Source organism: Myzus persicae, unplaced genomic scaffold (genome assembly GCF_001856785.1).
Source record: "Myzus persicae strain clone G006 unplaced genomic scaffold, MPER_G0061.0, whole genome shotgun sequence".
Taxonomy (NCBI): Eukaryota; Metazoa; Arthropoda; class Insecta; order Hemiptera; family Aphididae; genus Myzus; species Myzus persicae.
Genome location: NW_019100493.1, coordinates 61,399 through 188,573, shown reverse-complemented (window position 1 = coordinate 188,573; position 127,175 = coordinate 61,399). Strand labels below are relative to the sequence as shown.

At 30.1% G+C, this 127,175-nt stretch overlaps 5 protein-coding genes across 8 annotated transcripts; 3 read left to right on the top strand and 2 right to left on the bottom strand.

Annotated features, from left to right (window-relative positions):
* Positions 1-6,166: 6,166 nt before the first annotated feature.
* On the top strand, positions 6,167-7,755 carry LOC111027950. Its single transcript, XM_022306471.1, has 2 exons — positions 6,167-7,419; positions 7,482-7,755. Exons 1-2 carry the CDS (start codon positions 6,313-6,315, stop codon positions 7,617-7,619), a joined length of 1,245 nt encoding a protein of 414 aa, XP_022162163.1. The 5' UTR covers positions 6,167-6,312; the 3' UTR covers positions 7,620-7,755.
* Positions 7,756-8,390: 635 nt separating this feature from the next.
* On the bottom strand, positions 8,391-96,928 carry LOC111027863 (neuron navigator 2). Of its 3 annotated transcripts, none has more exons than XM_022306335.1 (37): positions 96,723-96,928; positions 68,444-68,542; positions 67,664-67,794; positions 66,018-66,135; positions 64,857-64,909; positions 51,833-52,038; positions 51,323-51,420; positions 49,160-49,280; positions 48,966-49,087; positions 48,777-48,885; positions 48,549-48,705; positions 48,243-48,488; positions 48,019-48,178; positions 47,627-47,710; positions 47,421-47,526; positions 40,505-40,582; positions 40,094-40,169; positions 39,854-40,032; positions 39,516-39,640; positions 39,271-39,449; positions 38,977-39,190; positions 38,760-38,913; positions 38,609-38,635; positions 38,182-38,432; positions 37,954-38,114; positions 12,932-13,015; positions 12,648-12,792; positions 12,418-12,560; positions 11,758-11,954; positions 11,520-11,688; positions 11,301-11,418; positions 11,034-11,233; positions 10,693-10,940; positions 10,318-10,464; positions 9,818-10,248; positions 9,472-9,743; positions 8,391-8,696 (listed from the first exon to the last, which is right to left on the bottom strand). In XM_022306335.1, exons 3-37 carry the CDS (start codon positions 67,757-67,759, stop codon positions 8,592-8,594), a joined length of 5,379 nt encoding a protein of 1,792 aa, XP_022162027.1. In that variant the 5' UTR covers positions 67,760-67,794; positions 68,444-68,542; positions 96,723-96,928; the 3' UTR covers positions 8,391-8,591. The 3 variants fall into 3 exon arrangements, with proteins under 3 accessions (XP_022162027.1, XP_022162035.1, XP_022162045.1); XM_022306343.1 differs by having other exon boundaries at positions 12,418-12,530; XM_022306353.1 differs by having other exon boundaries at positions 12,436-12,530.
* LOC111027879 (nardilysin-like) lies at positions 34,050-37,549 on the top strand. Its single transcript, XM_022306365.1, has 2 exons — positions 34,050-34,927; positions 34,996-37,549. Exons 1-2 carry the CDS (start codon positions 34,326-34,328, stop codon positions 37,370-37,372), a joined length of 2,979 nt encoding a protein of 992 aa, XP_022162057.1. The 5' UTR covers positions 34,050-34,325; the 3' UTR covers positions 37,373-37,549.
* A 6,600-nt stretch (positions 96,929-103,528) lies between the features above and the next one.
* On the top strand, positions 103,529-107,959 carry LOC111027786 (ancient ubiquitous protein 1-like). The gene is made up of 9 exons (XM_022306209.1): positions 103,529-103,754; positions 104,109-104,249; positions 104,321-104,468; positions 104,532-104,710; positions 104,786-104,947; positions 105,027-105,147; positions 105,229-105,397; positions 106,066-106,163; positions 107,510-107,959. Exons 1-9 carry the CDS (start codon positions 103,711-103,713, stop codon positions 107,630-107,632), a joined length of 1,185 nt encoding a protein of 394 aa, XP_022161901.1. The 5' UTR covers positions 103,529-103,710; the 3' UTR covers positions 107,633-107,959.
* Positions 107,960-108,175: 216 nt separating this feature from the next.
* On the bottom strand, positions 108,176-116,935 carry LOC111027771 (DDB1- and CUL4-associated factor 10). Of its 2 annotated transcripts, XM_022306191.1 has the most exons (9): positions 115,838-116,935; positions 114,919-115,032; positions 114,228-114,425; positions 113,981-114,155; positions 113,106-113,255; positions 112,866-113,041; positions 112,625-112,806; positions 111,554-111,565; positions 108,176-110,230 (listed from the first exon to the last, which is right to left on the bottom strand). In XM_022306191.1, the coding sequence occupies exons 1-9, from the start codon at positions 116,080-116,082 to the stop codon at positions 109,557-109,559; spliced, it is 1,926 nt and encodes a 641-aa protein (XP_022161883.1). In that variant the 5' UTR covers positions 116,083-116,935; the 3' UTR covers positions 108,176-109,556. The 2 variants fall into 2 exon arrangements, with proteins under 2 accessions (XP_022161883.1, XP_022161889.1); XM_022306197.1 differs by lacking the exon at positions 111,554-111,565 and having other exon boundaries at positions 115,838-116,927.
* Between the last annotated feature and the right edge of the window lie 10,240 nt (positions 116,936-127,175).

Below are 127,175 nucleotides of genomic sequence, written 5' to 3'. Positions count from 1 at the left end.
CCCCCCCCGAAATTGCTGACTATGGCCTTGATTTTCATATTTTATTATATAATATAACTTATTTATACTCAGAACCCCCCCTAAATATTTTTCTGACTACGGTCTTGCCCAAGTTACTGTATTTAACATTTTAACCAATCAACTATCAAGGGATTGTAAAAAACTCAGTTCAGATACCTAAAATGAATTTAGAAACGAATTGTATGAGATGTTTATAGGCTATATTTAAAAAAAAATAATGAAAATTATAGAGTCATAGCCTAAAACTGAATTACCTATACGAATACATTTATTTTACCATTTTTGATGGTCTACAATTTTGTATCACCACGAATTATAGATTAAATAAATAAAAATATAAACGTCATCTAATTTGTAATGATATATTTTTAAAAGCTACCTACTTAGATAGTTCGTCGGAAACAAATAACTTTCTAATCTTTCAAGTCACAGGTTCGACTACAATTGCCACTTGCCACATACCAACAACAGTTGACAGTTTTATTACAGTAAATAATTATTAATTTTACACCTAGGTGGCTAGGTACTAATATTAGATTCTAGAGGTGAAGGTGGAAGGTCCCCGAATTGTACTCATGTCGAAATATATAATATTTAACTTGTAGCTTTTTCGAACAGTAAATAGTGTTTCGAAACTTTAAATTGTATTCTTTTATTGTGGAAAATACAAAATAATAATTATAATAATAATTGTAAATAAATTTAAAAACAATTACAATTTAACTTGCAGCTAACGCGTTTTGAGTTGTAACCACGGTTTAAGACATCGTAAGCCGTGGTTGTAAACTAGCAACCGATATTTAAATACCTACTTAAAAAATGTATTCATACGGGTAAACTACGATGGCACGATGTAGAGAATGATGTATCTATTGTCCACGTAACTACATCGTGGAGTAAAGTGGTAAGCTAATACATGCAAGTTATAACTTATAAGTGTACAACCACGGTATAAAGTGTCGTGGGCGTTCAATCCGACACGTTTGTTAATGGTTCATGGAATAATACAAATAATAACGGTTTAATTAATCCTTTCGAATTTTCAAATCGTCTGATGTTTAATACTTCGATTGCGGGACGCCAACGCACGAAGTAAATTTAAATTTGAACAATCTGTTTATATTACATTTTGTTAACATCAAATACCTACTGCAACAGACATGTTTGAAAATTATGGTATGTAATTTATAATAAATATACAGGTCCGGTGAAAGCTATGGGCGACCTGTGCGACTACCCAGGGCACCAGCACTGCAGAAGGGGCGCCAAACTGAAAATTATGTTTATTTAAATTATCTTTTAATATTCATTAACAATCTGTACAATTTGAAATATTAATTATCTAATGTCGTTTTAATTGTTTCATATTTGTATAATGTAAGAATAAAACAGTGTATCGATATTCGATACCTCTGGTTTTGATGTAAAAATAATACATGGAACTATGGATCATGGAAGCATACCACCGCATTTGTGTGGGTCAATAAAATGTATAGATGGTCGTAATAATTATTTTCATAATATATTCAGCGATTTATAAATAAATTTAAAAAACTAGACGATTACACCTAGATTTGTTAGAAAAACCGCGGCGGTAAAACCCATTCGGACCTTTCGGCGAAAATAACGCAGTCTAGCGTAAATCAAAAAGACACAATTATCTGACACACACAATTATTTATTGTTTTCGAATTTATTGTTTTTAAATTTATGATACATACTAATTTTATTTAACTTATAATTAAAAAATTTAATTTTACTACTACTCAAACTAGGCGGGGGGGGGGCTTGTTAAGGGCGCCAAAACATGGTTTCGTCCAGGCCTCCAATACTTCTTGCGCCGGCCCTGTAAATATATAACTTGATTTGTCGCATAAAAGTTATAAATGAAGAAAAAATCATTAAAAAATTGTATACCTAATAGAGTAGGTAATAGACATAAACTAAAGCCATTAAGTTTATAAATTCATCCATGCAAGAGCAGAGCAATTCAAATTACTGGATCGCTACAAGGGTTTTCATTTTGTTTTCCACAATTTTTATTTGACTCCCTAATCGACCATCTAATATTTTTGTAATATTATATGATATTCATAAAAAATCAAATCCATCACGGCATCATAAATATATAATAAAATATTTTCCGATAAGAAGTGCATATTTTTTATACTACACCTGCGCAAACAAAATGTACATATATATATAATATCAAATAGATAAGCTCAATTAAATGTTAGGCCAAAACTTTTTTTGACAGAAATTTTCACATATCATTTGCATAAGAGCTGAATGAGGTACAACAAAAAACTTATAAAGATAATGAAATAAAGGCGATATAAAATGTTAGAATTGCTATTATTATTTTCAATTTGGAAAATTAAAATTAAAATTGAATTTGAAAATAATGTGTTTTACTTTGTAAGTCGTCATTGTTAATTCAATGTCTTGATGAATAAAATACAGATTTACACAGGCACAGTAATAAATAATAATTAATGCCAAAGTTAACGCTTTAAAGGGGTTTAGTATAGACAAATTTCACGACAAAAAATAAAAAAAGATTGAAATTGGTTTTTATACATTTTTTAACATTTTTCAAAAATATCCCATATCAAATAAAATTTTAAGAAAGTATACTTATTGAGTTTTTATTCATGAGAAAATTATTGTTGTGCGTAAAAATATGACAATGAAATATGAAAAAAAATATTTTAACTGCTTAATTATTGATACTGCAGCTGAGTAGCTCTATGGAGCTACGTCCTAATGTCATACAATTTAAATTATCTTACTACTATCTGCAAGTGAATATGTAACATTATAACTAATATAGGATATAGACATATAGTAATATACCTACCTACTTATTATACAATTTTACAAATTTCTAAAGTCGAAATGATATAATAAGTATTACATATCTACCTAACTTTAGATGAAGCAGAGTTATTAAACTTGATGATGAATAAAGATGAATTTATACTGTACATCACACAGCAATATAATAATAATGATTGCTGTACACCACTTGAACCAATTATATGGGCAGTACATTTTAATATTCCTAAATTCCAAAGGCTACCTTTGTTAGAAAATATATTACTTCGGAGTACGGCATACATAAAAAAATGTTATAGCTTTCTGCCAGATAAACAAATACTTGGAAAAACATATGAAGTTTTAGGAATACCCACTGTTTGTGGTGAACCGAATAAGTAAGTAGCTACAGTCACTAAGCTTTTATGAATAAAAAGTAATTTAGGTAATTTAGGAAGTAGATTTAAGGTGCCTAAATAACATCTTAGGTTATAGTAGATAATTAGATTGAAACGATGAAGTGTTTGAAACAAAATAATACCGGTCTAAATTGGGTTGTAAGTTGTAACATACTAAAATGCCATGATGGAATACCATAATAAGAATGTTAGGGATGTAGAATGGAACAGAACTTCAGAACGACTAAATAAGGTGCTTTAATTTATATTGATATAATATAGGAGAATACGAGTAGATATTGCCATTCAGCACATTTTTAATGAAACAAAAATTATTAGTTTTGTTCCTACGGTCAGCTAAACAAACGAAGAGTAGATGTGTCATAGGAGAGTAGGATGTAGTAATAGTAATGCATTTTAAGAATATAGTTGGAAAACCTACAAAAAAATTACTTTAGATTCTTCCAAGTGACCAAGTTGACGAAAATCTGTAGCTGCACCCTGCATTAGGGCCTCAGATGACTGACCCATATTCCAATATTGATTTCATGTATGCACAATATATAGCCTTTAATAGTGTTGTCGTGTAGATTATTTGAACTTATTTGACTATGGCTTAATGACACCTAAGGTTTTGATTTTTTTAGTGCCTTGTAGCAGGAACTTTCAATGTGCAGGTTAGGACTAAATGCAGGAGTAATGATTAATCCTATATTACGGAATGAACAATAAATTGATTGAGATGAAACAGAATTATTAATTATTAAGTATAAGAATGTAAGGGAGGAATACGTTTTGGAGTATTTTCCCAAAATACAACGCTATAGTCTTTAGGGCGTAAATTCATACATTGTTTGGTCATAATATTTCCCCGCATACTATTTATTCTTAAACGATTAATTTATATTTTTTTTGCAAAAAATGAAGTCCTATTTTATTTTTTTATATTTGATAATTTGACTAACGTTTTTGTATCTGCACACTATAATTTTTCTTTAATACCTAGGTATCTTTTCTTAAACGTACCTATTTATTTCATCCCAATGCTGTTTATTTTTAAAACTTTTATCCATAGTTTAGCAGTTTATCACCCAAGTGTGTCTTTCATTTTAGTCTATAGGTATACGCCATAAGTCCTAATGTGTTTTAATAAATGCATCTAAACTAGTTTACAATATTTTAAGGTACATTTTTGACAACATTCTTAGGTACGTAGTTACGTGCTCAAACGTGCTACGGCCTAATTTAAATAGGATTTGGGGTGACTAAAGTTAAGGATAAAGCTAAAGGACCCGTTTGGACCAATTTTTCTAAAACACAGCTCGTTTGGACCAATTTTAAAGACCCGTTTGGACTAAAAAATATTACTTGTATACAACTCGTTTGGACCAGCATTTTCCTTCCCATTTTATTTTTAACAGGCTTAGGACTATCTTTGGCATGGTTAAAAATGCCGTTTCTTCTTATTATTATTATTATTGTTTTTTTATAATAATATCAAATATATATGATTACTTCGGCTTAAAGATAAAAATATTAAAAAATAAACAGGTACATTAGGTACAATATACAATTTGTCAAATTATTAATTTTTTAAATATGAGTCCACTGAATTACGAAAATGTATTTTTTTACATTTGTATTACACGTATAACTGTGGGTTTTTGGTCAGTTATCAATTATAAATAATTTTGCTCTGTACATAATCTACAAATTACAAATTAGTTTACACAGTTTAACTGGACATCTTATTACTCCGACGATGGCGCGTTTTGTTCGCCGATACGACGCGTATAAACTTAACCAATGTAAACTAAAAGCGTGCGCGTACGATACTCGTCCATGTGAAACGGGCCTTAGCGAGCTTTCTAGTAATTATTTAGAAGTTTTTTATTTAAAATATACTAAAAAAAAAATTGGCCCAAACGGGTTCACAAAATCCTGGTCCAAACAGGTTGCATTTTTATTAGTGACCTAAACGTCCTTGGCCCAAACGTGCCTCGCCCCTAAAGTTTTAGGGTTTTAGCCCAGGAAAAGTAGGTAGGTACACGTTTTAAATCATTCAGGAAGAGGACATAATAGTAATCATTTGTATGATTCATTATAAATATATCGTTTACCTATTTAGTTAATACAAATATTTTCATATCAACAAACATCAGAAACTGAGAAACATATAAAATCCTGTTAACATTATTAATAAACAAAAAGTATAGTATTATAGTAAGGGGAAAGTCACCACCATGAGGTACACTGGAGAGTGGAGGACAAATTTGCATGTATAATATAATTATATATAATATGAGTAAAACCGTAAGGGTCAATAATACACCTTACAGTTAGGTAATATAAAATGAAGTTAACTATCGTCTATCACAAACTCGAAATATATTATTTTCTTTAAGCATACAGATACAATTGAAAAACCCTCAATTTAATTGGGTTTAGATTTCTTATTCTATTAAGATTTAGGCAGTAAAGGTACCTTTTTTCCTCTTGTCACATCGCTACAAAGGGGACTGAACTGTTAGAAAATTACTTGGATCAATATAATATGAAAATATATTGGAAATATTGTTGATACCTAACTAAAATATTAATTCAATAAATATCTGTGTTACTTAAACAAATTTAAATTATTGTAGATTGATATAAATTTTACCTATGTTTTTAGATGTTTCTTAAATGCTTACAAAAAATACAAGCCTTATTATCCTGTAAGGTATCCAAAAAAAACTCCTTTATTATGCAATGTTGTGCGTAACCCAACAGTAATAAATCCTAGTGAGTACTTCTACTTAATTTTATTTTTATTCATTATTGAGTAGTAACTAGTAACTTGGTTACTAAGTCACAAGGGCTCAAGTAAGATAAATTATTTATCTATTTAGGTTCAAAATGTAAAAATAAAACTTCAACATCATCTTTAGTGTACCTGAAATTAATTTGTAGTACTCCAAACATAAAAAAAGTACACAATTTTGAAATTACTCCATTATTAAGTCCAATAAAAACACAAATTCAAGAAGAAAGTTATAATTTGCTAATTGATTCATATAATGATGGAGATGGTATAATGAATAAACGAAACATAGAAAAAAATAATATTTTTCCATATAACAAACAAAGAGCGTTATTACCAAGAAAATTAGAACTCAGCGGTTTTGAAATTTTGAACACTACACAACAAATATTATCTAGTGTACAAAGTGAAGACACACAAAAACTGAATTATTCAAACAATGTACAGAGTGATGTATATTTTATTAGCAGGGATCCTAAACATTTTCAATACAATAATTATATTTCAAAATCAAACATGAGTAGTTGTGAAGTAAGCAACATTGCTAGTGAAGAATCATATGACAGGAAAGAAATTAAAATTAACAATACAAATACAACTTCAGTTTATTTTGAAGACTATTTGAAAAAAGTAGAACACCAAGTACCAGATTTAAAGAAACCATCAATACTATTTAAAGAAAAAAGTAGTACGGTAGTAATAAAACAAAGTTTTAGCGGAAAGCTTAAAAAAAATACTTCACTTTTCAAAAAGAATAGGTTAGTAAGAGAATCAAAAACAAGTCCATCAATTAATATAAAAACATCAAATCCAAAACAAACTAAATACAATACCCAGAAATCCACTTCAGAATCATGGACTAGGATAAGTGAAACTTTTAATGAAATTTCATTTTCTGATTTTGATAAGACATCACACACAGAAACAAAAATTAAACATAAACAAAGTAAAAACATACATCATAATGAAATAGAACAAGATTCAAGTTTTGAGTATTATTATACAGGGGAAAAAAATGTGAATAGTTGGAATGTGGAATCACAGAATAATAACAGAGAACAGTCTAGCATCTTAAGTATTAATTCTTCCTCAAAAGTCTCTAATGAACTTAATAATTATGAAGATCGGAAAATATATGAGGGGAGTATGTCTCATTCAAGTTTCCCTACATTTAGTGACACTAGCATTTTTTCATCAAATTCAATATTGGATTCCAATAAACTAGTTTCCATTCAACAGAAATTTATAAGTTGGTCACAAGACAGTTCCAATGCAATTCATTATGAAGAAAACTACACAAAGCAAAAAAATGGCACTGTAATATTTAACAACACACACTCCGAGGAGATACAATTTACATCAAAAGAAAATATAACCATGGTTGGTAGTTGACATTAAACATCATGCATTACAATATAATTAAATCTTCTTTAATTTTGTAGAATTTTTCATCAATAAACACATCAATATCTTCTACAGCAGATACTCTGGAATACATATCAAATTTTAATGTAAGTGTAAAATATATTATAATTTTTTTTTTCAATATTATTTATCTGATTATAAAAAAAAAATTTTAGGACCACTCGGAATAAAAATATAAGACACAGTAATCATGATAGAAAGTATAACGGTCACATTTATAATAGTAGAAACTAGAAAGTATAATTTATTTTTCTTTTATTAACAAATAAAAATTTGTACTACATGATATATATAAAAAAAAAAACATACAATATATTGATACAGAATAATATTGTTTATAAATACAAAAGCAATTTTTAATATTAACAATAACAGTATATTAAGCAAGGTAATTATCTACATTTTTATTTATTAACAAGTAATAATAAGCAAATCAACTATAGTAAGAAAGCACCAGGAAATTTAGTAAACAATTTTATAATTTTTTCTTATCAACTAATAAAGATGTTTTATTTATTATTTTAAAATCTGGAAACAATAAGTTAGCAAATAATCAATACATTAAAAAAATTGTAATCAATACAAAAATTTAGATTGATTTTACATTTTTACAGAGAAAAATTATTGTATTTAAACTGTTACAAAAGTACATTTTCGGACGGTTCAAATAAGATAATATATATAAATAAATAAATAATGTAATATTTTTGAAATATTTTACGAATTGCAATATTTGTTTTAAAAATAATCATGACTGTCTTTGAGCACATTTTATCTGTATTCTGTTAATTATAATATAGTGTAATAAAAGTGAATTTAAAATAACTTAAAAGGCAGTCATTTAGTCTTTTGAAATTAAAATTTATTGTCTGTGCCAAACTGAATAATTAAAAATATAAAAATAAATTAGTTTGTATAAAATGTTGAGCTTAGAAATGTTTTTTTTTTTCATTAATATGAAACAATATACTGCCACGCACCTATTGGGCCATTTAGATTTATTATTATTTGGTAAACATAACGTCATTAGGACTCGATTACCAAAAAGTAATACATTTTGGTAAACACAACTTAAAAACTATAATAAATTATAAAAATCACAAATAAATATATTTTTATGAGTACGTTCATAGTGTTGCCAAAGTTCCATTACTATTAGGCAAGCTCATGTCAGTGTCATTTTGAGGACTAGAGTAATTTGCAGCTTCTCGAAGAGTCATCAACATATTTAACTAAATGTATGGAAAATATACGTATTAGTATAGACTTGAAAAATTGAGAATATAAGCTTAACTGGGACTTTATGCATTTTAATTTTTTAAAAACTCCAAAAAGTCAAGATCCATATTTGACTATTCCTATGATGGAAACTTGTTTAAAATGTGTTTTATACTAATATCTCTATTAAAATAATATTAAAAAATTGAATTGGAAACTATATACAAACATATCATCCACATCCCTATTGCTTCAGTTTTATATTATCGAGAAAATATTAAATAACATTAACTATCAATAATTTACTTTTACTTTAAACTTTTTGAATAAATTTACGATTTTTTAATGTATAATAGTCTAGCTCATTCAGTCTTCACTAGTTCGCACATCTGGTTAATTATTAGGACAATCAATTATTTAAATTAAGTATGTATATTATTTTATATTGTACATATACACATACAAACTATTTATGTTAACATTTATTGATATCTAAATGTATAATATTGATAATTGATAAATAAGTAATATTCTCATAATAAAGGTAAAATACCTTATCCACCTAAATCTCATCTGAGAGCTATTTTAAACATCATTCTATTTAATTCGGAAAGAGTGAGGTCACATCAAGTTTGGATCAGTGAGACTCTGTACTATATTTTAAATGTAATTAATATTAAGAACACTTATATTATATGTGCACAATATGTAGAAGAAATGGAATGATTATTGATTTCAAGCGCATAAAGTCCCTACCCTGATTACAGATAATCAATTCATCAACTATACCAATGGATCGTTATCCTGTTCTATGTCGTAGCCAACATCTTCTGGTCGTATTCTAATGAACGATTCTATGGTTTTATGCACTGCATTAGACCAAGGATATGACTGAATGACAAATGAAGCTGGATCTTTCCAAGCTGCTCTTTTTCCATACAATCTAATGCCTTCGCGAATCATGTCCATTACATACGGAACCAAAGAATAGTTCCATAAATCTGAAAACCACATTTGAGATGCTTCTAAGTCCATTGGACACGAAACAAACAAAATAGGTCCTAGAACATGAAGAAAAATTAGAAACAAGTACATTAATTTTAAAAATAATAAAATCTATGCTTGTGTAAATCACCTAATGTAACTTCAGACGAACTATGGGTCTCAAGCAACTGATTCAAATGATTTCTAATTTCAGGGATCCATTCTACAATACGTTTTAGCTGAGCATTTCTTTGGCCAAGTCGACATTCATGTTCTACAAGTTTACGCCTCAAATTACGACCAAGAAATCCTTTCATTGGTTCCATGTGGTTGGCACAAAGCACCCATCTGAAGTTGTGATGTAGTTGAAGACTAGTTGTTGAACATGTTGACTGATTAATAGTTCCTATTATATACGGACATTTTGGACTTTGAAAACCATTGAACACATCTGGTAAAGACAACGCTTTATGTAAATTGTCTAAGATCACAACACACGGAATTTGGGAAGAGTCACTATCAGCTTGATCAGATATTTTGGATAAATATTGTTGCAAATCTTTATTATTTTTCTCATCAACGCTAGAACATTATTTTAATTAGTTTTAAACGTTGTATAAAATATTGCAAATCTAACACTTTAGTACTAACCTAAAAGTAACTATAGTTGAAGAATTGCATTCTTTTCCCATTTTCATTACTAGAAACTCGGAAAGTTTATTCGATAAATAAGACTTGCCAGTACCGCTAGGTCCACATAATATAATTCTGTGATGTTCACTTAATAATGAAACATATCTAAAAAAATAAAGAAAAATACAAAATTATTTTACTATTTTTTAAGTGTTTACAAATTAGCAAAATACTTATATAAATAAAGTTTTTTTTAAATTCCAATAATTAACACTAAAACATAGTATGACATATTATGTTGTGTTTAGTAAATGGATAAAGAAAAGTTTCTTTTTATGTAAGTATTCTTGAAAAATATGTTGAATATATTATTCAGTTAAATACAACTAGTACCTTTGGAGAATACTTTTTGGTATGAGGGTATCAAACGCTAGAGCGTCTAAACTTCCTGAATGCATGGCACCTTTGAGACAAATAGAGATATTTGAACCATTAGTCATACATTCGTATGGGGACTTATCAGGAGGCTTATATTCTTTTGTATTTGATATATATCGTGTTATATCATCAACATGGTAACTCCATATTGAGTCTACACAAAGTCCCAATTTGGTCATCGGATCAATACGTTCCACATAATCCTTAAAAGAGTTAAAATTTTCAAAGTTTAAAATATTGTTCAAGAATTTAAGAAAGGATAATACTATTATTTTTAGTAAAAATAAGATTCTTACTTTGAATCCTTTAACGACAAGGTGGTCAACCATATCCCATTTTGATTTTGGTGAAATAGGTAATGCAGATATTATGCATGTTTTAGTCTTATTTTCTTTATACTTATTGTAACTACCATGACTACCAAGGAACACGTTAAGTTGGACTAACATAGCGTCTGAATCTAATGAGGGTAATAATGCTTCTGTCCCTTCATCACCTAAAAAAAACAACACATTTAATGTTAAAAAACATAAGTTTTATATATTTATTGATGAAAAATTTACTTTGAGTGTGATTTGATACTGGTGGAGACTGTAGAGAACTACAACTAGACTGAAGGGATTGATTGGTTACAATTTTTTGTAGTCTTTCATTGTCTTGCTTCAAGTTCAACATTTCATCCTGTAAAAATTATTTCAATATTAAAAAAAAACACGCAAGAGAAATATGAAAACAATATTAAGATATATTATTATAGTTATCACTTATAAGTTATAACATACCCTCATTTTAATCACAGTGTCCTTTAAGGATTCAAGTTGGTGGGCTGAACTTAGAGCTTCTAATCTAATGTCTGTAAGAACGAGATCTTTTTCTCTGAGCTGTTTTCTCAGTTGCTCCACCATTTCTGGACTTGAGTCGTGTTCTGCTCTATCGCAATCGTACAAACTCCTAGAAATGATGATAAAATAAACACAATAAGTAAAAAAATTGACCAAACACAAAATTTAAAGCACGCACGTCGTTGACGAATGGCTGTTCTTGAAACCCAATCCGTTTGAATGTGGAGTGTTGAGCATCGGCGACGATGGTGCAGACATGTCAGATAGGAAAGCACTCTGATGGTTTCGAGCGATGTGAGCTTCTTCGGCATCCGACAATGAGTTACTGCGATTCTTTTTGGATCGAGAGAACGCCTTGCTAAAAGAGCTGCGCAGCTATAATTTCCAATTGAAAAATTAGTTATTACAAATTATTTTATGCGCCCGTTGCCGTTAATTTTCGCAGTTCTAAATCGAACGGTGTCAAAACAAGACAGAAAAACGAATCTCGAAAAAAATTGAACATAGGTCCATTTAAGATATAAAAATATATACACATAATATGTAACATGTTACAGTGTTATGAAACTTCTTTTTTGAAAGGATCTCGTTCGGTTCCACGTTAATTTAAAAAAATAAGAACTCGTTCCAGAGATCCTTGTTCGAAAAAGAAACTCTCGCCAAATCCAGTTGCTCTTACAAAAATAACTCGTTCCCGGAATCTTTTTCTTTTGGAACGAGCACCTTCTCAACACTGAATAATATTAAAGTTACAAAAAAAGAAAGGACGGGGCGGGGTGTCAGGTTTTTCTTTCTTTCTTTTAACACCAATCATCGATTAAAAATCTAGTCATCATACGGATATGTTTGGTCGTACCCATCCTCTTTTCTTCTTCTTGTCGGCCTCGGACTGCTGTGCCGAACTGGACGCGCTGCACGCCGACGACAGTGAATTCAAACTCGAAACCGAATCTGTCGACAGTTGACGTGAAATGTTATTACCTAAAGACGACAGACGGCGATGTTAGACGAAACTGATCAAATTTGTAGGTTCGGCGAGGATCACCGATAGAACAAGACGTAATTTACCAGTGCTAGAATCGGCGACGGAATTGATCGTGTGCCGCCTTTGGTGGTTGTTACTGCCGCCGCCGTTCGCGAGGTTCCCCGAATCGGGGGCGCCCTGTTTCCTCAACATCTCGACCGTTTGACGCAGTTCATGCAGCTCGTGATCCTGAGCGGAAATAAGCAGACGGTCCGACGATTAATGATGGTTAATAATGGACGCGTTTTTTTTGTGTTTTAATAATATATCGTTCGAAATTTACATATTTTATCGTGAGTGTTAAAAATTAGTGAAATACAGTATTTACCTTTTTCTCGGCCGTGGCGGTCAACTGTTGCAGCCTCTGCGTCATGTTCGATAAAGACTGCTCGAACGCAGACACCACGTGCGCCTAGAACAAAAACAAATAATAATGATTAGGGTTCATAGATAGAAGTCCGAAAATGTCACAATGCATTTATATGAGCGCAGACACGATTACGACTTGAGACAATAATACACCCCTCTGTGGTAATTACCGGTGAGAATACGAATATTACACAAGTTTGACGAATATTATACAACGGGTTGTACACCTTTTTTGCTTAGATAATTATTGAGCTTGTCCGAGTATTAAGAATTTGAAAGTTGATTAACGTGCATCAAAATCCATACGCAATTAGGCAATTTCAACGGATACTAATTTCATACGTTCATACCAGGAATATCTCAATTAGTCGAGGTTCATACAACATTGTACCCATATGGCCATATCGCAAGTAATTATTCCGTGTATCAATTATCGATAATAAAATACGTAGTAAGGGTAGGTAGATAGGTTTAGAGTCATTTATTTTCATCTAAAAGCTGAATATAAATACAATGTTTGTAGACAGTAGATTATGACTGTACCTGTAGTTAAAATAACATAAGCGATAGGTAAACAATAACATACTATACACGTAAATATTAGTACCCATAATATTATTATTAAATTATATATATTATGTTTTATAATAATGCACGTTTGTTGTATTATAATTATACAGTTAATCACAAGAATAAATCAAAAATAATTCGGTACTAATAATACTTAAATTCTTTATGAAAATGATATTTTTGTACATTCACCGTTGTACGGTAATATCTAGACGTCTAGACTTCTACGTATAATCATTCGTAGCAATTGCATTCGAAATCGTCGTCTAGCCGAAAACAACGATCGATGATGGGTTTTTGATGTTTATTCGCTCTAGTTGCATTTAGTTTTGACGAGAACTATTACTGCGCATCGACGATGATGATGATGATGATGATTTTATTTTATTTTTGTCGAATTTATAGGATGAGTAATTCAAAAAACAATATATAGGTCAGAAAATACAATAATAATATTATATTATTTTATTTCACATTGAATACTGCAGCAGCAAGAGGTACCGCAAGGAAAACGAATAAATTGTCGTTCGCCTTCGTACCCAACCTCAGTTGGCGGATTACCAGTCAACAGATATTAATTATTACCGGTCATTACCGGTTGATTTCATTCATATTTCATACAGACTTATCTGCGATTCGATCAAATCGTAATACCCCCAAGATCTCCATGTTTCAAGTATCAATACTACTCTCTGGACAAAGGCCCGGACAGACCACAGTCCACAGTTTACGTTGAGTTGACAACTTTTGTCCAGTTACTATTATACGTCACGCACAATATGATAATGATGATCGTATAATCCGTCAATATCGAACAGAATCACAACGGTGAACGTCTTGTATTTCGTATGATAAAAAAACGTTATGATTATTGTTATTCCGACGTTTGGCCTGATAATAAAAAGCATCGCGAACAAACAATTAATGCGATAAAATAAATAAATAAACAATCAAAAGCAAATTATTCGAATTCAGGCCAATAAAATACATTGCCGCATCTGGGAGACTTCGGTTCTGTATGCATTGTGTTCAAGTTGTTCACACAAATATTGTTGCACACTTGCACCGCGCACAGAGCGATTGCGGAGTCGAACAATATCATTTTTAGATTATACAGAAAGATAGACAGTGTGTTGTTCGTCGGTTTTTATGTAAATATTATGCGAAATGAGTAATAACCGATAATATTGCAATGTGGAATTGATTTGATTGACTAACATAATAAAAATAAAACTCAAAATTTGAGTTCACCACTGGTACTCGGTATATTTTACTGTTCAGATGGCCCACAGTCGTGGTCGTTAGTGTAGATTATAATCATTTATTTATAAATTATAGAATGTATGGAAGTAGGTATTACGTTGCTTTTTCGTCGGAATCATTATTAATTACATAATTATATATACATATAATAATATTGTACAATCAAACAAATTCATCATCCGTAGCTGTTCAACGTTTTAATTATAATATATATTTCCATAGTATACAAGACGCGCTATACATATACAGACATACAGTATCATACTATAATACACGATGACGATGAGGATATAGGTTTCTAGGGACGGCGGGGCTCGGGCACGAAGACACTAGGCTCAACTGTGTGTTTCACTTCTTTCTACCATCAAGTATTAGAGAGTATATTATATCATTAGTATAATGTCTAATAAAATAGTAACGATCCTTTTCTCGTCCGTTTTATACTAAATATCAGACCTATCTTCAAATCTCGAACACCGCCGCAGAGCGGAACACTTGAAGCGCTTCTATTTTTAAAGCACTACTCTCGACGGCTGCAGCGTTCACGTATGAAATAATAATTTATGGGTACATAATACTTATAACAATACTGTATATAACATGAGGTACTGCACTGCTATAGTTTATAATAATAATATCATAATCGTAAGACGAAAATGTTTTGTATAATACACCAAATATTTTATCAAATACCATACCGAGTATTAGTGAGTAATTAGATTTTGGTTTGTTAGCGTGGAAATATTTCCGTCTTGGGGTGGCAATGTTGTCGGTGGGGTCGGTGGTATATATATTATTATGTAGAGCGAGACTCGGCCGTTCCTGGTAAAATTATTAATATACTGTAATTACCGTATAATATTATGTAATGAACTTGCGGACGATGATATTGTGTTCTATGCTTTTATCATAAAAATATAATATTATAATATCCTAATAACATTTCCTATAAGTATATGTAGAGTGTATACATACAACATACATACTATATTATTGTAGTACTGGATTCTGGTGGGAACTGTGCCTCATACTCACACACACACACAACTCACTACGCAGGAAACTATTTCGAAAGAGATACGAAATTTGTCGCAAATCCTCATAATATTATAATATTAGTATAAAATCAAACTGATTCTGCGGTAGCCCGCAGAATGCAGATAACTGCACAACATACGAGACCAATGACTAGCCTATAACGGTAGAACATGTCTAGATTCTCCGGACGTATACGTTTCAATCGAGTGATATTATTGTAATACATACTCCGATTAATGTTCAAAAAAAAAAAAACAGACGAAGTCTGGGGAATACAGAGAAATAACGCAAGATTAGAAAAACATTTTTCCCAGAGTCGGGAAAAGCACTATCAAATCCTAAGTTCAAAATACATGTAAATATTATATTTTATTTTATTTCTATGGGTGTGGAATGGAAAGTACCATCGGACACGGTGAAATATAGTATTATATATATATTATTACGCGGAAATGCGAGCACAAAAATATATAATAGCAATCATAAACATTCCGTCGCAGCACAAGTAGAGTTAGAAGGTAATAGAAAAATATTTTTATTGTTTACTGTAGTGGTCGCTGTCGATCGTTCTGAATCCGAAACAAATCGGAACGACACACCACATACTGTCATCGTAAACATTGCATACACCTGTGACGGACGAAAATCGGCACGGACGGTTTTACAATACGCGTAAACGGGAAAATGGGAAATACATACCTGTGCCTGTATACCTGTATAATATTGTGTGTGTATATAGATCGGTATAGATTTCTAGAGAAGCGTTTTCACAATAATAATAATAAAAATTATATGCGAATGTAATGTAATCCGATAGAAAAAAAACATAACACAGAGTTTCGACATCCACGAGTCAAAGCAAATACGCACATACCACGCACAACTGTTTTTTGTTTTTTAAACCGCCCACCCGTCACACAATAATTACTACAAGTACACAAACATCGCACATCGAGCAGTAGCGATACGCGTTAAAACAAAAAAAAGGCGACCAGTTTTTACTCTCGCAAAAGTAAAAACGTCGTCACTGCAGTATTATTATTATTTTATGCGTACACACAATAATATCATACTATAAACATACACCATCCGTCCGCAGTGGTATTCCCACACCAATCTGTGGGGTCCCTTTATTTATTATATAAATTATGCTAAAAACATTTCAAAAAATTCCACTCTAATTCTATAGATCGCCCACATCCCCTGATATCTAATATTTCTTCTACTCATCTCCCGTGATAACCCTAGTTTAAAACGAAATTTGCCACGCGACCGACGTCCTATAAACGATCAAAAATATATACATAGGTGTAAATATTATAATCTTACACAATCGAGCTGAAGCAGTCGGTGGACGCCGACCCCTACCATCACAATAATATGCGTCAGGGATATTGATGGACATTTTATTCTCCAAGAAGAATCGTGATCGAACTGAATTCAATTTTAAAAATGCGCTGTCGCCAGTCGAGCGCGGTGCTCTTTGATCCGCTGACCAATTAGAACGCGAGCGCATCCCCGCAGTATGCAGACATTAATTCATTGGCTCACTTCCTTCATCTCTTTGTCACGTGACAACGGCATGGTATGACCTGTTGTATAGGTCGCTGCTATAACGTTCGACTCGCGAGAACCACACCGTTATAATCGACGGCTCCGCATAAGCCGCGCCGTTCTCGATTTTCTTGTAAAAAAAAACCCGGCTGGATAACCACACGACCGACACCTGGACTCTGGAGACTACCGGGCGGAAAGACGGTTACCAAAAACGAGAGTCGATTGATGAAATTACCAGTCTTTATCACATATTATTATATTCGATATGACATGAAGTAGATGAACAGTATAATTATAGTTTGTCACGTTCCGTGAACCCGAGAATAAGCACTAACCGTTCCTGTTCGGATACATCATTTCACTTGCACAACAAATAATAACATTTCGTTCATGATGTCAACGGGAAAGAAAAACAGAAACCGACGACGGCGGCACTATAATAACGTCGATAACCCGGAGCAGATAAATCGTGTTCGGAATTAATATAATATAACATTAGTTCGTAGCGTCCTCCAGTACAATAATATATGATATGGACACGACACTAACAAGTATCAATAATAATAATATTATGATGACGAATGACGATGACTGTTGATCACTACGTTGTTATTATAAAACCACTACTGCAACGGTAAGTACATTAAACAATAAATACCCATAAAAGCTATACATATATCATTATTATTATATAGAGTGAACGCTGATCCGACCGAATGTTACATTATGATATTGCGTGTCTTCGTCAAGCCGCGGAGTTAATCCTCTCTTATTTTCAGCTGCCCACGACTACTTTTTTTTTATTATTAATAATATTCATTACGCGTCCCCGTGCGGCCAATTTCCTGTTTTAACTGTTTAAAAGGCACACGCCACACGCGAGCCGCTGCTGCTACGGATTCAATGTACACGGTATACCTTGTAGTTAATACGCATAAAATATACATAGTTATTAATATAGGTAAAATAATATGTTATCACGCAGATAGGTAAGTGTATATTAACGAATTACGTTATCCTTATCACGTGTACGATCGATCAAAACGAACGAAAAGAGGGTCTAGTTGATTTATACGATGCGATGCGGCGATTTTCGTTTCGAAACGGGGAAAAGTAATAAAGAATGCAGGAATCTACAAAAAAAAAAAACAAAAAAAAAATAGATAAACGCAGGGACACGCGGGTGAAAACTGAAATTTTTTTACCATAATATATTATATGTACGTTTTCGTGTGTCCGATTCATTAATTTTCAACTACGGCTTTCTTATTTTCCAGCACTTTCTCCCCGCACCGGCGTCGATTTTCTCGAGATCAAAATCGTTATCATTAAATAATTACTTCCACCGATGTGGAACGCGCAACGGACATGGACACCCGCCGTCCAGGTAATATTTGCCACCGTGTACATTGTATTACAATTTTAAGATTATGTAAGGAGACGTCTTTGGTGTAGTCGCAGTGACGTACGACGTTAGGCGTGATAGAAAAAAAGTTGTAATTATTACAAAAAATAAGATTATACAAAACGACGATACGATCGATACGTAACAACAATAATAATACACGTCCTGTAGTATATATTATGATATGTATAACAAATACGTTTTCAAAACGATATTTTATGTAACGCGTTTTTTTTTTATTATTATAAACATATTATACACGCACGACTCGCACAATACTCCATAATATAATATTATGACCGCTACGGCCACCACGATGATGTTTGTTGTTGCATTTTATTAATATTTCGTTGGTCTCTCTTATCGATCTTGTATTGAATTATATTTTTATTATATATATGAAGTAGAGGAGCTGTGCACTTAATTTGTATAACGCGTGCTCTTGAAATAATCGTTTGACATGTCTTACGAAAAAAAACTTGAAAAATAAAATGTAAAAGATTTCGTTTTACGATACCATTGTTGTTGTATGATAGACCATTATTATGGTACGGCATTAATGACGTCTAATATTATTATTATTGTATAGGTGAATAAAATAAACGAAATTAGATTTTATCGGAAACATAACACGCAGTACTTACTACTTACCAATATGTGTATACACGTTAGAATTTAATTAAATCGCACAAGGAATCATATTATAAGACATTGTTTTTGTCGATAAGTTCACGATGGAAATACGATAATTTAAAATTGTATAATATAATATTATACAAGACGTATATATCACAGTCTACGAAATAATATTATATAAAATAGTATTGTACAAATTAAAAAAAAAACTGACACGGAAATATGGACTATAGTAATAGTTTTATAACAAACAATCAATCATATCAAACGGGCCCGGAACAAATTTAATAACATTGATTATAGAATAAATAATTCTATAATCAATGTTAATAATAATGGAATATTATTTAACTCACGTCAACGTAAATATGATAGGTTAATATAAGTGATAGGTACGATAAGTGATAACTATTAAAAAGTCGTTCCATTGTTATTGAATAATTTTTGCCCATATACGATCAATACAGTAACAAACGATTAAACAAAGAAATACTAAATAGGTATTAGGTCGGTAGACTCGGTACATATAAGATTGATGCTGAACTTTTAATGGTCGATATTAAAATAATTAAAACTTTCGTCCAACTTATTAACTGAGATAGATTTGTAAATATTTTTAATTTGTAATTTATTATAATTCATAAAAACATGATACACCATATAAATATATTATTATATTAATCACACAGATATAATAATATAGTTTTATGTATCTGGATTAGTCACTGTTCTGATTTAGATAATTTTGTAATTTTTAACGAGTAACTAATTATAAAATTTGATTAGAATTTCAGAAATTAACATAACGTTATTAGCGATTGTTAATTTACAACCATAAATATCACGTTGTTTCAAATTTGAAGGCAATAATAATATATTATGTTATATAAAATATAATCAATTAATTTCAAACCACGATAATATTATTAATGTTGTAAAGAATAGATCAAGTGTCATGTTTGATTTAGTTATTGGCTTATACATAATATACATAATGTACATTACACAGTACACGATATAGTGACTTTTAACTTTATTATTAATTATTTTTTAGTTATAAATTCATTATTTTGATTTTTTTAAGTCACAAAAGCGGCGATTCATCGCGGAATACAAAATTCACCATCCGTGTCATACGTATCTTCTTATTGTACTATATAAATAAATTACTTTAGTTTTAAAGGTAAAATTGAATAATCAGGCAAATCGATTGTTGTTACACGACACTGGCCTATTAGTAGTGTGAAGTGAAGTTTGAATACAATGTTGAAGATTTTAAAAAACCAAAAACGTTAATTTGCCACACTTAAATCATGCACTTCACATAAATGTAAATTTTTTTCCCGATACCCAATACATCACATAACTTTTAAGCAATAACCTATATAATATTATTTTACAATGTATTATAATACTAAAAATGTCAGGTATAATGTAACTACTTATGTGTGACTGGAATAAATTAAATCACAAATTATGTCATTTTCGTGCTTTTTCAAGTTCAGAATAATGAATGAAAAACGATACACGTTTTGCGATTACCAATAATGTAACACTGTGACTGCGGGTACTACTTATAATTAATAATATTAAATATACAGTTTCCTTTATAATAATATTATGTATAACTCTTCAAACAAACGTAGGTAATTTTGTTTATTTCGTATCGTTATAAGTACGTATTTCGAAATCGTTCTATACAGAGACCACTCCTATATACGGGGCGACTATTCAACGCGAACGTATCAGTACATAACATAATGAACAGTTTAAAAAAATTAACCTAATAATAGATATAATATACGGATTAGGTACAAAGTACCTATATTGTTTAAAATCAAAATTTGTTGCTATATAGGACTTAAGTCTTAAAGAAAAAAAAAATAATAATTTGGAACATCCGAAATACGTTGATCAACTTTCAGAAATATTTATAAGGTAGTTGCCATTGATTAAATACATACATTTGTATCATGTTACTGTGAGAAATAAATAATAATACCTGATAGTATTATTTACTGCTGATTCGGTCAATTCGTCGCGGAGGAACTCAAAAATACAATTTATTCTGAATAATGCTGCCAATTTTTGGTATACTGAAGTGGCAATATATCTTGATTTCTTTTTAGGTAGGCACGACAAAATAATAATAATAATAATAATAATAATAATAAATAAAACTAAATAAAAAATAATAAAAAATAATAATTGTAGTTAAAAATGCTGGAGTTTTAATTTTAATTTATGTTTTGAGTATCACCTTAATTATGTACACACTTACAGTATTATAAGATTCCTATATACTTCACTACATCGTAGGTTTACCTAATACATTTTAAAACATTTACACACTAGAATAGAAAAAAAATTGGTAACGATGTGTCCAAAATAACCGTACACAGAAATGATTTGGAATTTATTATTATGATAATGATCGTTTTAAAATGTAGCAAAAAGTGGGAAGATTGGGTATGAATAGAATGTGAATCGCAACAATAGTCATACCTATATATCTCTGTATAACGCGTTCAGAATATAATATAACTGATAATCGATAGATAACATATTATAATGATCCAAGTCCTTTTTATTATAACACCTGACGTCCGACCGTTATAAATTGTAATAAATAAATAATAATACATATAAATAATAATAATAATAATAATAATAATAATAATAGATATTATTATAAGCGAATGATAAATCATTTTCGAATTTTCACCGATCCAAATATTGTTATTGACGTGTACCGCTCGATGCACGTGCGAAGTATCTTATTCGGACAGCATCAATTTATACATTTGCTCGGACGTGTTTATACAATCGCTAGTTATTCTTCCCAATCGAAGCGAACACAATAAACAACATTTAACAAGAATAATAATAAGGCTGATTAATATAACACAATTTCGAATCGTTTAACATTCAACAGATTTGCACAATAACTGACCTACAAATTACCGTACGCAGTAGTCGAGGAGCTAATGAATTGATCGATGATAACACGACACACTTTTTTAGTACCTACACAAGTCTGATACATACAACAATTAATTGTTCATTTTTTAATAATGATAATAAGTGGGCATCATTAACGATGGAAAAATTACCTTTATTCGACCCAATGCGATATTGTATTATTGTACATTATTAATTGTACGGACCGAAACAACGTCGAAACGTGTGCACACATTGTATTAAATTATTATCTAAATATATATTCGACGATTCGTCGTAGCATATTTCTTTCGATGTGCAATATTATAATGAATATTATGAATATTTGATTAAAAAACGGTTATTTCCGACGGTTGAAACGACAATAATTTCGTAGAGTTGCCAATAGTTTACGTCATTGTCAATAATAATTAATAAATAATAATATATAGAGGTATAGTGTATTATACATACAAATACTAAATAATTAATAATTGTACATATTATTATTAGGTGTGATGTAAGTACACGAATAAAGAATAAAAAAATCGATTATAAATGCAATATTTTATAGTGACGTTATCGCGGTCGGTATCTGTCTTTATTACGATTTTGATAGAATGCCAACAAATTTTCATACACAATAAAGTTATACCAGACACGACATATCGCATATTATTATTATACGATGTACCGATCGACCGACCGACCGACCGACAATGACGGCGACCACGCGCAGAGTAGTTGGAACGAGGACGGACTGACAATTGACGGAATACAAAAACATAATAGCGAAATCATTGGCTTTGAAAAAAATAAGAAAAGCAATTTAAATCGTAGGTACAATAAACCCGTGAAAATAATAATAATAATAATGCACACCATTACACGAATGTACGTCACATTATTATATACATCACTCGCAACATTTTTTTATCATTGTGTGCGGAAGGCCCCTATATTATATTATATTATTATGAAAATTGGATTTTCACGCTTTTTACGTGTTCGGTATTTATATATTAACACATTACGTTGCATCATTGATTACTCGTTACTGTAGTATATTTTGTAATCAATGGTCGAACATATAATATGGCGGTGGACGGATGTCCGGCAAAAAAAAAAAAGGATCGAAAATAACAGACGACAGGTGTTGTTGTCCCATACAAACTCGGTCACCGGATTTGACCGCGGGTGGTATAAGGTAAACGGTTATTATCGTGAATTGTGTAGGTACGCAGATCGCCTCTGGAGATTTTGCTAAGAAGACGATCGACGAAATGTTCAAAACGTGTCTGCGCACAAGAAATGACAAAAATGCACTGACCACATCACTATAATGGTACAGAAATAGTTGACCTTGTAGGACCATCGGGTTTCAAAGGCCCTACCACCATCATAATAGACATATTATATGGACCACGCCCCCTCCCCTGCTGTAGGTCACCAAGTGTCATTGTGCCAACACCGTTTAGAGAGAGATAGGGTACATTCAGTGCCTATTGTGATGGTATCTTAAGTGTACTCGTCTTTTTCCAAAAATTTTGGCGCTCTATCTTTATGGCTGCTACCACCTCCGCCGGAATGGCGGGAAACGATATTTCAAAAATGTCAAAATCGAGCGGCGCACCTCATCACCCGTAAAATGATCACAATCGATCACAATGAAAAAAACGAATCAATGTGTACAATACGTTTTTTTTTTTTTTTGGCGAGTTTTATAATTTATTTTTATTTAATTATTTTTCACCTTTTCGGTGTTGTCCGACGCCGCGGATCCAAAGTCGGCACAACTCTTGGGCCTCCGGCGGGTAGCGATTTCCCACCAGGGCACGTCGGACGGCAGAGGAGGCAGCGCGGCGGCCGTCCCAGCGCACGACTTGGGCCTGAGGCCGGCATACAACTGCAGCTGCTCGCCGCCGACGTGCTCGCTGACCGGTTCCAGGTGCAAGCCCACGGCCGCGGTGGCCGGGCGCCGCCGCTTGTGGCCGACGTAATGGTGCGGCCGGCGTACCGTGGCGAAACCGTCGTGCACCGCGGTGGACGCCGGATCCGCGGCCACGGCGGTACGGCCGATCGTGTTGTGGTGGTGGTGACTGTTCCGATGTTGGTACATCATCGCTGTCCACTCGTTAGCGCACGGCTTAATGGTTACTACGATGCGACTGTCGGGTACGACGACGACAGCGGCACTAATCACTGACTGATAATATTACGACGCCGCTACGGAACGGTAGACGTGCTCGCGCCGGCCGGCCGGACAGTGGACTGAAGCGACGACTACGCGGCGTGCGACTACGGCCGTGCGCGGCACGAGGCGCCGCGCACGCTGCCTAACGAGTAACGACTCGCGGCGACGGATGGCGCGGAACCCTTAACCGAGACAACCACGACCCCAGTTGTTGTTGTTGTTGTTTTGAATTATTATTTTTAATCACAAATACCTATTATCGTACACTGGACAATAATTTGTCTAGGGAACATAATAATATACAATATTATACACAAAATATTGTAATGCGTTTATTATATTTGTTATTCGTTTTTTGATTGAGTTTTAGGAGAGACAACAACAATTTCAAGACTAAGACACAAACGCATAGATACACTTGAAATTTGAAGTCTTCAGCCTACAGGTACCCCCCCCCCCACAAGTGTACGTAAAGCAGGCTCTGATTTACTATGCACTTTTGTAAGTAAGTCGGAATCGCCAACCGAACGCGGCCCACAACGAAACCGACCGAGAATAATCGTCCGAGAGAAGTTCACGATAATAATAATGCACCTATTAGCTGAATAATGACGTGTTTAGAAGAAAAAAAAAACGAAAACAAACTGTAATGAGTAATGACCGTCTATTCGACGAGAGTACACGCGACAATACGTTCTAGTAATGACTGCATTATAATAATAATAATAATAATAATAATAATAACAATGTACACACACGATAGTAATAATAATATGTAAACCAATACGCCGCCGCCGCCTCATCAATTTATCGCGCGCGTGTGATGTGTTTGTTTGTGTGTGATGTGAGGGGGGAGGGGGTCGTCAACTTGTTAATCGTCGGACGAGGATTCCGGTCGTGCGGTTATTCAAAGGGACGGGCCGGATATGGTCGTATGGTATCCGGACTCCAGAGGACGGAGCACATCCGTACAATTCGCGGACAAGTCCGCATAGGTTGGGAAAAAATGCGTAACGACTAACGGCACTGTTAAAAAGGCTGGTCGCTGGTATACCGAATGTCGGTTCCCATTCCGAAAGAGGCGTTTTATCAAGGTAAACCGAATCATTGGTTCCCGTTTAATTCTCACTTTTACAAGCTTTGGAACGTCAAATCTATAAAGTACGCTTGGTTAAAAATGCAGTGCGGTTATGCGTGTTAAATAAATATTATACAATATATAAAATTTCAAATAGTTGATTTGGAGTAAACCCCAGTCATCACTTGGGTATACAAAATAAAAATCATAAAATATGATGTGTACAATTTAAAATTGTCGATTTGTAAATTTGAAGCGAACTCTCTTCAAATATTCAATGTGTGTACGTTTCTCACAAGTGCACTCAAGTCATACAGTTTTCCAAGCATCGGTTATTTCTTTCCCGTTTGCTGGTAAGATCCCTTGCATTATTACTTCGACATTTAATACAACGGCAATATAAAAATGTATCGCCAATTCGTTGTGTATATACTATGGTCTATGGAGTGTGGGTACATTAATATTTTGTACCAACTATACATTCCTCAGGATTCACCATTGCAAAAGAATGCTTAAAAATGAAAATCATAACTATTTAACACAAACGGGAACCGATTCGGCTCAACTAAATGAAATACTTTTTTCAAACGGGAACCGGTTCGGCCAAATGAGAACCGATTCGGTTACTCCCGTTAAAAATGCACTCGAACCAAATAATTACTTCAACGAAATAGACCCCGTACTAATCTATATATGGTCTGCGACTTAAACAATAATATAATGATTTGATCAGTCGAATGTTGCTCATTGTTTTTCAAAGGAGAAATTAGAAAACCTCCCGGCCGATATTGTTCGAGCACAGACAACGCGGCGAACAGGGCACCCCAACTGCAGATAATGCACGACAGAACGATAATTAATAATAATAATTAATGTATTGTTTTTTTGAACGCTTTCTGAACCCTGCAGTATTAATATATCGTTTCCCGGGGCAAATCGTCGACGTAGGCGTTTGAATTAATATTATTTATTGTTCGATTTGTTTCCATATTATAATACATTATGAGTTCTCGGCGTTGTAATCAAGACATTAATGCGATGTAACATCGTAATGCGTATTTTGGCAGTCGAGTTATTGTGTTATGTGATCGCAGCAGCCGACAGTAGTTGCCTATAACTTAATAATTTTATAGGTACGTCGTGGTTTTTTGTTATACCGCAGAAATAGACTTCTAATAGTAACGCTGGACCGGGCCACAAGGAGACATATGTAGAATAGGACAAACAATTGTTTATTTTTTCCATTTTTGTCAGTCAGTTATTTTCGTATAAACGTCGAAACTCGGATAATTATCATACGATAAATTGACGCGAAGAAAGAATCCGCACGGCGGTGCGTGTTTTCGTTTCACGACGCCAGAGAAATGTATCGATTTAAATTATTTGACAGCAAATTAATTCACTTGAAACGATTGTTATCGTTTAAAGTAAGTCGCATTTCACTCGTTTTAATTCTAAAAATAGTGATTTGTACATTATACACTGCATTTGCGGCGAATTGTTGGTAAGTTTAATAGTTTATAATCTATTAAGGAAGGAAATAAGAATAACTGTGGAACAAAATATGATGATCATTTTTCAAGCGTATCTGCGTATCTCAACGTTGACGGATAGAACAACAACAGCGGTTATACTGTTTTCTAAATTTATTGTAATTCGATCGTCTTAATTAATTCCGACTTTGGTTAAACCATTGTTTGCAGTGAACACAACTTCCTTAATAAAAAAAAAAAAAACCGTCTGTCCAATTATCTCAGGAATACCTGCATAACATATATTATAATATAATATAGCGTAAGTCATATCGATGTGTTAACAACCTCAAATCTCAAAACGATGTGTTCGACTCAAAGAGACCAAAAACTATAAACGATAGACAATAAGAAATTAGTAGTACCGCGTATAGGTGTATGAGTGTAATATTATGTCAGTCACGTTTTTCTTCTTCTGAGATTGAGTTTAGAACAGAAGTCGAATATTCCATCAACACTTTACACAATGCACTAGCACAATATACTATATGGGGGGGGGGGAAATAATAGCTTCATTATACTATACACACATGCATAAAACACGTTCGTATTATTATATAAACACCTGGCTATATCTGGTGAGTTAATAAATAACGTTTGAACCTTCACGGTCTGTCCATCATGAGCCAAAACAAGTCTAATTAGATGGAAAAGCATTTGCGTAATTATATAAGGTTTATGCCTCGAGGGGAAAATTCGAACATTAATCTACTTTTTTTACGTATCTACCGATAGTGATGCTCTGCTAGAGTAAATAATATTATAATTTTAGATATCTGGCTAACATAAAGAACTATCTAAAAAGTTGAGGCAATCTGCTTTTACGGTTATAGCATAATATTATAGCAGTATTCGAGTATAGAACAGTAATTAATAAACGAATTTAAATATTGTAGTTAAGTTAATCCAACCTGTTTATTGTATAATATCGTATCTGCTTGAGAAAAAATATCATATTCGTCGTATTTTATGTTTAACGGGTAAATAAATAATCAGGATTAACTTGAAAATAAAAAAATAATTTAAATAAATTGTTTTCGATAACTTATTCATAATAAGGATACCTACACGCTGCAAAACGCGTATATAACTGTCAACTGTGTATAAAACGTATAGTCGTATAGTCGTATAGTAGTACACTTTGAACAATTTTTACGAACTGCAGTTTTTTACTGAAATAGAAACAGTAGGATAAAAATACATACAGCTAAATTCGTAGTAAAATAAAGTCTAGGCAAAGTTAACGAAACAATATTAATTTGAAAATCTTATACCTATATATTATATAGAAATTAATCAACATTTTTATTGTACAGCATGACGTAGTGGTCGGCTTGGTGACGTGGAAATTGCCACCTGGGTCGATGCGAATTGGGGCCAATTTCAAAAATAGCAGAATGGTAATAACTGTAATGACTACATAGACAATTGGACCAGTGACTTCTGGCTGTACTGCGCGAAAAAATGTTTGACGTAGTTATCGAATACGTTTGTACATAATATAGGTTTGTGCATTTATGGGTAACTTGGTACGTATATCCATACCTACCTGTTGCCCATAATATTAGTGTTGAAAATTAGTAACTCTATACCTACATTTGTAGATTGTGGAGTAAACGTTGATAAAATAATAACGAAAGCATAATGTATTATAATATGGTTCCATACATCATGGATCACTCCGCGGCTAATTATTTCTCGTTTAACGCATTATACAACAATAATAATTAGTTTACGACTATATTTAATTTGCGTTTCGCGCACACAAACCCGAGATAAGTGTGTCTATTACGTATAATCATACAATATTTAAATGCACGTAACAGCATATATAGTGCGCAATTGAATCCGATCAGCAGTGCAGGTCTATAAGCGAGGATAATATAGTAAACCGCATTAATTACACACAAGACGGTGGCGTATATACGCGGCGACGCATGTATATACGTTGTTTTTAAATTGTCTCTAATTATCGCTTCCATTGCCGTTATTAGGAGGTATACTGCTGCAACGATATAATACACATACACAGTGTCTTATGTAAAGAGTCGTGTGTTGTTCATAAAACGCATCGCCGGCCGAAATGCACACACACACACACACCTGCACGAGTGTACGGCAATTGTCCATGTTTACTATTGTCCACCTATAATAGGTACGTCTTACACAATATTATAATGTGCATAATAAAATCGGTCATTATTATTATATACTATTCGTAATTTATCGTACATTTTATTCTCGTACACTCGTTCGTATATTTTTTACGTCCACACACGAGCGCACAACACGTGCGTATACTGCAGGGTGTGTCGCGAAAATCTGACGAGACCAAGTCTAACATTATTATAATATATAAAAAATACGCGAGATGTTCGCAACACGCCGCCCCGCGTACGACGGTCGGACATAAAAAATAATATTATCCAACGTCTCGGACTGGCAATCGTTCGACGACTATTATTATATTACTATATACGTCATATTATCCGATAGTCCGCAGTGCTGCAGAATAGTGCACCGACCACAGTGCAGGCTACAGTTCGTATTGTTAAATAATTGCACTTATCGCGTGCACCGGAATCCCGCAGCAATATACTGCAAGTACACTCGAGACTACGGGGCAATAATAGTGCAGTAATAGACGTTCGCCGATTCGGTTTCGTCATATTATTATTATTATTATCATCATTTCCTTTCCGCTGGCACAAAACACGTCTTGTCTATATACAACGGCATGCGTTACTCGTTGTTATACCTATATAGTATGCCGATATCGAAGTGGAAAAAAAAGAATCGTCGTCGCCGTACTGCAGATCGGACGACGGTGGAGTGAGCGCAGTGCGACGACGACGAGTGGGCACGAGGGACGACGGAACTATACAGTATAAATTGGCTTTGATTGACGGACACCACCGGTTGCCGTTGCGACAATGGACGAATACGCAGTGCAGTTAGTACAGTTATAATAATATGTACGACGTTTTTTTTTTCTGTCCTCTTGTTTCGTAATAATAATAATATGGGACGTCCACGGCGTCGTTTACGACACGGCGGTTCGAATATATAATAATAATATAAATATATAATGCAATGCGCCGCGTTTCAAATAACATTTTTACGGTTTCCGATTTTTCGTAGTGAGATTTTAATTGGAATTTAATAGATGTGTAATACACAGCGACTGCCCCGCCGCCGGAGCAGACTACATAAATAATGTTGTCGCGAACGGTCTAAACGATCCAGAGAATACGACAATATAAGGCACCACCCTACGCCCGATGCATGTTACGTCGGCGACGAATCAATTGTGACACTATTTGGAGTCATTATATTGTGGACTTGAATACAACACTTATTAGTTATTGAACGACGGTGGTCGACGATAACAACTAACGCATAGTGTCGTCTCGCAATCCCGTCCGGAGTATATAATGTACTCACGACGGACATAATATTATAATAACGATTTTCGTCTTGTTTCCGTATGTGTCGTCTCGAAAAACATCGCAATATTGAGAAATATTAATAATATTATTGTGATCGTGGCCCGGGTACATGGTTTACGAAATCCTCGCCGTGTTCGGACGCATTTTTAAGAAAGGGCCACTCACATTCATAGGGATGTTTGATTTTCAACTCTGACAAGGTTTTTTTTAACAAAAATAAAAACGGCGTAGAAACGGAAACCACACCCAGCAACCGAGAAGATATAGGTACCCTAATAAAATTATTCCCCTTTTGGCTTTTGGTATATCGCGTGTGATCGAATATGTGTTGCTATATATACCTGCGACGCACATCGTGGCCATTATTGTAGTACACCCTTTAACGAAAATACCCTGCACCCTGTCACAGAAGATACATGCCGAGAAAAGGGATGGGCAATATTATAGTAATCATGTTAATATTATTATTATACATCACGAATGATGTTTTTGCGAACTCGTGTTTCATATACATTTTTCAATAAATTATCGTAATTGGTGGTTGAATACATTTTAAGGTAATCTAGGAGCTAAAATAATAGTCTACATTTTAGACGACCATTGTAAGCAACACATCTGTTGACGTTGTTGAGTTTACAGACAATGATATTATAGATTACCTACTATACCTAATATGAGTATACTACAATATGTTTTGATATATGATATTACAATGTATGAGGGGCGGGAAATCAAAATTGAAAGGTAGTAACTATATAGTGGGCCTATAATCTAGAATAGTTAGACAGTTTTACAGCATGATAAACCATAAATATATAAAATATTGTAAGTACTAAAACTAAAGTATACCTTTTGTTTTGATAGTAAATTAACCACGTGTTTCTTATAGTATGCATTATTTTTATAGGTATTTCTTAAATATATAACTAAGCATGTACGAAAAACGGTCGGCTAAAACGAATGACGCTTTAGATAAGTCTTGTGTAAAAAATTATTAAAATATATGGATAATTTAGAAAATTGTTAATTTTTTATTAAGGCATACAATGCATCACAACAATGCATAACAAGAATATTTGATTAGTGCGTCATTGACTTGATTTGTAAATTAAAAAAAAAAAAATGTCAACGATTATTAATCAATGGTTCTAGTGTTCTACGTTGACGAATACAATTGAGTAGATAATATAAAAGATGAAAAACAAGCGGCATGACTGTATGAGATGTACTCTAAAATAGGTTAAAATTATTTCAATAATTGAATGACACGTTAAAAATATATATAAAAATTAAAAATCGATATAAAGGTGAAAATCATAATATCTTATATATTTGCAAGTTACTTACCTATCTCGATGTTTTTAATAAAATATGCAAAATACTATATTACTATTGCTCATTAGAATAATGGGTGTATTAACAGAAAAATGAGCAGCACATCATTAATCATTTTTCAAAAAAAGGAATACCGTATTATACCTACTGCTGTGATTGTCATTTGCATAGGTTATGGTTTAATTATTTACTCTAATTTGTGTACTTATGTTGTGACATTGTCGTTGCTTATTTTAATCTAAAACACTTACACATCATTTCGTATACAATATTTTCTTAAATCGATTAATTTCTGTAGCGGCATAAAGTAAAAGGAGGTTGATGCAGATATTGAAATATTTCATTGATTTAAAATTTAAATGAACGGTAGTAATAATGAAAACGTGGCGATGATAAATCGTCAATGATGACCGTGTATGAAACACGTTCATGAGTATTTGTTTTCAAATTGTAATGCCCGTATGTGTAAGTACTTTCGAGGAATTATTAATGCGGACTATGTACTCCAATACAGTTGTAGACATTTCATTATGTTATATATTCAAATGTTTAATATACTATCGTTCTTCATCAGACACTTTGCAAAGACGATAATTCAATGCAGACGATTTCAAAATCGATCCCCGCTTGTTAGAATTTATTGTTATACATTAAGTAAACCCTCATAAAACCTAATGACCACGACTGTCGGCAATTTATTATTATAGTAGTATGTATTTTTATGGCTCCTCGAAGGAAACATATACTATCAGTAGATTTTTATCAAAAAAAAGTAGCTGTTGACGCCCGTCGTAGACTGTAGAGACCATTATATTGGTAATAGGATCAACAGCTATACGTACGATGTAGAGAAGATCTTAGTGGCTACACCAATATTGAACGTTAACCTGTATAAATATTGCCAGGGCCATGAGAAGTTTCAAAACCCCTTTACAACATGGAATATATGTAAATGTATTTGCGAATATTTAAAGGTAACATACGATTTTAAAATATAAATGATTGATGAACCCTCTCCCCCTCATTTTAAATTCCTACACACAATTAATAAATATTTGCACGCAATATAGGTGTACAAAAGGTTATAGAATTTGCTTGTGTTTCGATTGGAAAACAACTTAAGTGCCTGTATTGTAAAATGATAATAATAAAATTTGCAAATATAATTAAAGAAATATAATATGGAAATCCAACATTTCACACAGTTGGGTATTATAGTTGCATATTAACTCGATGCCCGTCGTGTTGTCGCCCGGTGGTTAAATTAAACCACGACACCGCACGTAGTTGTGAATGACAATAACTCATTATTAACTAATATAAAATAATATAAAATAAATTATGGAAATAGTACTATAGTAGAAATCAGTGGCGTATTTATGGGGAGGGGAGTGAGGGGGATCCGGGCCCCTCCCGAAATGAAAAACGCAATGTAAAAAGTTGTTATTTTTTACATGGAACATTAAAATTCATTAAAAAAATGATTGAGTTTCTTATTATTCTGATGGTGTAAAGAGAGTTGAAAGGTCTTGTAGTATTCAATCAATTTTTGTCCAAATAGTGTGTCTCCTCCCTCCTTTTCCCAAAGAAATCCAAATATATATTCGTCTCCCCCCCCCCCCTAAATAAAAACCTAAATACACCATTGATAGAAATATAGAATACAAATTAAATTAAGAAAATGGAAAGACTCTCGTTTTAAATTGAAACATAAATACGTATAATATAATAGTATTACTTATACATCTTAAACCATCGTTATTATATTAATTTGATGTATGATAAATATATTTTTATTTAGACAATGTGGATGTAAAAATGTAAAAAAATTTTTGCATAATCGAAGATTTAAGTTTCTTATTTATTAAGTTTTAGTTAGATGGGGTACCATCCGTCCCGCATTGGTTATTTTTTATTTAATATAGTTTATTATGATTTTTAAGTGTGAAACTGAAGTAAAAATAAAATGAAAATATCAGTAGGTATTCAGTGAATTTAGTGTTAAAATTATTTATAAATGTTGGTACCATTGTAATGTATGGAAGGCTGCACTGGCGCTGCCGCAAATCAAATTATTGATTTATTATCAGATTTAATATTTTTTTATGGTTTTGAACTTAACATTTAACTAATTCAATATTTTGCAAAATCACATATTGTTTTCAGACTACCTTATGTTTTAATAAATAATTTATCGTATCTTTTGTGTACGTATGTAACTAACTGAGTAAACTAATTGAATTTATTGTTAGCATCCGTCTCAGCTTTTTCCTTTTATTCTATTATTTCATTGTTACCTAGTTGAACAAAATATATTTTATATATTATACACTAAAGACATTAAAGAGTACGTATCATGGCTAATGTGGAGAAGATAATACGCAAAGGTTTAAGTAATAAGAAAGATTATTTGCTGCATAAATTAAAAAATGGCATGAAATGCATGTTAATTAGTCAGCCAGATAATGGATGTAAAACTACTATAGATATCAAGCCTGAGCTCAATAGAACGTCTGTTATTAGTACAGATGAAAATGATGATTCATTGACTGACGAGTCCTACTCAAGTGATGAAGAAGAAACACAGAAAGAAGCTAGTGACTCATTTGCAATGTCTTTATGTGTTCATAATGGTAGTTTTAGTGATCCTGTTGAGGCACAAGGACTAGCACATTTATTGGAACACATGGTTTCAATGGGGAGTAAACGTTACCCAGCAGATAATCATTTCGATCGGTTTTTGTATCGAAAAGCTGGGTATTCAAATGCTGAAACTGGATGCGAATACACAAATTACCATTTTGAAGTGCCTATGGAATATTCTCAAGAAGCATCAGATATTTTTGCTAGTATGTTTCAGGCGCCTAAATTAGCAAAAGAATCAATAGATAAAGAAAAACAAGTTGTAGATTCAGAATTTCAAATGGCTATTTCAGATGATGATAGTCGTATACAGAGGTTTGTACAATAATAATAAATAATTTAACTACCGAAACCAGATTCATAATTTTAAAATTTTGAATTAGATTGATATCAATATGTGCTGATAAAGAAAATCCTGCTGGTCAATTTTTTTGGGGAAATTTGGATAGTCTAAATCATGAAAATTTGAGTGAAATGGTAGTGGATTTTTGGAAAAATCATTACTCGGCCAGCCGTATGACTCTAGCGGTTCAAAGTAAACAATCAACACATGAGATGGTTGAGTGGATTGATAAATTATTTAGTGAAGTACCGACAGATAACCAACCACCACCAGTATTTAAAATTAATCAAGATCCATTCCGTCCAGACCTTTTTCACAAAATGTTCAAAATCATATCAGTAAGTTCTACTAAAAATATAATATTTACTTGGTATTTACCACCTATTATTGAACTTTATAAAATTAAACCATTAGAGTACATTGCGTGGATAGTAGGTCACGAGGGTAAAGGAACACTGATTAATTATTTGAGGAAGTTAAATTATGCGATGGAACTTGAAGCCGGAGTTGAAGATGACTTTTATAGTAATAGTATTTATAGTTTATTTTCCATAACAATTGAACTGACTGATTTAGGTTTACAAAATGTTAATGAAATAATTGAGCTGACCTTTAGTTATTTGAAATTAGTCAAAGAAAAAGGAATATCTGAAGATATATTTAATCAAATTCAAATTTTGGCAGAAAACGACTTTAATTTTGCTGAAAATAAAACAGCTATAAATCACGTAAAAGAAATTTCTCAAAATATGTTGTGTTATGATGAAGAAGATTATATATGTGGTCCAGCATTACTTTATGAATATTCACCAGAAATAATTGCTAAGTTTTTAAACTTACTAACAGTAGAGCGTGTAGCCATTTTTATATTGGCTAAGGAATTTGATAACTCTGATGTATTTATAAAGGACCCAATCTTTGGAACGAAATATATAGCTGAAAGTTTAACAGAAGAATTAGAAAGTAAGCTATCATCTATAACACCTCATCCATGTTTTCAAATTCACAGTGACAATCAATATTTAACCAAAAACTTTTCAATTTTATCCCAAAGTACAGATACAAAATATCCAGAAAAAATATTTGAAAATGATCATATTGAATTGTGGTACAAACAAGATAACCTTTTTAAACTACCCAAAAGCTATATCATGTTTTATTTTATTACTCAGCTACCTTCAAAATCATTGGATAACTACATGTGTATGGATTTGTTTTTTGATTCTATTGTGTTTTTGTTAAATGAAGAGACATATCCAGCAGTAATGGCTCAACTCAATTACAGTATTAGAGTATTTATAACTGGGTTTGAGTTGGCATTTAATGGTTTTAATGAAAAACTTCCCTTACTTATAGACATAGTAATAAACTGTTTAAATAATTATGCAAGCTTAATGACTGAGGAAATATTTACCATGATAAAGTCTAAAGCTATCAATAGACTTAAAAATAATCAATATGATTTAGATTATGTTCCGTCTGATTTAAAAAATAGTGTGATTCAAGATCCTGATTGGTATATAGACAAAAGATTAAAATATTTAGAAACTTTGGAATACAAACAAATTCTTACATTTTATGAACAACTTAACACTTTGTATTGTAGATCATTAATACAAGGAAATATAAATCAGATGCAAGCTATTGATGTTTCAAAAAAAGTTGTAAGTATGTTAAATTACCAGCCTTTAGCCAAAGAATGTTTTCCAACAGTATTAATAAAACGACTCGATCAAGGTGACTTCAGAGTGAAAATGGCAAATTATAATCCAAAAGATAATAACTCTATGGCTTATAAATATTATCAGTTTGATAAAAATGAAATCAAAGATTCTGTCAAGTATCATGTGTTACAGTCAATGATAGAAGAATCAGCATTTGATGAATTACGAACAAAACAATGTCTAGGTTATGATGTACAACTAAACGTAACAGCTACTCACCACCATTATGGATTTTATTTTAAGGTGGCACATCAAAAAAATAAATTTGAAACGCAATATGTATTTAATAGAATGGACGAATTTTTGAAACAGTTTTGGGAAAACTTTAACGATCCAGATGAAGTCGATAAAGTTAAAGATGCATTAATTGCCTTAAAAGAATCCCCCGATGATTGTTTAGGACAAGAATTTAATAGAAATATAAATGAAATTTTGGAAGGACGTTTCAAATTTAATAGATTAGAATTAGAAATAGAAGCATTGAAGAATATGACATATGATGATGTTAAAAGTCTAAAACAAGGGTTTTTAAATGGTAGGACATTCAGTGTTGAAATTATTGGTCATAGTAATACAAACAATTTGAACGATGAAAGTCCACCAATTAAAAAAATGTGTCTGGAAGAAAATGAAAATTGTATGTATATCGATAATGTTGAAGAATTTAAAAGCAGTTTACAACCCTTTAAATAAAATTATTATTATAAATACATGTTTGTTGTGTTTCTGTGAAATATTACTAATACAAATTATAAACTTCTATTTTATTTCATTGATGTATATTAGTACTTTTTTTAACTAACAAACATATAATTGAAAACCATGTTGGTTTATTTTGTTATAAATATCTTACATTACCTAACATTAAAACCCTAAATCTTAAAATATATTTTTCTTATATCCATTACTATGGTCAGATCAATTACAATCACAAAATAAATCAAGTAGGAGATAGGTTACAGTTAAAAATGGAGTACTGTATAAAATCAGTTATTTTGCTAAAAAGTACTTCAGGTACTCGCTTGACTTTAAATACAACTCAGATAAACTATTATATTATCCCCAAATAAATATTGGACTATAAATGGTGTTAAATTCAATTTTTGCAATTGCAATATAAATATGTCCTTAAGCATATTCACCAAAATCTTATTTTGCATTGTTTTATAGTATTACCTAATATTTGTATGAAAAATACATACCATACAACATTGTAAAAAATATCAAAAATAATACAAAAAACTAAGCATGAAAATAATTAACTTATTACTCACATTTGTTGATAATTGACTTGTCAATGTATGAACTTTATCTTGAGCTTCACTTAAATCTCTTCTCAAGCGTCTGACTTCTTGTGCATGCTTTTCATCAGCTCCCATTCCACTATACAAAGATGATGATCCCGTTGATATCAGACTCAAAGCTGATCCATGAGCTGAAAATAAATAAAATATAATAGATTTCTTTAAAGCTCAAACATTTATTTGTATATATATACTTACCATCATCATCTTTTGTATTGATTTTACTCATTATAGAAGCAGCGTATGGTGATGAAATTACTGATCTGTGGTTCGGTTGAGGAGATTGATAATTATAACGACTAACTGGTGTTGGGCTAGTTGGTTGTGAAGCATGTGGATAAGTGCGATGATCAGACCGATTAGAAGATGCATAAGGTATACTATAGTATGAATCTGGATCATCTGAACGTTGTAACATAGATGGATATAATTTTTCTGACTTTGTTGATCTAAAAGAATAATTTAAATAATGAATCGTATTGAAATCAATAAAATATATAATTTATAATTTATTGGTGACTGTAAAAAGCTAAAATAATTTTCTTCAGAAGTGTAAAACTGAAAAGCAACAACCGTGTATAAATATTCAATATTGAAAGTGCAATTTTTTTGGCTATTTGCCTACCTTGGAAATGTCCGATCTCTTAGGTAGCTGCAAATAAATTTACAGCATTAAATTTCCCCAAAATTATTCATTTAGCCATAGGTTATGTATTAAAAATAATTATTAGTTGATAATTAATTTTTTTTATATATTTGATCATTTTAACACAAACCTGATGCTGTTGCTCCTTGATATTCTATTTGCCTGGTTAGGTGATGGACTAGTATTTGGAGATGCAGAAGTCATTAATCGTGAATGAGTTAAACTTGCTCTATGATGTAGTTGTGCAGGAAGTGATTCAATGCTCTCAGCTTCAATCATACCTCCTATATAAAATAAATTGTGAAATTATTTTCCATTTTCCATTTAATAATACAATTTATAGGTACCTATAGCACCAGTCCTAGAAGGCAGAGAAGCTGTATAGTGTGGTGGAACAGGACTGTGTCTCATCCATGTTCCATATGGGCTGCCAATTTTAGCTTCTTGTTCAGATTGATTAGCCATAAGCCGTTCCCTGACACTTTGTGACAGTTGAGTAGCACTCGGACCACTTACTGAGTATGTCTTCATATCAGTTTGAGTACCACCAGAAACTTTTACCTAAATTAAAGTTATATTCTTACTATACATATAATTTAATTCACATAAAATATAAATATACAAATGTTATTTTTAATTACTTTAGTTCTGGGAACGGCTGAAACTTGGGCTGTTCTTGGGTCACCTTTACCATTAGAGCTGGATGTGGATCGTTTAACATAACCAAAGCTTTGAGCGACACTACCTCGAGCTTTAGTTTTATCACTTCTAGACTTTCTTTCCATATAGTCCATGTTATGCAAGTCTTCACGAGATCCATCTTAATAATATATTTTCAACATTTTAATAATCAATAGTTTAAGTTGCATATAATTTTCTTTATTACCAGTTGATCGTTTTTTATCAGTTCGTCTTGGACTTTGTTTGTCCCGTACTCTTTCAAAATCATTTGATCTAATTTGTTCTGCATTTTTGCCAGCTTCAATGTACTTCTTCCATTGTGAAGATTGTCTAATATCAAATTAAATGTATTAATGATACAATATTATACATAGAAGTGTAAATTTCTAAATTATTTTTATATTTATATCATCTTAATTAGTGATTACTATTGTTATACAATGTAACGGACTGTATGATGCAACCACCTCGCAATTAGTTACAGTTAGTTAGTTCTGAACAAGGACGAGAGTAAAATTAAAAAAACTTTTAAAATAAATTTACCTTAAGCTGGAATTATTTAACTCAGTTTGCTGTCCACTGTCTGACTTCTTGACATGGTTACGTGTAACCACTTTATAAACAGGAGCTACAGGTGTAGGTTCTGGAGGACTAGTTGGAGGACTAACATCAGGACCAAGACTTGATGAGCCCCCGTCTGGGCCCACATTAAAACGATTCAGCTAAAAAATAATAATACAATTAAATTATATATTGCTTATTAAAAATATGTCATCTATTTACCTTGATTTGTTGTTTAATTGCCGATTGATTATTTGAATCGTTTATATTTGCATCAAGTCCATCAATTGAACTAATTCTATCATAACAAATTTAAAGCAATATAATAATACATATTAATCATATACAATTTAATTACACAATTAATTTGAATTTATAAACATATTATATAACAAAAGTGCATTCATAAAAAAAAAATGTATCGTTTTAATAATTTCTAAAGAAATAGTGTATTTTTTATTTTAAAGTTGATGTAATACAGACAAATAAAAAAGAATTTTAAAAATTCACTTGAAATGATATTAAAATAAAAATGTTACCTATACGGCTTGTTATACTATTATATTTTTAAAACCAGGGTCTATAAGTGCCTAATAAATTATATTTATTTAAAATGAAAGAAACATATCTTACCCATGTTTTAAATGTATTTGATTATTTAATGGTACATTTTGTTTGCTGTTAACAATTGAACTTTGATATCTTAAAGATCTATAACATACAGTTAGAATATTGATGTTTAAAAATAATCTATAAATTATTATTTAAATATCTATCTTTAAACCATTATTCATACGTTTTGTATGATTAAAGGGTAGATTTGTAGTACTCGACCAGTGCAATAGAATCACAACATTACAACCATATATTATTTAAATGAAGTCTGATGAAAATTGGGGTTAAACTAACTAAAACAACAACCACAATAGGTAGGTACGTTTAAATTATGCATTTTAATTATCTAACACACTACGCAACGATGACCACTAATCCAAAACGCTTTACAACTACTACGGTACTGCTGTTACCTACTACTGTGGACAGTGGTTTAAGGCTTAGGGGTGTGTTGTTAAATCCCGTTCTTGCGTATATCGACACTCATGCAGACAGTGCACAACTAAACGATGCCTTTGTGCGCCATCTACCGAGTTGGACCGACAACTAAAAGAAGGCGGATTGTTTACGATTTTCACAAAAGGCATCGATAAAAATACCACGAGCACAGCATTTTCGTTTCTGTATGCAATTTTATTGTTGGAAAGTGTTTCGTGTGGAGAACGAAAGATCGATAGAATGACATTGTTGTATTATAGACGCCGCGTCTGTGTTCGTCAGTCGTCACTGCATTTGTCCGAACAGTGGCAAGTACACGGTCGCCAACATTGAGAAGGGTTGGGTGTTGTTCAAGGTCTGGTGAAGGGTGGGGTGGACTGAGGAAATATAATCGATGAAGCCTAAAGGGGAATTCATCCCACCCGCGTGATCGCGAACGACTGTTATTTAATGTAAACATTCGACCAATTACTGTTATAAATTAGATATTATTATTAAAGCATTATGCAGACATACTGCGTAGGCAATTAAAACCGGGGAGAAAAAATGGTTAAAACAATAATGAATAATACTATATTCCTATTCGACTAGTATATTATGAAGAAAGATACTTTTTTTAATAATGTGGGTATACTTTATGTTACACAGAATGTTGTGTTTGGATAAATTATCAAGTTGATCACGTTTCAATGTAATAATAAACCGTTTAACCGCAATATGCAGTAGGTAGGTACGGATTTTATGTAATGTATGATGTATCTATACTATAGGTAAGTATTATAACATTAATACCAAAATTCTAATTTGATTGTTTGAATAACAATCGACATTATTTTACCATTTGGGAGTACATTAACAAATTAAAAACCACTGTTATTACAACGATGTGTCCTCTAGGAGCACTTAAAATGCTTCAAATTTGATGGTAGTTTCTGGTTACAAATAAAGCTGGTACCTACTTCGGGGGGAAAAAAATCGAAAAAATAGATTTTGTTTTGTTTTTTTTTTTATTATTCAAAAATAAATAATAGCCGAGTAGATTTAAGTTTCACCAAATTTTTAAACAAGGTATGATTTTCAAAATAGTTTGGATCTTATTGTGCTTTTTATAGACTTATAGTCTATGTTTATTTAGTTCACACTAACTCTAACGTATAAAGCCATAAAGAAATGTACATAAGTGAATATTCTAATAGAAAATTAAATTACTAATACCTATGTAAAATCAATATAAATATATAATAAAATATCTTAAGAAATAAAGTCCACTGATGCTTCAATCCTCAATTTGTTGAGGGTCGTATCTGGTAGAATATTTGATTAAGTTTAAAGTTGATACTGGAGGGTCAAAAATAGATAAACCCAAAAACTTTTTTTAATAATCGAGAATAACAAACAAAAACATCGTGGAAACAAGAGTATTTACGCAACACCAGTTTTCAACAATATGAATTTAGTTTTTTTGTAGTAATTTGAAAGGAATAAGTAATAACCCTATAGATACTTGACATTTACATTAAATATATTAGTTTTTCCTCAATATTATAAAAGTTTCAAAAGATTTTGACTTCTATTGAGTTATTCATGGAAAATAGAAATGTTTATCTCTTTTAGTTTTTTATCTATTTATATTAAATATTGATGCATACAAATGTGGTTTTTTGGTCAAAAAGTTTGGAAAAATACATCAAGGTTCCTTTCCATAAGTAATTCGTACAGTCCACAGGTAGTTACAACATTAAAAATATATTAAAAATACAAAATCACAATTTTTTTACGAGTGAACTTTGAAGTTTGGTAAAATTGGATACTATTATAAATGGTAGTCTTATCCCAACTACGGAGTGCATTATTATAATTTTCTGTATCCAATGAAATTTTCAAAATGTATAGACTATCCACATAATTTTGAGTTATTTATACCACAAACCTATTCACACGTTTTAATTTAAAAGATATGTTTTTAGCGACATTTAGTTCAATCTCAAATTATATAGTTTAACACTTTAACTTATAGAAAATAATATAACCTAATGAAAAATACATAAGCTATCTTAAAAATGTATTATCATCTTTTGCAGTTAGCTCAAAATTGTTTTTTCTTATACCTAAACAGTGATTTATCATTGAATTTAAATTTTAACATCGATTATAGTGACCTATACTGAAATTACAATTAGGTAGGTACCTACTACCTACACTATCGTAACCTATTATACACAGGATAAACGAGTAATTATCAATATAAGTGGCAAGCGTTTATTTTATAGTAAAATATTTTTGGACACATACTCAAAATTCATATTTCAATTTAAAACACGTGTATATAATATAACCCCCAATATTACAGTCGACCGATATACTTACGCTAAACTACAGTACATTTAATATTTATTTTCTCAAACAACTGATTTTGTAACATATTTATTGTTTAAAATTATTTTTGAATAAAGTATTAGGTAGGTACATAGTTTATCATTTGATCATATACCTATAATTTATATGGCAATAATGCAGTATTATTTTTGGTTTAGGATACTATTTAATTAAATTAACTAATAATATTGTTAAAATCACTTTATTCTATATAGTACGTTACTATGGTTTACCAGTAAATTATTATTATCATGTATACTATATACATATTTAATTTTGTTACGCATGGGCTGTTTATGAAGGATGACTCATGCAAAGAGGGAGTTCAATTACACCCTTTTCACGGACACGTCCTGTCTATGAAAAAAAATTATAAAAAATAATAATATATCGGAAAAGCAAAAATCTAAATGTATGAGTTTACAATATACATAAAACAATTTCGAAATCTATAAATCCTAAATACATAATATAAATGCATTAAATATAAATTATAATAATAATGTTCTCAAAAAAAATAATTTTTTCATTGCGATTTTTTGGTTAAATAATAAATATATTGTAATATATTGCAAGTTATTTTATTGATTGTTCATTAAATTACCGTTTGAAAAAATAAAATATGAAACAGGTTGTATGTACCTCCATACGAAATCAATAAATGCATTATTTTAGTATGAAAATTATTGTGTCTAGGGTCTGCATCTGCGCAAGATATAACTCGATCCGAATTTTGGTTAGAATAGCCCTAAACAACTACTATTGATAACCAATTTTAAATGCATCACTCTTCGCCATTATTTAAGTAGATACAGAAAGTCCGAATAGTCCAATATCACCCTAGTATCCCTCCGTGGCAAATCAATTTTTTTTTTATATGCAATTAATTAAGTCTTATACATTTTCAAGATAGCTATTTTCTAGATTTTTTAAAACAGTTTTTCAAAAAAAAAAAAATTGAAATTCTGCGAAAATCGACCAAGTTAAAGCAAATTAATTGGTTGACTGTAAGAATAGTAATTATGTTAGGAAAACACGAAGCAATAATTTAATGTTTATCTAGCGGATTTTTTTATGATAATCTACTTCATAAGTACTTGTTTGTTTTACATTTAAAAATTGATTTATATGTTTTCAGTACATAATTTCATAGACATAATAAAGTTCGAAATAATTAAAGTTTTGAAATTATAATGAGAAATGTTTGCAAAGCTACTCTAATAATTAGATGTTAACAAATTATCGAAAAAAAATCCGCGTTTCAATCGATGAAGGTTGAATCTTGCAATTCGTGTCTAATAACATAATTAAGTATTATTCAAACGAATTTAACAACTTAATTTGATTTAACTTGGTAGATTTGCATTCAATTTTAATACTTTTTTTTAATATCGCCAAGAAAATTGCTATTATGAAAATTTAAAACACTAAATTGCATAACAATTTTTTTTTTAAATTGATTCTCATGCTGTTCAAATTATGATTTCAATAATTACTACTGTAAAAAAAAACGGCATTTAAATAATGTATTGATATGTCAAGGAGATAATAATGGCGGTACAGGACTTTTGGGATTCTGTACTAACTAACCGTAACAAACGAACTATAATTTATATAATTTATAATTTATTTATTACATACTTCATTTCTTATTTATAATACCCTTTTTACATTTTATTTATTAGTTATTTCTAAAATTACCGCTACCCACCCATTTGATGTGTTATTTTGTGAATTAAAGTAATTAAAATATAAAATTACAATTAATATTAGATGTTCTTGTGTAATTTTATACAATTTGAAATTTTTAACAGCAATTTTACAATAGATTTTACATGTATTTTAGGGAAATGAATTCTGAGTCTTATTTATAAATATACCAATTTATGAAATAACAATGAATCAATTTTTACTAAGTGCTAAGCTAACTTATAATGGTTATTCACTCAATTCTATTTTATAGATGTTTCAATGACATGCCAAAAATTAATCATAAAGAGGATACTACCCATGTATTGTCATTTGTCACTGTCTGGCACACTCATACACCATGTACTTAAAAAAACGCTCTGAGTAATTGTGGAAAATTAAATTTGTATACTTCATAAAATAACAGATTATATAAAACTTTAAAAATATTATATATATTATACATAGTTTTATATAATCATTGATAAAACTTTAACTACCGACAGAAATCATATGAGTTTAGAATTACTATGAATTAGTAAATTATTAAACTATACATATATATAAAGATTTAAATAATGATAAAAATATTATTCCAAAACCCCGAAGTTTTATTCACGTAGACATCGATATTTTCTTTTCTAGAATTAAAATTTTAAAAGGATTTATTTATTTTGAAACAGAATTAATAAAGAATGACAGTATCCTGCAGTAACTCCCAAGAACTCCTAATGCATTATAATACAGGATCACTAAATGTTAAAATATATTTTTTAAACAGTTTTTTTTTAAATTGTCATTATTATTATTATTATTGTTATCATCATTTTATTTTGCAATTCATCAAATTATAATTATGATCAAATAAACATATTACAATTATTCGTTAATGAAAAGTCATTGACTGCAAATCATATTTAAATTTTAAAAATTTAAAAATAATGTATATACAGTATATGTGTTTATTTAACAAGTCTACAAAATATATTCTATTCAATTATGTTATAAAATAATTTTATCATTTTAAGTATTAGTATTATTAAATTTGTATTAAGGTCATTAAATTCTTAAGACAGTTTTTTATCAACGTTAAAATGTCAAATAATTCAGAAATTTGATCAGTCAATGAAAATAAATTAAAACTTGTACTGAACATTTATAGTCATAATTTCATCCACAATCAGTTGTATGGCTATCAAAAAGTTACAATAGTTATAAGTTTATTTATGCTTTTTTTTTTAAAGTTTTATTTGAGAATTAATAACTGGGTTTTTTTAATTACTGAAACTTATTATTTCTAGCTTTTAAAAATCACAAATAAAGTTAAACCTTGCAATCTGTTATAAAATCTTAAATTAACTATTCAATCATGAATAAAAATTGTATTATTTTCAAATTGAATAAAAAGCATTTATTTTCATAATTTTTATAATGTTTTGAATGTAGTAATGTTTTACAGTTGTAATATTTTATGTAATACTTTAAATATAGTCTAACATTATTTATCTTAAGCAAATTACTATATTAATGAAATATTAAATTAAAAAAATATAATATTCTATTGAGATACATTTAATACAATGATATATAAGAACTTCAACTATTAAATAATAATAAGTAAGTTATTTTAAAAATATTAGAAATGCATTAAAAATTTTATTTGAATACATTAATAATATAGTTGAAATACTTTTTTACAGTTATATATTTCATTAAAATTATTATAATACAATATCATTCAATATAAATATGTTAAAAATATAAGTCTTTAGCCAATTATTACTGTAAAATACTTAAATACCTCTACAGCTATTAAACTTTTCTTATATTTCTTCTCTCATAGTTGACTTTACCTTAATTAAAGAATATATTATTATATTTTGTATGCAAAATCCCCAATTAAAATTTGAAACTTTTTAGATAAATTATAGTTTTTACTTTTTATTAAAATATGCATATGCATTCTATATTATTATTAAACAAACCAAATGAAAACAAAATATATTCAGTACCTATTTAAATTTCAATTTGAAGTAGTTTGTATGACAGGGAGTAATATAATATCTTATATTTTTTTTATAAAACTCAATTATACTCTAATTAGACCAAAATAAAATGTATACCTTTACAATAGTACACAACAAAAGGAAGCTACTTTGATACATTGTTAAATTATTGCTATTTATTTTCCACAGTTGAAGCATCGAAACTGTTTATGTAGTTAAGTCAATACTTAATCCTATTCACTATTTCTAAATATAAGGTAAAATTAGTATTTACATTAATTATTCTTATCATTTTAAAAATAAATTTTGTCTATATAGAAATACTTTTGGTTAAACAATTACTTAATTACCAACAAAAATAAGAATTCAATTAAAATAATAAATACTTTTATTTTTGAAAATGGTTTTAATTTCTCTATACTTACTTTGAGTCATTGTATGCTGGTCCTTCAGACATGTAACCTGGATCTGTAGCTAGAATTTGCCGCGACTGAATATCATACTGAAGAACATCGCCGTCCGATACATAACCTATAAGAAAACTAGTATTAGAATCAATTGTTCATTTTTCCCTTAGAATAATAACAATAGCTATGACTTTCTATTAGAAATAAATCAATTGTTATTTTACCTGAAGATTGTTGTCCATAATCGGAATCTGCAGAAATACGTTTTTCTTGAAAATTACCATTCATACAGTTATTTTGAGTTAATCCTGTATGAAACAAACATTATAATTATTAGAAGTATTAATTTTGTGGTATATCATCAGTAACCTAACTTTGGGGTATTATCATACATAAATAGTGTAGCAATAGTTAATTATTTAAAAAAAAGATAAATGTATAGTCTTGGAGGTCATATATTTGTGAGTTTTCCAAAATAGGTACACCCTTTTAGTTTTATAAAATTAATTTTATGACATGACTATAGATACATTAAAGCTTATTGTGAGTTTTTAAAATTATGAGTTAGTGAACATAAATTTTTAGTTTTTATGTATTGAAAATATCATTCCAATACCTAAATCTGATGGTATAGTCCTATGTTGGGGTACAATAATTGATCTTTTGTATCCTCTTAATAGCGGTTCCATTGGCTTCACATTTAATGCTGGATCGTCTTCTTCCGTAAATGAGCTTTGCTTGTCATGTTTTAATTCGTTCAGAATTAAACTAGAAGTCTAAAATCATTAAATATAATATTATTAAACTAACTTGTAATTTTAATTTATTTTTAGAGCTTACATTTTCAGATTTTTTAGGTTCATTACATATATCAAGTGGTTTTACATTATTTTTTTCTAGCGGGTCATCAACTTTTTTAAGTTCTGAATTTATCTGTTGCATTGGAGCCACACAGTGTGTGGGTTTTGTCATTCCTTTGACAGTGGCTACTGGTTTTGGGATTCCAGTACCGCTGAGTCTAGATTGACTCTGGGATAATTCCATTGTGGATGAACTAATTGAGTCTTCTTTGTCTGAATTTAATATCTATTAAAAAATAATAATGTTTAAACCATTGATGAAGTACAAATGTGTCTCTATAATTACCTCAGAACTTTTTCTTTGTTGATTTTCAGATTTAGGAGGTGTAGATGATTTAATACTAATTTTAGAAAGGCGCGATTCAGATGGTACAGGTGGTCGTACAATTTTTTTTCTTAATACTGGTTTTGGCACTTCTATAGAATTTTCTTTTTTTTCTAGGCTATAACAAATCCATTAAAACCATAAGCATTATAACTTATTATTTGATATATTTAAAAAAATTGAACACACCTAGGTGCTGGTTTTGGTTCATTTGAAAGACTATTTGATGAATCACTACGTTCTGAACGGGCAGAACTAAAACCACTGGAGCTGGAAGTTCTTTTAGTACTACTGATAACTAAAAATATAAAATGTACAATATATTATATTGAAAATATTATATAGATATAGGTAAAATATGTATTATTTATTAAAAACCTTGTTTGTTGGATTTTTCCTTTTGATTAGAAGCTTTTAACTTTTCCAACAACGCACTGTTTTTTTGTGCTGAACTGTATGGGCTGGCAATGTTAGTTTTAACAGGCATTCCATTTTTTTGGCTGAAAAATAATAATGTACAAGTTAATATTTATTTAAGAATAAATTATATTGTTGACTTATTATATTTTTACTTTGTGTTTTTAGGTGAAGCAACTGGTGTTCTTATGATATTTTTTGGTGATGGTATAAACGTGTGGGGACTAGTTGATCTGGAACTACTATTTGATGTACACTTGATTCCAGTGTATGGACCTATAAAAATTTGAACTAAATATAAGAAATTATGTACAATAAATCAATGTAAAAATATTTATTGAAAAACTACTCAAATATTATTTTGGTAGGTAATGTATTTATTAAATTGAAAATAATGCACCATGAGAACAATAAGACAGTTATTATTTTGTAAGTGATTTTTTTTCTAGGAAAATATGTAAAAATTACCTACTGTTAAATTAAAAATCAAAACATTGACAAACGACCAAGCACAACTTCGACGCCGACACAACACAGGGGTCACGGACTGTAGCAGTGCAGCCTACAGGCTACAGCCTACAAGCGGCTATTAGTGACTAAGCGAGGCAGATAAGGACTGGAAACTCACGTGAAACGTTTGATAAGAATTGGAAACACAGGAGAAACGTGTGATAAGAAAGCAACAGGCGTAAGGAATAATATGCATTGGATGACGTCATCGGTAGGAAATGTGGGAAGGGTGTGGACTACAGGACTAAACTGAAGGCGAGTAGTAATAATTATGATTACCATTGAAATATAACAATGGAAGAAAGGGTGATTCGAACTTCAAAGTGAACTAGAAAGCATACCTAATGACATAACGTGGGTTGTAGGTATAATTTTATTCAATTAGTATTTAAATATTACGTTGTTTTTGGAATATTGTTAAGTTTAAATGTACCTAACTATACTATATTATGGAATCAGAATTATATTTTGAAACGTGTTCGAGTGTTTCTTTAATTACGGAACTTATATGAATTCACAGATTGAATACAATACCTACCTCGGCTTGTGGACAATATTGTTCACTCAAAAGCTTTATCTATTTAATTGTGTATGTTGCCGGTTACGCTTTAACGTAAACAGTTCATTGTAATATAAATTTACAACAAGTTACAATAAGATATAATATAAAATAATGAATTTTAAATTAAAATTTGTACGTGGGATTGGCAGTTGGGGAAAATGACTTGTATTCAAAAATAAAAACAAATTGTTCGTCGCGTGCAGTGCATCTTTTAGATGGGCAGTGAGCACTAATAAAACGATATAGATAGGTACCTAGGTACTTAAGATAATATTATATTTGTTCAAGGTTAACATCAACCTTTTAAACATATTTTTTATCGTCACTTCAGATTATAAATCGGACTACGATATTTAATGAGTATTGTACTATTGTCTACTGAACACTTATCTACTAAAGTACTATAATGAACCATTTAAAGAAATAATATGATACTCCCTCGGGTATTTTTATGTTCTAACTTTTCGAGATGTTGTTCTTTAAAATAAAAATAAAAAATATTCTATGGTAGATTCAAACACATTTTTTCTGGTTGATAAGAAATTAATAATAATATAGGTAAGTAATATAGACGCAGAACTACAGAAGGTTCAATAATATGCAAGTACCTACTTCGAGACAATTTTAACAGATTCCTATAATAGGTTGTATCAGGTATATTATCAAAAATGTGTTTATTTTTGTTTACAAATAAATATAGATAGGATTAAGTACTTAATTCTTAACTAGTTTACTAACATCAATTTATAAAATAATTATTATCGAGTTCTATTAATTATTAAATACTTCGTTTAACGGATAGATCACGTACCTACCTAGTTTATCTAAAAAAATAATGTTATAGATTGTCTAACAAAAGTAAATAACAAAAACCAAGTACCTAACGTAAATAAAAATGTATATTAATATTGGAATTTTCTATGTATAATAATAGTATAAAATACACTGCGAAGAGACTTCAATATTTTTGTGCGAATGATATGACTGATGACTGATGAGTATTAGAGTAGGTATACCTAATAATGTTCTGGAGACTGGAATTATTTTTCACAGAATAAAATTCAAAACATAGGCAATGTATTTGAAAGCACTTGCCTATGCATATTGTATTTATAAATATCATGTGTGTATGAAACATGGTAATTGGTAAGTACCAAGGTACTATATGACAATAAAATCGAATAAAAGTTCCCACGTCCTATGCAAATGCACATTAAGCGTGGCAGGTAGGTATAGGCATACTCACTGTTGACGGCAGGTGTATTTTGCAATTGATGAAATCTCTGAGCGAACGGGGTCGGTATACTCGTAATGCTGCCTGAGTGTAGGGTGGGTCCAGGAAGCCTGTAAATATAACAATAGAAAATATAAATTAACAACAACTTCGTCCAAAATAGTGTGTACATGCGCGCATATAAAGAAAATAGCGCATATCAAAACGCCGACTATTGTCCATTGTAATAATAATATAATAAGGTGATTTTAACCGGAACCTTAATCTAAGTTCAGGAGACGTCGGGACACTCCTGGACTGATTGCGACGCGCACTGTTCGAATTCCCCATTGGAACTGATCACAGTCTGTTGGGGTAAAAAGGGATGAAGGGTCCACGCCCTAGCTATATACATCCACAATGACGTAATTTATTTTCATTTTTCCCCCCACTCTTCTAAACATCTTATATATATATTATATTATTATATACTCTATTATTCGTTCTAACACGATTTATCACTCAAGTTTCGTTTAACATTACCTTGATTGCTTCATATCTGTAGGTATTCTCGACTTGGGGCCCTCAGATTTCTGCTGTTGTTTCTGCTTCTGTTTGTACTTTGAAAGAGCGAAGAATAAACCCAGTATGGCTTTCAAGTTACCTTCCTTGACGTCATGGGCTGTAATACCATCCAAGGCAACACCCAGTGTCTCCAAAAGGTCCAAACAACTCTTGATATTTCCTAACTAGAATGAAAAAAATTATAATATCGTTAGTGCATCATATTTTCAATCAAAATTTTAAAATTCATTACATTATTTGCCCAAAGTTATCAAAACAATTAATGTATTGTATTCAAATTTCAAATTCAACTCATGTTTTGATAATGTATTAAAATATATTCAAAATTATAATATCATTATTAAGCTTCGGTGTGGTTTGGTACTATTTTTTTTTTTATTGACTATAATTTAATATACAACAATTTATAATCAATGAATAGTTTAGTATATAGTTCATATTTAAATATGTTTAGTTTAACCTATAACTCTAAATTATTACTCAGCAATAAATACCTATATGAATATAGTTTTATTTATGTATATGTTCGTACGATAAATCCATTTTCGAGTTTACAACAAATTCAATAACCTTTATTATTTTTAAAAGAGAATCTAATAATATTTTTAAAATAAACCTAACCCAACAATTTGAAAAAAAAGCCAATTATCATTCTAAACATTTACGATCCATCATATTAATACTTATATATCTAAATTATTTTAAAGTATAATTTAGTCAATTTTTAAATGTAAAACATTATATAATACATTTTATTCTAGAAAATAATTTATTAAGTAGCGTAATAATTAGTTTTAATTATTTTCTAGAGGAAATTATCCCAGATAAGGAATTTTAGTGTTTTAACATAGTATGACTTTATCTTCTCTATTAGTAATAAATAATTGGTGATTACTGATAAGTAATTAACTAATTATCATATTGGGGTTTCGGTATCAATGTATTACTATCTACCAAAAAATGTGTTGTATTGCATATTAATATTTTTTTTAAATTAATTAGTCAATACAATTGATCAAGTATTTCAGTTTTTAAGCCTTAAATATTAAAACTTTAAATATTAAAACCTTCCAACTAACAATTTATGAATAATTAAAATGTTTAGAGAAAATAATAATGTTGTTTTATTTAAACAACAATGCGTAGTGTAATTTGTTGTAAATATACAAAATATCTACTTACTCGGTACTTAGCTACCTACTGTAACTTTATATTTTCATAAATAATTCATGTTTTATTTGTATAAACTACAAGCAAATTTGCTTACAACAACAAGACATTACATTCAAATTTAAGTAAATAAAAAAAAAAAAAAAAATATGTATTATACTTAATTTATACAAAAACGAGTAAAAATTCACATTAATAATCCTTCGTCGATTGAGCCGAAATTGGCACTTTCGTGATAAGGATAATAATTATTCAGAACACGGTGGATGGTATTATGTTATGGTCTTAGTTCACAGGGAAAGCGAATGATAAATTATAACTATACTGTGTGTAGAATATTGATTGATGAATTATTATCAATGGCGAAGAGTTTATTTGTTGTTTATAATATTCACAATACGCATAACTGCACACACAAAACCGTTTGTATTTCAAATTGTATGAACAGCAAAGGTTACACGAGAATACGAGATTATATAATATGTTATTTCACATAATTTTTGTACGTGAAATATAGGTCATAAAACATAATACATACTATGCCATACACTACACAGGTCATAGGGTAATATAATATAATAGTATAATATGTCTATACTCTATAAACATTATTCATACAAGGTGTTGTTCAAGTTAATGTGGTATAAATAACGATTCATGCACTTTAGAATATATACTGATGTAAGATGGATCGTTTTAAAACTAAATTAACAACAATAATGCTCGAAGTTTTAAAAAAGTATTAAAAAAAGTAAATGACAAGTGCTTAAACTACACCTATTGGGTATTGCGATGAAGCAGCCTGGACCGGCTAGTCAGTCACCACTCACCGATATGCTAACGATAAGGTAATCTAACCTACTATTGACCATAATAATCTTTGGTATTTTAAAATAAAATAAAATGTTCTAAAAGTTGTTTTAAATCAATCTAGAATAAAGTTAAAAATATTATTAGTAAAGTGGCAGAGTTGAAAATTGTTTCTCTAATAGTTTTGCAAAATATGTTAGCCTATATTAAAATACGCCTACGAAATATACCCATTGATTGTAATTTAAAACAAATCAAAAACAACGTAAGAAACACTTAATAACGTTATTAGCTTTTTTATTATTACAATAACACAATTTAAAGCTTATTTTACAAAATTGAAAATATTGAGAAAAGTTGGAGTTATATGATTCTATAAGCCGTTTACTTATTCTACCATAACAATAGCTCAAAATACCATGTTTATAGGTCTATGGTTCATACTTACTAACATAAAATTAGAATGGAATATTATTGATCTAATTTTTGTAAACGCTTTGCACGTCGTATTTATTCTAACATAATGTTATATAGTTTGGCAAAACAATATTAATATTATAATTAATTAGGCACAAATACTATTATATTTATAATATTACATTGAATGTAAAAAAAGATTAAACATTTTTTAAAGAAACTTATTGCAGCTTAAACAAATTAATTTTAGGTCCGTTTCAAAATGTATTTATTCTTTTATTTAACTAGGCTTACTATAAATGCTTTTAACTTGACAAAGAACTCGTACTACAATGAGCATATTGCATATTATTATAATGTAGTTGAATGCTTTTGATTAAAAAAAAAAGTAATAACATAACCAGTGAAACCCATGGAATGCAATACAAACGAAACAAGTTCTATTCGAGTACATGAAGTTCGCCATACGAATGTAATGACCAATGGGCAATGAACAAAAGAGAACAAAACAATGTATAATGAAGTTTATCGGTCCATCCATTTTTTTTTTTGTTATTATCTCATTTGCGATCGACTGACTTAGAAGTTAGAGCCTATATTATTATGTATTATTAAACAGTGACTAATTTGATGGAACAAAACCACAAAACGAGTAGCAGCGTCCTTGATGAACGGTAATGATAATATACTTTGTGTTTCTATTGTTAAGGATTTTTTAAATCATTTTATTTTCGCAAAAATAAATACACGTAATTTGTAGAGGTAAATATAATAATATGTGAGGTGGCAATGATTGATATTTGGAAAGAATAGACAAACGCACTTGACAGTTTTACTAATGATTTGAAAACGTCTTTTAAAATTATATATAGGTACCTATACCTATCTTGCTCTTTACGCACACATACAACTATTAAGACACACGTTTGAAAGGTTAGAAAATCCTTAGACACTAGTTACAGATATAGGTACTACTGAGTCATAATCCAAGTAAAATCGACTGTATTATAAAAAGTAAAAATGTGTATCCGTCTCGCCGATTTTCCTAATCTAACTGTGGCGGACAATATAGTATACCTAGTATAGTAGTATACACATTATATACACAATACAGTATACATAATACATAAATGTACATCTGCGACCAAGATCGTTTTTTTATATACAAATATTCAATTGTAATTTACAGTAAAAAATATCTAGTATGCTATACGTAACCTTGAACCAATTGAGTAGAAAATATCGAATATCCCAAACAAATTAAAAACTACGCGGCGTTTATAGCGATACCTGCAAAAATCTACACAATTGTGCGGTTTGACCTATACGTCAGGCTATAACAAATAATGTATTTATATGCCGGTTATATAGATATCATTTAATTATCCGAAAGACGTGTTAAATGTTTTTGAAGACAAAATGAGTAAATCTTTATTTCCAAACATTTTAATTTAACGTGAAAGATAAAATGTATTAATTATCGATGATCTACTGTAGCATTATAAATTATAATTTAGAGTTTTTATTATTAAAATTTATTTTGTGTAAGCGTTTTTAATGAGAGAACCCTAAGTTACCTATAGTTGCCTGTGAAACTTATTTCATCGATGTAGAGTATATCGAAACTACATTTTTATAAAAATTTTCAAGTCATAAGCTTTTGTTAGCTGGTTAACCTAACATTATATAATTTAGGTTTGCCCAATATTTTGCATGATTTATAACCTGCTCGAATGAGTTGAGTAGCTCGATAATCATCGAGCTCAATGACACATAATAGTACACACTTTAAAATAAAATATAAAAGTAATCACTCGATTTGCTTTCAAAAATAAATTTTAAAAAACCGAGCCGTGATTTATGCAGACACTGAGACTGAGACATGCAATATCTTAATTAGAATATTCGAAATGCTGCTTGATTAATTCAGAATAATCTTTATGGAATAAAGTTCTAGAGCTATAGGTATACAAGGAAAAATTAACTAAGTGTGCTTACCCCCGTTTCTTCATTTGATAATGAATCTATTCAAATTCTTGAGATATTTTTGTACTACTTACGACGTGTGTCCAGGTCCAGTGATGGAATTTTTTCAAAGGAGAACTTATTTACTTATTAGGTATTCAGTGGATAATTTTTTCGAAAGTATTGATCTAATGAACATTTCGAACGAGTAGTTTCTCAGTTATCAAAATGTTTAAACTAAGTCCTTAAAAATGATTTTACAAAAAAAAAATTATGCACCTATGCTTAATATTGTGGATATAGTATTTTAGTATGATTATTAATTATACTTGGTCCAGTTTTACAAATCATAAATATTGATATTGATGGATTAATATCAATTATTAAAGTTTTCAAATCACCATATCCTCCATATATGTTCAAAACCCATCAGTATAATGAACCACTTATCTTAAAGTAGGTAGGCACTAGGCACACAATGTTATGCAGGCATCTCAAAAACTATACACATTCAAATTTTTATTTTGATACAAACGAACAAAACGAACAGCTAAATAATTCACAGTAGAAATTGGGGGTTCTTATTTTCCAAAACAGAAGTCTCTCCACAGGTTACTCCTTAAGAAGTTTAAGGAATATCGAGAATTTGAAAATATGATTTTTAAGTAGGTATATTTAAAAATTCTAAGAATCAGATTTTGAATAACTGCATATTATTATTGTCGAAGTAAAAAATTGGTGAGCACACTTGGTGAATCATCCTGTGTAACATTATAATGGTACAACTCAATATTCCAAAATCAACGTCGTAATAGTAGTCTTATTTATATGTAGGCATATAATTATTAATGTATACCCATTATAGGTAGGTATATGTTTTTAAACCGCTTTTTCCGATATCGAAGCTCTTGTATATATTATGTGACGAAGACGTGTTTTCTTATTATTTAAATTCTGTTCGTTTCACGTTCGACACCAGGTTCATATCTACTCGCTCAGTCTGTTTTCACAGTTTTTATGTGATTGCAAAATCACAATAAATCGTTCCACACGCTCCACGTATATAATATGTGATATCATTTTAGTATCATCGTAGGTATTACGAAACGATTTTCTGTGTCAGATATATAGTACGTAGTTTGAATTCTTCGATAGTCTAATTCGACCGTACCGTTGAACTAATTACATTTCAATGTTGATTAATAGGTGTCTGCTTAGGAAAAGCATTAAAATTTAAAAAAAAAAATGATAGAAGTATCAAGTTAACTCAAACGTATATGACCCAAGGCGCAACGACCTCGGCTGCTGCTTCAGCACGACCAGTGGGAAATATTTTGAGGTTATAGGTCACTGGACCGCCGCAAAACAATTGTATCCATATACGGTCTTAAATTATTTATCTAAACGTATTTTGAGTATAATACATTATATTTAAAATGTTCTAACGCCCGTTTTCATTAATCAGGACAATTTTTAATATTATCTTCAATACCTATAGCGATACGCGTGATAGTTATTCTTTTGTTCTGAATAAAAGTGAAATTCGATTTTGAGTTATTGTGTATATAGCGGTTATTAAGGTAGCTACACTTATAAATGATAATAATTAATGGCTTTAGCTCCAAATATTGTTTCACCATATGCAAACGGTATGGGCACGGTAATGAATGAAATATATGATGATGCTGTGGCGCCGAGAACCTTTATGTTTTTATGGCGAGGCTGATTGTGTTATTTTTTCTACCTCCAGGGAGTCCCCAGCCTTATACATATGCCATACAATATTAATTTATAGTAATATTATAGTGGTTAAGTTAAGTACATTAGGGGATTCGGCATAGGTTAAAATTAAAAGAAAATTATTATTATTTATCATCACTTTTCTACACTGTATACCGCATAGTGTGTATACTGTATAGTATATCATATTGTTTTAACTTTAAACAATTATAATTAATTATTAATAGGAATACAATTTGTACACTTGATTTACATAGGTTTCTATCAAAAATTAAAAGTTTCATTAAAATGAATATTAAAAGAAAACGCCTTGCTCTAGACAAATTTATTTTAAAAAAAATGCAATTATACATGCGTTTGTGGTGAAAAAAACAAACTACAGATAACAGTATAAAAGTATTATATAGTTAATATTTTTGGAAATAATCTCTGATTTCAAGTCGTTATTAGCATATTATACTTTGTCTATTTTATGACTAGGCAATAAAGCTTAGAATAATTATATATTATAATTTATAATATAATAATTTAAAGAAAATAAAGCTAAATGTTTAAATAATCTAAATGTATAATATAATAATTGTATAATATCTATAATCTTTTATAAAGCTATAGTCTATAGCTTATATAATTGCTTTTAATAGTTTTAAGTTTATGGGTACACTTTTTTACATCGAATTAAGTATTCATTTTATTATTGAATTGATCCTTTCATCATGTATTTCTGTCTCTTGAAAAATATTTTGTAGGTTCTTCATAAATTGCGTTACATAAGATAATTTGGGATTAAGAGAATGCAATAGGTACAATATAAAAACATTTATCTTACAGTGTATATTATTCGTTAGAATCATCAGATATGGAAGGAAACAAAATACTACTTTTTTCTACTATACCTAATATGTACTATGTTAATGTTTTATATACATTTTAGTTTAGTTTTTTTTTAAATAATTCAAATTATATTTGATTTATTATGAGTGTTTTTTTTTTATCAAATTCCAATGTGTTTCTTTTTGAAATGTTCAATGTACCTAAGACTTTATGATGAGGATTCCATACTAGAATTCAAGACGAGAGTGCCATTTTTAATTAGATACCATTTATAAACAACTATTATAATATTATTAAATAAATATATTAGGTACGATTATTACAAACAATTAGCAGACTATACTTAAAGCAGGTATTGTCATTTATGGTTTTCTAAAATTGAATACATTTATGTACGTTATTACCTAATACGACCAGTATAACGGACTAATATTATTACCGTTACAATTATAAGAACGTTTTCGTGCATGATTTTCACATTAGCTAATATTGTTTTCGCATTATAAACGCAAAGAAAAGATCCTTTTTTTCTGAGACGAGAAGCAGACTACAATGATGTGGACCGCATAAAAATAAATACCAAGGTTATCCGTGACAAAATTGACAATTATTGTTCTCTCTTGGTGTATGCATCTCTCTCTCTTTCTCTCTTGTTCCCTTAATGGCTGCAGAGATGAAGTCGCAGGTTTCCATGCGAAACGTGACAATTGGTATTATTTGGCGACTAAAAATGTTGTCTAGGTACATTATTTATTGTTAAGAATCTCGTCTAACAACAGACCTCAAAGCAGTTTTGGTCGCAGTGATAACATATAATCTATTTTAAACTTTGAGCACGATAAAATTGTTAAAGTTGACACAAGAAGCACGATCGAAATAACGAATTGTAAATATAAATGAAGTTATTATTAATGCAATTTATTTTGTATACAAAATGCAAACGTATATGGTGTCATTTCGTGTTATGCTTTTGAGTTATGAGTATACCTACCTAAGCTGTAATTTAATATTATATTTCCTTATTTTGTATTTTGTTTTAATTATTTAAACTTAAAAAAAAAAATGTTTGATTCATAGATAATTAGTTTTTAAACAATTATTATGGTTTTCAGTACATTTATATTTATTAAATATATTATAATTATAATAATTCCATCGTTATTTTTCTTTGAATGTTTATTCATTAAATACACATTTTTATCAATATTAATATAAATGCAGAACACAAGTATTGAACAATGTCTGCGTGTATATACTTTATGCATGTACAATAATATGTCAATCTGCATAATATTATTAAGTGTATATATATAATACATATATATACGATTCTTAGAATTTGTACTCTATAACAGTAAATGCAATATGCTGGTCTGATAAAAACTAATTCATGAATATCTGAATAGTTACTAGTTTTTTAAATATAAACAATAATTAATTTAATAATACAAATATAAGAAGTTTTGATACTGCGGGAGAGAAGGTCAGGCCACTGGAACGTGTATATTTATATATTTTTGAAAGCTATGATGATTCATTGAAGACAATTCTGAATGGAATTCAAAGTGGTCAAGATTTTGTTAAAAGCGTTTGCTATTTAAATTTTTTTTTGAAATTTTTTTGTTAACTCTTGAACAATTTAACTATGGGAAAAACTCTGATTTAAATTTTCAATTTACTTGTCGAGGAGCATGTAACTTTTTTAAACTGTTTACTACGTTGAAATGCGTTAACCAAAAAGAATTGCTCACATAATTATTGTCATACAAATACCTAGTTCCCTGGCCCATTCAGAATTTTCAACTCATAATTTCCATTTTTATAATCAAAAATAACGGTAAATTTTATAATGTCAGTATTTATCTTGAATGGTGGCGTGGTCAAGATAACAATATATGATCGATACACGATTGTAAAGATAACAAACAATACCAAATACCAATTAAATAAATTCAAAACGCTGTGCTTACTACTTACTTTCTACATAATATTGTCTAAGTTTTGTAAGAGTAATTTTAAATTGTGTTTACCCTAACTTTAATAATTGTTAGCAAATTATTGCAATAAGTAATAACTATAACGATCTTTAATACTAGACAAATACGCATTTAATAAGAAGGAAATGAGTATTAATTTAGTAAGATAATATATTATAATAATCCAGTGAATTCAAAAATTATATTCTATATAATATCATATAGGTGTATACAATTACATTCTGTGGGATATAATTCTATACACATTATAAGATTGACACACATATGAATTTAAAACTAATCAGTAATAAGATTACTTGCTATATAGTATACTATATTAACTTACTACCTATATTGTTTCATATAGGTTTTAAATAGATCTGTTACTCAATACAAATTAGGATCGATAGATGCAATTTTTATGTTTTAATTTAAATCTAAAATTTTAAATTGTAACACTTTATAAATTCAAAAGTGATAAAATTAAAAATATATATATATATATGCCAAATATTGTGAAAACTTTAAAAAAGTATTTAAAAACTCAAAAACTCCCCTCCACCCAAAAAAATTCAAATTATGAATTATAAATAGTATAGGTTATAAAATATTAACTAAGTATAGTCTTAAGTAAAAATCTGTTACTTTAAAAGCTGATCAGTTATTATAAAATATCCATACTAAAATATAAAAAATAATTTTTTTTATTTTGAAAAAAATGCTAGCATAATATTTTAATGTCACCTGATCAAAAATGTTTGTACTCAATGCAATAAAGTGATCATACAATAATTATGATTCTAGTGTTAAAAAATATTTCACCACACTTGTAAAAATCTTTGAATAGGTACGATCACTCAAAGTCGTTTCATAAATAATCCCGAATGATAACATAATCGTGTTCAATTTAAAAAAAATGTAAATATATTATAATAATAACTTATTACGTTACTTATTATTAATAAGTATATAATAAATTACTTAATATTATTTAAGAGATGTGAAAATTTTCAGTTAGCTAAAATTGAATAAGAAGTACTATACTTTTTTTTAAATGTTGTAAACTTACTTCTTAAGTGTTTTATAATATGTGTATATTGATACAACTGGCCGTCTTCAATATTCTGTTAATTATATTATTTACACTAAGAAGTATAAGTATAAGCACAATTTTATTTTAAATATCTTCAAAAATAAGAAATAATTTTTTATTCACAAACGGATACGCGATTTTACTATTTTATTTTTCATACGAACACGAGAACCGGTCTATCCGCTGGTACAGTTCACAGCACACTGTTTCTCCACGCTATATTGTAGACCGACACGGACACCGACAACATAATCGTATGGCAGCACCCACTATTATTATTTTTATTATTATTATTATTATTATTGTTTTTTTTTTAACCGTTCCGTGTGCTTACTTATAAGGATTATTATGAAGTAATTTTAATTTTATCGATCGGCTGTGCTCCGTAGATTTAAACTTTTTATAATGCACAACAAACAATAACGCGTGAGTTTGAAATGAATAAAAAATGAAAATAAATGTGTTTTAAATTTTAAAGAACAACTTTCGCACATTTCAACATTCAACTATTATATATTTAATGTTTATACATCGTTTAATGTACGTAACAAAAATAAATACAAATAATAAATATTATAATGGGTACATACGTACCTATGTATAGTGTATATAATATTATAATATATTATATACATTATATTATATAGGTACCTATTAATTTGAGCGTTTGTATATGATACTACCTGTATACAAACATTATTGCATACGAGCAAAACAAATTAACATAAACTATGTACACTTGACATTGACCGTTTTGGTAGGTCAGTTTTATTTAATAGCATAGGTAGATATATGGTTTCCTGAGCTAAACTATGTAACTGTACACCTATATAAACAATAACAAATCAATAGGCAATAAATAATAATCACGACACCACGTGCATTTTGAGGACTCTACCTGGTAACCCTAGTGTATCGATTTAATATACAATTGCGGTAAATCACGAATGAGCGGTTGTTCGGGTAAACATTTTCTTAACCTAACGGGAAAATTCTATACATATTAATATTAGAGTTCCCATTTGATAAACAATATAAATTGAATGCATTCCCTACAATTTCAATGTTCTATAAATAATAGTCATCTATACCCGTATAATATGTGTTATAAACTAGTGCAGATAAATGCATACATTTGCATACATTATCGACCGGTTAAAATAATAGCTAATTAGAATCCAAAATTTGTTATTGTTATATGAATCGTCTCTCGCGATTCTATATTGTGTACACATAATTTTAGGATATGTTTTAAACCGTTTGCATTGTATACAGTTTTTTTCAGAACGATTATTTATCGTAATATAATTGCTCGTAACTCGTTTGTAGTAGGTACTGCAACAGTAATCTACAAATATCAGGTAAATACGAGAAAAATCAAATTAAAAAAAGAGTTGTTAGATTTTCGTTTTCACATCAAAATTTTTAGTTTCGAAAACATACCTACCACACGTCTCGTCACACTCGACATGTTAAACGATTTTTAAACGAGTAATTTTATTATACCTATTTTAAGTGAAAAGATTTATAATGACAATAATTCTTACGCATATTTTTTCCATTAATGAACTCATCGTCTTACAACGGGTTATAATAATTATTATTTCTTGAGCATGTCATGTGTAAAATATTCATTCATATTTCATATTTTGTTTTCGGGGAAATTATCCGTTGGATAAATATTAAGTTGACGACCGTCTGCCCTAAATCTGCCACAATAACCGTTCGGGAAACGATAGGTTCCGAATTCTAACTGCGTCGTGCGGGTGTATAATGCTTACATAGGAAGGAAACGAGTATATTTTCAAGACACATATAAATAGGTACGTGCTCGCAGAAGTATAATGTAACACTTTATACGTGTCATAAACACTCACATTGGGACAGGTCGTTTAGTGATTTCCGTTATTGCACATTCGGAATTCATATAGGTACAGGCACAGCGTTCGCATTTAATTCCGCACAATGTAAGTGCACAGTCGTATTATTGACGACGACTTCGCACTGCACACCGCACACGACACTATAGCTAAGCTTTAGGTGAGCCTGACGATGACATTGATTATTAAAATAATCCGACAATCAATGATAATATAGGTAGACAATATTTTATAGTACGTGTAGGCACACGATTTACGCGGTTAGCTTTCTTTCGGATACCTAAACGGGCTACTACACAATCATAATATTATAATATATAGGCTACCACCTATTTCCCGCGTATCTCGGACACGTTGTCGTCGTCGTCGGTGGCTCCAGTTGGAGGTCAGGCGGGTCGTTAATCGAATAATATGTAAACTTCTCCACGGCGGCCGTTTAACCTTCAAAACGGCGCCCAGAAATGTATATAGGTGGGTTAGTGACTTAGTGTTTGTGTGTGTGTGTTGTGCGTGCGAGTGAGCTCGTGTGTGTGTATTGCATGGCTATAAAGCATAAACAAAATGCACGCAGGAGTTTTGTAGGTCAGATGGAAGTGGCTATAATACATATTATAATATATACTTGTAATTATATATACTTATGTATACGCGTGAAACTGGTTTGGACACGCGCTTATCATTGTCCCGAGTCAGCTGATCGGCAGTAAAGTGTGTTAAAACGTAGGTACAACAAGTGTGTCCCCATACGCGAGAGTATCTTATATATTATTATAGCTGAGTGCGTAATATTTAAATTTATCAATTTTCTTCCGCTCCCCTCCCTGGTCATCTTCCTCCCCCCCCACCGCCTCACCGACCGTTTAACGCGTCATCCCGAGTCTCGGAAGTCTGCATTGCATACGGTCGCCGAGCCGATAAGAAATTATTAATGTAGGTACACACGCATTACACGCGATAATCCACAATTTTATTTCGTTTTTTTCTCGCACCTGACGTAATAGAAGTAACACGATACATAGACATAGACGGTATATATGTACAATACCAGTCGAGTACCTATATAATATTATATATTGTAGCACCACTACGGTACTTACCATTTGTAAATGGGTCCTTGGTTTCCTGTTCACGTCCGGCAACCGATGATTGCCTGAAAATACGTAAAAACGACGGGATATAATGTCTTATATAGATTTTCGGGATTTCCGCGTCCACTATTATACGGTACGTCGTAAAAACGAAATGCTTTAAAGAAACCTGTCACGGTGCCAACGGTCGAGTCAAAATTATATTGTTGATCATTACATTTGTACATGATATTTATTCTCTATACCTCATCGAACTCATGTGTTTGAGTTCCTCGACCTCCGTACATATTATAATATTATTATGTATGATATTTTTTTATTGACTCAAATAAGTGTGTTTAATAACTCGGACATTTTTTTTAATCTGTTTTTTTTTTTAACCAGAAAAGCAATAAAATTCATTTTTTTTATAAGAAGATTTAAATTACATTATCTGTGGTGTTAACAAGAAATACATAATGAGCTTATGTTAGCGTTATATTATACTATAACAGTCAGTGTCAATGAGACAAGAAATTAGTCAACTGCGATTGTTTTCCTTTAAATGATTCGGAAAAACGTATAAGTACGGGTTTATGTGTGAATCCATATAATAATCAACTATAGAATCGGTAGAAGAATACCTACGAAATGCTATAAAGTTATAACTATTAAGTATGTAAGTACTAAACCTGTCTAAAAGTTATAAACCTTAGGATTTAGAATGATGTAAGTTACAGACTATTACATGATCTTAACTTTTAAATTATATGTGAACTGAGTCGTAAGGTTCATATTTAATATACAGGGAGCCCCAGGAACATAAATTATTGAGTTATTTTGTGCAATACAATAACTAATAATTCGTCTCTATTCATAAACTACCCTATTTATTCAAAAAACAATTAAATGTACGATATAAAATCGATAATATTTGTTGACGTTATTGTTTTAGTCTGTTTTGGAGTTTATAGCATAATGCACTATAATATATCATTTAAATTATATAATATAGTTTTATACTAATAGTTGTTGACCCCGTGATTAATGTTTTTTATTATTATAACAATTATTCATTTCAGGAAAATCGGGAGAAACATATAACATAAATAAAAAAATAAATAGCATTTGATTTTAGGTGTAATAATAAATAATTTATTCAATTTAATATTTAATATTCAATTGACTCACAAATTGTTTCGACGAGATCCGAAAGCAGAACACCGTCAGCCAAATCTAGTTGCAAATCTTTTATGTTTTTCTTTGATTTGGCTTTATCCAAGTAATGATTTGCCCAGTCTGTATACACCTGAAACCAGTAAATAAATCAAAAAACCAGTAACCTAATCAATGGTAAATTATGACAAAATATGTTTCTTGGAGAATTTTTTTTCATCATATAAATTTTTTGCAGTAAACTCAAGGTATACGCACAAGCATACCCGAATACTATTAACAACACATCTTATTAGCTCATCGTCACTAGTCAGATCAATACATTTTTATAATATAATGTAGCTTATATTCAAAATTATAGATACACGGCAAATCAATTTTTCTGTAAAAATATAACATTTATTATAATGCAGTAGCATGCATCAGGTGTTTGCAATGAAAGATTTATTGGACAATTATTTTTTATTGTACGCATAAGGGATATCTCAGCTTTTTAATTGGGTGAAAAGGATGCTTACTATATTTCAGCAAAAGCCTTAATTATGAAGACCATTTTAGTATTTTGGGTCATAAATAATGCAAGTTTTCACTGTAATTAATGTCTAAATGAGATCGTTAATCGCTACCCGGGAAACACTGCCGTTTTTAGACACTCTACCCGTAAATTCCACTATATCCGACTAACAGTTTCAAAAGTAATGTACAGCATGTAATTAAAAGAAATTATAGAAACGGTAATAATAATAAATTATAATAATTAGAAGCTTGGCATAAAAATGCTAAAAATATGTAAAGCAATAATATTTTATATCGGTTTAATCTATCATAATTAAAATCACAAATTAAAAGTAAACTCTCGTCATATCAAACTGTGCGTTACCATTAAAATATAATCGTGATTCCATTGCAACTGATAAAATAAAATAACGTGACTGTTACGTTTATAATAATGCATGCGTGTCGTTTGAGTAACCAAAGATCGGCTTCTCACGGCGTCTTATATACATCTGTAATTTAGTGAATCACAATACCCGTCATAATATAATAATACAAATCATAAGTTATAGACTAATATCATCCAAAATTCTGTAACTGTATTTAATGTTTTATATGTCAATAAAGTTCTACGTTTAGCATAATTCATAACAATTTATTTATGGCCGGCATTGGTTGCAACAACTAAAATCCAAAAAATTAGAATTTAAATATCTCTCAAATGTTTCCATAAACTATTGAATTAATATGGTGGTAAATTGAAGCCGAGTACCGAATGGTTAATGAAGCAGTAAATTTAATATAATATACAGTTTATATAGGTGCACAGTATACTTGTTATTAGTTTTTATACAATTTTATAATATTTATACTTTATTTCTATCGTGAATTTTATCACACTTTAATACATTTTTGATTACTCCAATCAAAAATAATTGTCTGATCATTTACCATATTCCCATGGTTTTGTTTGAATATTTCAAAATTATTTTATTCAATTTGTACGGTTGCATAAAATAATTTTCTCTTTTTCATAACCCCCCTACTATCTAAAATTATTTATGTAGGGACGTTTCTGACATTAATTCTGTGGAAAATATTACCCTCCAAAATAATTACTTTTATTTTTTTTGATAAAAAAAGGTTATTATTTTTTATAAAATTACCTTAATTATCTGAGCATACTGTTGTTGATGTGTCTGCACAGAGCTATCATTTCGGACTCCCGTCCGGGATACTCTGATGCATCCCGACATTGACATTGATGATATAAATGTTCTTTGACGAGCTCATTCAACTAAAAGCGATAAAAAGCGATATAAGTAGTGTTACATAAAAAAAAGTGTCAGTTTAAGTCAACAAAAATAAAAATTGATAATATTTGGACCAACTAAGTATTTTCTTAGAAAAAGTGAAAAATGTCATTAAAAATAAACCTATAGTATTTTTAATCGAATTCACAAACTGATAATCAAAATCGGTTAAATTATTTATAAATTTATAATATACCAAGATAATATTGTTTCAAGTTTCACTTTGAAATAATTAAAAAAGCAATAACAAATAAAGACAATGTAAACTGTAATTATGTTTGGACATGCGTACAAATTTATACACCAAAAAAGTTATAAGTTTATTTGTATACTTATTTTATTAAATAAATATTGTCTAGTTCATAGAATAATTTTATTGACGTCAAAGTAAAACTTATTTCGCTCATGTGCCAATAAAGTAACGTTTGTAATTACAAAGCGCTAAAAAACAAAATATTACTTTCGTTAAAGTTTAAGCGTATAAAATTCTAAAAATACATTAGTTTTGTGAATCGTCAAAATCGAAGGTACCTAGCCAGAGTGTATTAAAATTATATAGTAATGGTACTATCCAGCCATATTACTGTTTAAAAATATAACACGCAGAATGAGCATGTGTGTATGCGGCCTTACCGAAAAGTAATGTTTTTTTATTTTAGTTTGTTTTTCATGGACGGTGTCCAAGTTATCTCCATTAGGTTGTTGGCCATTAGGTGACTGGAGTGAATATTCCTGTAACAAAATAAACAAACGTAAAATTAGTTTATGATTTTGATTTAATAGTAAAGTTAAAATAATTTAGGATTGCAGAACACATTATTTTGTTAATTTTTAACGTTCACATTTGTTTCTATATTTAAATACACTAATCGTATTGCACTACTGCAGTTAATCCTATATGTGGTTTTGAATACAACTACTGCAGTGTAAGTGTTGCGGTCGTAAGAACACTTAAAATAATACAATTTCTAGCCACAGTTATCCATAATCGGAATTCATAGAAAAATAAACCAGATGGCAGATGGTATTATACGGCGTATATGCCTAGTAATTGCCTAACTATTTGGCTATTACAATTGGAAATTACTCTCCACTGGTTCCACTACAGTTAACATTACAAAATTATACATATATAATTCATTTTTTATTTACCAGAATATTTCAGTTTATTCGTATTTCCGTTAAAAAAACAAAAAAAAAATAGAAAAAATTTTTGTCCTCCTTTTAAGCACATAAAACACGTTTTAAAAGTTGTTACTATTCATTGTGGTTTTTTTCGTCACACTATGAATCCGCGATACTTATACAATACTACAGTATACTAAGTCTTATAATATAATCAATAAATCATAATATCAACAAATCTATATGACATTAAGTCGATAACGAAATCCAATTTTAAGAGTTTTTTGTGATACTTGGTATTTTTCTAGTAACGAATAACGATTGGCATTTAGATTTCTGTACAATTAAAATAATCTAATTTCTATAGTCGTCGAAAGACTACTTACAATTGTATTCTAGCTCACACAGGTATTTCTAAAGCGTATTATCTTTTTTGCAGGTAACAATGGTATCATCACTCGTGAACACTACACGGCAATGTGGCAGACTAAGACCTAGTGATCGTTTATTTCCTTTTTATACTTTTATAGCAAAGGGATATCCGGAGATATAACACAATATACGTATATACCAAAACACATACAGGAGATAACACTTAACAGTGTATATATACGTTAAATTAATTGTTTCATTCTATCATATATATTATGTGATCCCCTCTACAAATTTAAAGTTCCCCCAAACTTCCATGCACCACGTATATATAACGTATTCTTACGTATATGTATATTGTATATACTCATAGAATGTTATCCTTATCCGTATAGACATATTGATGTATTTACGATTACCACTTTGACTTGCTAGCAATGTTCCCGGTTTTATACCAAAGACATTTTACTCGTTTCCGTATAAGATTTTATAGTAATGCATAATTAGGCACAAGGCACTATAGACATAAGGCACTATAATTGGTACACAATAATATATTATGATCACGACTATTTGCCAAACACGTAGATACTGAATTTACTGTAATATAATATCGAAATATTTTAATAAAACACATTTAGACCATTTATGTAGCAGTATATTGTAGTGTGCACGAAATAATTAATCTTTATAAATGTTATGATTTTAGAGTTTTAGTGGTTTTACGATAATGTTTTTCTTTTCTTTATTTATAATGTGGGTTCTTTTCTTTGGCAATAAAAAAGCTCCGAAAGCATTTTTATAGATCTGAAATGGTTAAATCTTATCCTGAGTTGGTACTTTGTAAAGGTCATTTTTAGTTGTAGTTTCCTTTTATATAAGTGAGAGGAAAAACTATACAGACGGACTACATCTGCGAAAAATGTTGGTAATAAAATCTCGGTAAGCGTGGTTTTAACCGAGTTCCGCTCAGAACCATTTTGTAATTCACGAACGAAATGATTTATCGTTGTTTTCTAATTTCTATAGTAACAACTAACAAGTAATAACACACCATGATCATTAATCATTATTTCGTATTCTGTGTCGCCGAGGTGAGTCCTTAGAAAAGAATACCCTCACACGTGCTCACATAATATTATGGTCTCCCCGTATCTTAGGAGGATTTTTATTTCGTACGAAGTGATAGATAAAAAATGACAAAATATACAAATTGCCTACAGGAGGTATATGCGCATAAAATGTTAATATCGGGTTTCCGGAGTAGCTTTAATAGTATATGTAGCCATACCTATACAACACTGCACTTTTGAAAATCATATCTTCCAACCCCATTTGTGACATGCAGCCAGCGTTCTATGTATAGTACCTACATAGTAAACTCAATAATTCCTCTGCACATACACATGCACAATGCACATACACACGATACACACCCAGTCATAGTTACACGAGACCCTTTTTGTTGACAGAAAGTGAAGGTTACGTGAAAAAGTATACCTTTCCGAGATGCAGAGAAAAGTTTACTTTTATCCGTAATATTTCTGAAACCAAGCTAGGGAGTACTATAATCTGGGCCCCGGAAATGGACGGGATGAGGGAAGAGCCGCCGGTGAATTACATTACAAATCGACTGAGCCGTTTCTGGTGATGCAGTGTGTATAAGGTTTTAAGAAATGCCGCCCGGGGTCTTGCAGCTCGTAGTAAAGCCAAGAAACTTTTTATTTTTCACGTTCAAAGGTCGCTTTTACGACCTCCGCAAAAGCACAGGATTTTCTTATTATAGGTTTTTTTTCTCCGGCCTAATCTACTGCACTCGGCTCTACGCTTTTAATCAATTTGGACGTGTATTTTTATTATTTTTATTTTTCATAAGGTCCTACCATAGGAGGAGGGTGACCGAAATGTAACAACAGCGAATTATATAGTTTTACAACAAATAATATTTCACGGTTATTTTCTTCACGTCTCTACGATTTGCATTTTCCCTGTTTTTACTCGCTCTCCGAAACCATAAAGAAAAGCGCATTAGCTATATACTAAAGGATCCATGAAAAATAAATTACACACGAATAATGGCACTGTAAAGAGGCTACGGTTGTGGCATTTATAAAAAGGCTACGCGAACAGTATCTGCTCCTGGCGAGATAGGTACTATTTCGAATAAAATATGACTCTTCTGTAATCTTGTATGTATCTCAAGCACCTACAGTGAGGTAAAGTGAAAGTATCGCATAAACGCGTTATGATTCAAAACGTTTTTGTATAAGAAATATATTTAACGTGTAAATACTTGAATATTTTCATTTAAATACGTGATGACATCTAAATGCATTCATTATTATTGTTTCGTTTTTTTTTTTGCTCGCCAATTCGATATTTGCGTGATTACTTTACGCATTTGGTTTGACGTACGTCGACACGCGATCAGTTAAACCAACTCTAACAAACACATGCAATTTGTACACTGTTCGTATTATAGTTATCTATACATTTTATCCACAATAAGTTATTAGTCAGGAATATTATAAACGCATTTCCTTTATAATGTATAACTTTAATTTTTAATTTTTAATGTTATTCAATATACTTTTTTTTACATATTGCGCACAAAAACACAGTTTTAATCCAAACAAACATTTTGACATCACTATTATACATTTATACATTACGCTTATCCATAGTTATATATTTGTGTAAAACCTTAACAAACAGTTATTGTAAAAATTAAATAGAATTTTATAAAATGTAATTTTCTTAAGCTCCAATAATTCAACATTTCAACCAACAAAAACTAAGAAATATTATATATTCTTACAAACATAATAATATTGTGCAGGCATAAAGAATTCGGGTCAAAGTAGTTAGAATAAACTGTAGAAATGTAATTCTAATTATTTGACACTCGAGTAATGGGTAAAATATAAGAATGCAAAAAGCATATTATTTCATCGATAATATTATGCAAATATATAACTAGTTAAATCTACTTAAAATTAAATTTTAAATTATTTCATGGAGTAACATTTGAATCGATTTGGTAGCTTATAATTTATTGTAATTATTAAATGTTAATAATAACCATTTACCATAATATTTATTGAAAAAAAAAGTAGGTTTATAGTTTTGTAGGTATTAAAATATTATAGTAATGTTCGCATTTTATGTGTATAGAAATAATTTTGTACCTATAGCACTGTATAATGGCTTGACATGAGATTATATTGATAATTTTTTCTANTATATAATTCATTTTTTATTTACCAGAATATTTCAGTTTATTCGTATTTCCGTTAAAAAAACAAAAAAAAAATAGAAAAAATTTTTGTCCTCCTTTTAAGCACATAAAACACGTTTTAAAAGTTGTTACTATTCATTGTGGTTTTTTTCGTCACACTATGAATCCGCGATACTTATACAATACTACAGTATACTAAGTCTTATAATATAATCAATAAATCATAATATCAACAAATCTATATGACATTAAGTCGATAACGAAATCCAATTTTAAGAGTTTTTTGTGATACTTGGTATTTTTCTAGTAACGAATAACGATTGGCATTTAGATTTCTGTACAATTAAAATAATCTAATTTCTATAGTCGTCGAAAGACTACTTACAATTGTATTCTAGCTCACACAGGTATTTCTAAAGCGTATTATCTTTTTTGCAGGTAACAATGGTATCATCACTCGTGAACACTACACGGCAATGTGGCAGACTAAGACCTAGTGATCGTTTATTTCCTTTTTATACTTTTATAGCAAAGGGATATCCGGAGATATAACACAATATACGTATATACCAAAACACATACAGGAGATAACACTTAACAGTGTATATATACGTTAAATTAATTGTTTCATTCTATCATATATATTATGTGATCCCCTCTACAAATTTAAAGTTCCCCCAAACTTCCATGCACCACGTATATATAACGTATTCTTACGTATATGTATATTGTATATACTCATAGAATGTTATCCTTATCCGTATAGACATATTGATGTATTTACGATTACCACTTTGACTTGCTAGCAATGTTCCCGGTTTTATACCAAAGACATTTTACTCGTTTCCGTATAAGATTTTATAGTAATGCATAATTAGGCACAAGGCACTATAGACATAAGGCACTATAATTGGTACACAATAATATATTATGATCACGACTATTTGCCAAACACGTAGATACTGAATTTACTGTAATATAATATCGAAATATTTTAATAAAACACATTTAGACCATTTATGTAGCAGTATATTGTAGTGGGCACGAAATAATTAATCTTTATAAATGTTATGATTTTAGAGTTTTAGTGGTTTTACGATAATGTTTTTCTTTTCTTTATTTATAATGTGGGTTCTTTTCTTTGGCAATAAAAAAGCTCCGAAAGCATTTTTATAGATCTGAAATGGTTAAATCTTATCCTGAGTTGGTACTTTGTAAAGGTCATTTTTAGTTGTAGTTTCCTTTTATATAAGTGAGAGGAAAAACTATACAGACGGACTACATCTGCGAAAAATGTTGGTAATAAAATCTCGGTAAGCGTGGTTTTAACCGAGTTCCGCTCAGAACCATTTTGTAATTCACGAACGAAATGATTTATCGTTGTTTTCTAATTTCTATAGTAACAACTAACAAGTAATAACACACCATGATCATTAATCATTATTTCGTATTCTGTGTCGCCGAGGTGAGTCCTTAGAAAAGAATACCCTCACACGTGCTCACATAATATTATGGTCTCCCCGTATCTTAGGAGGATTTTTATTTCGTACGAAGTGATAGATAAAAAATGACAAAATATACAAATTGCCTACAGGAGGTATATGCGCATAAAATGTTAATATCGGGTTTCCGGAGTAGCTTTAATAGTATATGTAGCCATACCTATACAACACTGCACTTTTGAAAATCATATCTTCCAACCCCATTTGTGACATGCAGCCAGCGTTCTATGTATAGTACCTACATAGTAAACTCAATAATTCCTCTGCACATACACATGCACAATGCACATACACACGATACACACCCAGTCATAGTTACACGAGACCCTTTTTGTTGACAGAAAGTGAAGGTTACGTGAAAAAGTATACCTTTCCGAGATGCAGAGAAAAGTTTACTTTTATCCGTAATATTTCTGAAACCAAGCTAGGGAGTACTATAATCTGGGCCCCGGAAATGGACGGGATGAGGGAAGAGCCGCCGGTGAATTACATTACAAATCGACTGAGCCGTTTCTGGTGATGCAGTGTGTATAAGGTTTTAAGAAATGCCGCCCGGGGTCTTGCAGCTCGTAGTAAAGCCAAGAAACTTTTTATTTTTCACGTTCAAAGGTCGCTTTTACGACCTCCGCAAAAGCACAGGATTTTCTTATTATAGGTTTTTTTTCTCCGGCCTAATCTACCGCACTCGGCTCTACGCTTTTAATCAATTTGGACGTGTATTTTTATTATTTTTATTTTTCATAAGGTCCTACAATAGGAGGAGGGTGACCGAAATGTAACAACAGCGAATTATATAGTTTTACAACAAATAATATTTCACGGTTATTTTCTTCACGTCTCTACGATTTGCATTTTCCCTGTTTTTACTCGCTCTCCGAAACCATAAAGAAAAGCGCATTAGCTATATACTAAAGGATCCATGAAAAATAAATTACACACGAATAATGGCACTGTAAAGAGGCTACGGTTGTGGCATTTATAAAAAGGCTACGCGAACAGTATCTGCTCCTGGCGAGATAGGTACTATTTCGAATAAAATATGACTCTTCTGTAATCTTGTATGTATCTCAAGCACCTACAGTGAGGTAAAGTGAAAGTATCGCATAAACGCGTTATGATTCAAAACGTTTTTGTATAAGAAATATATTTAACGTGTAAATACTTGAATATTTTCATTTAAATACGTGATGACATCTAAATGCATTCATTATTATTGTTTCGTTTTTTTTTTTGCTCGCCAATTCGATATTTGCGTGATTACTTTACGCATTTGGTTTGACGTACGTCGACACGCGATCAGTTAAACCAACTCTAACAAACACATGCAATTTGTACACTGTTCGTATTATAGTTATCTATACATTTTATCCACAATAAGTTATTAGTCAGGAATATTATAAACGCATTTCCTTTATAATGTATAACTTTAATTTTTAATTTTTAATGTTATTCAATATACTTTTTTTTACATATTGCGCACAAAAACACAGTTTTAATCCAAACAAACATTTTGACATCACTATTATACATTTATACATTACGCTTATCCATAGTTATATATTTGTGTAAAACCTTAACAAACAGTTATTGTAAAAATTAAATAGAATTTTATAAAATGTAATTTTCTTAAGCTCCAATAATTCAACATTTCAACCAACAAAAACTAAGAAATATTATATATTCTTACAAACATAATAATATTGTGCAGGCATAAAGAATTCGGGTCAAAGTAGTTAGAATAAACTGTAGAAATGTAATTCTAATTATTTGACACTCGAGTAATGGGTAAAATATAAGAATGCAAAAAGCATATTATTTCATCGATAATATTATGCAAATATATAACTAGTTAAATCTACTTAAAATTAAATTTTAAATTATTTCATGGAGTAACATTTGAATCGATTTGGTAGCTTATAATTTATTGTAATTATTAAATGTTAATAATAACCATTTACCATAATATTTATTGAAAAAAAAAGTAGGTTTATAGTTTTGTAGGTATTAAAATATTATAGTAATGTTCGCATTTTATGTGTATAGAAATAATTTTGTACCTATAGCACTGTATAATGGCTTGACATGAGATTATATTGATAATTTTTTCTATCGATTTTTAAAATTAAGGAAAAAACTCGGATTAAAATGTAAGGTTCTATCAGGGCAAGCTTAACATAAATGATTATTTAAGTAAAAGTAAAATAATTTTGTCTCTGTTCTAGTTATTTATTTGTTTCCCGACGAAAGAAGTTAAACGCATACATGTTATTGATATCATTATATATACGGCGAATGCATATATATTTATGTATTACGTATTGATCCAAGAAGGACACGTGTTGCGAATAAAACATATTATATACACATGAGACTCACAGTAACTGTATAATATGGAACGGAACATATCGTGGAAAATAAGCTATAAAGTTTATATTCGGTGAATATGTGTTGGCAACTTTTACAGAACTTTACTACCGTAGAGTTTAAACGTACGACAATACGTGCTCGTTAATAATAATTAATCGCCACTATTAGGTTAAAACACGAGATCGGTTTTACCGGAAAAGGTTTTTGAGATTTAACGTATTTTACCGAATTCGGGAGGCATAAATTTCGGTCGAGCATTCGCACATATTGGCGGAGGTGGAAACTGCAGTGGAAAATCGAGTTTTCTGGGAGCAAAAACGCTGCACGCTCGTAGTTTATTTATTGGACGGTCGAGTTTCTCCCGAGGGAATCAAGTTTTCCCAGGTCCGCTCCAGGCTGATTTAAAAGCACCTGGATGAAGTGTATATAGTCCTTCGTACACAACACTTGCTTACAATGCCTCCGTACTTAAACGAAACCAAGCAGTAACAAGGTTCCTCAAGCATATCCAATTATAACTCGTTGATCTGAATTATGGCCCCCGCCTTTCCCCTTTTGGGACAATATAATAATCGGTTATTATGATCAAATGCGGATTATACTAAGTGAAGTAGAAAATCGAAATTGCACTCTTCAAAAAAAAAGTTTACAGTAATTTTTTTTTTAAATCGCACCAAAATACTATACTAACTGAAAGCGCGTATGTCTATACAGTAAATAGGTATTTCATTTACAACACAAACATTTTTCCACGTGGAAATTTTTGGCGAATAGAAACATTTTTTTTTCTATTTTTACTGAAACCGATGGTGCGATAACCATAATTTTGCATTATTGTTTTATTTTGTCGGTAAATGTAGTAACTCCCTAACTCCAACACAAGCTATTAGCTTACAGGAGGTAGGTAATCAAAACTGTACCTATTTGTTAAACTTGTTTAAATTTGTAACTATTTATTTTGATTTCTAAATAAAAAAAAAAAATTAAAAAATATCAACATATATTGAAATTACTACTAAATTTTACAAAAGTAATAAATAATCGCTGTATATATTTTATAGTTTTTTACTATATTTAATTTTACTTGACTAATTCTCCTCCAGGGTGCATTGGATAGTCTTTAAACATGTACAAATAAAACTATAATGGTCTAAAATATATGTTTAAGTAGGAAAATTGATTTTCTGTTGTTTGAGTAACGTATGCAATAATGTAAGAAATAAAGAGAGAAATTGCGAGACAGATAAAATTAAGAGTAAATTATTTTAAAACTAAGTTTTGGAGATCCCGAAAAGCGAAAATAGTAGGGAGACTAAAAGGATCATAGAGAACTAGAGATACAATAATGGAATTAAAATCGCTGTACAATTTGGAGGGGAAAAAGTCGGGAGACGAACTAGGAAACGGAGGGCTGAAGTCAGAGTATGTAACGTATGTGATGCGTGTATATTATAATGATAGCTTTGACACGAAAGTGGAAGTAAAAATATATAGATGTAATTAATAAGTGTATTTACAATTAAATAATATAGAAGACTTGTACAGTGATCGATGAACGTTGAAAATAGTATTAATCGTATAAAATAATAAATGTTACGTACTATTTTCGAAATACCTAGGTTATTTAAAAACTTTTTTTTTCATGATGTTAATATTTAAATATTATTTTGCAATGTCAATAGACACTCTTGTATCTTTACTGAAATTTTTAGTCAATAGCATTATATTATATGTTTTTATTTTGTCTAGTATGTAGCTGTATTATAATATTATAGGGATATTAGATAATACAATAGTTATAATAATACATATTAATATTAAATTAAACATACTATTTTTAATTATAATTAGATCAACAATTTATACCGTTTTCTAAATAAAAAATAATTACGCATTTGTTTTAAAATATTTTTGTTATACTAAGTCATATTTAAAAAAAATTTTTTATTGGAAAGAGGCTTTAACAACTTAGGTTATTAGCCTTGTGTACATAGCTGGTTATTTTTATAGCAGACAATTGATAAATTGATAGCTTATTATTTTTCTACAAACATTTTTTAAACCCAAGCAACAATATTATTATAACTACCATCTGTAGAACGAGATTAGCTTTGGATAGTGCTAAATCACAATATACATACGTATTAACATATACTTTATAGGTACATATTATGCACCAGGTACCTACCTACGTATAAACAATAATTCTTAGAATTATTTTATATTTTTAATGAGCGCTTTTATAAAATCTACACATACTGCACCCATATCAGAATTCGTAAACTGCACAAACTAAGAGAGTAAAAAAAAATAAAAATAAAAAAATAAAGTTTATGTTAGTAGGTTAATTTATTTTAATAATATTCTATTGTTACAGGCCAAGCGCATGTATAACTCTTGAAAAGACAATAAATTATTACTAGTTATGAACAAAAAAAAACTCGAAACCAACGCGTTGCTACTAGGCATATACGTATATACCTATGTATATATATATATATATAGGTTAGGTATAATATACCTTCTGACATTCATTTGTTTAACAGGAACCAACTCTGCGAGGGGGGAAATAATCGCGCCTACGTCGCCGCCTAAGCTAACATCACAACACACGGTGAAATACCTTAAAAAAAAATTTAAAAAAAAAACCCAGTGATTGACTTTCTATAATATAGTACGCACGCTTTGGCTTAGGCCTGCACTCTGCGGCTGTTCAAGTTTCAAAAGTGTCCAAAAAAATCAATTTTTTTACTTACACACACTACTACGAGACGAAATACCCCAGTATAGTACACCATATCATTATAATGGTAGACTTCTATTCACCTGCTGCAGTATTGTGCGGTATTATAGTGCACGTTGACATTTCTGTACATCCAGTGTATACACCGACATATACTACCATATTGATTATATATAGGGGAGAAGATGACAGTGTTAGCTAAACGAAAAGTTTGCGGCCTGTACCTATAGAATAGTTGTACATAATATTATTATATATACGATATATAATATGACAAATTGTTAACTCGATCTATATGTATGAGAATTAATACAGCCCTGGTAAATGTGCGGAAAATCATCATAATTCAATAATAATAATAATAATAATAATAATAGTATGATGTTTCGTGAATATACTGAACACCCTTTATTTTATGCGTATGTATTCAATGCGTACATCAACTGTAATACAAATTTTTCATCATTTAATACAATCCGTTGAACGAGTGATTAAACGTAATGGATTCTGTAAAAAACATTTACAATTAATAATTTTAACCACCAAAGAAGATAGGCTAATAAATAAAAAATAAAACACTAAAGAATGGTTTTCACAAGATTTTATACATATATGAACACACATACATACATACATACATCATGAAGTATCGTAATACAGGTATTAGCAAGACAATTGACCAGACGTAAATTTTATTATAAAACCACTTTATTCGTATATATTATTTTATTGAAATCGTTGAAAAAATAATTACTAATATTTAGGTCCCAGTATTTTGATATCAAAACTAAGTTAGGGCCCAAACTATATTTAAAAAAATGCTTCATAATATATTTCAACCGATCAAATTATTCTCTAAACCTGTAGTTATTAATAACCAAATTTACTACTGATCAATAAATAATATGATTCTACTTCTACACGTGTTTTTAGTATGAATATTGAAAATATTTTATGTTTACATCAATATAGTGATACGATCTTACAAAGACTGCAATCTACAATTCCGGTTCAAAGGTCGTCCAAACGTATGTTTAGGGTTACTCGTTCGACGGTGTTTGTAGGGTAAATGGAAAGGTTGTAAAAGAGCAGCGGTTGAAATTAACCTGGCGACTTTTGGAGGGGTGAAAGACTTTTGACCCGGAGGCGATGAAACTCAATTTGAATAAATCCATTTGGTATACCTACCTAACCTACCTACGTTGTTTTCAGTTTCTGCCATACAGAGAACGCCTTTGGGGAATAACATTTTCTTTTTTGACTGCAGTAAAAGAATAATAGTGGATTCTCAGCTTCTATAAATAGGTAATAGGTGCTGCTATTCTGTTTTTCTGGTTAATCGACGCAGTTTTACAGCAGGTTAAAACAATATTCAGAATAAAATAACGATTCGTAGTTGGAAACATACATTTATGTATTTCATTTCCCTAATGTAGTTTTGATGTTTTGAAAAATAGTTATTTTTGATATTTTGAATTTTTAATATTGTTCATCAACAATTCAGAAAGATAAAAATATATTATGTAAGTTATACTGCAGGTATTGAATAAAAAGTTTATAAAAGTTTGAGAAAAGTTTTTAAGGTCATAACTCATAAATCACTGAAAAATAGTTACACTAATAATAATTTACATAAAATATGCGCGATATAATTAACGATACCTTTCGATAATGGTTTGTCATTAAAAATATTATTTAAAAATTATTATTCCCGACTGAATAAACTCATCATCATTAATATTATAATATGAGTGTCGTCGCCTGCAGATTGTAAATATATGAATAGGCGGTAATATAATACATAATACTATACACTTTTCAATAATTATAGATGTATATACGATATTTGTGGTTGGTAATTAAATATTTATTGAAAATAATTTTATAAAAGAGCCACGACATGCCTTTACGTTGAAATTAATACTTTAGAATAAAAAAAATCAAATAAAAGGCAACGTGGTCGTTTTGTTGACATCGAAAAATCCACTGTCAGCGCGGGGCGAGTTCAAATATTATTTTTCAAATGCTGCAGTATATTGATTAAATAATATTTTATTTATAGAGTTCCTATATCGTTATCATTATTTTAGAAACGTATAACATTTATTATAATATAATGAATTCTAAAAAGTGTGTAACATGTAGTCGGCATAGAAGAGCTGGACAACGATGTATAATTAATATGTAATAATAACGGTTCGCGAAAATAGCAACATATGTGTGTACTATTATAGTGGTCTGTCATACATAACGAGTAAATAATACTGCACGATACAGAACATAACGACATCATAATGTAATTATGTTTAGTTTTTTGGCACATATAATTTTCTACTTTTCAGCACGCCTACAACTATACAGCTATAGATACAGCCGAATGTTAAAGTTTATAATATTATGTTTGAACTCGCCAGGTGAATAAAATATGTCAGCACTTAGCTGGTAACCATACGCTAACCAGGAAATTCCAGATTACCGTCACCGTCAACCGCGAGCGTTTGATGAAACCCTGTTGATAAAACGTGTGATGGTATTGGATGTCAATGTTTGAAATCCGTCGAAAGTACGTTTTTTTTTCGAAAATTACCAGTAAAATAGTCGAAAAGAAGAAATTAATTTTCACGTGTGGCACAATAATTTGATAACAATATATTTTCCAAATAATCGCGCCAGGTAAACTTATTCGAAACCAACGAGAATTTCTCTCCATTCTCCGTGCCTTTTATTTTCGTTCACGGTGCATGCAATTCCCAAGTTTATAATTTCATATAAGTGAATGAGTTTATAAAATATATTCGATTACTTATATTGTTACAGCGTCAAGACTCGAAAAACCTATAAAATATAAACGTACGTACCTACCTAGCTAATCACATTAACCATTAAGTACAATGTACATATTATACTAAGTATACCCATCACATTTCTAATTTAATCTAATAAAATATGTTGGTTAATGTCTGACCAGGGGCTAAACTAACATTTCAATTCAAGGTAACCTACCTATAAGCTAAAACAATGATGAAAACATTAAGCTTTTTCTGTTCGTAAGCCTGAATAGTTTGAATAGTTTCTAATGCCTGTACTATATTATAGCTAATGTATATGGTATTTTTTATGTTCAAACCAGTATAACTTAATATAAGCTTATATATATAGTTGAGATTAAAAATTCTAACCTGCATTTTTAAGTTATAACCGAATACATCAAAAATCAATTAACATCAAAACAACTGTAATTAAAAGAAAACAATTCAAGGTAATTGTTTATGTAAACAGTATAATGTTATAATATTATGAATACCTATATAGGTAAATTCAGAAATTCGTTGTCGCTACATCGCAACAATACCACGGAACACGCTAGGTAGGCTACCCAATAATTTTGTATCCATTGAAATCATAAAACGTATATTTATCAAAAAATAATTATTGTTAGGTAAATCTATTAAAAAAACTGAAAAGTTCAAAACAATGTATGTCTATAATAGCAATGTTGCGTACTTGCGTGTGACTAGTGTATAATTTACAACATTTTTACTTCTTTGAAATTGAACTTATTATTTTGAAAACAATATGATAATAAAATATCATATTCTCATTATATTATATACACGTATATGTGATGAGTTCCTTTTAATAAAATTAAATGTTCGAAAAAGTCAGGTAAGAGAAAGAATATTAATTTATGGTTAAAAATTACAAGGTTTTAATTTGCTTAGCGCTAATCCATTTTGACAGGAATAAATGTTCCTTGAGACTTTCATTTAATTAAAATTAAGACAATTTAAATGTTTCTTTTTATGTATAGTATATACAGATATATTTGTTTTAGTTGAATAAAACTTGAAAAACTCTCCTGTTGGAAATCCAATTTATTAACCCCCTCCTGTATCCGCATTCTAAGCCCGTATTGACGTTTTCTTCGTTTCCCATTTTCCACTGAAAACAATCTTTTCTACGTCTTCCGAGTGTCTTTTATGCGTATATACCATCGTAAAGTGTCCATATTACATTTTTCCCCTTTTCTCTCCACCTTTTCCTCTTGCCATATATATACACCATATCTTAGACATAAAACGATAAAACGGGGGTCGATTGCGAAACTGGGTCTGTAGGCATTTCACCCTTTTCCAGGAGATTAAAGTTTAATGAGCTGCATGAGCCTAAACAATTTGTCAAAATAGCCAGAGAGACCAAGGCATATCTGATACTTCCGGCTTCCATTATATTTATTACTACACTATGGGCCGGTGTAATTGCTGTTTCTACTATATAGTATATTATATGTATAGAAGTTATACCTGTTACCATTAGAAATTATTCATCAGTATAAACTATAAATGTTTGGCATTGAAATGATAATGGTTTACCTACAATGCAGTCTGTCAAATCAATAAACTACGTTGAAAATTATTTAAATGGCTTTTAGGTTTCTAGTGTTGTATAATAATAATATGTAAAATACTCTAAAATACATAATAGTTAATCGATACAATATAATGCAAATATATAATCCCTTATAATACAATATTGTCTCCGTCGGTTTGTCGTGCATTTCGATATTATATGGTTACCCACACAAATACACAATTGACAATTGCTTATTATATAAAACATATTATTAAACAATATTTTTTGGCCTTGACCCCTATAGAGTATATACCTATCCATTGTATTTGACCATAGCATTGTTTCGTCGACACTAAATAAAATTGTAACCCTTTACTATGGTACCTTGGTTAAATGTATTTACAATAGGTATTTACCACATTAGAGTTAATTTAAGTACATAATATCAAATACGATCAAATCATATAGGTTGAATAATGAGATATATTGAGATACCTATCATCAATTAGTATTTAATAGTATTATAATATATTAATGTATACCTAGTAGCTACCAACATTTAATTTTGAATTCAAATTTAATAGAGTAAGAAAAAATGTATTGACGTGAGTCTTTACCTTACTTGGGCACTTTGTGATTCTGTGACAAATGTAAAACGTTCATACAAAAAAAGTATCAAGAGTTAAGAGTTTGTACTTTGTAGTTTATCTTTGTGGTTAACAATTTTTAAGTATATACTATGTGTGGTGCATATGCATAATTGCTTCCGAAGTAGTTAATGAATACCATGTGCATTTTATGTAAGTACCTATACCATTTTACTTAACAATTATCACAATACATAGGTATAGGTAGGTCGTAGGTACCTAAATTAAACATGGTAGAAAAATATTAACAAACTAAACATTTTTTATTGATTTTTTAATTAGTATTTTAGTTTGAATTAATTTTAAATTTAATTTTATATATTATACATAATTTAATATAACTTTTAAGAAGTATATTAATTTGAAGTTGTATCATATGTTAATATACATAATAACTCATATCAATTAAAATTACAATTACAATTTTGAGGTGCCTAAAGACTATAGGACTCATATACCGTAGTCGCGATATTCGAGTAGAGGGCATATTAGAAGATCGTTTCTCATTACCTAACTAAATAATAATATTTTATTTTTGTAAATTTAAACATTTTTAAAACTTCGTCGAATTTATACAAATAGTACTTGCTTATGAAACATAATGATACCTATATAATTTCAAGGCACGTTTATACATTTAGATTATTATTGATCTACATCTCGAGCATAAAACAAATTCAACTTCATTTTGATTATAGGATTGTGTTTTTGAGTTTGATATACTGGAAGCCATAACCTGTTGGCCCTAGGTGCATTTATCATGTTTCCTTTATGTACGCAAGACACACTCCGCAGATGCAATATCCTGTAAAAGTATCTCTACATTGTTGTTGATAAATTCGATATCATTTCCTCTACAGTAAGGCGATACCTATATATACCTACCGAAGACACAATAGTAGGCCGAGGACGCATAACATATTGTAAATTGTAATACAAGCCTAATGTTGCAGTAAATATCCTGTTTAAAATTAGAAATTATCCGTTTAATTTAATACTTAATATTTATATTACCTAATTAAATCGGTTATCAATTTTGAAAAGTAAATTAACTAAAAAGCTTTATACTGATATGAAAAATATCTATTTCGTTGTGTTATTCCAGAATTTTATTAATTATTATTGTTAGGTCCATTACAAATTGTTTTAATTGTATATTAAATTATATTTTTTTAATTATTACTGTAAATTGCTAAGTAAAAATAAAAATATATAGTTAACAGTAATATTAAACTGATGAGTAATGGCCCTTTAAGTTGTCACCGAAGCTAAGTTTAGAATAATAAAGAAATACATTCATTGCCCAGAATCTGAAATAATAATTTAGTTTTTACACTTTTCCTCCGGTTATTACTTATTGGTGGTGGTCCATATTATAATAGAGATCATAATATCGGAGATATTATTTGGTTTTTGATATTAAATATGACGTTGGGATTTATATAATTTATTATTTGAATACGTCCGAGATGAGAAGTTGTACGTGGGTTGATGCGTTAGACTCATTGTAATGTTTAATAAGCACAACCGAAACTGTCATGAATATAAAAAAATAATAGTAAGCAATATACGTTGTTAAAATCTGAATAAATATTTTGAAACAAGATTTTTATAGTTGTATTTTATCGTGTTACTTATACTTTCTTCTTTGGAAATCAAATATAGAGTTGATGTTAAAACTTTTAATGATATTCTGTGTCACTTTTATCAATATAATATATAAAATAAAACAAACATTATTTATTGAATCATTTTCAATACCAAACAAATCGTTCTTACATTTCTGTGATAGAAAAATGATTGTTTACTCTAATTTTAAGCTATTAAAATTGAAAAGTATGAAACAACTATACTTTCTTTAAAAAACATTCGATGATATAAACACATTTTTATTTGAAAAAATGTTTGTGTTGATAAGTGTAGGCATAAAGTTTTAAAGAAAACTCTTAGCTTGGGGTTTGCATATCATACACTTGTGTTGTAAGTTTTTCATAATGCACTTGTCAACACTTTTTTGTAGACGTTTTCCCAGTTTAATTTCAAAAAAGAATATTTTATCAACTTATTTAAATGTTAAGTTGTACGTGCTCGTGAAATGTGGTGTTCCGTAAACATAAAATATAAAACAAATTTATTATCACAATTCCTAATAAGTTTTATTTATATAGGTAAACAGAGTTATTTATACACTTAAAAAGTCCTAAAATTAATTGCAATTATCGCACAAGACCAATTTTAAACAAATAGTTGTAATTGATATAGGTATATTGTGAGATCGTTATTTTTGACACGTCATACAATATAAAAATTACACAGCTTACATACTATAATATCGAAATGTATTTATTAAATGTTTACATTTTACTAAATATATATTAGGTACAGTGTTATTTTTCACATTTAGACTAATTCAAGCCATATTGAGAACAATGTCAAGTATTTCCAATAATTAATTCACAAAAAACTACTTTTATCTCCGCTTAGGATCTGATACGCATATCTAATACCCACATAGTATACAATATATTTTGTAAGTACAATGTCGTTAACATTTTTGCGACGTTAAAATTGAATAGCTATTTTATTAAATACCATTATATGTTACAAGTATACTTTTTGCGGACAAATTTTTAAAATCCAGTCAATTGTTATCAGACATGATCTGTATATAATTATATTAGTATAGGTAAATAGTATTAAATAAAAAATAAAAGTATATATTTTCAATATTTAGAATCAAGTGTTTTTTTAAATTTAAGTGTTAAAATAAAAATGTATGATAAAGCGGTAACTGTGGTTTAGTAATTTGAGACCAATTTATTATAAATTATAACATAACATATGATAATTAGATCTATCGTTTATCGTCATATATACTATGTAATATGTAGTAACATGTATTTTGACGGTTGACCGAATCTTCCGGATTTAACATCTAGAAATCAAAAACATAAAAACCACACGATAACGACATGTTATATAATTTTAGGGAACCGCCGTGATTAACATTTGTAACACATACTTTGCCGAATAAGCATATAACGATGATAAATCTTCAAACGTTTGTATTGAACATGACGTATACACAACATGGGTAGCAGGTACACAATATATACTTAGTGCCTACAACCTACGTTTATACTATATAATAATTTTATAGTACTCGGTATCTATGCACGTGTGCACTGCATTGGTGTCATTATAATATGTTGTGGGTTGCGAGGGTGTGCGTTTGTATCCCGGGTGATGTATTTTTTTTTAATACCCGTAAAAATTATGTAAAAACACACATGGTCGTTTTGGCAAACGAAGTGATCGGTTTTGACACATTTCGGTATTGATTAATTTAGAGCCGAGTATGTGGTATGTACATATATATAAGTTCTATAAAAGAATCACCTAATGGACCAAACAATATGTATACAAAATTGGGCAGCAACAGTGTTATTTTTTATAAAAAATCATACGTAGGTATACTTAATTAAAATATTTAAAATAGATAATTTAAATTTGAGTATCTAGTATCTGCCTACAGTTTTAAGTTAACTGTTCAAGTTTTGATTTTTCAAAATAAAACTGCAGGGAACATATTTTAATATGAGCATAAAATTATCGTCAACAAATGTTAATAACCAACAGGTTATGAAACACTAAAAGAAGCAAAATTTAAAATTTAAAAATCGAAGAATTCCATAACACTAAAAATATCGAAGTATGCACTAAATATAAAATTAAATATTATCTTATTTATCATGCAGTCGACGATCTTGTGAAACATTTGATTTTAACGAAAATATCAGTAAAGTCTAGAGAGTAGTTTTAATCGCTCTAAAAAATATACCAAGTTCTTTATCCTATTCACCTCAGAAAAAAAAGTTAGCTGAGGACTGAGGGACATTAACAAGAGATACACCTTTGATAGCGCCGTATTTTATGTTTATTCATTTTTTTCCCGCGTGAAGTCGGGTTATACATGGTAATATTAATTAGTATATACGAATATGTAGTACCGCATTTAGACATTCAGACCCTTTCTTATAAATGTCATGGTCACTGTAAAAAGTAAGGATTGAAAGTCTAAATTTCACTTTTTTCAATTGTACGTTTCTTAAAATATGACGTGATTTTATATGAAACAAAAAAAACTACCTACATTATTATTGTACAACAATTTCAATTTCTAGAGTTAAAATATTCACAATAAATACAAAAATATTTTAGTCCACAAATTTGAAATCATCTTATAAATTTGAGACTTTTATGTAAATCCCATAACTTCGTCATCCGGGGCGAATGAACCATTACCCGGTGGGAGGAGGGGCCGAGGGGGTGTACTAAACGCTCCAGCTCTGCTTGCCTATAATATGTACAATATTATAAACCATTTGATGTGACCACATTATTATTATTATTGTCGTTATTGTATATCGGCCCATTTCACACTACAGGATGCTGCAATGACGTGAAACGAAGTGCGCGCGTGCGCCGTCATATCAAGCGAATAATTCAGGCATACGTCACTGCTGCAGATTTCGGTCATCGACGTTTCTTACGCAAGTGCATATCCTATACAACACGTAAACGGGAATTGCTCGTGACTCACGCGCGGGAGTGTCGCATTATAGGGACGTGGTGACCGCCGTCGCCGCCAACGCCATACGTCGCGTGCTGTGTACGCACGCGGACCGAACACGCTCGCCCGGCGCAATCTTCGTACGTGTTCCAGACACACGAGGCCGGAGCGGCGGCGTCCCGATAGGTGTTCGCGGGAAAAGACGCGGACGGACGGACAAAAAGGCGCGTGCGTTTTTCATCTCGTCACCGTTGGCAACGGGACGGCGCGGCGGCGGCGGCGGCAGATGAGTCATAATATATTACTACGAGCTTTCCCGGTTACCGGATTCCGCCGACGCCGCCGCGGGGCTTCTCCCGCGGGAAGAGGGGAAAACGCGCGGAACGTTAACCTAATTGCGGGCCCTTTTTCCAAGCGCGCCCCCTCTAGCACCCATCCGCCCCGCCCCGCCCCTAGGATATTATTCTATATATTCCGTGTATTATTGTATGTCATTCCCGTTTCCCTGTTGCTCGGGGGGGGGGGGGGGGTCGTCGTGTCACTCGCGGCGCGGACCGAAGCCAATTTGCGTGTTCGGCGTGGCGCCGCCCGCACTGCCGCCGACGCGCAGTACAAGTGGTGCACGATAACTACCCGGCTGCAACGGTCACCGGAATACCGGATATATATTATGTGCACTCCACTGGTATTTATAATACATAATACCACGTTGTCTACAATATAATATGGGTATATTATGAATGTATACAGGACGTAACAGAAAGACCTGACAAGGGAAAAATGAAAAACTGTTTAAACGTATGAAAAATATTATTATTATATTTAAAAACTATATGAATGATAAATAATTTAAGATTTACTCATGCTGGAAAATTCTCAAAATGAATACTCGGAGAAAATTTATTAAGTTCTTAACTAATTTAAACTCAACAAATATATTGCTATTTAAATAAATTGTAAAATTTAACTACTCGACTTGTATTAACTGTTTTACCATCAAAATATTTCTAAAAAACTAGATTAACAAATTGACTTTTTTGAATTTTTAATTTCAGTATTAAAAATTTAAAAATATTAATTATTACAAAATTTTTTTATTATTGTCAGCCATCTACAGGTCATTCTGTTACACCTTGAGGATATACTTATACGGGGTAATCTATTTTCCGCAAGACACTTTTTATTTGAAAAAAAAAAACACTAGCGTTGTTGAAAATATTAATATTGCATAATTTTTAGTTTTAACTAAACTCAGGTAGAAAATGTATATACTTATAAATATAATTCATAACTTATAACTCATATAATCATATAAAGTTTGATATATATACATCGAAATACCTACACTACATAAAACGCTCTGCTTTGGAATAAGGAATTAAAAATGCACGTTGTCGTTAAAAAGTTAACAATGAAAAAATAATAACTATGAAAAAAATGAAAAAAATGGTAAAAATATTTTTTTAGGAAAAAATTATTTTTTAACGACTTAAAATTATTTTCAAAAATGTTATTTGTTTTTTTTAATTTAACAAGTATCTCTCGTTAAGTATATTACCCGGTATAATATATATATATATATTTTTTTTATATAACATAAGTATGAGTTTATATATTATTATTTATTAGTTAGGTACACGGTGTACAAACTACAAAGCTTAGCGACACCGCCACTGCAAGCCGGAAGTGTAATCGGAAGTGTGGAAATTCAAACTAACGGTCAGGGGGGAGGGTTAATCTGATATTCCGTTTTCGTCCGCGACTCGTCCAGAAGCGGCGAAAAATGTATTTATTCATTCCACGAGATTTTACGTCTTTGTCAACATTATAATATAGGTAGGGTAACTACCATATACTGATGTAACAAAATAATTATCGTCCATCAATCGTATTTCGGTTTCTTAACAGTTTAAACGTAAACAGGCGTGGTATATTTATATTTTATATACTTATGTATAATATTATGTGTAATCGGTTAAGTGATTAAATCTCGAGAAATGAGGTGAAACCGTAAATTTAATGTAAATTATTGGTACTATATAGACCGGTTTATAATTTTTATAAATTCCGTCGATGTTTGATTAAAAATATAGTAAACTATAAAATATTATTGAAACAACTTATTATTTGTGTAAAATTTAAAAAACATAATAATATTCATTCCATAGAAATTTATCCTCCACTTTGAAGTCTGATATTCTAAATCAAATTTATAATATTTGTTCAATGTATCCATATTCTTAATAATTTTACAATTTTAGTTAACCAGCAAGTTTTTAATTTCAATAATTTTCATTTTTTCGTAATTTCCACGTTTCTCCTCAGTCTTGAATGAAAACAGTCAGAATCAACTGTAATATTTCTCCAATTTGTGGTAACGACCATAATAGTTTATAATATATTTATATTATACTACATAATATTACTATAGATAAATTATAATAGTACCTATACATGGTGTTAACTAATATTTGTTGTTGAATAGTACATAATAATTATTTTGAATGCGCTTAATACATATACTATGTTGATAAATGATAATGTAAGGAAAACTTTACAACCTAGAGTATCAATCAGTCTTCTCGTTTACACATTTACACTGGTAAAGCTGTTTTGCTGCTATTGACTGTAAGCAATAAATTTGTCAAGTACAACGTTTCTATTTAATAATCCATTTATACATGCAATATTTTCTAGTGTTCTATAGTATTCGCTTAGCATGTTCTATATCTTGCTTAATGCTTATTTAACATATTTGCACCATACTGCGTTTTTTTCTCTTACAATATTTAATAACTAAATAAGAAGACGTTTTAACATAGAAATTACATAAATAATACTGATAATGACATCTAATTTGATTTTCGATCAGAATAATCAGAACAATGATGAATGAATACTAAAATACTGCATATTATTGAGAATCTCTAATTATGAGATCGTTTTATTGTCTTATTGATAATTGGTTCTACAGGTGGAGAAGCTAAATAATAAATATTATGTCCCTTGACCTTGAATATTATCTTACACAAATTTTTTTTTATAATAATTAATATTACGTACAATAATTTCATATTTCATAATTCAAAAGCGCCTATTCTTAAAATATTTAAATGTCATTATAATGTATAATAATGGATGAATCATAAATGTTGAATGTAAAATCAAATAAACAATGATTTATGTTAAATAGAGTGCCTTATGTTAAATTAATATTGTTAAATAAAATCACCAATAAAACATATTTGACATTTTTGGTACAGGTACGAATCACGATTTCGATAATATTGTAGATAACATATTATTTACGAACATTATAACTAAATAAATAGTTAATTGCAACCGATTTCTAATATCTAGTCTGAATTTATTTATTTACTAATTACTCCTTTGCTTTGAATGTAAATATTTTTATTGGCATTAAATTAAATTCACTCTCGTTTCCAAATCTTTTATTTTGTCATAAATGGATGTTTGATATGGAGTAAATTGTAACAATATATTTATTATAATGACATAAATTGAATATGTTAGATCAAATATAAGTTTTCTAGAGCTTCATATTTGTGTAATATTGTGTAGTGTTACTAATATTCATGGTGCTAATAAGTAATAACTAATAAGATACTATATTAATAAGTTGTTAAGCACCTACGTTAAGTTATAAGAACAATAATATAAATGTGTAGAATTTATGTAACTAAGGAGGGAATTTTTAATTTGTAAAATACGTAATATCTTTTAAAAAGTTTGACTAGAACATAAGAATGTATAAAAATTGCAAATTTAAATGTGTTATTTTTCTATTTAAAACAAATATGATTACAAAACATTAAAAATATGTGTTTATAATTATGTACATAAAATTATTTTAAAGTAACTATCATATGTGAACACTTGTAGTGCCGGCTATTATAAATTATAATATATTATAATTGATCAGATTAAATATATTTTAACTACATAAAATACAAAAATTATGGCTGTTGTAACTTGTAAACGTTGTAAGTTACAACCAATAGGCAATAACCATCGAATGTTATACCTACGAGTATATTTTGTATATATTATAATTTTATATTATGTCTTAAATAATGAGTAAACAAACGAAAGGGTAGAAAGATAGGAGTACGATTATATACACACACTTAAGTGATTGCCAGTAATGAATGTGTTAGACGAAATTTTCCTGGATCCCAGGAGAATACTTATATAATAATATGTACGCGTCTAATTTGGGAAGGAAGATGCCAGAGACGGGCGCTTTAAAGGGTTACTGGCCCCTGTATGCACTAAAAATAAATATACCATAGAAAAAAAGTTTGCCGTCTGACACAGGAAGTTTCAGTGCACAGAATTATATACGCATATATGTACACGGGCGTTTTTATACTAGTTTAGTCGTGTGTCTGACAGGTGCATCGAAAACATGTAAGTACGAAAACGAAATTCAAACATAAATATTACAATATACAAACTATATTGTTTCAAATAATACATCAATACAATTTTATTGGTCTAAACGTACGTCATGTATTCTACAAAGTGTTTTTAACAAACCGATGAAATAAATATTTTTCTTTCGTCCTTACTGGCAAACAATAGCAACTGGTTAAGTTTGGGGTTCATAAGTAATTAAACAAAAATCCACTTATCGTCCTCAGTCCTATTGTTGTTCTATATCTATATATTATATATACAGCATACACACACGTGCGTCTTGCGTGCTCGTGGTGGTGAGAGGTGATGATATCTTGCTCACCCTTCAACATTTTATGTGAACGTTTAAAAACCATTATAAATACCGAGGACAAACGCTAGATTTATTTACCCAATATATATTTTTAAAGTAAATCGATAGTCGCATAGTCTTATCTAATCACGTTGTGGTTAAAATTATACGGGCAGATGCAGAGCTTATTGTTTCACACGAGGCTTTTTTAAGTACCTACTTTTAAATTTGAATCAATAATATTTTAAGAATAATATATGGAATGTTTTAAAACTTACTTTTTGTTACATCAAAAATTAATTTTGTTCGGTAATTTAAAATGTATTTTTTGTATGATTTTTTATACATAATATAATGCATTCAGGTATCCTCATAATTTGAAATTAATATATTATTGATATTATAAAGAAAAGTATACCTTCTATTGAATTTATTATACTTACATATTACTACCTATTAACCTACATGATGATATTATTACAATTCAGAATATATTAGAAACGGATAGATAGATATGGATTTCGGATATTTTACGTTTTTTCAAAAGTATGTAGGTATTTAGAATGTTAGCTATATTAATCTCAATATATGTGAGTTAATTTAAGACTTATGAAAGATAATTGACAAAATGCAAAAGAAACTTTTTTAACTTTTACTTAAAATAAAAATGAATGCAAAATATTTTATTAAAAAAAAGTGTAATATGTTAACTTATTTTTTTCCAATTTTCCATACAATATGTGTAATAATATTTAATAAATACATCGTACGTACTATTATTTTGTCGTTAATGCGTATTCTGTATTGAGGCTTAATGCGCATATATATGTGTGTGTATAATGTATTTACTAAGTTTTTTTTTCAAAGGGTGGATATATCAATCTTAATGATAAATCTGGAGACTGGATTTAGCTTTAAAGGGTTCGAGCAATGAGTGTTCAGTGTGGTGTGCTTAATATAGACTGACGTGGAACGTATGCGAGTAAATTGCGAGACTGTCCATACAGAGATAATTAAAACCTGTCACCCACTATAGAGAATCCTACTGTAATGCTTCCAAAACAAAATCATGGTTTAGTATTTTGTCTTTAAATGTATAAAATGTTGCTAGAATTTAAAATCACCATTCAAATTATCAAACTTATATACTCTAGCAGTCTAGCATTTGTTAACGTTGATTGTTAGAATCGCTAGTTGCCTATGCCTAACTTACACACGCACATGTAATTACAAATAATTCATTTTATGGGATACATAAAATGGTTGATTACAAATTAAAACTTAAGTCGAAATTAGAAATTTTTTTATGAAGAATTAATAATCCAAAAAATGTTAATAACTATGATATATTATATAGAATGTAGATTATCGAGAAAGTTTCATTATATGATGTTATTTAGGCCTTAAAGATTTATGAATTTGTAGGCGTGAAACAATGGAGAAAACATATTATCGAGTGTGTCATCGGCGGGTGTGGACATTTTAATAACCATAATATAAACAACAAAAAACTGAAAGAGGGAGTGAGAACCCGAAATAGTGCAACTAAAACGAATATTATTATACTTCACAGACACCCTTGTAATTATCGTCACCCCTGTTGTTGAAATAGGAAGTCCTCTTAGCACCTCCATGTTAAAAAGTTATGATATGGTATTTGAATATCTAACTATTCAAACAAAAATGGGGGATGTTTATTTGAATATCCACAGGAAATAGAATCAATAGTTATATCGTTTCTTACTGAAAATTTTATATTTGAAAAAATTGACAAGACAAATTAGTGATTTATTTATATAAATGTGACCGGTTTTCAAAAATATTATTTTAAATAAAAAAACTCAATAATCATAATATTGTATACGTGTTTAGAAATTTTGTATTGAGTTTGATCACTGATACCTTAATATTTTGTTATAATTTTTATCATTATGGCATCATTTATATAAGTATTTTTGAGTCTATTCAAAAAATAAACTAACCAAAAATAAAAATGAATTTTCTTTTTAGAACACATATTGTAAACACAAAATCTTCATTAGGTACTAAGAATCCAAAATAATAATACTTTGTTATTTAATCATAATTTATAAATATCATATAAAGTAAATTATAAATAATATTTTAAAATTTCAGTATAATTATAAATGTATAGTCACAGTCTAATGTACAAGATACATTAGAGTTTAGAACATAAATTGTATAGTTAGGCATGGAAGTTTGGTTAAGTATTTTATATTTAACAGTTTACATATTTAAAATGAATAGCGTATGTTATATAGTCATAACATTTATTAGTAGTTGTAAGTACTATAGTAGTAAAGTATCTACCTACATAATTTCGTAATATAAAGCATACATTTCAACAAAAATTTACGAACATTTTGATGTATTGAATGTGTCGACTTATATACAATTCGTTTATTTAATTGTTTTGAATTTAAATATTTCCCGCCTGTATAATATGGCACAATATATTAATATATTTTAATATACTATATTCGATACAAATGATATAGAATTGTTTTCTCAATAATTCGTAACTTTCTATATGTTTTATAAATTTATAATTTTTTTCGGATGTTAAAGTCTTAAAAGGTTTTATGAGTAATTGATAACTACCTACCACTTCATGTTTTATATTATAACTACCAAATTAAGATAATGAGCACTAAACTCTTAAGTCATATTAATGTACCTCAAACGTTCTGTACATTTTAGATTTCGTAAAAACTTTAATATTAATGTAGGTACCTACAATCTTTATAACCTGTAGATAAAATGGATTAATTGAAAAAAAAATTAAAGAAAAAAAAAGATTTTTATTCAGAGTATACACTAACACTATGCACTATTACACTAATTAAATCGTTTTCTTACAGATAATTGCCGAGCTGAATTATTATTATGAGGTGCTTTCCAAATGTCGAAGAAAAACACGTTCGTATGTGCATAAGTATACAACATAAGTTCTCTACTACTCTGTACTAGGCAATATTATAAATTATAATCTATAAGCCACCGTCACGTTTTAACTGCACACGAATGTATTTATTTTGTACGCCCGTTAGTCGATTTGAGATACATTTAATAAATCGGTTTTAACTTTGTAACCGCCTCGTGGATTGCAATATTTTTATGAAATGTTGGTATATTATATAGGTTTTTATTAACTGTAATAATATATTAGGTAGGTACCTACTTATTATTTATCATATAATTATTATTTTTATTATTTATTATATTGTATTTTTCTTTACCTCGATCCATATATCATCCAAATTCTCGTACGCAATGCGTGTACCAGTACTTCAGTACCTGTAATATTGTTAAGTGCAAAATTAGTGTCGAATATCGTCCACGACCGAACCTCGGTTTACAGCAACGATAATAATATTATATACGCCACACACTGCACGGACGACGGACACCGGTAGAGACGCGGCAAAGGAGCCGGCGCGCGCGGGACTGCACCGTACTATAGGCATTCACGTCTCGGTCGGCGCGTCACGTCGACATTTCGCCCACCCCCGAGCGCCGTCGCCGACGCCGAACGACGCTACACACACACACACACACACAAGCGCGAGCCACACATACACACCACTCGACGCCAACGTCGAAATTATAATATTATATAATACCTCTCTTTTCAGATTCTATATTATAATATATAAATGACATCGTGATGCACATATTATTCATTAATAATAAATAATAACAATACATGATTAGGGCTCGGATGTCATATTGCGCTTATAGAAATACGTATGTATACAACGATTGATCGAACTCTTTATTAGATATAGCACAGCTATCTGCCAAAGTATAGCAACGAAAATGATGCATTCTGCATTGTTTTCCAAATCGAATTAAGCGGTGCTTGTTGTATGACATACTTATATATGTTCATGTGTTTTTGAATCGGGGATGAAGTATTTATTTTGCAGTTTTTATTTGACGATTTTCAAATTAAAGGTAATTGTTTAGAGCTTTATAATGCATATTAATCTTAAAATCCGATTTCTTTACATTTCATTTTAAGATTTTCACTGAAATAAGTTTTACCTAAGCGAATATTAATACTTGCAATTCAACGAATCCATATTATGACATTAAAATCAAGATGAATGGCGGCGGGACATTAATGAAAATAATTTAATTTTCAAAATATTTTTGAAAAAATTAAGTAAGTGAATTTTATAAGTGCATTATTTTGAATATTTTTGAGGTATAAAAAAGCATTTTTTTGGACTTAGAATTGTGGTTTTTTTTTGTAGCATTGCATTGCCAGCCCTAATATTAACATTAAGTATCTGGTGACTGGCAGTCATTATTCTTTTCAATTTGTGCATTCAATATATTTTAATAAAAGGGGTCAATGGCTTAAGTCTAGCTAAAAAAGGTAAACGAAACTTCTATTACAACTCTGAAGCAAATCTGACTGAAACTCACAACACATGCCGCACATACACGCACTACTGCTAACGACGAAAATATAAAAATATAATTCCTCTCTTTTTAAACTCTAAAATAATATATAAATATGATATCATGACGCACATACTATTCATTAACGATAAATAATAACTATGGCTTGGATGTCATTGCGTTTATAAATATCTATATGTATGGTATCTACGACGATTGATCGAGCTTAAAAGTTAAAACCTTTTGTTATAGCAGTTATCTGCTACAGCATACCAACAAAAATTATACTCATTTTTGTAAGAAAACATACAACTGAATGAAAAATAATGATATTATTATAATGGTCAAAATAGAAGTTTCTAATTACAACTCTGCTGTCACACAAATGTAGTGTGCCAAGTACTTACTAATATGCATTGTGGTCTGTGGATATCTTTAATGTCGTATGGTCGTAACAGATAATATGAAGTTTAATTGTTAGGTTAGGTTAGGTTAACAATTAGTGAATTGTAAATGATTATATCCGGCAAAATGGGTTAACACTAAGATACATACAAGTACATAGTACAATTAATATATTATCTCACATAAAACGAGTTATTAGATAAATAATTTTTTTAGGAATTATTTTAAAATTATGAAGTTAGAAACGTATACAAAAACAAATCATTATTAAAGGTATAGATTTTTAGCTCATTAATTTAATTTTCGTATTTGGGGCATCTGGCATCAGGCTGACTAAGCTAGGCTACTATAATATCTTTATAAGCCACTGTGATGTACTGTATGTAATATGCTTTGCAGTAAATCATTTTTTTTGTTACAACTTTTTAAGGATTGAGAAAAATTATTGTACCCATGTCTATTAATTGGCTTAATCCAGGCTTCCAGCTCCCGAATAAATTAAACCAAAGAATCATCCGACTATGGGCATAACGCGACTATTTTACCAAGAAAGTTTTACTGCATTTAATACAAACTTAATAATATATTATACCTACACACAATACCTACTGTATAGTAAACTATAAAATAAAGTTTTTACCTGTATAGATGATGAATTGTTTTGTAAAATGTTGTATTTTAATATTTATAGATGTTGTGCTGCGGAGCGATTTACCTTAAAGCGCATATGAAAAAGAGTGACGTGTTTCGGCGGCGGACCGTTTTGTCACGGATAATGACGACCACGACGAAGCTCGCAAATCCTCGATAATATACGAAAGTTGTCGTTTCGTTGGAATATTATATCATCGTCACACAGCGCACGAATATAACATTTTCACTTCACAATGGAAAATAATACGAAATCGCGAAAATGAGATTCGATCGAGGAACGGACCGCGGACTGAGCGAGCGGCGGCAAAAAGACTGGCCGACGGAAAATTCCGTTAATAACCTTTCAGTCGTAAAGGTAAAGAATTTCGTTCTAGTTACCATGGTTGAAACTTGAAATGTACAAGTTATTGCATATTTAGATTCGGATTGTTATCATCAGATACAAAATGGCTGTCTATTGGGCACATCACAAATATCAATTTTTCTTATCATCAAAATACGCTAGCAAAAGCTAACAAGTTCAAAATTCCCTCGCTTTTATAGGTAAACTGGACTATTACTTATTAGGCTTCCTCTACGCTGCTATTTTTGTTTTTATCATCAAATACTTGATTGAGAAGGAGCAATAACGTTGTATATTTTAACCATGGTAAGTACCTATATAATTCCACATTGTTTTTTTCATTTATTTAACCCAAGGCAACATGGGCCATTTACTATTTAGTAGTGGTTGTTAGCCTATTTCCTGCTGTAGGGGGGATACGCGGTTGGTTCGGAACACGAGTATGTGAGGCGAGGATTCGTCACCAAAATCCCGGGCGGTCACCCATCCAGGAACTAGTAATGATTGCCGATTCTTGACCTCAAGTCAGTGATTGCGGCCAACCACCAGGCCCAATATTTCACACTGTTATATTATTGTGATTCTGCGATAGGTTACGGGTTTCCCACCCGCCGAATTACAATAATTATGTGGGTAGTGGGTACGTACATGAAAAATGGTCTTTTACATAGTATATTTTTATCGAGTTCAATCTTCCTTCTCCAAGAAATTTGTTTGCAGACGCCCTTCTACTTTACAGACGTTGTTTTTTAAACGGTAGTTGATCGACAATAAATTTTTCTACCACGATGTATTCACGTGAAGTGCCTCGTAGTATTTGGTTCGCGTTGCCACTTGCCTGGAATCCGAGCGAAATTGTTTCCTGTGTGTTCACGTCGTCCTCCAGCGCAATATGCCAATATGGTTGTTTTTTTCGCTACCTACCTACTTGTTATTTTTATTTAGTACTTACTTGAAAGATTAATGTACAATAATAAAACGTAAAAATTTGTTATATATGTAGCAATGAACAACGTGTAGGTATACGAATTATTACGAAATATTATTATGATGTAAATTCCTAGTATTATTTTCGTTTATAAATAAACAAAATAATTGCGAAAATGATACATGTATATTGTATAATATACTAATATTAATGACTATACTACTGTATATTATAAGAATAATGTATATGTACAATAACTATAGAGCTATAAAACATAAGCAATCGTCGCTGCGTCGTAGTCGTGACTACCGACGATTTCCCGAGAAAAAATAACCATTACTTTGCTAAAAATAAATGAAAATAAAATCCGAATACACCGTTCAGAAATAGACGTTCCACTGAATAATCACATTTGAAAATCGAACAGTGTATCTAAAACCGTTTAAGTAATAGACCCCTAAAGATACACATAACATATGTCCACTACATGGGGACCGTGTCACAGTTGTCGACTACGTGTCGACTATGGCATCTAAGATCTAACGTGATTATTTCGTTAGTTTTAGTTTTTAGTCAAAACTTAAAGTTATACCTTCTTAGACGGACACGTGTTCAAAGATAAGAATATTAGATATAAAAAGAGAAGAGGTAAGATTCTATTGTTATAAATGTATAATATAAACATAATATAAAGCCTTCTAACCCCCTTACAATAATTGAATAATTATATAGACTATAGAGACATAGAGTTATATCGCTGACCGTTGTAGTTGCTGTTGATTGTTGATACCTCAAACGAAATTATAATATAAAAATAAAAACAGAGTGATACGCCCACAATGCTATCATTTATTTACATTTTTGTAGGGTTCTTTTCCATTAACGTTATGAACAGAAAAAAAGTTTTATATATATTTAATATAGGTAACAATAAAAATAATAATAATAATAATAATAATAATAATAAAACAACAATATTATAGTATATTCATAAAAGTAAGAAGTTTCGAATGAAAACGTTTTGTACCTACCCATTATTGTTATTATTATTACTATTGTTGTTATTATTTTTTTTTCCGAAGCGCCCGACTGCAGCCAAGCTTTTTAGTCCGAACCACCAGGACCAGACCTACCCACAGAACCCTTGCCGGTTTCACAGACGCGGGCAGCATTTCTTTGATTGTGGTCTTAAGCCACACCTGATTTTCAAACTCATCCTCTTGCTGCTCCTGATCCTGCATTCCTACTCTTTCGGTGGCTGCATGTCATAGGTTTTTTTATAGCTTATAATAATATGAGACTATAACTAATATGTACAACTAATATGGCTATATACCGACACATGGTTAATAATTATAATCTGCAAGCACATATTCAGGATCAATTTTCGAAGAGGGGTAAATGTATACACTATAATTTCAATTAAAAAAAATGGTGAAATACAATTTTAAATTTTAAATCATAAAGCAAAGTCAACCTTGCGTGGCACTCTGGAAAATGAACTGATTATTTCTACAATATATTTATTGGGATACTTTTGTGGACTGATTGAATTTTTTATGTAAATGGTTGATCCTGGTTACCTAAAATAAAATTATGAATATAATATTATGATATTGACCGGATATCATTTTAACCTGTTTTTTATATTTGGTCTCTGTATTAAAATCATATCTGCATATATTTTGTTAATTTCAACTAACAATAATCGGTTACCCGTAGGGCCGTATGCAAAAAAAGTTATTTATTACTATTCCCCGTTTAAAATATTTAATTTTTCATTTTTGGGCACAATTACTCCGAATCTTAAATAACGAATTAAATAAAGTTTTTTTTTGGTTCATAAATTTTTTATTCGATCTGTTACATAAAAAAAGAACAATAAGAACAAAGGATGGTAAATAATATGAGATAAAATAAATAAAAATAAAAATAAAAATAAAAATAAAAAGGATGATTAGACAGACTGCAGAAGCCTCCTAGCGGAGGCACTCGTACTACGACGTAGTAAGAATTTTGTTAGCCTAACAGGTCACGACACCACTGTCTTTTGAGTCATTTAATCGGGTTGTCCGGGACAGAAGTGGATGATAGATAAAACAAAGTTTTAATCATATAAAAGTCGGAATTTTTTACGGAAACAAAGTGTTTATCATATATTATGTATTTCTTTAATTGTGCTTTTTGAGTTTTGGGTCGTGCACGTGGTTGACCCATTGAATATTGATAAGGAATAAAAATATTACATTTTACGAGTTGACCGAACATCTCAAATAGTACACTACAGTGCCATCTAGTTACGAAAGCCGTGGGTAGTAAGTTCTTTATACAAGCTTTGAACAAATTGAAAAAGGTCCAAGATAGGAGATGGTACTACCGTTAAAATTTAAGTTCAGTCTTTAGAAATTTTAGGGTATTACTATTTTCGGTACATTCCCATCCCCCTAATCTTAACATTGACTGGTGCCTGCTAGTAATTATTATTTTTAATTTTTGTAACTTTAAATTTATTGTAAATTGTTATTATTATTTTTTTATTTTATTTTAGAACTTTTAGCAATAACTATTACAGTTCAACAATTAATTAAAATTGTTATTATTATTAATATTAATATGTTTTGATACCTTATATATCTTTTCTGTATCACATTTACTCATTGTGCCTAAGGTATAGATTGTAAATTTCTTTTAAAAATATAAAAAAAAAATTTTTGTTACTGATATATTTTAATAAAAAATAAGTGTCAATAATTTTATGTCCAGGCGTCCAGCTTAAAAACCTAAACGCAACAACTATTACTACTTAAAACCAAACCTGAATGACAGTCTGTTAAACATATCATGAATTATTATGTCTGCTATTTAATTATTTTATTTTCATATATTTACAATATTATAAATTCATTAAAAAATAATTAATTTTAATTTTAATTTTACAGTAGATTTGTAAGACACGATATATTTTTTGTCTATGATATTCAGCTTGGATCACCTACGTGGGCAATGTGCATGATGAGGTTGTGTCTAAGCCATGATTATAAATAACTTTAGTACTTTAGTCATATAAAGTTCTATAAAATCGTAGTCACGGATGTCAGTCTTAAGTTTTGTCCGTGATCGTGGTTTATTCAGTCCACGAATTAAAATGTCTTCGTCATTATTCGTGAATTCGTGATTCAGGCCAAGCAGGCAGCTGATATTTACAAGTTACAACGGAGCCATGAACCAAGTATATGATTATGATACCATACTCGTTATCAACGTTTTAGTATTATAATTGATAACTCAATGATAATTTAATCTACTCTGTCTCTGTGGTAAATATATTATCGTATAATGTATTTATATTTAATACTTTAATATTATGTTTTTTTAAAAAATTTTTTATAATAATTAATAACTTTACTGTTTAAGAACACATTCGGGCCTTAGAAATCCATTTAAATATTTTGTTTCACGTATAGATCAACACAATATCTTTTGAACAATGAGCCCCAATATCGAAGTTGAAAATTTAGTGGAAAAATCAAGGTGAGCAATTATTGTTGTGTTCTGATTTCTAGTTTTTAGTTGGTTTCTTTTAGTTTTTTACTCTTGAGTATTTATCATAGCAAATTACATAAAAAAATCTGTCGAGAGCTCGATATATTTTGTAGGATATTTTGTTTGTAAGGCTAAATGTATACTAATGTCACATATCCTCATTATATAAATATGTCAATTATTTCAGTTCAATGTATTAACCTTTTATTATTAGTGAAGACTGTAAGGATATTTTAACTATTACACTGAAAAGGTTTTAGAAATGATTACCAATACCTTTATAAACTGCTATGTATTTTTTATAATGAATAATTTGAAAAATATAATGGTTTTAACTTTTAGGTTTCCAAAGACTGTAAATGAAACACTAGGACTAATTGCTTATTTTCCATTTGGAGTCATCCTAGTGGTTTTAAGAGTTTTTATTGCAATACATGCAATACTTTTAACAGTGATATTGAGCAATTACCCAAATATCCGCAGGTATATTACATTTATAAATTTACTGTTCATTAATATGATTTTTTTATAATGACTATGATTTATGTTCATAGACCACTTCTAAAAATTATGTCAGGTGTTCTTGGATTAATTGTGGTTGAAAAAGAAAACTCTTCAATTAAGAACAGCAGAGTGTTGGTTTCAAATTATTTGTCATTATTTGATCATATTGCGTTGCATTTGGCCACAGGAAGTTTTACTGTATGTACAGAACTATCAATTATAAATCATCATAGTTTTTAAATTTGTATTTCAAATTTTCAGCCAACTACTGTATTCAGTAGACCTGTGGCATTGTATTTTGGGCTGATTTCTACATTGACTAACGATAATCTTACAACAGAGAGCACTGTATTAAAACAGTTTTTAGCTAATGATAATAAAAAATCATTGCTCTTATTTCCAGAAGGAGCTTCTACTAATGGAAAATGTGCTTTACTTAGGTAAGTATCAACATGTTTAGTTATTTAATTTTAGATAATTACTGTAATAATTGTTTTTGTCTATCAATAAACTAGATTTTCTAATGTACCAGCTTTAATAAGCGACAATTTACAACCAGTAGCTTTAACAATTACTCGACCATCATTTGCAAATATTAATATATCAGTGCTCGGATCAAAAAATTTCACAGAAATATTTTGGTTTTTTTTCGTTCCATTCACCAAATTTGAGTATAAGTAAGTAAACTGTTGTCTGCTTTAATTTGTACCTATATAATTTAATATCAAATTCAAAATATTTTAAAAACATCTACAGACTTCTAGAGGTGATTCAAAGATCCGAAGATGAGTCTAACGAAACATTCATGTCCAGGGTGGAAACAGCCATTTCACAAGAACTCAACATATCTACTTCAAATATTACTAAGAATGATAAAGTATGATAATAAACATGTTGAATTATTAGCATAGAATAACATTATTATGACGTGTTGGAAATAATCAAACTTTAATTTTAGGTTGAATATAAAAAAAAATACTTTTTGGAGTTGGCAGAAAATGCTAGAAAGCAAAACAGACATGTAACCCTGGATAATTTTGAAGAGGATCCTGAAATATTAAGAATGGCTGCACAAGTTACTGATGTTCTTCCATACGTTCCTCAGAATGTTATTGTTGCCAACCTTAGTATGCCAACTAATAAACTTCTATAAATTGTCTTTTAAAAGTTATAACCAGGGCTTCTAAGCTTATGCATTTCCTCATCAATCTAGCCAAGTCATATTACATTTTAGGTAACATATAAATACATTTGCTTCAAGATTAACAAGATTCAATATAAGAAGTGTTATTTTGCATACATTGGATACTTCAAGTTTTTTGCCATCACCATGATTTGTTTTCTTCATTTAAAGATCATTATTTTTATTTAAAATTATTGTTAATTGTTGATGTGAGTAGGTATCCATAATTTAAAAACGGAATTTTTTCGATATCTCAAAATACTACCATACTTTATTACTACATTTTAATATTAAAATAAATTCTTAGATAGCTAAATGGTAAAAATAAGGGTCAAACTGCCAGTTCAATGAAAACAACTATTAACAAACACATGAACAAAAAAAGTACTCATTATTCATACAAGTTGCTTAAATATTAGGACGACATTGACTTTTGTTTAAAAAGTAAAATTTTTTCATAGTTTTTATTTTTCAAGATCATAGTTGTATTCATTTTTTAAGCATATTTTAGTGCATGAACCTACAAGCCCTAGTTATTACGCTATGACTATAATGTATCATTTATGAATTATGAGTCTACAATATCATTGAATGATATTTTTTATTTCATAGGGCGAACAAGATGTGTTGACATAACAATTACAAATATACTTGATGGCACTATTAAGTTTACTCCATTGCCACAGTCTTCCAAAGAACCAAAGACTACGGTAAGCCATGTTGTATTATGAAAATTATAATATAATGTTATTAAATACACCACTGCTTTAAATACTCATACCATAGTCATTTAAAGATATTATATTATGTCTACAACTTTAACAGAAAATTTTTTTTCAAGTACTTTTACGTATTCAGCGATAATATAGGCATATAGCTAGTTGCTTATTGCCAAATTTTGATTATGATTTCGATATATAAAGAATCTATGACCAATTATTCCATTAAACTGATTATATATTAACAATTACTTAGTCAAATTAATTCAGAGTTCAGTCATTACATTTGTTTTTTCATAAATTATAATCATTTTTTAGTATAATAGTATAAAATATTCTTGCTTTACCTAAGTTCTATAAAGTCAGGGTTATCATCAAAACAAAGTGTGTGAATAAAATAAATAAGAAGGATTAGGTATACTAAAATGATTGATTGAAAAATTAACACTTGTGATGATTATAATTAAGTACAGGAAGCTGTCTATTTATGTAGAATTACATCACTGGGCGCTCAGTCAATATTTAGTTAATTGAGCAATTATTATGAATCTTCCTATAGATGAGTACATTATTGTAAGTTGTAATGTCAAGTTTTTCCTGTTTCTTAGTTTTGTATTTAAATTTGAGAAATCAATTTAAGTTACACTATAATATGAATGCGTTGGTCTATATAAATTGTATTTAGTTTAAGATGATATCAACGCAATATTTATTTTCTTTTTCAAATCCACTCTCAACATAGAAAAACCGTATAACAATTTAAAGAGTATTTTTGAGTGTTTGATATATCGGTTTTATTGTTTTGTTATTATTGACTTTATATTCAACATTAAAAATAAGTAATTTTTTTTGAAATTTAAATGAATATTTAATTGGTTTGAGACAATTTAAGTGTGCTGACATTAAAGTACCTACTATTTGTTTTGAAATGAGTTTATACCTATTATTCCTATTATCTGTGAAACTAACATTTATGACCAACATGGTTGGCTTAAAGCACATGAAAATGATGTATCTGCAATGAGAGGCAATTAAGTGAATAATAAGGGGTGGCATTTTAACCTTAGATATTATGGAAAAATTTTAAGACGTACAGGACAGCAAAATACTTAAGCCTGACTAATAATATTGACTCAAAGCTAACATTTGTTTGACAAAAAATAATTGTAACCATTAGCCATCGTGTGAACCCATTTTATATTTGGCTTATAAGTTATAAATCATTTGGGTCACGAGTAAGAGGACAAATTAAGTTTCACTCTTAGTCTTTAGATTATTTATAATTTACCTATGTAGTAGCTTTGCATTGTTATGATTATTGTGGTTTAATTTTATAGTCCAAAAAAACGGAACCCAATAATTTTGGAGTTGGATCATTCATGGAGAGGAAAGCAAAATTGATTGATGAAGCCCGCCAACGGTACATCAAAAAACATGGACTTCATCACTTAGTCCAGTGACTCATACCAGTGTAGGTGATGGCTAAAAGAGGACAACGGCGTACTTCATCATCATTGTGAACATTTCCCAGTTAAATTAATTTGAACGCTCTGGTTACTTTTTTTTTTAAATTTAATTTTTACGGAAATGGAGCAGGTACTTATTGGATTCTATAAAATGCATCTATCCTTTGTACGAATGTTAACGCAACTCTTATTAAATAAATTACTACTATAGACAATATTTATATATTGTATTATTACCTACTAACTTTTTGTTATACTTTTATTTCTTAAGTGAAAACATTATTGTCATTTGATTGTATTCTTAACGTGTGCATACATGTTGCATGTATAAATACTAAATAGAACACATACACAGATCAAGTAGTGTTGTTTTATGATATGTTTGTAAATCGATTTATTATTTTAGGTAATCATTTTTATTTGTTTTTTATATAAATATACATATTATATTTATCTAATAATATTATATTTATGGTTATAAGACTATTAACAACTTGTATTACGTTATTTTTAAATGATATACAATATACACGTTAATTCGAGCTTTACAAATAGCATTTTATTTTATTATATAATATATCTGGGTACATTAGGAGTATTTTGGCGTCAGTAAAAAACTAACATAGTAAGCCTTCAAAAAGGAAAAACAAAATCAAAATCGACAGTGCAGAGGAATAGTGATGCCCGTAAGTGTGTTCGAAAAGGAGTAAACACGAGACAGTATCGAAAACCAATATTACATAATTAATATATTACTACATATAGTTATATATATGTGTATGATATATATATATATACATAGAGTATGTACTATGATACAATTTTTGTTGTTTTTTTTATTGCTTTGAATACAAATGTTTAATAATAATAATAATAATAATATAATAATAAATTTTGATATAGTATTTAATCCCGTATATACATTAACATGAGGTAATTATAATGAAAAACAAACAATAATAATAATATACATTATTATCAGAAGAATATTATGTTACAGAGAGAATCTAGCAAAAACTTCTTAGTTGTAAGCGTCGATAACATTATATTTTACTATTTAGATAAAACAAAAATTATTTTTTAAGGCACCTTATAATAATTAGACAAAGCTAGAATGCACTTACCCGAGATTATTAACAATAACAGAGTAGGTTGTAGTTGTAATAACCAACTAGTTCTTTTAAAATGGGTTCATCAACATTGGTAATAAACCACTTGTAATGAACGGTGTAATAGAAACAAATTGTGAGAATTAATAACATTTATCATGATAACCGAATATTGTTGAAGTTATATCAACTGCATTGATTCTGTTATAGTGTTTTCAAACTTTTCAAAATAATCGGTTCACTCATTAAAATGCTTACCAAAGCTTATTGTATCAAGTTGCTGAGAGTTTTCCGAGAACTGAGATTTGAAATGTGCTACAATGAGTCACTGCATAGCTTTAAAGGTCTAGTGGTATAAAAAAGATTATGTATCAAAATGTACAAACAGTTAAAAATTATCTAGATAAAGAAATTGTATTTCATCGTTGTCATTATGACTTTAAAAAAAAAAAAAATAAGAAAGATAAAAATATATGATTTTTATACAGTCTCTTACTTATTGAGCATACATCTTTTGCGTACAAGTGGCTAACTTTGAATATAATTCATTACATCTGTACGAAAAAAACTTAACTCATTTGGTGTACACTAGACCTTAAACATTCTTTATGAATATAATCGTCAAAATATTCAATACAAGTAACATATTTATACATGAGAAGATATGTTGTCTTTGTATGTCCTAGACATACAGTGGCATTAAATTGTAACGTTAGAACAAACAAAAAAAATGTATTATTCAAATCTTGAATAGTAGATTATTATAAATAAAAAACATTACATACATACAACAGTAGAGTCATTAAGTATTATAGTCTCGGTTGGTACCAAACGATTCGACCAGCTAAACAACCAGATACGAGCAGAGGGTGGACAGGCGAGAATTTGGTACAGAGTACAATGTTAGAGTGAGACACATTTGTACCGATCTCATGAAGTTTTACACCTGGCAGTTTTGGAAGCAAAGTAGACAATTCATCACAGTTGGGTGAAAATGATAACAGTCTTACTCCATGACTGAAGGGTGAGCATATTAGACGTCCATCACTAGAATAACATAGTTCTTTGATATACCCTCTACCCACATTAGCCTCTTCAATAAAATGTGTAAGACGGTTAAAATTTTTGTGAATTTTATGATTAGGGGGCACCTGAAATCTATTCATACAATTTAGAACATAGTTGTTACGACGTTGCCTATTGTTAATAAACACCACTGCGTCTGTGCCAGTTCCTACTTCCACAGTACTACGCCTACTTGGCCGAGTGATATCAATTCTAGAATTTGGGGGTAGATAACCACCACGCATTCTATCAGGTCCGCGATTATTCCGGTTAAATAATACTGTGACTAATCGTTCTGAAGACGCATCATCATCTGCTATCATTTCTTCTATGTCGTCTTGGTCTTGATCTTGTAATCCAGTTGCACTGCGCACAATCCGGACACCAGAATATGTGCCTAATATTCTCTCACGTCCTTCTACAATATCAATTTTAAATATTAATTATGTAATCTATAAAATTAATATTCAAGGTAGAATATTATTAAAATACTTTATTATCTCAGAATATTTATTATCTTAGTACAGTAAAACCTCTTTATAACGGACCCTCTGTTAGACGGAACCCTCCTTATAACGGAAAATGTCAATAGTCCCGGTTCAAATAATATATAAAATTGAACTCTTTAAGACGGAACCTCTACAAAACGGAAACGGAAAATGTTCGTAATCCAATTAGTAAAAATACCCTCTGTTAAACGGAAAATAGAATTATTTAAAGATAAATTACATACACTTACATAAGTATAAACATAGCCATTGGTAATTGGCAAGTCTAAAAAACCACGGTGTTTTAAGAACATGGACATTTCTTCGTTACCTGTCATATGGAAATTTAATAAAAAAGCCTGGATGACAACAGAGATAATGGAGCAGTGGTTGCGTTATTTTAACGCAGATATGCGATCTCAGAATAGAAACGTCCTAATATTCTTAGATAATGCTGCATGTCACCCAAAGATCGAACTATCTAATACGAAAATACTTATGTTGCCCCCAAATACCACATCGATCACCCAACCAATGGATCAAGGAGTGATTTACACGTTCAAGTCTTACTATCGTAAGTTTTTGCTACAATCGTTATTATGCAAGATGGATAATTGTTCTTCAGCTCATCAGCTCGCTAAATAAATAAGTGCTTTGGATGCAGTCAATTGGATAGCGTTGGCTTGCGATAATGTAAAAGCTGAATGTGTACAAAATTGTATAAATTGTATTTACCTAAAATATAATTTTTTTAATACATACGTACACATACATAAATTCTTGAAACATTTTTTTTTTACCTCTCTAAGACGGAAAACTCTTTATAACGGAAAAATTGTTGGTCCCAAGCGATTCCGTTATAGAGAGGTTTTACTGTATATATGATTTTATTATAATAATTATTCTGTATGATTTATCAATATATAAATTTGAGAAAAACAGTAAAATTGAAAGAATAATAAGCAATCTTCTACTTCTCTAAACATTAAACATTTATCCGTGTTCATCTAATTTGTTCAATTTAAAATGCAAGGAAAAAATACACTGTATTATAATTGTATAAAAATAGAAAGTAAATCAACTTAAGTTAGTAATTGTGAAGGGTGGATAGTAATTGAAAAATATGAAAAGTATAAATTATTATAAAATCAATAACATTCTGAAATAAGATATGGTTTTACAAAACTAGTCTAGTCTGTTCAGGTTAAAAATTAACCACTCTCGCACATGCATGTTAGTATTGTCGAACTCACCTGCTGTAGGAGCTATTTATGAGTGGGGATGCACAGACATAAACAGTATATGGTTTACTTTTAACCTGAATATATTATGTAAATGGTAAGTACTGGTTTGATATTGCATGACCAAAATTAGAACTAGAGATGAGAGTAATTTATCAAACAATATACATATACAGATATAAATATGAGATTTTAACTGGTAAAACCTCCACTATGGGGAAAATGCATAGGCTTGTCCAGCAATGATTAGGTTAACTTTATATCTAAATACACTGCTAGAAGGTTATTGGACGTTTAGATAAAGGAAGAAGTATCTTACATCATAAAAAAGTTGTTTTCAAAAATCTCTGTAGATTAAATATAAAAAAAAAAGAATTTTTTGAATAAAAATTCAAACATAAAACATAAACATGTTATCAATTTACAGATGTAAAAAAAATCTAGTCCATTTATTACAATTTAATCATAAATATTTTTTTTCATAATTTATTAAAATTAATTGTTTTATTTTCTTGAATTCAAACAATATTATTATCATAATAAGATAAATAAATTTCTTATTATTTGGGGTTGAATATTTCTTTTCTCCATATTCAGTGCATATTTTGAATTCTGAGCAAGGAATGTATTGATTTTACAATGATATTTTTATTTTTGTGTCTGTCATTGCCTTTTTGACTAGCAAAAATATTTAATCGTTTTTTTTTTTAAATAACAAAGTATATTTAATTCCAACTTCCAAGGGAGGTTTAAAGTAAAAAATTTGCAGTACTTTTCTTAATAATTTGAAAAAAAATAATGGGGGAAAGTAGGTAATTGCTTTGAAGTTTAGTGTATTTCATTATTGAGTAAGTCACTGTAATTAATTATATTAGGATAAATCATTGAATTCCAACAACTGATTTGAAGTTAAGACAGTCTGTAAGTCTATATTGTAGATTTTTAGTGTTTATCACTCATCAATCAATGATAGGTAATAATATGTATTGTAAAATGAACTAACTTAAGTGCATTAGGCAATACAAACCAGTACTTATATGTAAATATGTATGATTTTAAATTTTAATAATAGATTATACATGCCTGATAAGTATCTTAAACTTCTTATGCGATTACCACTATTGACATTCATCATTGCTTCCCATAAGTCAGCTTGACGGTTGCCTCTAGTTGGGCCTAACACAGAAAATGGTATCATACTACTTATGCCAACACTTATGTCTCGAGGAATCACAACATGTGTACGTCTGTGAAGTCTTCCTTCCCTAAAGAGAAAAAAAAAATTGTATATCACTTTCAAATTGTATGTTTAATAGTTTATTACATTGGGTCATCAGCTAAGGAATGTTCCAATGAGTTTGCTTCTTCAGAACTCATTTCTTCTGGTTCATCTTGTTGTTTAGGAACGGCAAAGTCTTGTATATCGTGTACACATGTCCATTCAGACTGTTCATCTGTGGTAACATTTCGACTTAATACATTCCAACCTTGTGGATGTACCTATTAAAATGTTTATTGTTTAAATTACTTGGATTTATAAAAAAATTAATTATTTAAGTATTACCTGGATAGAAGATATTATTTCGGCATCATCATTTCTAGGAAAATCTACAATGAATTCAACACGGTTTCGTTTACGAGTAAACATGTGAGTGTGAGCAGCTGCATTAGGAATGGTAGTCTTACTCAACTGCATCAAACGGTACATATTTGGCTAGAAATAATATTTTAAGGTGTTTAACAATTTTATTTATTAATTATTATTCAAAACTTAATAATAAGATATGTTTATTATTTTAATATTAACCAAAGATATTCAGAATATAAGTCTTAAAAACCTAAAATATGTGGTATAATAAATAAGTTCCACCGAATGATGCGTTTAGTAAATGAGAACCTCTCAAGTCTTTAAGTCTTAGTCTTTGTCTAATATCATATTTATTATAATGTTTGTCTGTTATCTTATTCCGTTTAACTGTACTTTGGGCTAGTCCCGTAATGTAAAATAAAATAAAATAAAATAAGTTATATTCTGTATACTGACTAAATGTGAAATAAAATGTATGTAGATTAATATGTTGTTAATAATAAATGAAAAAAAATTAATTAAAGTGATATACCTAATAATCAAACACATAGTTTTATATTAATTCTCCCTCAAATTATTTTAATAGGAAATGGTTTTTGTACAAACAAATACATAAATCACAATGCCTTATATGGTAATTTATAATATTAGAAGATAATTTTTTTCTAATCAAAGCAATTATTAATGTCACTTTTGTTGCTATACATTTAAGTAGGTAATAGAAATTTGTTTGATAAGTTTCTAGCCCATAATTACAACAAAGTTATTATTATTTTGCTAAAATTTAAATTGCACGATTATGCCAAATAAACTAACTTATAAATATAAGATATTTTAAATATAAAAATTACTTTGAATCCTTGAATATCTGTACCAAGTGTCTCCAAGTCTAAATTGTTTATAAGTAAAATAAAGCCACTTGTTGTGCAGACAATTAACTTGCTAGAGTCAGGTAGAAGTTTAATACGCATCAGTCCGTTAATGTGACATACAGAATTATTAGGAACTCTTCCTTCTTCTGAATAACTATATCAAAAACAAACAATAATTTTGGTAAACAGAATTTATGTTTATTTTTATATAGCTGATTATATATACCTATTAATGTCCCATGTGTAAATTTGCCCATCAAATCCACTGGAAACAAGTAAATTGTCCTTTGCTGAATATTCAATACTTTTTACCCAATTGCAATGTCCTCTCAATACTCTTATGTTGTCTTTAAGATTTCGAACATCCCATAATGCTATTGTTGTGTCATCACTACAAGTTGCAAACATACGAGAGTCCAAAAACCTAGAATAAATCATTTTTATGAATATTATTAAGGAAAATAATTTAAGAACTCTATATTAAACTATTAAACAATTCTTTTAAGACTAAAAATTGTAATAGTTGTAACTTTTTATATTTTTCTGTAAAATAATTGTTAAAGCATTACACTCAAATCAATAAACTATTTTTTTTGATCCTAAATATTTGTGAGAAGAAAAAAACGAATTGATGTTATAAACGCAAAAAAATTATAAAAGTGAACATACATATATTTATAAATAAAAGAATAATAATTGTTAGTGATGATGTAAATTTCTAATTGTACATCATGTCCTAAAACAAAATATATATTAATACCTACCTAATTGTCAAAAGCTATACGATATAGTACACGATCTAGGTTTGTTCCCCTCTAGTCACAATGATATAATATAATAGGGTACTTTTTTTCTCTTTAATTAAAGTTTTATTTATAAAAAGTACATTTAAGATACACAATTTATTAGATACTTACTTTATACAATTAACACAATCATTATGTGCTTTTTTTATTGATGTTATATACTTTTGAGTTACAGGATCGAATAACATAATGCTCTTCTTTTCACATGCTGCTGCCAGTATTTTCCTAAAAACACGGTGAATTATCATTAAATAATTTATTCCTAATATTTATAGGGCATTATACATTATTATTTTTTTTTGTTGTTTATGGTTTCTATAAATGAATTGAATTAAAATTAAATTTGTTTTAACTGTATTAGGTATTTTTCAAAATATTGCAATAGCTAAAAATGATTTAATCAAAGGTGAAGGTTATAATTGGTACTAGGCATTTGATGATATATATATATAAATATATAGGTACCTCTACTATATATAATTGACCATGATCAGAAAGGTTACTTTTTTTTTTTAGAATATTTGAATCTCAATAGAGTAGCATGTATACAACAAAATAATACATTTATTAATTCTAAATTTGAAAATTAAAAAAATGTTTCATATGCACTTCCTACACAAATGTTATGAAATAATACAAAAAAGCATCATTGTATACAGTATTTATACAAGCTTGTATAAAGTATTTTCCAACTAATTTAAAGATAAGATGTTTTTTGCATTTTGTAAAATATGTCTTAACAAAGTTTCATCAATGGGTAGTTTCTTCAATCAAGACTCCTGACTATTAAATACCTATAATCCTTCACTTGTGCTTATTTTCAAATTGTAAATGTATTATGTACAATGTTTTGTTATGCATAATATAATATGTCTAAAATAATCAAATCGGTCAATTAAAACAGAAATGACACTATAGGTAATATAATTGCCTTGATGCAACACATTGTGATACATACACTTATGTAGGTACAACCAACTATAAAAAATGACAATTTCAAGGTACCTAAAAAGTGGATAATAGTGCTTACCCATCTGGGGAGAATTCCAAATTGAATATACCAGCCGGATTAGTAATGTCATTGTTCGAAACGTCGTATTCCCATTTGGCGATGGGGTATATAGACGTGTACATTTCGCAGTGTAAACGACTTTGATCGCCATACTTGGGTCGGAACCCGTACTCGCGATTACGCAAATATGTGTCGCGGAAGTTGGTGCAACGTCTGCGTTTGACGCTCTGTAAACCGTCCGGATCGTAATATGTCGTACTCATGACGATTATGACAACAACGAAGAAGACAGGACTGTTAGTGTCTACGATCTACGAACATAAAACCGAGCGATGTGCACTTGGGCAGGCGGACCGCCGCCGCGAAATCGCAACCTCTTAAAAGTTGTCGACGACAAAAGTCGGACGACCGTTTCGAGTGACCGAAGACGGTGTGGTTCGTGACTGCGTGACCAAGGGGAATAAAAAAAAAAAAAAAACGATATTTTCGCAAAATGGTCGCGGTTAGGGGTTCGGCGACTGGACGTTATTTCATGTTGAGTGTACCAGCAGTATCGACTTTGCGCAATAGAAATCGAGAGTTGTAGTAGTTGAGTAGTGACTAGTGGCTATCAGCGAAAAAATAATAACTAACTTCTCGTTATCAACGATACCGTGTCGTTATCAGTTTATCAAAATCGTGATCCGTGATATTATAATTCCGATGATGCGTGTCGCCCGTTCATACTCCATGGCGTCTCGAAAACCGAAAAGCTATCCCAAACGTGTGCAACCGCGGCGGTGTTATAATTCCCGGCAATAATGTAATGAATTATTTACGAACAACCGTGCGGTTTACTACGATCAACTCGGTCACAGAATCGCCACAAATTTATACAAACGACGACGACGACAACAACAACAACAACCACGGCGAATATTAATATCACGCGATACACTCGTCGACGTTAAGCACGTTCGTCCGTGTGTCGATTCGACGCTGTCACGCGCTGACTGGGCTGCTGGAGGTGGCCGTCGACGGTACCCACGAAATCGCGCGCCGCACCGGTCGCGAGCGTAAGAGAGTGTTTCGTTTGTTTTTCGACAACAGCTGCTGCGACGGTGAATATAATACGCTTACGCAACTACACACGACGACTACGGCACGAGCCACGAGCTCGACGGACGCGATAGTTTTTCGTGCGTCCGGCGCTATGTCGCAACTCAGTAGCATAAATATTAAATATTATGTCAGTGGTATCACAGCGATCGTAACGAGTAACGACGGCCGTGATGAAGTCGTCGGACGTATTTTTGGACGGTCGCGACACGACGCCCGAACGCTCTGCCGTGGTCGTGCCGTTTGAAAATTTCTAAAATCAAAACCCGTCGGGGTATCGACGACGCCGATATATTGTTCGATATTTTTCGGCCCGAACGAGTAGGAGCGACGACCACTTGTTTTGTCATAGATCGTCGAAAATGATAATATTACGTTATTGCTGTGCGTGCGGCGCGGTGAGGAGAGCGAAAAAACAACGCTAAATTGGAAAGTGTTCCTCGCGTTTTCACCGACGCCGCGGAGCTCGCCGGGGATTTTTTATCATTATATTCAGTTATTATAGGTACTATTCATACGCGCCGTTGCACTCTGTTAGGTACGACTGCGATGTACCTACACGGAATTATTATATTGATAATATTGTATTTTTAATTATTTTCATTATCGACGTAATACCTACCGATAATTCGTCAGTCGTCACAATTACTGGGTGCTAAACTTCAACTGTCGACTATAATAATTATTGTCCGCAGGACTCGAGGGGCTAATGGAAATCAGTACAAATTCTTAGCAACTTATCTACAGGTGATCACGGAAATCTTGTGGTAATCACGATAATCATTGGGAAATCATTGTATTTCTGGAATCGAGTGTGCACAATTTGGGGCAGTAATAATCGGGCGCAACTAGGCCACCAGGGAAATTTTTCTGGCGGAAGCGGGGCTAGAGCTGTATCAGCAGTACAGACCCCGTTACTTAACATTTTAAACTAAAATATGATTAAAAAACTGATGGGCTATGCCCTGTGTCCCTCCCTCCAAAAAAGCTCCCTTAATTGAGTCTTTACAGCGATTTATTTCTAGACAGGATTGCATGAAGGGGGGGGGGCGATCTTTTCAACAACAGTAATGTTATTATAAACGATGTTGCACAACGCGTTATAAATACAAAAATAATTATGATCTCGAGCTGTGAGCTGACTTCCAATGTCGACTTCGCCGTATTTATACATCCGACATCGTATAGGTACAGTTTTGGCGCGGTAGTCTTTACCTGTAAGCAGTAAGCTGTACGCTCCTCCTATATAATTTAATAAAATATAACATTTTCTATCTTTATCTGCTTACATGCATGCTACCCCGTTACAATTGCTGTTGCTTAATATTTGGTTTTTAGACTTATCTACACGTTATTGACAATTGTTTACCTGTCTTCAAACTTTTTCGGTATGACTGATATAGAACTGAGTGAATACCACGGTTTAAATAATAATTGCCGATGGACATAAAAAATAGGTGCGACTTTGGAACTTTGAGAAAAATATAATCTCGAATATAATATTGTAGACTGATGATAATAAAAAAGAATTCTAGAGTTCCTAAGACGTAATTATGTTAATGACTAAACCTCTGTCCATGCCAATAGGTGTTAAAATTTAAATTATAAATTTTCCTTTATAATATGTATTGTAGCTATAATACTCCTCCGGTTTCCTCTTTAATTATGTCTTAATCCTCAGGAGCGATTAAATAGAGCAGTAATAACGAATAAATAGGATCAGTATCATGTAATCATCATGAAGATTTGATATTGTAGGTACATTCTGAATAATCCGTTTAACTCCGTTATGTTACACTGTTATTACAGTTCATTGATCTATCATCAGATATAATATTATCTAGACATCTAGTGTATCTCATAGGTTTTTTTTTGTATTTTGATTTTATAGCGAGTTATGAGTTATGACAGGGGAAAACGGAGGCAACGTATCTTAATATTAGTTATTTAGGTCCATGATAAAATATTATTATAGCAATACAATTTTAAATACTTCTTACGTTGCTGCTGCATACCTAGTTCGTAGTATAATCAATGGGTGATTATTTTACTATCTATCTTAACTCATCTCTTATCGTTTCTTATTTGGTATTTGTAATTTAATTTACTGTGGATGGGTGAAATGGGTTCCATGGAGTGTCAAACCCTACACTCCTTATGGCCCTATAGAAACAAGCCTGAATAATATGCATAATGTATCTATTGATGCGTAAATGTTTATTTATCCATATTTCTAATTATTTTCAATATATATTTATTCATGAACTAATTATTTTCAATATATATTTATCCATGAAAGATATTTTACAACACTTCACATCCTTCCCTGATCCCTATTATAGTTACTAAAATATAACCTATAATAACAATGACTTAAAAACATAAATATAGCAAGAAGAAATAAATATTCATTTATTATCAAGTAGTTTATGTGTAATAACGAGATAATAAGAAGGAAGAATGTATTTACAATGTATTTACATTACATCCAATACAGCGCCTAAAGTAAATTAATTGATCGTAATAAAATAATAATTAATGTGTAATCGATTAAATTATATTTTGTAAGCCCAATGGCCCATGCAGGATCTTGTTTCAATATAAAAAATGATTATTACATTATTAAGCAAAATATGTCTCTTCTTCAGAATTTTCCTTTTGTTTTCTTTGTTTTTTACAATTCTATTTCTTTCTCTTTTTCAAGATCTTCATACAAACTTTTATTTTTTCTACTCCTTCTGGGACATGTCGTCATCGTGGAATTTAAATATAACTTCTATAGGTATATCAGCATTCAGCTTCCATTTCGGCTTCAATAATTCTGTAACAATAGTACCTACCGTTTATATCTTCAAGAACATCAGAAAAAGGTGACATTTATCACCAGAATCATTTGTAAAATTACAGTAAAATTTTCGGTCACATTAGGATCATCTCCTGTAAAATAGTTCTGGAACTCGAATATACCTAACATTTTCTTCTGTAACAGGTACCTATACCTAGTATTGGTTTGTACTGTTCAATTTCTAAATGTACTGTTATGCATTGGTCCTGTTTATTTATTGTAATAACGTTTAAGCTATTATTATCTTTCAAAATGCTATTAGAATTATTTTTATCGAGACTATTTTATGGGGTTCAACATTTTCTGCGTTTCAATGGACAAATCGCTGAGGCGAGCTGGTTTTTCCTTATGAGCCATTGATGTATATTTTGCCGGTCGAATAATTTTTTTGTATACCCATATGGCATTGGCATGGCTATATCCACTAAACGGATGCAATTAGTAGGTGAATCTCTTACCAAAGAACACATATTATTTCAAAAACTATTAACGGTTTGAACTTAAGATTGTGTATTTTTTTTTGTAAAACTTAAAGTTGTTTGCAAAAAAAAATTTTTGAAAAAATAATTACTCGTAAATATATTTTTTACAATACCTACCTACATAATTTCAGATTTTTCTGCTAGCCTGAAATATTAATTTTGTGCATTGAAATATTTTAATTACTTTTATAGAGAACTCTTAGTAATACAATATGTTGAATTAATTTTTGCTAAAAATATTGCATTCGAAAATATCATTGCGTGTATACAATATAATAATATGCGATCAAAGTTTCAAGTACCTACGAGTAATATTTTAAATTACAATAAAATAACTAAAATCGTTATTTTTTGTTATTTCATACAGATTTGAACTTCAAATATAGATCTAGATTATTTATAAAAAAACTGTGTTTATATAATTTTTAGATTTATTGACTACAGTATGAACTACTTATGAGAAATTTAAAAAAACTTGTTTAAATGTTCAATTTTTAATTGAGAAAATTAAAGATCTAATATATTTTTAACTGAAAAATAATTTATACATTTTATTGATTTTAACGAATTTTGTCAACATTAGAATTTCAAAAGCTTATAACAAAATCACGCCTGTGTATCTTTATTATCTTTAATTTTCTATAATAACAACTTATGTGGCACGTTTGGTTCAATTTTCAAGCCTTCTAACTCGGCCTTTTGAACAATTGAACTATAATTTATAATACATGCACATGTTATAGTAAAATATAAATACCGTAATGGTGGTGCCTAATGCCTATCATTACAACACCAAAGTGTCGAAGTGGACATTCCTATGGCATGGCAAGTATACACAATACACAAATATTTGGCAAGTACACCAGTCATGTGGATCTGGCATTAGACATGTCAAATGGCAGGCTTAGAGATCAGATAAACAATATTACAATTTACAATGACTATACACTGATTTAAGTTTAGTAAGTAGAGTAACAGTGTTTATACAAACAAGGACATGTTAAATACAGTTAAATCTTTAAACATAAAATAGGTACTACTGGTCAAATACAATTACATTATTATTTTCTTCAAGAAAAATAAGTCAAATATCACTTTATTGTTAAACACGATATTCTCTACAATTTAATTCAATAACAGCATTGAGATTAATAGTGTCTATACTTACTAACACAATGGACATTTCCGTGTCCGAAGACTACGAACGTAAAACGTAATAATTAATAAATCATAACCACGAACTAAGTTATAGTCCTCATAGATAATTTAAAGCTACATATAAACCTACTAAACCTACTATATATTATGCTAATTAGTAACTACAATAATAATGATTATTATTCTAATTAAATCGGTGACACAGAAGTGTTTAAAATTTACTATGACATGGACATCAAGCTACCCCCAACATCCTATCCCCCCTTTTTTAAATTTTATAATTAGCTACAAATCAAAGCACCCACACAATGCAATGCAAAATCATTTAGTTTTAGTTTTTATCTGTATGCTAATTTTTCTGCATTTTTGCAGCATTTATGATCCTAAACGGAGCGATAAAGAATGTTTTATAGAATTATACAAAATAAATTGATCTTATGCAATATGGCTTGTTTATTTTATTTGTGTTCAAGAAAAATAGTAGAAAGATGCTTCGAACTTAGAAAGTTGGTTTTAGATAGCGGATACAAATCTAGTTTATAGTTTTAAAAATTCAAAATCAGTATTGTTTTTACAGATCGGGTAATCCCCCCAAAAAATTAAGGAAACTCATAAACACAGTTTCTTAATAGACATTTTAAGTTTAAATTTTGACAAAATTAGATATTTAAACAATGAATAACAAATTTAGTTATTTTGATGTAGATTATTTGAAATACCTACCTACTTCTATTTATTAATCATTCGTACCTCGTAATTATTTATCTTTATAATTAAAATTCTTTGTACGTAAAATGCACACAACAGGACCCCTGCAGACGTAAGTCACAGTAACCTACAGTGTCCTCCCCACCCCATCTGAAAATCTATCATAACAACTAGCATAGATAAATTAGGTGATCAATACCACGGAATTGAATAATAAAATATTCGGTGGCACAGAGAGAGTTAGAGCGTTATAACTTAAAATGCAAAATCGAAAACGAAGTTAACGAACGAAATACGAATGCAACAGAAATTTACAGTTATAGGCTTTAGCTATTATACTGAACACTGGTGTAGTGGAGTGTGTCAGTGTGGTATAGGGAAGAAAATAAAACCAATGGTCTTATTGTAAGCACATGGCACCAGCCATACTGCAAGTGCGGAAGCGTACAAATAAAATACGTCATGCGACTACCGATTTAGCGGGAAGTATAAATTTGAAACACAGTGCGAACAAAAATTATTTTTTTTATAACAAATACTGTATATGTAGAGACGTATAGCCTATGATTTTGATACATTTAATCTGCAAACAGGTATAATAGGTCATAGGAGTATAGGACCCACAAACGAACAACTAGGTACCTATCTTAATAAATTGTTTATAATAGGTATTAATAATAAGAACTACCTACCTCAGCATTTCAGGGTATTTTAATATTGAAATACGCCGTAACAAAACCGCAATAGTATTCTATATGTCGATTGTCAAACTCTGACACCAGCATCACCTCTCACAATCAAACACATATTATAGGTATACCTATAATTTATAAATACGTTTCAGTACAAAATGAAAAAATGTACTTACCAAAAGAATACTTATGTGTTATTTTACAGTGTTACACTATACTTCGTTTTGTATACAGTACACAACCATCTATCCATTGATTAATTTGACTACTTAAAGAACCTCTACGAGTTTTTATGGCATAGATTGGCAATATTATATATTAGGTATTTAGATACCATTCTCTTCTATATTACGTGATTTGACTTTTTACATTTTGTGATCCCATAAAGAAATTTAAAAAAATGATACATGTACTTTAGGAACGGATTCGTAAGTTCGATTTTAATTTTTTCTTCGGGACTGAACAAATATACGCCAAACAGATCCCACACCCCCTTTAACTTACCTTTGACGGTTATTTACCCTCACCCAAGTACATAGTGTGTATACACACTCCACTTGCTCAAGAGAGTCTGGTAAAGGGACATCTTTTTTATTTTTATTATTGTTTTTGAAATATATGTGTCGTATTATATTCTTGACTTTGTCCTCTTCCCCTCCTATTATATATTTCTACGAGCATCCATGTACTTAACTAACCCACAAACAAAAAAAAAATTACAATACCAAATCAGGTCTGATTAGGGAATATAATTCTAGAGAAGATCAAAAATAAAATAACCACCTATTGCTTATATCACGAATTATGAATCAACGACGTCTGAATGGAAAATCCTGGTTTAAAATACTATAATTAATCATAAATAATAATATCGGCATTAAATAACATTTAATTTTCATGAATCATGATGATTACATGATAATGTATATACCATTATTGCAATCTGTTATATTGAACCATTTCTGACTTCTGAGTATTAAGACAGAATTAAAGGTTAATTAAGAGGTTCAGAGCTTCAGAATCCGGAGTATTATGCAATATATTATATTATAAACGATAAAAGAAGTAATATACATTTAACATTTTAAAATCTTTGCGTGGGCGTATGGCAATGGCCATATGAGCTTAATCAAGTATAGGTAAATACTTTAAAATGATATAACACCGGATTTTTGGTGGACAATTACTTGATATTTCCCCCCTATATCAGCACTACGAACAATTTTAATAAATATAATATAGGTATGACAACAATTATGTGATTTTTATTATTAAGTAAATCGTTAAGAAAATAGAAAATTTTATAGAAAAGATAACTTTCAATTTCAATAACTTCAAAAAATTATTATTTTCATCATTTAATTAAAAAATTAATCGAGCCTACTTTCAAGTGTCAATATTGCGCTATGCTATAGTAATGAAACTTTCCACTTTTGGAAAATTATGGTTTCATGGGGACTGATTATCACAAGCCTTTCAGTATCACCATTTTAAAGTATTTTTTTGGTTTAATCGTTTATGTTTTAACATAATAATTAATCTTAATTATGCCATATTTTAACTTAGATACGTTATTGGATACAATTTTATTTTGTATAAGTCAACTAAAAATACGATTAGAAAAAATGTATATAATATTAATAATATTATGATAAAATAAATTATTAGGTGTAACTCAAAAATTAGAATCTATATTCCTATACTACTGTCTAGACATCAGGGCAACTAGATATTACTATTTTTTATAAACATAGTGATAGTTATGCTCTACAACTTTTATTATATACTCGTATATTATAATTTATAAAATATGATATTAAACAAAACAATGGTTATAACTTATAATTTTACATAGCTCAAACATCTGTTTAAATTAGACATTAAATATTTAAATGTATGACTTACGAAGTATAAGTCACGGTTAGATGTTTTTACACAAACAAAAAATAAAAAATAATAATATTTTGTGGAAAATATTTTAATTACACGGTCCATTAATTAAAAAATGATTATTTAAGAACAGCCGTTACGATTATACTTGTACAAAATATGCACTGAAATAATATTAATTACAATTTAATTTCCTTGCGTCGAATTAAATATTTTAATCACTGCAGAATGGACGTGGAAATGAAAAATTAATTTATTTGTCGATTGACTCTATACATTTTAATCATATTTTTATCAATACTCGTATATTATAAACTGCACACCATAATGCGAAATTATTTCTATCCGCCGGCTATATTGTAATATTCGATAGAGTGTTTTTGAATTATTCATGTTTGTTTTGGTGATAAATATTTTTGTACATATCACATTATACATAATATGCGAGTATATGTTGTATGCGAACCAATAATAATTATTATAGCTCATCGTGTCTCGTCTATGGTTTTAAAACAAAATGTAGCAATACATATTATTACTATATGGGTAATGCGCGTTGCGGTGGACGCAATATGTATAATTATGGAGCCATACGTATATCATTATATTTTAGAATATTATTATAAACTCTGCTCAAATACGGTATTTTTTTAGTAGCTGCATATTTTCAATAATTTGTTAAAAAAAAAAAATAATACAAATACCTATATTATACACAGTCGAATTATTTTTCATTTTCGTTTGTTGTTTCGCGGTCCGAAAATAACGCTTTGATTGAAAAGCGTACAGGTCAATATTGATGTTAAATATTTTGTATTTAAACGCTGTAAATGAACGCCCTGAACTGTTTAAAACTTGGAAAACATGGCGCAAAATGCCGGCCAAAAGGCCTGGTAAGTTTATCGGTAACGCGGATTTTCCTTTTTATTTTTCTTATAATATCTGGTCCATCAGTGCTCGAGTTTGAACAAAAATTATTTCAGTTCACAAAACACCGTTCCATTTTACAGTAACTCGCGGGGGACTTTGTTCCCCATCCTCCCTACACATATAGTAAATTAAATAATTTTCGCAACGACATATTTATAATATTTAGACACTAATATTGTTTTATTGTTTAGTCCCTCGTAGTATGAGACATTGTGAAGTGCATTGCCCGTGAATCTACCCGAAATTGGTTCCTCGATTACGTCGAATAATAAAATTATCAGAACAAAATAATATCATTATACCGCGTTATATTTCGTACCGTTATTTATCGTCCATTTTCTAAGTAAATAGTATTGGCTAATTAATTTTTCTTATAATAAAATTACGAAAATAAAAATACATGTTTGACAAGTCAATAACAACTATGCATGTAGCTATAATATTATTGGTACCGCCGTATCGACTGTCGTTGACGATAACAGTTTCCTGGGAAAAAATAACCATTACTTTGCAAGAAATAAATGAAAACTAAATCCAAGTACCCCGTTCAAAAGTAGACATCCCCAGGGGGTACGCGTTTCTGGCGTTCATCACCTAATTAAATTAAGGGGAACGCTGATATCCATGGAAAAATGAAATCGGACCCCCGTACGCCTGCACCCCTCACCATCAATTCGCTCACTGATTCTGGTAACTTTGAGTCTCTAAGCCTGTATTTTCGATAATTATAATCGATACAATATTTTTTCCTTGTTCATTTTATTTATGAAATCACGATAACGGGGCGTCCGTCTTACAGATGCGCAATATTGAACGAATTTCCGTCGGGTTTTCCCTGTCGGACAGTGGGCCGACACAATAACACATGAACACGGTTGGATCCCGAGAGAGAGGAGTATACGTTGACAAACGTCTTTGGAGTCGAAGGTGCATAATACCACATATATCGTTGTATACCGTGGTATACCGAAAATCGATTTCAAACGGTATTGCACCGTCGCCGGGAAAAGTCGGAGTAAACGATAAGGTCGCGTCGTGTTGATCAAATCGCATTGTGGTTGGATATTATTTTTTTGGTATTATGTAATGGCCAATCCTTGCCCTATCACAGTGTCTCAGTCTTGTTATGTACCTATTCGAAATTCTGAATACCCGTATTTAAATACTTTTTTGTACTTTTAATACTTCTCGAATATTTTTTATTTGTATTTCATTCCAGAATAAACGTATTGAATACATTTGAAAAGTATTCTCAACAATACTGCTACCCCCCTCCCTTGTATCTGTCACTGCTAATTTATACGCATTGCTTTTTTTTTTTCATCGCAAATCTCGAATATCTAAATTCGTTGTAGCGGCCTATCGATTTTGCAAACCAAAATGCGTCAGAAAAATAATATCATATTGAGAAAATGGTGTACACTCGATTGCCTATCTCACTGCCGTAATCTCGTGTCGTCATCTGTTACGACTTAAGTTATGGTTTCGTTTCCGATTGAAAATTTGAAACGCGATTTCGGGGGTCGGCGATTTTGTTCACACCTGTCGTCATC

Bases quoted from the DNA above. Each gene is read 5' to 3' on its own strand.
- LOC111027863 (XM_022306335.1), bottom strand. From the start codon at position 67,759: ATGTCAATGTCGGGATGCATCAGAGTATCCCGGACGGGAGTCCGAAAT. The intron at 51,421-51,832 runs GTAATGTTAAAC...TTATATTTACAG, and splicing joins ACAGATATGAAGCAATCAAG to GCTTCCTGGACCCACCCTAC. The intron at 10,249-10,317 runs GTTAGTACTAAA...ATAATGTTCTAG, and splicing joins TCAACTATAGTTACTTTTAG to CGTTGATGAGAAAAATAATA.
- LOC111027950 (XM_022306471.1), top strand. From the start codon at position 6,313: ATGAATAAACGAAACATAGAAAAAAATAATATTTTTCCATATAACAAA. The intron at 7,420-7,481 runs GTTGGTAGTTGA...TTAATTTTGTAG, and splicing joins CAAAAGAAAATATAACCATG to AATTTTTCATCAATAAACAC.
- LOC111027879 (XM_022306365.1), top strand. From the start codon at position 34,326: ATGGCTAATGTGGAGAAGATAATACGCAAAGGTTTAAGTAATAAGAAA. The intron at 34,928-34,995 runs GTTTGTACAATA...ATTTTGAATTAG, and splicing joins GATGATAGTCGTATACAGAG to ATTGATATCAATATGTGCTG.
- LOC111027786 (XM_022306209.1), top strand. From the start codon at position 103,711: ATGAGCCCCAATATCGAAGTTGAAAATTTAGTGGAAAAATCAAG. The intron at 104,250-104,320 runs GTATATTACATT...TTATGTTCATAG, and splicing joins AATTACCCAAATATCCGCAG to ACCACTTCTAAAAATTATGT. The intron at 105,148-105,228 runs GTATGATAATAA...CTTTAATTTTAG, and splicing joins ATATTACTAAGAATGATAAA to GTTGAATATAAAAAAAAATA.
- LOC111027771 (XM_022306191.1), bottom strand. From the start codon at position 116,082: ATGAGTACGACATATTACGATCCGGACGGTTTACAGAGCGTCAAACGC. The intron at 115,033-115,837 runs GTAAGCACTATT...CCGTGTTTTTAG, and splicing joins TTGGAATTCTCCCCAGATGG to GAAAATACTGGCAGCAGCAT. The intron at 114,426-114,918 runs GTAAGTATCTAA...GATTTATTCTAG, and splicing joins GATTGTGTTAATTGTATAAA to GTTTTTGGACTCTCGTATGT.